General features: G+C 38.0%; 6 protein-coding genes and 1 long non-coding RNA gene across 18 annotated transcripts in view; 4 read left to right on the top strand and 3 right to left on the bottom strand.

Annotated features, from left to right (window-relative positions):
- Positions 1-28038: 28038 nt before the first annotated feature.
- On the top strand, positions 28039-33969 carry LOC136679503 (PR domain zinc finger protein 12-like). Its single transcript, XM_066658071.1, has 5 exons — positions 28039-28261; positions 30462-30652; positions 30756-30911; positions 31323-31437; positions 32232-33969. Exons 1-5 carry the CDS (start codon positions 28039-28041, stop codon positions 32654-32656), a joined length of 1110 nt encoding a protein of 369 aa, XP_066514168.1. The 3' UTR covers positions 32657-33969.
- A 1435-nt stretch (positions 33970-35404) lies between these two features.
- Positions 35405-66783, top strand: LOC136678674 (complement C5-like). Of its 2 annotated transcripts, none has more exons than XM_066656765.1 (42): positions 35405-35506; positions 37034-37229; positions 37863-38010; positions 38802-38872; positions 40941-41035; positions 41433-41515; positions 41747-41837; positions 41997-42102; positions 42320-42452; positions 42957-43072; positions 43449-43649; positions 44247-44450; positions 44663-44869; positions 45427-45585; positions 46693-46819; positions 47026-47097; positions 47460-47540; positions 47708-47902; positions 47998-48088; positions 48833-48915; positions 49282-49421; positions 49860-50081; positions 51236-51296; positions 51394-51483; positions 51629-51835; positions 52600-52678; positions 52829-52988; positions 53140-53238; positions 53336-53507; positions 54833-55038; positions 58492-58644; positions 58741-58803; positions 58890-58983; positions 59069-59108; positions 59202-59304; positions 59411-59485; positions 59632-59737; positions 62134-62217; positions 64118-64207; positions 64306-64389; positions 64623-64761; positions 64902-66783. In XM_066656765.1, exons 1-42 carry the CDS (start codon positions 35439-35441, stop codon positions 65044-65046), a joined length of 5139 nt encoding a protein of 1712 aa, XP_066512862.1. In that variant the 5' UTR covers positions 35405-35438; the 3' UTR covers positions 65047-66783. The 2 variants fall into 2 exon arrangements, with proteins under 2 accessions (XP_066512862.1, XP_066512861.1); XM_066656764.1 differs by having other exon boundaries at positions 47457-47540.
- LOC136678675 (uncharacterized) lies at positions 50647-68980 on the bottom strand. 2 transcript variants are annotated; one of them, XR_010796485.1, is made up of 5 exons: positions 68887-68980; positions 52607-52687; positions 52170-52243; positions 51603-51825; positions 50647-50915 (listed from the first exon to the last, which is right to left on the bottom strand). It is a non-coding gene; the product is annotated as an uncharacterized lncRNA (long non-coding RNA). The 2 variants fall into 2 exon arrangements; XR_010796486.1 differs by lacking the exon at positions 52170-52243.
- Positions 68981-71534: 2554 nt separating this feature from the next.
- On the top strand, positions 71535-95543 carry LOC136679226 (centriolin-like). Of its 7 annotated transcripts, none has more exons than XM_066657632.1 (43): positions 71535-71672; positions 71765-71884; positions 72252-72455; positions 72732-72859; positions 72999-73129; positions 73218-73359; positions 73519-73705; positions 73797-73990; positions 75249-75368; positions 75482-75656; positions 76397-76509; positions 76648-76842; positions 80071-80224; positions 80569-80792; positions 81109-81282; positions 81420-81554; positions 81679-81824; positions 82858-83065; positions 83618-83773; positions 83904-84083; positions 84184-84291; positions 84413-84554; positions 84660-84802; positions 84886-85066; positions 85616-85905; positions 86105-86259; positions 86945-87107; positions 87281-87411; positions 87511-87651; positions 87745-87871; positions 88234-88398; positions 90546-90708; positions 90816-90931; positions 91386-91498; positions 91639-91796; positions 91882-91955; positions 92046-92234; positions 92411-92636; positions 93077-93264; positions 93429-93611; positions 93690-93752; positions 93882-94061; positions 94696-95543. In XM_066657632.1, the coding sequence occupies exons 3-43, from the start codon at positions 72296-72298 to the stop codon at positions 94810-94812; spliced, it is 6438 nt and encodes a 2145-aa protein (XP_066513729.1). In that variant the 5' UTR covers positions 71535-71672; positions 71765-71884; positions 72252-72295; the 3' UTR covers positions 94813-95543. The 7 variants fall into 7 exon arrangements, with proteins under 7 accessions (XP_066513729.1, XP_066513731.1, XP_066513730.1 ...); XM_066657634.1 differs by having other exon boundaries at positions 81106-81282; positions 93077-93135; XM_066657633.1 differs by having other exon boundaries at positions 81106-81282; positions 93077-93216.
- A 525-nt stretch (positions 95544-96068) lies between these two features.
- On the bottom strand, positions 96069-101210 carry LOC136678094 (ras-related protein Rab-14-like). Of its 2 annotated transcripts, none has more exons than XM_066655934.1 (8): positions 101053-101210; positions 99430-99488; positions 99262-99315; positions 98787-98964; positions 98635-98701; positions 98417-98504; positions 98000-98030; positions 96069-97912 (listed from the first exon to the last, which is right to left on the bottom strand). In XM_066655934.1, exons 2-8 carry the CDS (start codon positions 99479-99481, stop codon positions 97735-97737), a joined length of 648 nt encoding a protein of 215 aa, XP_066512031.1. In that variant the 5' UTR covers positions 99482-99488; positions 101053-101210; the 3' UTR covers positions 96069-97734. The 2 variants fall into 2 exon arrangements, with proteins under 2 accessions (XP_066512031.1, XP_066512032.1); XM_066655935.1 differs by lacking the exon at positions 101053-101210 and adding an exon at positions 100007-100217.
- Positions 101211-105179: 3969 nt separating this feature from the next.
- Positions 105180-117397, bottom strand: LOC136679180 (transcription termination factor 1-like). Its single transcript, XM_066657554.1, has 10 exons — positions 117247-117397; positions 113270-116348; positions 112185-112370; positions 111393-111468; positions 111164-111300; positions 110883-111087; positions 110705-110788; positions 108505-108570; positions 107421-107506; positions 105180-107214 (listed from the first exon to the last, which is right to left on the bottom strand). Exons 2-10 carry the CDS (start codon positions 116292-116294, stop codon positions 107036-107038), a joined length of 4044 nt encoding a protein of 1347 aa, XP_066513651.1. The 5' UTR covers positions 116295-116348; positions 117247-117397; the 3' UTR covers positions 105180-107035.
- A 4859-nt stretch (positions 117398-122256) lies between these two features.
- LOC136678727 (cilia- and flagella-associated protein 77-like) overlaps positions 122257-131840 on the top strand; it is a 21500-nt gene continuing 11916 nt past the window's right edge. The window contains exons 1-3 of one of the 3 annotated variants that reach the window (XM_066656841.1): positions 122257-122429; positions 122557-122643; positions 131532-131631. In XM_066656841.1, the coding sequence (XP_066512938.1) occupies positions 122581-122643; positions 131532-131631 (163 nt within the window). In that variant the 5' untranslated portion in view covers positions 122257-122429; positions 122557-122580. Of the gene's footprint in view, positions 122430-122556; positions 122644-127539; positions 127668-130734; positions 130857-131531; positions 131632-131840 lie in introns of those variants that run through there. The other 2 variants (XM_066656842.1, XM_066656843.1) reach the window with 2 other exon arrangements.

Below are 131840 nucleotides of genomic sequence, written 5' to 3'. Positions count from 1 at the left end.
ATGGCCCAGCCAATCACATGACCTGAATACAATTGAAAATCTAAGGAAGGAACTAAAGCTCAGAGTTCCTAAAGTAGCCCAAGGAACCTTAAAGATTTCATAAGTGTTTGTATGGAAGAATGGGCCAAAACCTGAGCAATGCATGCGACTAGTTTCTCCCTACAGGATGCATCTTGAAGCTGCATCAACAGCAAAGGCTTTTGTAGAAAGTATTAAATAAATTGTGTTCAATACTTTTTTTCATTTCTGTGTCATTTCTCATTATTACACATAACTTAATTTATAGACATCTATGGTTTGATTTCTTTGCATGTGTGGATTGGATGGGTTGTTAGCAACATCTGGTGAGAATTTCATGTCGATAGCACCTTTAAATATATATTTATTTTTGACAATTCTTGACATGATCAGTACTTATGTCACCTGCTGTACATACCTCTCAGTTGTGTCAGATATCTCTTACAGATCTTTACATATTGTCTCTTTTAGCTGTTTACTGTATTAAATGAGCCATGCTTACACAAGTTGGTATTTTTGTCAGGTAAATGACTCATTTGTCATATGTCAGATATTTAAATATCTGTTTATCTAACCATAAATATAAACATATTCATATCTTAAATATATGTTTTAGATTGTCCAATTTTGACTTAAAGAAGTGTAACCAATGACCTACTTCCTTTTCTTGGTAGGGTTGTTTTTCTGTCCTGGTGCTGCCTGATTTTAATGCAGCATTTGACACCATAAATTATGGAATACTGTTTGATAACCTGGAAAATTTGGTGGGAATTAAAGGGTCTGCCCTCTTTTATTTTAAAACCTATATGATTGGTCTTTAGCATTTTATAAATTACAAAACATCCCTTTATACTTTAGTAAAAATGGCATTCTGCAAGAGTCACTTGGTCCCTTACACACTTTATATATATATTGTATATTATATATATATATATATATATATATATATATATATATATATATATATATATATAATGTGTGTGTGTGTGTGTATGTGTGTCTAAATAAATATGTTCTTACGATTAATAAAGCACAATTTTGAAAACATGGCTCATTATGTCAAAACACTACACAATTCACACAGCCACACACAAAATTAGCAGAACAGCTCAGATATTTTGCTAAAATAATCACTTCTTACAACACTTCACAGTAATTTATAAAACAGACAGGATTCATATGATATCATTCTGTTAAATTCCACATTTACTATAAGATACTCCTCTTGACATTTACATTTCTTAATGGTTTGGCCATGCAGTATCTCAGAACTTCTTAACACTACAACCTGTCATGAACACTTCTCAGAATGGCCTCTCACACTGGAATACCCTTCCTGGAATCTATTCTGTGGTAAAGAATCTGGGTCTCTGTTAAGAAGTGTGGCCAGTATTTCTGCAGTGCTCCTGTGGTGAAATCCCCACTGCTATGTTTCAGATCATACATTCAGTGAGAGTAAAATGGGGGTCAGACATTATCAAGGTCAGAGATCTATTACTCCAGGCCATGTGGGGCCATAGACAGAGTCCCAGTGTTCATTGGTGTTCTGTAGGGCACAGGTAGATCTTATCAGGCAATGGGGATCTTCTAATCTTCATCCATCAGATTACTCACCTGCTCACACACCAGGCTATTAGGGAAGTCTCTGATTTCCTGGGGATTTCAGAGTAGTCCTGATGTGCTGATCTCAATTCAGTTTTATTGTGTAGTTTTTACAAATGCTCCTCCCTTAAAAGTCTGGATGTTTTTTTTAATGCAATAAAAGTCTGTAATTTGTTTATTGTCTTGAACCTTTATTTAACTGACAGAAATACCAAGAAAGATTGGGTCAATTCAAAATTGAATATCTGCAACACACTCTAACTTGGGGCAGAGGCACATTTTTCAGTGTTACACCTTTCCTTTCAAGTACATTGTTTAATTATTTAGTAAACTGAGGATACAAGGTTTGAAATTGAAACTTTGCTCGTTCTGGCTTGAAACAAGACTTCAGCTACCCAACAGTGTGTTGCTGAAGTTGTCAGATTCTCGTCTCCATGATGCCCCCTGACCATTAAACATCTCAAAATTATGACTAATATGTCACAATATAGTTTAGCTGTATTACCAAATGCTATGACTAATATCTCATAACACTTTAATCTCTCTTAATCTCATACTACTACTGTGTAATATTTCTATATAGAAAATTGTTATATCACAATAAGATAATATGTCAAAATTATATTCTTGTTTAATCATGGGAAAATGCGAATAATAACGGGGACCTACTCCTTACTCAAACACAACACAAATAAAAACTGTGATAATTAAATTGTTTTATTGTTTCTGTCACCATTTTCAGTCCTCATTTAGACCTTAAAATGAAAGAAATATAAGAATGGATACCAGACCCATTTATCTGCATCATGTTTTTAAGCAAAGCTCTGTTCATCTATGTCAGTCAGTTGTGTCCCAAAGTACTACCATACTACCTACATAATGCAAATCACAGATACAAAACTAATAATACAGACTTACTACTAATACAGACTACAGTAATTAGATGCTAATTCAACACAGAAACTTTAACCTTATAGCTGATTAAAAATAATGTTTGATGTAAAATGCACTACATGATTTCGCAAACTGTTATTTTATGGAAAACACTCCGCTCTACGAAGGGTGTAGAAAAACATTTGGGATTGGGACTCGGCTTCACTGCGGCATGGTAACATCTCTCACTGATCACTCACTTTTATGCTACGAGAACTACTTTATTAAATTTTAAGCAAAACCAGAGGAATAATTTAGGCAGACAGTTATCCTCCAAAAAATCATTTACACTGTAAAAGCACAGGGACTGCAGGATCTGAAAGAATGAGACAATAAAATATGCAGCTTGTGTCTGTAGTCTCTTAAACACTAAAACACTAATTGAAAGCGTATGACAGGCATATAACTATATCTGCATACTTCAACTTAATCTTTAGCATGCAATAAAACTGTTCCCAAAATAAACAAATGACAGATCACAGAGAAAACTTAATAGTGGAAAGCACATGCTCTGTATTGCGTGCAGCATGGATAAATGTCTCCCCTGAAACGTACACCCCAAAACTGGTTCTACTTACTATATCTACTTCAATAACTAATACAAGAGAACTGATTTATCAATGTCATTAATAAAGACAATTACTGAAGCTTGTATATGATCTGTGTATGAATACCTCACTCAGATTCAGACAGTAGAGCAGAGAAATGCATTAGAATCTGACATGCTAACAGTTTTCCATTTGATCCTCTGATGAATATGCTAATGTGGCTAACAGATATAACTGTGTTTTTCTCCTTATTATGCAACACTATGGGATCATTTATGCTCTTGACACAAAGAGGCAGTGAGCGTCTGTGCTTCTGAGTGTTGTAGGTCTCTCCAGTGCAGGGAGGGGGCTGTGTATGAGATACATATATCCATCTTTCCCATTCATTTACATTAGTAATGTGCTCTGAAGCCAGACAATCAGTCCAGAGTATGGTGCCCCCACCATAAAAACCTTCCGACTGCAACCCATGGATAGCCTGAGGTGGTACTTTATTAATCTGACTTTCTAAACAGCTTTTTGACCAAAATATTTCAAGGCATTTCAACAGGCTTCTGTAGCTTAAAGATGCTTTTGTTAAGCTGCCTGTTACATGGCACATTCCCCACTTCTTAAGCTACTTTCCAAGACAGGTTTTATGCAAAGAAAAGCAGTTTGCTAAAGTAAGATATAACTTCACCTCTGTCTGGCACTTCTTACAGCAATTTGTGTAAAAACAGCAGAAGATTTAAATGGGGTTATGTTTGCTTCCTAGTTTTACTTTAAGAAGCGCATTACAGTACATTATTGGTCACTATGATGTATAAGGCCATAAAGCATTTTGGCACCTGCTACAATTTCGTTAGATACTGAAATATTAATATTCAGCAGCCAGTAAAGTGCTGCATTTTGACTTCTCTGCTGTTGCTCTTCACTCATTCCACCTTTACATTTATGCTGACCTAAATATTTTCTTCATGCACACAGCAAAAGTTTGGGTACCCCGTTAAAATTAAATAGTTGAATTTTAAATAGGTGTGTTATCTTATTAAAATGATCAAAATATGATATTTAAAAAGGAGCATTCAGACTTGCATAAAAATCATTGCAGAAGTGCAACATTGAATTACAGTTTAGTCTTTAATCACCATAGAACCCTTTAATTTTAAGAATATCGCTGTTTTCCAAATGATTAACATCATCTGTCTTTCTTTTCATCTTAGCTCTCTGTGTCTCCTCAGTAATAATGTTCTTATCAATCAGGCATGAGATGTCATGCTCTTGTGTTTTCTTGCTGCCTCCTGCTGAGCACACGCTCAGATTCCCAGCCTAAATCCAGTCTAAATGCTCATCTAAACTGCTCTGATGTGGACTGGAGTGTGAATCTAATGTCAACTATTGACCGGGCTCTGAATGGCGGAGAGTGTGTGTTGGGGGAAGAAGAAGTGTGGGGCTAAAGAGGTCCCTAACCTTTTGCCAGCTGCTTTGCTTTTTCAATGGCTTTGGCCTCTGCCACACCCTGGGGTGGCAATAATGCAACACCAGCTTATCCCAATCAATATGTTCTTTTCTCTGTGGGGACTTTACTGAGTCTCCAGTGCCCTGTAGTTTGTTTGGCAGCATACTTGATCATGATGTTTGATTTGTTTTTTCCTGGTATGTGAGCATGAGGAGGCTGAGTGTTATATATTTGTCTACTTAAATTTTAAATATGAACAAATTGATCCCGCTTCTTTTTTTCATCTGAAGGTCAAAACTAAGACATTATTAGATTAAGGTCAGATTAAAAACGTTACTGACATTACTGAAATTAATGAAAATTTTCAATAATGTTTATCAGTGTATATAGTTATTATATTTGTGTATATATATATATGTCTGATTATGTATTATGTATCTGTTTTTTGTCTTGTAAATGTGACAGGTCTGGACTGAACTGATCAAGTTTTGCATGGGTGTTTGTAGTTATGCATACATGTTTTTTTTTTCTTATTTTTCTGTTTCCATTTTTTTTTTATTTTCATAAATATTTATTTAGATGAAAACTCAAAATGATTGCTTAATATCTAATACAACTGAAAATTAAATATATAAAGGGTGGTCACTGACATTCTTGAAATGTATTATATGCACATATAAATGGTATCCCTATGTGCCATTTACTCTACACAAAGTATGTAGATATGGAACACTTCAAGATAAATAAACTTGAATGTATGTGTGTGTGTGTGAGTGTGTGTGTGTGTGTGTGTGTGTGTGTGTGTGTATGAGAGTGTGTGTGTGTTGGTCTGTGAGAGAGTGTGTGTGTATGTGTGTGTGTGTGTGTGTGTGTGTGTTTGTGTGTGTGTGAGTAAAAGAAAGAGAGAGAGAGAGAGAGAGATCGAAAGGAGCTGACTTTTTTTCTGAAAGCAACAATTTGTGCGTATATGTGTGTGTGTGTGTGTGTGCTGCTAGTGATTTGTGTGCATGTGAGTGAATAAATGTTGATGCGTGGCGTGTTTGCTCGTATGTGTGTGTGTGTGTGTGCATCATGAGGGCTTTAATGAGACGAGTATAAAGAAGCCTCACCAAGTGGAAAATGATGGTCAATAAAGTGCTCTTCAGACAAAAGCAGGCCAAATGCAAGCAAGAGAGCACTGTAGCAAGCTGTGTGGGTCCCATCTGACATCAACGCATTCACAATATCTTGCCAGCCCCTCAGCTCCTTTCCCCCTATAATAAAACAATCAAAACAAGTGGAAAATGCATGTGTGCCATCAATGGCTACAAGCTCTTGAGTATTCAGGCATTTCCAGATGGGACTCTGAGGATATCAGGGAGACAGACTGTTATAATCATGTGTCTTTAAATAATGAAACAAAGTAAGAGGAGAGAGAGAGAGAGAGAGAGAGAGAGAGAGAAAGAGAGAGAGAGAATACCTGAGGTAACAATTGTAAGCCAATTACTGCTAACAAATGAGATGTAACATAGAAAAGCATAATGACTCCAACTAAAAAGCTCTTTCTCTAGGAAATGAACTGACTTCTTTTGAAAACTGCTTCAAGGACAGACAAGCTTCCATTAGTGCAGGAGGATGGATAAACTAAACATGTTAATAGTCTGAAAATGAATTGTTGCATATGCAAGATGATATACAGAGATAAAGATATGAGTCATTGAGGAAGGTTATAATTTTTTTACAAGCATTTAGAAACTAATAGCTGACAATCAGCACTAATAAATCACATTATAGCAAGTAAAACATACCTTAGTAGGCAATTGAAAAGACTAATAGACAGTTGAATGGACTAATAGAATGTTTTCCCAAGGATTATCTCATTTATCTCTTCATTTAGTTAGGAAACATTTATTCATTCCCAACTTTAATCAGTTTGGATTTATTCAGAAAAATGTTAAATGCTCTGTATATTTTATATTCAAATGCACTCTTGAAAATTATGTTTATTTGTTTTTGGCTTATACAAATAGTTTAAAGAAGCAATCTGGAACATAATTACTGTACTTAGTCTTAAAATATCTAGGGTGTGTGATCATAGATTAAGGAAACAGGCTAGGTTGAAGCACTGGCATTTCTGATAGTATAGCTGAAGAGTACTATTTACTCTTTGAGAAGTGCCCAGTCCGGAGCAGAGCTCTATTGGAATTTCAGCCTAAGGTATTGCCATCTGTCCAGTCACATTACAGCCCCACCCACCAGGTTGCCAGGTCCACAAACATAGTATCTTGCAGCTATGAAGTGAACAAGTGAACAGAGATAATTTTAGATTTTACTAGACCCAAAATGACAGTGCCAGTAAAACGATAGGAAATACTGGCCATGTGTTTGAAAGATAGATGCAGCTTAGAAGCAGCAAAACTACCAAAACTGATCCAGATTTTGCTAATTTTCTCCTGAACGGGTAAAAAGTAATCTCTGAAAACAATATAAAAGTACAGATGCCTATGTATCAAAGGAGTTAATGCTATTGTAAGTGTGTTTTATTTTAATGAAGGCTTAGCAAGGATTGGAAGGTGTAAGGATAGTGTCTTGTTTGTTTTATATGAAGTTGAATAATAACATCATTGACAGGTTGTAAATACCATAGTTTGATTGTTTTAAAGACCTGAAGCAGATTGTGTGTTTCACCATGGTGTGTGTATTTTAATCAAGTTAAGGAGTTGGAGTTATGTTTGAAAAGTCTTGCATATTTACATATTTAAGGTGGAATAGAGGATTCAGACTCACTAATACACTCCAAATATAAGCATTTCATTAGTAGATTGATGATTTAGTTATATGATGTACACTTTGATGTGTGTTTTAAATGGATAAAATGGGAAATAAGTAGTGTTTACATTTAAAGGATTCTTCATGCATCTCACTTACCTAAAGCTATTGGGAGCTGTTGCAAAGGTCCCTTTTGTCGCCTTCATTTTTAAGAGTGCAGAATGATGTAAAATTGAGATATATTGTTTCTATTTTAGTTCCATTCTTAAACATGTTCCAGAAATGATTACTAGCTTTAGAAAATATGCCTTTAATGAGCCCATACCCTTATTATATATTTTTTTTTCTTCTTGGTATTTTTTCCTGGACACTTTTGTAAAATACACTTTTCTTGGATGTAAAAAGGTCTAAGACCAACTTCTACAACTTTCAAAAAGCATTTTACAACAATAAACAAAGCACTGTTTTTTTAAATTATCGTCCACTGAAATGTCTTTTACGGAAGTGTTGGTTCTATAATGTCTTTCTAAAGAACTATTTTATATACTACTCCAAGCATATACTCCTACTCTTAATCATGAACCTGATATTTTATTTGAAATGAATAACAGGTTGAGGATTTTTCTGCTGGTGTTATTTTGTTTCTGCTGAAATGACTCAAATAGCACAAAACATAGTCTTAAGATGTTTGTTTTACTGAGAAATTATACTGTGCTCACTGCAGTAATTGTATCTTTATTAAAAGAAAAGGGCTCACTAACCACCCAGTCTCATATTTTTACTGTGAAGACTCACTCCATAATCAGCATGCACTTTGCAACAGATGGAGCAAGAAAATGCGAGTTAGAGAGAAAGAGAAAGCGCAGAGAGCGAGAGAGAGGGTGGGGGTGGACCAGGGGCAACCTGAGGTCTCCTGTGTCCCAGGCCCAAAAAAAGGAAATATGGGGGAAACATGTGTAATTTTCACCACAGGGTTCTGGGTAATTGAGTCATTTTAAATACAGATACGTAGACGAATAAAAGCGAGGAGGGTAGGTAATAAGACAGGGAGAATGTGCTCAAGAGATTAAATTGAGGATTTCTTACAAGAACAGCAACTGTTTTCTTTCTTTTCATGGCAGAGAGCTTTTATGTGTTATCATTTCAGCCAGATACCTTTCCTAAGTAATTTTGTTTTCATTTAGCTGTCTTTGTAATGCTCTCCTTTTTGTCCAAATGAAGGTGATTTGTCTCCTGTGGCCTCCCCCCCTCCTGCTTTTTGAGCCAGAATTCAGCAACCGAGTGCTTTTGTGATTGGTCTGCCAATAGGCTTTGTTCCGCCTGGAAACAGATAAGCTATACAAATAAATAAAAAGATGTATTCTCAGGGGAAAATTGTTCCCTTTGCAACAAAGTCAAGGGTGTGGGATTGTCAGCACCATTATCTGAGAACTGAGACAAGCTCACTAATATCAGTTGAACCCTTCTTTTTATTTGCTTGATTTGTAGTGTTCATTTTATAATACATCCATTTGCTGGAACATGTTTGGCAATTCACCTGCTTGAACAGCATCTAATAATCTGGTGGCCTTTTATTTCTTTGAGGATGCCTCCAATCAGCTTAAATTATGCTTTCCCTTTTTCGGTAAGTCATCATCATGTCATAGTGGAGAAATTTGACAACTTGACCAGTACGTTCTCACATTCTTACCCAAACCCACTCAAATTTTCTCACACTCAATCACAATGCTACAGTAAGAATGCTCTGTTATCTGCCCTATCTCTTCCATTAGTGCCATCTGGACCTGGAGGCCAGGTGTCTGACCAGGGCAGGTGTAAGGTCATCTCTGTCAGAGACATCACACCAAAGGGTCAGTGAAGGAGCTGCAGTGAGTGAGTTGGCTCTCACTCTGGGGTTAGGTTTCTGACTGACAGGGCAGTGGTCAGGTCTCCCCTACCAGTATCACCTAGCAAGAAGACTCAATGGGACATTGTGTGGTTATACACTCTTAAAAATCAAGGTGCCAAAACAAGCAATGCTCATAGAAATTCATATTTTGTTCCCTTAATAACTTTTAACAAACATCTATAAAATCTGGAAGTAATGTAATAAGTATTGCTTTTTTGTTGGTGATACAGGTAGAGTTGCTACCACACAGCTCCAGGGTCCTGAGGTTGTGGGCTCAGTACCTTTGAGTCAGTGTAAAGAGTTTGGTGAGTTTGCCCCCAATTAGTCCATATAGGCTCTGGACCCACAATGTTCAAAACAGACTTTTATGCTTTTATGCTTGAGTTCACATAAATACTCTCACACTCTTTTTGTCACAGCTGCCTGTTTCATATCACCATACATCTTGTTTGTTACCTGAATTATGTTATTTGCTTCTGGGTGCAGCCATAGCTTAATGGTTATTTAAGCAGGCATGGGACTGGAAGATCATAGGTTCAGTTTCCTCAGCTGTCAGGAAATTGGGGGTGGGGTAGGGTGGATCCAGAGGTGGGGATAAATGTAGAAACACAATTTAATTGTACATTGATTGATTAATTCGTTATCTGTAACCACCTGTCCAGTTCAGGGTTGTGGTGAGTCCAGAGCCTACACGGAATCACTGGAAACAAGGCAGGAACACACCATTGCAGGGCACCACGCACTCACACAATAACTTAATCACTCACATCTATGGACCATTTATGGTAGCCAATCCATAGGTTTTCTATGGAATTCAGGTCAGGCCACTCCAATACATTTGCCTTCTTGTCCATTGTCACAACGACATTAGGAGGAATGCTTAGGATCATTGTCCTGCTGAAAGCTGGACCCATTTTTGATCAGGTTACAGCTTTCTAGCTGTTGCCTTGAGGTGTGTTTAGTATTTCTAAATAATCCTTCTTCTTTCTGCCATCTGCTTTCTGAAGTACACTGATTTCTTCCCAGCAAAACTGGCCTCCAACATGATGCTGTCACTCCCTTGCTCTACAGTTGGGATGCTGTCACTTGGATTCAAACCTCACCCTTTTCCCTTCATACATTGCACTGACCATTATGACCAAACAGTTCATCCTTCCAATTAACACACCTCCAGAAGGCTAGATCATTTTCCTGGTGATAATGAGCAAATTTTATCTGGCTTTTTAGGCAGGCCTTGGAGTAGGGGATTTTTTTCTTACATGGAGGGATTTCAGACTATGTTGATATAGCACTATGTTAATAATGAATAGGCACTTTGGTGCCTCCATGTCTTTCAACAGATCCTTTGGTGTTGCCTTTTTGTTTCATGTGAAATATTTCAACCAACAGTAATTGAGCCTTGGGATATATTTTGCACCACCTTCCTGAACACTCTAATATTTGTGCATCCCAAATATTTTCTGTTTGTATACAATGTTTTGGAACGTTGCTTGTGGTACATTTTAGTTGTTTGCAATTTGCTCTGAAGGAGGAACAAGACTTGTGGAGGCCTGCAGTTTTTTTCTGAGATCTTGCTGAGTTGCTTTGATTTTTCCATTATATCAAGAACAAATAAGGCATTGGCTGTATAGATAAGCCACTGAATACAGACACAGGTTCAATAATTAACTCCTGATTAGGCTGTTTGACAGTCAGAAGTTTTAAAAATCATTATGTCAATTTTTAATCAACCTCACAGTTTTTAAATAGACTGCATTTTTTAACCATAGTAACTCTGAAACTCTGAAGTTAATTAAATTTGACATAAATCAGTCTCTAATCAGACATTTTAAAACAACATCTAATGTCAAAGTAGAGGCTCTAATTGATTTGCTAAAATAAATGTTGGGTGACTCGATAAATGTGAAGTTTTAAAAGGCTTTAGCTTAGATATATGTAAACTTCTGGCCACAAATATAGGTGCAGTTTCAAATAAATCATCCATACTGGGCTAAATTGTTTGTACATTACTTGTGGAGACGGAACTGTTGCATATTTAAAGCAAATGGCTGATGTGTTAGTGAGAGTAAGTGTATGTCATGCAGTTTTTGAATGTCAGCAGTCCGTAACCACTTAGAAGCGATAGTCTGTTTGAATGTAAACAGTATTTACAGTTGCTTTGAGAGGTGGGTGTGTTATAATGTGCTGAGGCTGGAATATGACTCATTAAATGTAATGTTATGCAGTTGCCTGGGAGTAATATCTTAGATAGTACATGTTTGTCTGTGAACATGTTTGGATAGACATTGCTGAATTAATTGAAACTGCCTATTTAAAAAAAAAATTGCTCACATTTCTGCACACAAATTCAGTTTGAGAGCTGGTACATTTTTCTGTGCTTCAAGCATGAAGTTTATTGTATTAGAAATATCCCATTGGCATCATTGCCAGCTTTTTCATAACTAGCCACATTTCAGATATTTTTTTTCCTGCAGACCTGCTAAACAGGCCATCTGGCACTCACAGGACAAAGTAATAAAAAAGAAAAGAAGCAATAGTTGGTGTACAGAGAGTTTTTATTCATTACACTATCCTTCATATTTCGACTATGCTGGAGTCCTTTCAGAGCAAATAGTAAAAAGACCTTGAAATGGCAAACATTTGGAGAGAGAAAATCAGGGCCCAGCCAGGAGAGGGTCTGGAGGTCAGGGGTAGAGGCAGGGGAGGTGGGGGCGACAGGGGTGAAGGTGGTCTTTATGGATGCTGAGAGCTGTAAAGCTCTTAGTTCAGCAGCTTCTTTGCTCTCAGTGCTGAAGAACATGTCCTGCAGAGAGACAGAAACAACAACTGAGTCTTATCATAACAGTGTTACTGTTTCCTGAGAGAGAGAGAGAGAGAGAGAGAGAGAGAGAGAGAGAGAGAAAGACAGGTGTAGAGAAACAGAAATGGAAAAAGAAAAAGAATGAAAATAGAAAATAATAATACAAAAGATGACAAAACAAAAGTTAAGAAAGAAAGAAAGAAAGACAAGGAATGTGTGACAAAGAAATCAGTCAGCCGTCATGAGGTGCAATTGAAGACAATTGAAGAGATTGTGATGAAGAAGCTCCAATGGAAATAGTTAAATATGAACAGACAGAAAATAGCGTAGAAGAAGTGAAAAAAGTGGAAGTGAGAGAGACTCCGGGTCACCAGTGAGTGACAAATACCATTGTATGCTATGATGGCCTGGTCCTGCTGCTATGCTAAGCCATACCTTTTCATGTATTAGGATTGCTAACTAGCTTATCATGGGAAAAATCATACTGTGGGCGACAAAACGGAGAAGGGACAAATATAATGTGGATAAAAGCAGAGCCAAGAACCCAGTGGATTAACTTCAGTGTGAGGAGACATAGTGTAGAATTTTGGATGAGGGCTGCTTCAAAGAAGAGATTATAGAGGGAGCTTAAATCTTGCTTTTCACAGATTGTCCCACCGCTACATAACTGTAGAAATTCCTGAACCGCCAGAGTCTTGTCCCCTACTAAGGGCTGTAACAGGATAAGCTCCATCAAAATTCTAGTTGCTGATTAACTGTGTGTAAATGTTGTGAATGGGAAGGGGTAAAATTCAGAGATTAATTATCTTGGTATCTGCATTAAGTGTTTACTCCCAGTTAGCAGAATTATTCAGAGCATTTTGGATAAGTTTTAAGAACTGTAGGGGATGTTAAATGAATGACATGGTTGTGTTGTCTGAGGAATTTTTTCCCATTGATCTTTTCAAAACATTACATGGAAGTTCATGAAAATGTTCCTGGGTAGGCCTCTCCTCCATAACAGGACACAAGAGGTTAGCTAATGCCAGCTAGGAAGGCTTAGCATAGCCTAGAACATGCAGCATAGATTGTACATGCTTGAAAATTAAGTGGCTAGTGATGGGAACAAGAAAAATACTCTCAAATCTTGCCTTTAGTAAAAATCCAAAGCCTCAGCTAATGTTTAAAAACGAACAGCTTGGACTCTCCAAAGTCCACAAGTTAGCTGCTAAATCACTTTAAATGTAGAAAAAACCTGAACCACAAATGATTTTTTCCCAGAAAATGTATGGTGTACTTATAATGTTGTATAATGCCTTGTTCAGAGAGAGATAGTATGCTAAATACTTAATCTGACTGTGTAACCTTCAAAAATAATAATCTGTTATAGCTAACCTTATTGAGTAAGTAATCATAAATCTAATCAGAACACTAACCTTAACCCTTTACTCTGATGTGACTTAGCTTACCAAACTAAAGCTGAAGCTATTTCCACTCAAACTGATATTTTACTCAACCTGGTCCTCTCATTAATTTGCTCGCCAGCTGAAAACTTTGGTAAGAGAACATTAGCCTAATGGTCAGTCATATCTTAGTTGACATGAAAATATTGATATATTTATTTTTATAATATGACATTGCTCTTTACTCTAATATATTAATATTATGACTTTCAGAAATGCTGAGTTTTAAAATGTAACTACTTTTATTTCAATTTTTATTAATCTTTTCCCTCATCAAACTGAATGAATTATATATTTTGGTTCTCATTCTTTAAGCAAGCGTTCACTGAAGGTCCCCAAATGTTTGGTTTGATTGTGCCATATTTTTACTTACTCTTTAATTTTGTGCTCTCTCAGTGGTCTCAGACCAAAGCCATTGATCTCTACACGCAAACTCTTCACGCCATCTTAACTGTGGTCTCAGTGGTCAAACTGATTTACACTTCATATTTTACACTGAGAGTCTCTGAGACACTGCTGGTATATATATATATTGTGTGTGTGTGTGTGTGATGTTGTACTCATGAAAAACAAAACTGATGCTGCCATGCTGTTTCCAGAGGTTTCCAGTATTCACCATCCCACCCAACGCAATCAGCCCAGCTTGATGTCCCAACACTATCGTCAACGAGGTGCTGCAGAGCCCACCGTTAACCCTAGATCCATCATGTGCTCTGGTGAGTCGAGGACTGAACTAGGCTCCCTGACCGTGAGTCTGTTATAGAAGATATTGACAAAGCCATCTTATTCCATTTTCATCGAATCAGGCCTGGGTCATTACACTTTCAATTTAGTGCTTTGGCACCACAGTCACTAAATTTGTTTTTGTATTAAGTTTTTTAAGAGAGATGAAAAGTTTGATTAACTTATGATATGATCTAATCTTTCTCTCTGCCTCTGTTTCGACTCCTGCCTCTACCTTCACAGTAGGTAACCAGCTTGAAGCAACGGTATATCGAAGGTAAGCGAAGCCTATTCAATTTACCCAGTGTACTGACACATTGTAAATAGATATTGATTAAGTCATCTCATGAATTCCTATTCCAAAACACAACACACACACACACACACCAGCCATATTGTCTCTTCATCTAAACAAGTGTGGCCAACTCTCAACGGGACATTGCCAGACTATTTAGACAATGAAATAATGTCTTCTTGGCTGCATTTCCGAGGCATTCAATAGTGCTTGTTATGCACTTGCTTGTGCTTTCAACATCTAAATATTTCAAGAGCTGCTGATGTGAATAATAGTAAATATCTGGCTAAATTCACCTTAAATTCAGCTACAAACTTAAGCCTCTTTTGCATGATGTTGCCTCTGGATAACAAACCCTTTTCTGCGCTTTACAAATACACGCTGCATTTTTAATGTCAATCCAATGATTAAAATTAAAGAAATAAAAAGCAAATAAAATGCTTGTGCTGGGTCAAACAATACTGCTGGGCATTTAAATCCTTTTCTGTCAAGGTACATCTTTTGTGACATATTTATTCAATGATTACCATTCATCCTCTGTTCAAGTGTGAAATGTATTTTTGTAACATTTAGCATATTTTAAAGGATTTCATGATAAACTGCTGTAAAATGTTATTTGTCAAAAGCAACATGTGACAACAAAAACGCATAGAATGGATTTACTACTAGCAACCGATATTTTTTACTTCCTTTCACCCTACATTTGTTATTTTTAATTTTAATTTAATGGTTATTTTTATATTATTTATTATTATTTTAATAATTGGCTCAGTTCTATGGAGGGAAATGCAAATTTATTTTTGCTCTCATAATCTATGCATTAGATGACTAATTTGTTGTTTGTTTTTTATTAAAATGATTGATTACATATAGAATTGTGACAACTCCAAGACTCATTTGAGCACATCTTTGAATTGATCTCGTCCTCTTTATGATTTGTGTGGTATCTCTATTGAACTTTTCTGGTACTTTTTCCTGTGAAAATGTTTGATAAGAATGTAATAACAGGAAAATATCTTTTTGGAGCAGTAGATATTTTAGTGAGAAAAGCATGTGAAGTACTGCAGAATTTTAGCATTTCATGCCAATGATAATTTTGTCGGGCAACTTCATTCTGGAAAGAAATCTCTGTCAAACATTTGAAAGGTGCAAACAATGACTATCAAGACCTGTCAAGAAAAGAAACAATTGAAATGGTAGCCTTCTATCGCCAACAGTGTCCTACAGATCTGATTTCCTCTCATCTTTATTATGGGTGACAAGTGCAGGTTTGTACTTTCTAACTACACGTTGACTTTTCTCAAGTCAGCCTTGAGGAGCATGAAAGGTCTTTATTATGTTAATGCTTTTCGATATGCAGATTTTTTTTTTTTAGCCCATTTCACCTCTTGTAAAGGAAGTCATTTTAGTGTATAATGAGACTGAAGCACCTGGGTGGCCATCTCTCTCTCTCTCTCTCTCTCTCTCTCTCTCTCTGTCTCTGTCTGTCTCAGTCTCTCTTTTTCTCTGTCTTTCTGGCTCCACTCATGTATATATAGCTTTTAAAAGTGCCATTGGGTCCCTATGTAAAGTGCCTAATGAAGGGGATAATGCATTTAAAGTAATGTGACATTAATTGTTTGAGGTTCATAATAACAGCCCTCAATCATCTGGAAGATTGCTTCAGGCTTTTAATGAGAGCCGTTTTCTAGGCGATGGACTCGAATGAGGGAATGACAGAGTCAAATTAGCTGGTTTGCCATTCACACTCACTCTATTGCCTGCTATTTAAAAGTCATTGACCATTTAGGGATGGGCCATTGGTCGCAGTGAGCGAGCACGATGCTCTGGTGCTTGTGTTTGTGTTTTGCAGGGGTGGAGGATGGATGACTGGGCGGCAGCTCCACCTATAATAATGCTTAAAAAAAGCAGTAGAAATGTCAGGTCCCTTCTGTGTGGAGGAGAATGGGGCAAACAGAGGCGATTTTCAGTGGGCCCCCGTCCCTGCATTAACATAAGAAAACAGGCCAATATGGATGGAAGTCAGCCGGTCTGGGTGCTGTCAGTGGTGGCTTTTGGCCACGAGTGATTAATGTCTTTACGATACCACACGCAGCCAGTGCCACCACCATCCCATCTTCATCAGCTTGAGCCCTTTCTCTCTCTCTCTCTCTCTCTCTCTCTCTCTCTCTCTCTCTCTCTCTCTCTCTCTCTCGTTCTAACTCTCTCTCTCTGTCTTTCTCAGCTGTTCTGTGTCTCTGCAGTGCTTATATTCAAGCCCAACTTCCACAACACAGCAGGTTTATAGTATTTACAATTGCACACAATATGATCTATCCATATGCAGATTCAAATAGTAACATGCCCAAAAAGGAGCTTTGTATGGATTCCATAGAAAAGCTGTTTGATTTAAGGATTTTATAGTCAGCGTATATTTACTTAAAAAAAGGTGTGATCCCATAGTAGAACAAATTTTGAAGCAAAATTTTCATAAATGATAGATGCCAAAATGGTCATTTTTGTGAGTGAAGTAAGTGAAGATTTTTTTTTAAGTTTGATAACAATCCACCAAATATACAGGATTTATACCATTTAAAGGGACACTAGGTAAGGTTTGGTACTTTTGCTCCCGGGTCCCCCTACAGTTATAGAGTGTAAGTCACTTTTACAGCACTGTCCTGAAATCAAGATGGGAGGGAGGGGAGGTTGTTCCCTAACCTCCTCCAAAAGTTACATAATGCAGTTTCTGCCGTGCTGAGCCTGGAATATCAAAAACAGAGACTCTGTTCTCAGCATTACAGGTCAATGAAGCATCACAAAGATTTTGAAGCTGTAATTTTAAGGTAAAAATACTATGTAGTGTACATTTTATGGATATATTTCTAGAACTGAGACACATTTAAGGAACCATTACTTGCTCATGTCATTTGCTCATATGTTTGTTTGCTTTGGTCACTGGACTTTGCTACCAAGTTATTGCCTGAGTACCGTGAGATTCTTGTTCTAACAAACGTTAGCAAATGTTTTGTTTCTATGGCATTTTTTAGTCAACTTTGCAACTTCTTTATTTTTGCAGCTTTGAGAATTCCTTTACATTCAGCAGTGGTCATCTTCCCCCTCTTACTGGCTGCTTTAAAAACCTGTTGTATTGAGAATCTCTTATTATGTCCTCTTGCCAAGGCCCACTCCATGAATTGAATAGTCAGTGTCTTTATTTCTCTCCTTCTCTGACTGCAGACCTCATAATAGGTTCATTAATGCAGAAGTTGCATTTGCTTGACAATGGGCTAGTGGCCTGAGGGTAGTCTATTGGCACCAGGAAAGGGCCAAAAGTAGGAGGAGACTTTTTTTGCGGCCCTTTCAACGAAGGTTCAACAGGGGTCAACCGAGTGTCACCCGAAAGTGAACAAACATGTAATTGATGTTCGGACATCTCTGGCTGCCTCTTTTGAGGCAAGGCTGAAAAAAGGGGGCTGCTGTCTGGGCTTTGAGCATCCTTGGCGGAAAAGAAGGGAAACTGATTTGTGAAAGCGTGGGATGAAAAGAGGTGCAATCTGCCAAGCCTGGAAAAAAGGAGGGGATACGCTTGAATTTTTCTTCTCTGTCTCTCACAGAAATGGTTGTGTTTTGCCTGGTGGTTAATTGCTACCCCCCACACATAGGTCGTGAAGAGGGGAGGCATGCACGGCTGGTGTTCCTTTCTCTTCTGTACTGGGACCAGTGTCTGGTTTTGTCTGGTGATTTTCATGGTATGTTAGGAGAAAATGCGGAGAGGAGTTGTGGTCCTTTTATCATGCCATGTCTACGCAGCGCCTTTTCTATATTCACCTCTGCATAACAACAGACAGCAATTTGTACACAAGGGGAAACATCTCGTATCAGTGTGAGCCTCTAAGAAAAAAAGGTGACATTTGGAAACAAAAAGTGTTCTTTGGAGAAATGCCATAGAACAAGCTAATGTGATGTGTGAGTATCTAGATTCTTACGTTTAAGGTACAGACAGGCCTCTCTGACTTGTAAATATAATGTAACCTTGTTTTGGTGCTATATAGAAATATATATTTCTAATTGATGAATTCAAAATGCGGTTCCATGTATTCACATGGTTCTGCCAAGACCCATAAACACTCAAAGAACCATTTGAATTGGTACTTGTTTGAAGTGTTTCTGGTTTATTTTCAATCACTACAGAGTCAACTTTGAAGCCAGCGTTGTAGAGGAGTGGAAATGCTCTGCTAATTGGTTTGAAGAACAATGCCATAAAAAATTTGTTTGCTTTTAAAAGCTGAATGCCGTTTGCAATTTTCACAGAGGAACAGCTCCATTTAATTGTCACAGAATTGACCCCGGACTTCGTGAATGTGTTTTTAGCCTCTGATTTTCTTTAATGATGCTCAGGGATCATCCACCACAACCTTTTGAAACATTTTGGAAATATCTTAAAACAGGGCTGAGGAAATTACTGAGTGAAAGGTTATTGTACAAAATAAGAGGTCAGGAACATGAAGGCGGACAATTTTTTATTTTTTATTTTTATCCCTTATTTTTTGTAACAGAAAGCAAATGCATTTCCCTACAAAGCCATCCTCCTTTTCCGCAAGAACCCCACAGAACGTGTCCCATGTGCCACCCTACTTTACCCTGCGGTCAGAGCAGGGATGATGTCAGCCGGCAAGCCCTTACCAGTAATTACACATCAGATGACAACAACTTAAAATTGATGTTCAGAGCTGGAGAGCTAAGTGGGCATTTTAAAAGTTAGAGACAGGAAGCCAGAGAGAGGAGAGAGAGGGGCCATGTTATGAAAAAGGCAGCATGGGAATTGCTGGGGCAGCTGCACCGTATGCACACCACGCTAATAGACACGAAGAAGCCATTGCTAAAAGCGCATTTGGCATCAATAGCAAATGAGTATTTATTCGGTAATGACCCAGAAGGTGTCCCTTAATTGAATAGTGAGAGTGGTGCCAAGCCATAATAAAAGCAGATAGATTAGGGCAGGAAATATCTTCTTAAGTGGATCTGTAAATACATATGAACATGCATTTATTTCTCTGACCTTGAGCAGGATAACCACAGATTAAAAATTTAGCCACTGATGGGCTAAATAGGGATTTTGCTTTTAGTTCTTGAAAGTCCTGCACACAGTAGACCTCTTTTGGCTGGCTTTAATATTGAATTGTGCCTTTTAAGTGCATTAGACATTAAATTGGCCTGTGCTGAAAAACTTGGAATAAAGCCCTTCAAGTGTTTTTGTGGAGCGAGAGCTCTTTTGTTTTGAGATCACATTTGCTGCACTTTCTGTCTTCTAAATGTCACAATCACACGGATGATAAAAATTACCAGAGGCTTCCCATCTCAGATAAATGATATATAAATTGTGTAAATGGTGGTGGGTCAACCAGTGCCACACCTTTACCTTTTCCATGTAGTGCTCTTGTTATTAAAAGGTTCCTGGGCTAGTTCTGAAAAGCTTTAAAGTGCAGTTTTCTGTGTAATTTAACATGAAGGGTGTTGTTTTATTGCAGCTAACATTACAATAGATGCTACAGTTATTTTCCTCTATTATCTTCAAACTTCTTCACCTTGAATCCCCTTACACCAACATGTCATAGTTAAAGCTGTCAAACATAAAAAAAAATAATAATAATATTTGATAATAGTTTGGCTCCTTCTGCTGCTCAGTCTAGTCTAAAAGCATTCATCTTTACAAAGCTAGTTTTTGCCTACACAAAGCAAGACACTTAATGAAACCTGTTTTCAAAGACCATTAGAAATGTGGGCTGGCTGTTAATAAGATGTCCTTCATTAAAGAATTACTGATCGCTGATGTTTTTCATTTTGTTGATCATTCAGATTTGTGCAGTCAGTAGTAAGCTTTAATTAATTTCTGCTGTTTTGTGCTGCTTTATTCAAACTGTTAATTCTTCATAATTAAGTCATTGTAAATCAGATTGTAAATCAGATGTGAAATTTGAAGTCAGAGCCCATCCCAGAGTTGGTGGTAGGAGCCAGATAACTTCAAAGCAAAATTCTGTGTAAATCTTGGGCAATTACTAAAGGTGTTTAAGCGTGTCGCCTGGTGCCTGAGACATTGTTATAAAATAGGTTTAATTAACAGTTTTGCTTTTGTTGGAGCAAAATGTCTTACCTCCAAGATGCTTTTTTTTTTATCGAAAAAGTCAGTGATAACTGTCCCTGCAAATCTGATTTCAATCTAATTCTGCGTATTTTTATCTGTACCCTGCAGCTCAGTATTAAAGTCGAATCTGGTGGAAAATCTACAGTTAAGGCTGAGCTGAGTAGATGCAGGTGTAAATACAGAGACGCAGAGAAACCAGTGGCACATTGTAACTCTAGTGAAACAACAGGAGGGTGGAAAATCACTTGATAAAGTACTGAAGTATTGTTCGTAGCGCACATACCACAGAGGAATATTCTGCCAAGGAAGGTTCTTTCAATTAATTGGATTCATAATTATAACATCCAAGTTTCTGTAGAACCATTCATTGAGGTTTCTTAAGGAATCCATGTGATTCTTGTCATTGCGCCGAACACGTGTGATTTTTGCTTTATTTATGTTCTATTCTGAATTACTTTAAAAATACATACTACTTTCACACAAGAATGGACACATTCAACATTTTCCAGACATCAAAAAAAAAACAAACAAAAAAGTGTGTAATAAAATGTTGTGCTTCCTTTTCAACTACACACTTAAAAATGATGATTCTACAAGAGTTCTTTAGTGAATGACATGGTTCTATACAGAATCCTGCACAGCGAAAGAACCATTTGCATGATTATTATGTTGTTTTCATCATGAGAGTGTTCTTCAGATGGATGGGAAACGTGCTTTAGATGATTCTATAGAGCACGGTTCCACCATGGTTATGATGTCAAGCTTGAAACAATAGAGGAACCATTTTTGGTGCCATATAGGACCCTTTTCTAAAAGGTACTATCTATAGCACACTCTCCATCAGTCTGAAGAATGCTTTCATGATGCAAGGAACTCTTTAATCATGCTAAAGGTTCTGTAAGTGTTCAGGGTTCTATATAGAACCATTTCCTTTAATAAATAACCCTTTATTGTAGAACCTTTTAGAAGTTTTCAAGTGTGTACTTTTATATAGGGCTGTAAGTTAAAGGCACAAACTAACATCTACAAACTAATACAAACTAATAGAAACTCACCACTTTGAATTTATGTAGGTGTCTTATATTGTTTTTGTTGTTATTGATGTTGTTTTACATTATAATAAAACCTCACATTTAAGCTTCTTATTAGCAAAAAATGGTTCTTTAAAAAGCAGAGTTGTATAGTTTTTTGAGCGTGTAAAAATCTGGCATTTCTTTAAGGAACTGGCGCCTTTGGCAGCTTGTTTTAAAAGTATACCCATTCACTTCTCTTTTTTTTAATAAAAGGTGTCATACTGATTTTCCAAATCCGTCCACAGTGAGCTTTGTGGTGTCCACCTACTGAGCTGCTCTGTCTCCATCTCCCACTGACTCTGTCAGCAGCTGTTTCCAAATCCAGCTCCTCTACAGATACAGCCTCACCACAACTCCCACGATAAAATACAAAAACTAAACCTAACTCAGCTGCATCAGAGATTTTTCTGCATCAGAGATTCACCTCTAGTCTGTGGTCATTGAGTTCAGTTGAGAAAGAATTAAATGATCAGAGCCTAAAAGGACACACCTCAGTGTGCTTCGGTGCCATGCTGAGCGCTGGAGGTTTATGATGGGAGCTGATTGCTTAGCCTACAGGGTCATGCATTATTGCTCAATAATACTGCGTGTCAGAAATAACATGGAGCACTGGCACCAAATGCATCTAATTAGCTCCCACTTTACTAACCATATCAATTAGTCAGAGCCGATTAAACCGCCCTGGTGGGTCTTGATTAAGGCTGCTGGCTGGTGGGCTGAGGAGGAGGGGGACCAGCCGTATTCTTTTAGCCTCTGTCTCCATCAGTCAGGTATTTTTAAACATGACTTTGATGATGCACTTCAGGTTTAAGAGAGAGGGAGTGGACCTACAGCTGTGCAGGTGCAGAACAACCTTAAAAATAAACGTGCCATATAGAGGTTATTTGGAGTGAAGAACCAAACCTGTTAATAGGTGGATCTTAAAATATAAAGAACCTCTAAAGAAACAATAAGTGGTTTTATTCTCGTGTATGATAATTAAGTGGCTGCAGTTTCAAAATCAGAAACTCTAATGAGAACATGTCTTCAGTTTTTTTTATCTGATAACATTCTTATTTTTGTTCATTGAATCAATATATGGCCATTTTGTTTCGAGTTCATTGTAAACGTGCTCTGTGATGTCAGTGTGATTTTGTGAACTTTATAGCACTTCACTGCATGTAAATGTTTGTATTGGAAGAGCAAATGTTAGTAGACGTTTATGTAATATTTATGTATTTATATAATATATAATGTCATACAAACTCTCACAACTTTTCATTAAACACTGTATGGTAACTCTCACCTGCAGCTGGTAACAACATCACACAGAATACTGTGACAGAACAGGGCAGCATAGTAATAATCTGTTATTCAGATTTAATAAATGAAGGTCATGAGATAAGAACCCTTCTCTACTCCACCTCTGCCCCAATACCGTTCCTCGCTGTATTTATTTATCTGCATCACAATGCTTTTTCCTTCACCCGTTGACACCAAAATACTGTAAACCTCAACTTGCACCACTGTTGCGTTACAATATATTGATTCTCTATGGGTTCATGAACATGTATAATATTTAAAAAGGATTAAAGTGTAGACCAGTGTAATGAGTATATCACAGTGTATATCACAGTTCTATATGTAACCTTTACCTTCACTTAAACCCTTTAAACATCTTTAAAGTTGTATTAGGGTCAGGTGTTGAATTAAAAGAAGATTAATATAAACCTCATTCATATTTACACTGACAGAAATAAATATTTTTGTACAGGTACATTGTTGTTCATTAAAGTTACAGAGAGTGTAAATGAACAGTTAAAGACATACATTCTTTTGTCCTGATGAACAGGTACATGTTTATATGTTTTATAATAGAACTATTTTAAAAGCTAAACAATAAGTGGTGTGTAATAATGTAACGCAAAACCTTCTTTATGAAAGGTACTGAACGTGAACACAGGGACAGTTTGTAGCTGAATGTGAGTTAAATGCAAAGTTAAGTATCTCCAGTTTGTTACTGAAATAAGGTGATATCCATTTAATTGTTATACAATATTTACATCATGTGTTTCTTTACACCTTTACACTGCAAATATTCCCATTGTTATTTTTAAATGAAGAATAATATTCATTCTTTAAGGGTGGAGCCAAAAGTACTTCTTATGTAACACATTTCAAAAGATCCCTCTTTTTTGGCACCAACTGCACAGTAAATCTGCCATATGAGCATTATTAATAAAGCTAAACTCATTGTGGAACTTTCTTTTATATTTTTTCATAGAGCTGTATTGATAGATCATTGCAGTTTGCGTTTAAAGGCTCTGACGCTTTGCGCAAAACCTCCTTCATCCACAGCTTCTGATGTGTTCCCAATGAACCTCAATAAAAACATCTCTTCATTAACTGATTACACGCCATTGTTTTGTTTTGAATTATTTTTATTTGTTTGTTTATTTTCTCACAAACCTTTACAGCAGTAATTAAATCAATGGAGTCACACTTGACCACCGGCCTCTCCACACACACACACACACACACACACACGCGCGCACTCGCAAAACACACACACACAGGTGCCACTTCTCAACACACACTTCTCAGCACACACACTTCATTGCTATTAAGAGAATAAACCAACACACACCCTGTTCACACTTTTATCCGCGCGCGCTTAACGGCAACGATTAAGGGCCAATTAAGGCGCGCGTTCTAGCCGGAGACCAGATGCGCTCATTGAAAGCGCACACGTGTTGCAGCGCATAAAGCTGCTCTCGGAAGCGATGCTGTCGCCTTTATTATAGTTTAAAAAAAAACCAACAAAACAAACAAAAAAAAAACTCACATGATGAATATGCATATGACTCGCGCGATGCTGCTTGATGTCCTTTTTGGCGATGAGCTCCGCACCGCCATGTGCGCGCGCTCCCAAGAGCGCACCGGACTCTCTTTCTGTTTGCTGCTCAATCCTCCACTCCTCCTCTTCTCTTTCTTTCTTCTCCATTCACTCTCTCGCTGAGTGGGCCAAACCTGAAGAAACCTCTATTTATTTTTGCCTCTTTTTTCTTTTCTCTCTTTTTCCTTTTTGTTGTTTTGGGGAGGTTTGGTTTTTGTATGCCCCCCTTTCTCTCTCTCTCTCTCTCTCTCTGTCTCTCTCTCTCTCTCTTTCAAATAATCAGCTGTGTGCCAAAAGTGTCCCCCTTGTTTTTACGCGTGCCAGTCACCTGCCGTCTGCCTCGCTCCTTCCCCCTTTTCTCTATAAAAAAAAGAAAGAAAAAGAAGAGAACACACACACACACACAAAAAGCAGAAGCTCCCCTTTCTCTTCGTGCTCCTTTTGACTTTGCGCGCTTTGGATCCCCAGTGAGATTCAGACTGGGTACATATTGAGCCCCCCATTGTCTTTCAAGGGCTGTACTGCGCTAATTAAATTTCATCCACCCATTAAAAAAAAGAACAAACACCACCTCTTCTCCGCGCTCCCGATTCAGCTTTTCCTTTCTCTCCCCCAGACCAGCTCTGTCCTCTCCGCTTGGTTTAGGGCTGATTATTAAAGAAATGAAAAACGAAAAAAAGAGAAAAGGAGAAAAGAAAAGGGCCGTCCAGTGTGCGATGAATCAGAGGAGCTGAAAAACATTTGCACGTCTTCATGATGGTGGGATTTCCGACCTTGTTTTGCACTCAAAGCCCCCAGCAGCGCCGTGAATACGGAGCGTTACGCACAGGGGGCTGCCCGTGCTCCCATGCTCTCTTCCCTCTGTTCCCTCTCTGTCCCTCTTCTCCTCTCCTCCTCTTACACTTTTATTCCCTAACCTTCATCCTCAGCTGAGTTTTAAGTGAAATGTGAATTGGAGTCTTATTACAATGACGCCACGCGCACTTAACGGACGTCTCTTCTCTGTCTTTGCCGCGCAACTTCTGATGCAACTTTTATCAACTAAGCACCGTTTAACAAACGCTCACTGTGGAATACACGTAACTTTAAATGTGCTTTGTTCGATGAGTTCTGGGTTCTTTGCTCTTGACATTTCTCGCGTGACTTGAAGGGGTTTAAAGCAGGTGGATTAGATCAGATTTCCCATAATAAGCTGTGATCGATGTGGTTGGAGATTTGTGAATCAATAAGAGGAAAAAGGGGCGCACGGCGTGGTCAGGGCCGTGAGTCTCGTGCTTTTTTTTTTTTTTTTACTTCAGCTCGAGACTCCAGCGTGGAACCGCGCGTTTTACGCGTCAGGAGAAGCGGTCGGATTTTTTGCTTTGGACTGAATTAATATCAGCTTCAGAATCATGAAGGAAATTATTAAATCCATTTACAAATTTGACCTGGAGCCCACTTTCATTCTGAGAACTTTCTGTAGCATTAAAAACGAGGGCCACGCTGTAGGAATTAGCTACAACCAGTGAATCTAATAATCAATAAATACATTTTTTTTAATTATGTATGTACGTGCTTGCCTTGCAGATGGTCTCTTTTCAACATTTTAATCAAATTAAATTAAGAAAAATCTTTTGGACTTTTTCTATGCCGTTTTTTTTTCGTTTTCTTCAATGAAACCAAGGACACCGCAATAAATGTTTAAACTCCAATAAATATAAATCCACCTCAATGTGTGCAAATCCTCTCCACTAGGGAGGGGCCAATATTAATGGGACAAGAATAGAGGGAGCTAGAGAAACCTGAAGGGGGAACACACCCTCTCCAAAAAAGCAGCTGTTGAGTCGTATAATCTTTTTTCGTGCCCTGCCACTCACCTACACTCTCTCTCTCTCTCGCTCTCTCTCTCTCTTACTCCACATTTTTGTTTGCCCCCCCCCCCCCCCCCCCCACCCCTTGTAGACGGAGTAAAGAAAAGACGAGTGCATGGATGTCAAATTGGCCTCAAAAACGCCGTGAAAGATTGATTTGCAGCACTCTTCATTCAGGCGACATTAGTTAGGAGAGAGTTGAGTAGGAATAAAGATGTCCTCCCTGTTGGAAAAGAGAAGGATGGAGGAGGGGTGCGCTGCCCATTTAGGCTCAGTCCATCAACCCTAGAAAGAAAGAGAAAAGAAAGAAAGAAAGAAAAAAGAAAGAAGAGGGGAAAGACGTGGGACTATTGAAAGAAAAGCCCATATTGCCCCTCTCTCACAATGCTAAAGGACTTTAAATTAATATCCATGAATATTAAATCACGTTGGCCTGAATAGGACTGAAAGAAAGATACACTTGACCCAGACGGCTTTGCATATTACCGAGCTCGAGCACATCATTAAAACCCGGTGTGGAGTCATCAGGAAAATCTAAAGATCATTAAAGTCTGCTCAGACTGGACTTGAGCTTCTCACTGCATTAAGATGAGCCAGCACACACATCGGCTCCGAGACTTTAATGCAGCGGTCATGTACTTTCAAACCAGCTCCTGTTTTTGATTGTTTTTGAAAATGGGTTTTAATTATTTATTCGCTTCAAAACAGGAAGGGGAAAATCGGAAAAAACCGCACCATAGGGAAATAGACTCATATTTCCGTTTATTGTAAGCTCTGTGTAAAATGAGAGAAACTGCAAAAATGTAAAAATGATTTCCCTCTTATTAACCTTTCATTTCTACGATCGGGTTTCATTTGCCACTTTTAATTATCGTTTTGTTTTGTTTTGTATCGTTTTTTCGTTTATTCATTTGACGCTTTCAGCAGTAAATCGTCATCTCTACACCGACTTTTATAAACAGAAAGGGTGATTTTCATATATTCTTGGTTAATTTCAACATTATATAAATCATATTCATTCTATTTCCCTTATTCATTTATTAGTTTTATGTGTTTTAATTTTGTTATTGCCTTTCTCAGAAAGTTCTCAGAAAAGCGCATATATCGTTCTCTTAAGATACATTTACCTTGGCATCATCAACATTTTTATTCCGTTTCTACAGCTTGTTTAGGCTGGGACCTTTCTTACTGTCATCGTATAAAATAATATTTAAGCCAAAAGCGTTCTAGATGTTGAGCCCCCCCCCCACCCCCCAAGAGCCCCAAGGGCCCAAGAGCCCCCCCCCCTCCCTAATATGAATGGCCATTCAATAAAGAGCGTCTCTCTCTCTCTCTCTCTCTCTCCGTGCTAGAACAAGTGTATGGCACACAGGGGGTGTCTCATTAATAACTAATGACCGCAGGTTGGACCTCACGCATATAAAGCCCACCGGGACCCTGCGAGAGGGAAACGTTTCCAACTCCCTCCTTCGCGCGCAACGACAGCAAGATTGTCACATCTCAGGTCTTCTTCAGTCCCTCCTCAGTCTCTCCAGAGTTTCCCTGCTGCTCTAAACCGAGCTCTCCGTCTCCAGGGCCGTGCGCATCCATCTGCTCCGCTGTGTGTGCAGATTCTGAGAGGGTCTCCGGAAGGGTGCGTCTGTACCTGAGAGTGTGTCTGTACCTGAGAACACAACGTGTCGTGATGGGCTCAGTGCTGCCCGCCGAGGCGCTGGTCCTGAAGGCGGGACTGAAGCCGCAGAGTCTCGCCCTCTCCGACATCATCACCTCCGACATTCTGCACAGCTTCCTGTACGGCCGCTGGAGGAGCGCGCTGCAGGCGGAGCAGCTGTTCGAGGAGAAGAGCTCCAGCATCAGCCCCAAGACAGCCTTCACCGCGGAGGTCCTGGCGCAAAGCTTCTCCGGAGGTCAGCCGCCTGAACTCTCCCTGTTTTCACTTTGGTTTAATTGTTTAATTCACTTTGGTCCAGTTTAGATTATTGTGGTTTTTATAGTTGAGTTTGGGGTTGATTTAGTTTTGGTTTAATTAACTTTACAGACCACTGCTTTTAAAAGGACAGCTTTAGGACATCTTTACACTATAAGTTTTAATAAGTTTGTGCGCTCTTGGACCATTGCTTGCCTTCAGTGTAATTTGCTCTGGTTGTTCTTAAAGGTGCTGTTTTAAAACCCTGGTCTAATTTAGGTTGTCACAAATTTGAACGTGTTTTTAACACCTTTATTTTACTTGTGTTTTGACTATATATATATATATTTGGTTATTTATAAGCCTGTTGTTTTGAATGTTTTGTTACACCTCTTTAAAAACTTTAGTTTCTTTAGTTTGAGGTCTTTCATAGTTAAAAGCATGGGTTAATTTAAGTTTATTCGTTCTAATTTTTATAAGCAGGTTTTGAGCTCATTTAGAGGAAGCTCGCTCTGAAAAAAAATATTTTGAAAATCCAAGTTTGGGTAAAAATGTAGTTTCTTGAAAACACTTTTTCTCTTTGATTCTGAATTTTGAGAAGCTTTCTATTTAAATTTTTTTTAGATCAAACATGTTTTTCAGGCGCTTTTTTAATCTAATTCTTCTCAAGACATAAAGTTTTAATTAGAATACAATTCTGAAAAAAGAGTAACTCACACTATTAAATTAAAAGGATTTTGTTTTTGTAGTTAGCTATGTACGGAGAGGCCAGGCTTTAGTAATAATATATAAATAGTGTCATGGATATTTCCTGTATCAAAGTTTGTCTGTTTCCGGTAGCAAACTCTATGTTGATTTTTTTTTCTAAAACAATTTTGTTCACATGAAATGAAACTAGGCTCGACTAAATAACAATTCGCTCCGAGCTGCAGCAGTTCAGCAGCGGGAACCTGTTTTCAACAAGTTTCTCTGTGCCCGGTTTGTTGAATGTGTATCACTATGCGCCTAAAAGATCTGGCGAATCTGTCAAAGAGGATTTCAAGGTTTAGTCCTGATCCCGAGTCTAACCGGAGCTGACAGAAATAAGGGCTATTAAATTCATACGTTTGCAATGAGAGCAGGACTATAGACAGAGAAAAGCTCTATTATTCATTCTAGCCCCTCGGTGACGGAGCCGTACAGAGTCTTTTCTTTCTTTTCAGCGGCTTTTAAAGTTCGCTGCCCCGCCGTTACTGTACCGTGAAGACTAATTCTGTTTCTATTCACACCGTGTCGGCCTCTAATCTGCTCTCAAATTCCTCAGGCATCTCTCACTCTCCCTCGCTCACTCTTTTTAAGCCCTCATTTTTTTCCAGTGCAAATTCATGGCTCCTAACTTGTGAAAAGGCTAAATGAGTGTGGAATGAGCCACTGCTCTGAGAGCATGTCTGACCCGTCCTTTTCAGGCCAGAACTAATCGGCCCTTTCACTGCTTTTAAGACCTGTTTACCATTCATTTGGCTCGTCGCGAGGCGCTGGGCTCACGACGCTGATACACTCTTACTCCCTCACACTGCGCTTACTAACCCCAGCTATCCTACCTATGGTTATAGATACACTTGTTTCATTTTCTTTTAATTCATTATTTTATTCTTGTTTTATTTTTTAAAGTACTTTTTTTCCTTAGATACATATTCTCTAAAATGTTCCACTCTTAACGAACGCACACAACAGAGCGCTAGCATTGCTACATCAACTGTAGCTTCCGGCTGGATCTCCAAAAACTTTTATGCAAATAGTGTAAAAGTACAAAACAATTTTTTGTTTGAAAGACCACATTGTAAAATAAAAGTCCCCCAAATTTTCTCTACGCAATTTTTAATTCCCTGACAAAAAACTTTCAACGAGCGGAACCTTTTTCGTATTATGGGACCGTGAAGAAACTCATAAAAGTTTGAAGAACATAAACATAAAGGTTTTAGGAAGATGCCTTACATTTATAAAGGACCTTCACTTGTTGTAAACCTGTAACAGCAAAGTAGCTCCCAATCACCCAAAGATAGAATAAACCTCACAAAGTCATTTTAAAGTACTTTTTCTTTTAACAATAAATCTCTATATAATGAGAAATTGTCTTTGTTTCTCGAAAAGCCATGTTTGGAATAAATTATATATTTCAACCACCCACTAAGCCCAATTATTGTTTTGTTTGTTATTTACAGAAGTGCAGAAGCTGTCGAGTCTTGTTTTACCCAGTGAGGTGATCATTGCTCAGAGCTCTATTCCTGGAGAAGGTCTTGGCATCTTCTCTAAGACGTGGATCAAAGCAGGTACTGAGATGGGTCCCTTCACTGGCCGTGTCATTAGTCCAGAGCATGTAGACCTCTTCAAGAACAACAACCTGATGTGGGAGGTGAGAGCAGGGCAGCAGGTGTCTCGATCAGTTCCTCACAGCTTTGTGTGCCGTCTTCATATGTGAAGGTCACAGGTTTAACCAAGGCTGTGGTTTCTTTTAGGTCTTTAATGAGGATGGGACAGTGCGCTACTTCATTGATGCCAGTCAAGAGGACCACCGCAGCTGGATGACTTACATCAAATGTGCCCGCAATGAGCAGGAGCAGAACCTCGAGGTTGTGCAGATTGGAAGCAGCATATTTTACAAAGCTGTAGAGGTCAGTCTGATAACAACATCAAGAAGAACAACTAAGTATTGATCAGGAAATAAATACTAGCTTTTAATCAGGAAATTGTACTATATTCCAGTGTTAATTTTTTTTATATATTTATAAAATGCAGATTTTTTTTAAGGCAGTGGATAAACTGGAGATTCATGACAACTTGACTTAACTATTTGAAAGCTTGATAGGTTTTTGTATTGTTTTGTGGCGATTTAAAGAGCTTTTGAATGTAACATATATATATAGATCCACAGTTGTTAAAAAACTTTCTTAAATCTTAAATATACAAATAAAGTACATTTTTCTTTGACAGTGTAATAATACGTAAAATAATATAATAATGATCACAGCACTTTTTCTACGAATGTTGAAAATGACAATTCTGAAACTATTTCTCCTCTTCAGACAATACCCCCAGATCAGGAGTTGCTGGTGTGGTATGGGAATTCTCACAACACTTTTCTGGGTATTCCTGGGGTTCCTGGCATTGAGGATGAACATCAGAAGAAGCATAAGAATGGTAAGTTGCCTCAGGCCTACTGGATTAAGAAACAGATGTGTGTTACAGAGCTAAAGCTGAGCCTCAGGTGACAGTAAACAACACCTTCTGGCTTTTCAGATCTTTTCACTCTTATCAGTTAAGGTGCTACAATTGGTTCATTGAACTATGCCAAAGAACTTTTAGTTCCATAAAGAACCATTATTTGCTAATAGATGTTAAATTGAAAAAGATCTTGTATCAGATGAAGGTTCCTTAAACCTTTAAAATGTTCTTCCCACTCACGTCTCTTTAACAAACCTTGTTCTTTACCATAAAAGCACCTTTATTTTTAAGACTTTTAAGTTGGTCACTGTGTCTGGGCCACCATTTATGAAAAGAATGTTCTGAAGTAATGGTGTGTAATGTCGGGTAGTCACCGCGCTGTTGCTTTGACGATCACGTGACGACTTTATAGCCTGGATTATGAATGTGTCACTTGTTCTATGAGTCGTATGCGAAAGTTTGGACACCCCGCCGTCAAATGTTTAGTTGAAATTCTAAGTGAAAATAAATTACATGGATTGTAAAAGTGTGTGTATATATTGCTAAAATAAAACGCAACCTGTGCAAACACAAAGGCGAAACAGACTTTATATTTTAGCTAAATTTTACATTTTTGTCATAAATTGTGCAGGATATTTACGTCTGTTGTTTGTAGAAGACCAATTACCACATGCATTTTGATCAGTTGTCCCCAAACTTTTGCCAATGTCCACCACGTATTAAAGGACGGGAGGACTGACCTCTTTCCTTCTCTCCTTGCTTTTTCCCAGATGACTTCCATGCGTGCGATACGTCCACCACGAACGTGTCGCTGGCCACGGCGGGACGCATGCGTTGTGTCATCTGCCACCGAGGCTTCAATTCCCGCAGCAACCTGCGCTCACACATGCGCATCCACACGCTGGACAAGCCCTTCGTGTGTCGCTTCTGTAATCGCCGCTTCAGCCAGTCGTCCACGCTGCGCAACCATGTGCGCCTGCACACGGGCGAACGTCCCTACAAATGTCACGTGTGCCAGAGCGCTTATTCGCAGCTGGCAGGCCTGCGCGCCCATCAGAAGAGCGCACGCCACCGGCCGCCCAGCACAGGGACCGTGGTGGGGCTCCAGGGGCCTTCCTCACCTCCTCCTCCTCAAATCACAACGGTGCCTCATCCGGCCTCCTTAGTGCACCACATCCCCACCATGGTGCTTTGAAATGACCCCCACAGTAGTGACCACCAGGTTTAGGACTTTTAGACCACACCAGAAAGCACATCGGCACGAGCCTGAGCACGTTGGCAGTGTCTGTGGATGCTGTGTGATGGCTCGAGCCTGGCAGTGTTCCTCTATGGCTAACTGACTTCATGCCCCTGAGAACCCAGATTGTGCCCGTTTTTGGGCCAAATTCTAAACCTCACATATGTGCAACATGGGAAATGGTGACTGGCCAAAATATAGTGACTCCAGAGCAGGCAGGGGCAGTTGGTGTGTTTATGCTGAATCTTCTCAAGGGACAGAAACAGCTGATTAAACGAAACTCCCTACGCCAAGCCTAATGCATTGAGAGATTCTTCAGTCAACCAAGTAGAAAAACACAGTACAGTACATTTTATGCATGCAAAAGTGATGCAGTCATGAGGTAAATTCCCTCCCTGCACTGAAAGCATGATGCATTAATGCTACTCCAGTCAATTGTGCACATAATCTCCAAGTACATGAAGCACACTAATTTACTTGGGGTTGCACAAAGACATCAGGGACGCTATCAGCATTTCCGAATATCAGCTACAAAATATATCACCACCAGAATCATATCTCAAACCAGTTGTATTTGCTGTACTCCAGAGGAACAGAACATTAATTTTACATTGGGCTATGGTACTAAAATATCTGCATTTTATTAACTTTTCTGCATTTGTATTCCTTCAAAAATAATGGCTATGTAGCCATAAATGTACATTTTAAAAATCTTTATATATCTGTATAGATTTTTCATGTACAACAAACACATTGCACAGACAATTGCCCAAAGTACGTACACAGAGAGACAACATTGGGCTGGTGTAGTTTATTCAAGTGAAAACTGTGCTTTTGAATCAAGTAAATTCAATGCCTTTTCACACGCACAAGAGAGCTGCTCAAAGTGTACAACTGATTTATCTTTGCATGCACAGTTTTTCTTACACTGGAGCAGAAACCCGCAAAAACAGTCCCCAAACTTTGTCCCCTAAACTCAGATCACAAAACCAGGATGCATATGAAATTTATCTTAATGCCCTCTGAATACAAACATATTCATTATAATCTAACCCCGCTAACCTGACCGCTCTTGGTGGTCCATGTCTGAACAGGCCACTAGCCTAAAAGGTACCAGTTTCAGTGGCTTTCCTAAGCGCCACCTAGTGACCCCAAGAGCGTAAAGCCTCAGAGCACACTATTGTAAATGATCAGTGTAAAGTAATGTGAATATAATTTTAAATTTTACTTCCACGATTTACTGAAAAGTCACTTTATTTGTGTATGTATGTAAAACCTAAAGTTAAATAAGAATATTTGGCTCTATTATATTATGTTTGCAGAGATCAACTTCTTTGAATATTCTTCTCTTATGCTAATAAATGATTACTTCAATACGTTCCTCCTGTAATTTTCTTTGTTTTTCCTGAATTTCTTTCTTTGAGAGTGTCCTTGTTAAGATTATACGTGCAAAGTGCAGATTTATGCAGATCATTGATTACACCATTATACAGAATCAAATAAAAGTCAGGGAAAACATTATGAACTTTTTTAAAACGCTTTTATTTCAGCAAAAAAACAATGATATCTTAAGGTTAGTAAAGAGCATATAAAATAGAATCTGTTTGTTTTTATTTAGCACATCCCCTGAAGCAAAATCGATGCTATGCTTGGCCTGATTTACCAAAAGTTGCTAACCAAAAGGGCAGCTCAAGGTAGTGTGTTGAGCAATGAAATAATGCAAGTTTGTTCACACAAAACCAACTTCAACTTCTGCATTCAAAGCTGCAGTGCAGGCACATTTAGACTGAAATATCTAGTCAGACATACAGTGACAAGTTCATCTTCACAGAGTGCACTTACATAAATATGTACAGTTCTGTACAAACAAAAGAAATCTGCAGAGAGCCCAGTTGTAACCTCTGAGATTTTGAGTAAAGTGAATACATTTAAAATTATTTGTAAATGAGCACCACAATTAAAACAACATCTATTTGTACTGCTATAGCTATTGCTGTATAAAGATATTACTACATTAGTTTGTCAAATCCAGAGACCTTCAATGACTGAATTTCCAATCAACAGCGGTATTTGCATATTTTTCAGAAGATAACCATTTCAAGTTCCATTTTTGCTTCAGATCTGCATAAATATACAAGCATTTATGTACATTCCTCAGTGAGGTGGTAACTAAGAAAATGATATAAACAGAAAATTAGAGCAAAAATTAAAATCATACACAAAAGCTGCTCTTCTCAGAACAATGCACTGATCGCCTCCAGAACCCAGACCTCAGTATCATTAAATGTGATTGAACTGGATTGCAACTTTTACGACAGAACTTCGGAGGCATGGAGAAAATGTCCTGCAGAAATAGTGCAGGCTACAATAAAGGCAAAATATAGACATGTTAAGTTAACCAATCAAAATGATCAGTATTTCAAATGAATGAGGCGAAATTATGAACAAGAGCTCTGCTTAAAAGGAATTTGGTGCATTAGGCCTAGGTCCTACATTACTGTATATCTGTGTTTGTGCTATAGATCTGTGAGCTCTGACAGTATTTGACTGATTTCAGAGGTCAGTGCTGGGGTTGATAGAGCAGACCAAGGTCCACCCTTCTCTCCACAGCTGTGTTTTTGGGAAACTCTTGCACCATGAGACATTTGAGCTGATGATTAACTGAAGACAAGCAGAGCAAATCCATCAAGAACTCTGAAGTCAGAGCTGTAACCCCAGGCCTCAGAGGAGCAGACAGTAAATGATGGGACTTTTATTTCTGCTGTGTGTTTTGCATGTGCTGTGCTGGACAGAAGCTCAGGAGAAAATGTAAGAGTTTACGAGTAAAGTCTATTAGCACATAGAAGCTCTAACATTGCTCTAACAACTTTTGTGTACAAACAATTTTGTTAAATACAAATTCTGTAATTATATAAAAATGCACACTTTAAAAAGGTCTGTTTTTATCTATTGTTACAGTTTTACATAAACATCACATTGAACATTTTCACTTTAATTAGATGCACCAAATAAGCAAATTTGTGATTGAAATAGTGAAGCTGTGCTTTAACAGAAACGACATTTTGATTTCCATTTAATTTGATGCAAACTAAATAAGTAAATATAACTTTTCATATACCTCATATTTACTGTGTTGTGTAAGTGCTTTCAGTTCATTTATATACAGCCACTTACTGCTGGAAGGTCTAGCTTCAGACATTTTGCTTGTTTTACAGGATCTTGTTTAAAGTCTTCATTTGCTGCAGTTCACATAAACATATTCACTGTCATTTTTGCTGTTATTTATTTAAATATATCCTAATGTCATGAATGAGCCATCTGTTGCTGGACACTGAACCTGTTAAAGATTTGTCATGTTAATGTCAATAGTGTGTCGTCTCTAAAATCATTTACATTGTTGAATTTAAACAACATCACTGTTACCCGCTGTCCGAGTGGTTAATAATGTAAAATTATGACCTAAGAACAAGATGGAATGAATCATTTGCTGTAGATTTTCTTAAGTGTTTATAGTTGGGTGACCAGACGTCCTCTTTTACCTGGACATGTCCTCTTGTTTTAGACTTAAAAAAATGTCCGGGCGGAATTTCACAAACGTCCGGGATTTTGTTTTTCTAGAGCTTACATAGAACTTCGAGAAGCGTTTCGTTCACAAACTAGTCCCGCCCTCCCCTACTCCGATTGGTTCGCTTGAGTGAGAAGGGGGCGTGGTGAAGTAGTCTAAAATCTTCTGATTGGACGGTCTGAGTGTAGAGCTACCGTTATTGGTCGATAACCTTCTCTGTAAACATTTAATTGGTCAGTCTGCACGTCAGTAGTCCTTGTTTACGTCAGGCAAAGCTCATGTACCCACCCTCATCTGGAGCAGCTATGCCGAAACGTAAATTAAGTTCTCGGATGAATTAAAAAAGAAATTCCCATGTTTTGTGTAGCAAAGAAAGGTGTAAAGGACCTAAAAGCACGCATAGGTTCATCTGGTCACCCTAGTTTATAGGCCACCAGAAGTGCTGCAGTCTGCAGGCCTTTGGACACTGGCCGCACTTAGAAAACTTAGCCTGGTTTTTAGTAAACTGAACCTGTGCACAAAATGTGGAGGTGCACAGTACTACACAGTAAATTCACCAGTGTTAAACCAACACTATTAGTGTTAACACTGAGAATGTTAAATTATTACACTAACAGTGTTAATTTAACACTAATAGTGTTGATTTAACACTGGTGAATTTACTGTGTACGTTTTCTCATAGCAAAACCAGGAGTGCCATAACTTTAGCATAAATCTGTATATGACAAATGAAATATACTGATGGACTGAACGATCTGTCTGTTTTACAGGTATCTCATCACAGCACCAAAACTGTGGCGAGTGGATGCTATGGAGACAGTTGTGGTGCAGCTTTTTGGCTATGATCAAGAAACATTAGTGACCCTTAACCTTAAGGAGTCACTTGCCAAGGACGCCAAAGTATATTCAACAGAGACTCTAAAACTCAATGCGCGGAACCAGTACCATGTTTCAGCTACTCTACGGGTACCAAAAAACTACTTCTGAAGCCAGTACAGTTCTAAATACATACTACAGTGCTACCAAATACTAAAGACCAGAGAATCTAATTCTTCCTTATATATTGTGCAACACTAGCTTAAGGATTTTTATAATGAATGCTAAAATTAAAAGGTGCCAGGTGGAGACCCATTGTTACAAACAAATTACTAAATGTAACAATGTAGTTATGCCCTTAAATATAAAAGGAAAAAAACGTGAGTGAGATGTGATATAATTTCCCTAACATTAAGAGGATTTGCAACATTCCCATTCTATACGTTGTTGAATTAACCATTGCAGTGTTAATATGAGATCTATATATTTATACAGTGTGGATGTTAATTCATCACTGAGGTTTTTGCTGTGTAGATATTTGGTTAGAAAACACTGGAATGTTCCTTGAAAAATTTGTCTTTTGATATTGACATTGCTCCAAAGTAAGTCATTTAATGGCATCACTCCAAACAGCTCTTTATGCACCTTCATAGTTCTTCATATACTGTGCTGTGTAAAATGTTTTACAGAAGGTGATTTTACCTTTGTTTATTATTTATTTATGTTTATATTTGTTTAGTATTATTCAGAGTCTCAGGCTATATATTAACTATATTTTCTCAGATATTCCAGCATCTCCACAAACAGGACCATGTCTACCTAGAAGCAGTGTCCAGTTCCTTCTCTCAAAGTGAAAAGATACCAGTCACTCCTCATAATGGCTTTCTCTTTATCCAGACTGACAAGCCTCTGTACACACCAGAACAGAGCGGTGAGTATGATGGGAATTGTGTCAGATTAAAGCAATAATACACGTGAGGGAATGCTACAATATGAGATATTTGCACTGTGGTGCCTGTATCTCTATAGCATAAACTTTGAGGGTATTATTGTTGTTAGACCACAGTTCAGTTGTTGTCATTTATTGTTATTGACATTGTATGAATTGTTTGTTTATCAACATCAAAAGTAAGATAGCTTTATTCTTTCACACATTCATTTTAACCCCTAACTGTTTAAAATTAACTGCATAAATGGGAGCCAAACTAGTTCCACATTGGTGCAAAAGACCTTGCGTAAGTTATGTGTGTTTTGTGGGGTAATACCTAAAGATCTTCACTGAAGGTGAGACAGAAGAAATGTAATTGGTTGCCAGCCCACAAGCACGGATCAATGTGACTGGCTAGCACACACTGGGCAGAGATTTTCAATTATGGCACCAATCTGCTGCACCAAAAAGTGTAACCAGTTACATTCCTCCTCCCTACAGACCCACTTTGAGTAGTGATTTTGGCACAGGTGCAAGAACGTCTGTCTGAATTCCATTATTGTGCAATATTGGCAATTCTGGAATGTTTTCCACACTGCAGGTCGAAACAAACTCTGGTTTAATTGTAAATGAATAACTGTTAAAATCTCTTATCGGCCAACGCAAAATCATTCTAATTCTATATAAATGCAATGTAAATGTTATATGTAATGCTGTGTAATGTAAATGATTTTATTCAGTTTTTATTAGCATACTTGTCATTTCATGTCTTTTGTTGCACTTTGTTTCTGTAGTTGAGGTGCGTGTGTACTCTTACAACGAAGAGTTGAGGAAGACTAATAGACCTGTCTCCCTCACATTCATGGTAAGACTCTCCTCTCACTTAAATTATTAAGTAGGACTGGATGTTATTGGAAAAACCCAGAGAGCAGTATTTGTTTTTCTGTGATACTTTCATACTGCAAGATTAAAAAGGTCAATCATGACATGTTGTCACTCACATCATATAGGAACAAACCCTGTGTATCCAAGACTGGGGCAGATATATCCTGCCTTTTGTAAATTTGTCATGAATATTATTCATAATATTATACTATTGCTCAGTAAGAAAAATAATGATGGAGATATGCAGATAAATGCAATGCCATTCTCCTCCAAATTGTCATCTTATGCATACACATACACACACACACAATTTATTATAAAATCTCCATTTCCACTTGGTCTGTTGACACTGAACAAAAACTATCATGGTGTCTAACACCTGCACTTTCCACAGAAGCTGACTTAAATGCTCTTATCTTATCTGCATACGCAGACTGTAATTAAGATGCTAAAACAATATACTGTGCAGCCCTAATATCATGTTTTTGGGGGGTTTGTACAGTTTGCACTCTAAAAAAATCACGCAATATGACTGACAGAAAAGCACTGATTAGCAGCTCAGTTGAAAGCATGCTGTGAAACATGAGTGAGTGTGTTACAAGCTAGTTCCATGATGTGCTTCACAACTACAAACTATTAAGAGGTATAGATACTTTACTTTAAATGTATATTCTTTACTTTAAAGAACCCATATTTTACTTTCTTACATGCATTTTTTAATTTTTCCATAATTTGTTTGTGTGGGTTTATGTATCAAAAATAATTTAAACTTTTCTATCACATAGAGTTAGTTAAACAGCATGTAAATGTGCCTTTAGAGGTGGTATTTAAACAAAAAAATTAGAGAATGTTTCTTCACCATTCGCTAGCTTTGTGGTCTGTTTGCGTGATGAAATATTCTCCTGTGTTTGCATGCAGCCCTATCTCTAAACGGGGAAAAAATACTAAGGGTCTCCATCTGAAATGGCTCAGGTTTTTCCTCTATGAGTCACTGGCTAAGACCTTCAAACTTTAAAAACAGGAAAAGAGATGAGGATGTTGCTCTATTTCTGAAGTATGTTTGCTGTTGCAGATTAATAAAAGGTGGAACTGACTCCAATTCAGGAGACAGCTAACTGTATGAAAGTAAACACATACTGAATGTGCCTAAAAAAAAAGCTTGAATTACAAATGAGTTTCTGTGGTAATTTGAACAGTGAATTAAAACTTACAGAGAAGTTAAACTTAGCAGTGTACAAGCTAAAGTTGGTTTATTACTCAAACATACAATTTCACCTTAAATATGCCAAGCTTTGAATGAATGAAAATGTTAAAGCTAAATTGCATAGGCTGAATAGATGTACAACAAATACATTTAGTGTCAATGCTTGTGGAGCAATTCCTAAACATTAATGAGCATGTATGTATGTTAGTATGTAATTGAGTTACAAGCCTGTTCTCTGGGAGTAGGAGTGGATCAGACACAGCAGTGCTGCTGTGCCAACCAACAGGTGTCCTGTGGGCAACATTCAGTGACCACTGACGGCACAAAGTGTATAGCAACAGATGCGCTTTCTCTGACTTTACATAGTACTGCTGTGTCTGATCCACTTGTACCAATGCAACACACATTAACACACCACCACCATGTCAGTGTCACTGCAGCACTAATAATAATCCATCACCCAAATAATACCTGCTCTGTGGTGGTCCTGTCTGGGTCCTGACGAATATAGAACAGAGTGAAAAGAGGCAAATGGAGTATGCAGAGCAACAGATGAACAAAAGTTTGTCATTGCAGAACTACAAAGTGCTCCAAAGCAGTCATTGGAGTATGGACAGTGACAATAGAAACAAGGAGGTGGTAATAATGTGATGCCTCCTTATTGTATAAGTTTTAAATTTTGCAGTTTCATTTGGCAGAAATGGGGCATTTATATGAAGTGCTTTATTATTATGTTATTTACAAAACCAGCCCTAAAATGTTCATGTTACCAAAACAGCTCTTCTATGGCATTTCTCCAATGAAAAATCATAGTGAAATATAACATATTTGTTTTTGTATATAGGACCCTGATGGTATCAAGGTGGAAGTTATTGAGTTGACAGATATAAATGGAGTGAAACCACTACTTCCAGCATTTAAAATACCCCTGAAACCCAAGTAAGATGAATTTTGTATTTGTGTGTGTGTGTGGGTGTACATCAGAAATATTTTGTTTTATTATATGCTGTTTGAGGTGTTTTAAATTCTGTAAAACTCAACCAATAAGTTAGTTATAGAGGTTATGATTAATTTAAAATACATTTACTGATTTTATGGTAGTGATAGGAACCATGGGTCATAATGTCTACATAAGCAAATAGAGCCATTTTATTTCTGGTCAAAACCTTTTTTTAGGGGTGCTATTTTGCTTCAAAGGGCATTTACCATTGTATTAAAGGAATTAATCACAAAATCCATCTCAAAACTATTATGAATTAATATCTAAAATGTCAGGCAGAGTGTTCATAACTGTTTTATTTACTAAAGTGTGTAAAGTCTGAAACTCCATCTTTAGGTTTGGAGTCTGGAAAATTGAAGCTTCATACTCTACTTTCTTCAGTACCACTGCTACCGCTGTATTTGAGGTCAAGGAGTATGGTAAGAGCCACACTCATAAAATACTTACAGAAACTGTTAAATGGACTACCATAACTGGTCAGTTTTAGCATTCTCCTTCAAGCATGTATATCATTTTTATTGGCTTAACTATGTTTAGAACATTAAGTTAGAAAATAAACATTTTATTACCTTGATTTTTCTGAAAACATATTCTTTTTATGCATGAAATGATCTGTTACATTGTTTTTTCCTCTATTTTTTGCTTTTTAGTACTGCCCAGCATCTCGGTGCAGATCCACCCAGAAGATAACTACATCAGCAGTGTGAACATTGCAGCCTTCAAATTGAAGATATTTGCCAAGTGAGTTTCCATGACTTACTCACTTCTGATTAGACCCCACATCTACCTATTGGAAAAAGGATTGTTTTTCAGAAATCTAAAGTAGCTAAGTTTAATGCTGTACTTAAGGGTTTTATATGTTCATATGTGTGTGTGGGTTTTTTTCTGTGTTTTTCTCAGATATGTCAGTGGGGCACCAGTTGATTCAGCAGAAGTCTTCTTGAGATATGGATACATCAGTAACAATGATGTAGTCATGTTACCTGCAACATTAAGACAGTACAGAGTAAGTGATATGTTTTTTATATATATATGGGTATAATAAATTACTTAAGGACTAGCGCCCCCTCCAGAATGTGTTCCCACCTTGTGCCCAGTGATTCTGGGTAGGCCCCGGACCCCCCGCGACCCTGAACTGGGTAAGCGGTTTCAGACAATGAATGAATGAATGAATGAATGAATTACTTCTCACCCAACTTTAACTAGGTTATTGCCTCTTTCAGATGAACAATGGAGAACTGGACATTGAATTAGACATTGAACGTGCTCTGTCCATGATGAGTTCTGGGCCTAAAGACCTGCAGGATATGCACAACCATTTCCTCCGTGTAGTTGTTTTGCTGCAAGAGACAACTGGTCAGTCTGCAGAATCTGCTGTTTAATATATAAAAAAAACAAAGATTAAGTAGTTGATGAAAGTGATTCCACTTGTTTTCAAAGGAATGGCATAGACAAAATGTAATTTTTGCAGAGGGGCAAACGCTATAATTATGTTAAAAACATTATTGTAACCAAAGAAACTTGAAAACACACATTGCAATTATTTTACCCTTTTCTCCTGACTACATTTCTGATGAATGCTAGTTAATACTTTCTTTTATCACAAACATATACTTTATTGTTTACTAAAATCACTGCAGCATTGTAAATTGTAGCCTATGCACACTGAACTGAGCTAATCTAAGTGGACCAATATAGTGCTATTTGTTTTGAGAGCATTGCTGATGCCAAAATTGAATGGACAGTTTTATTTATTCAAGGTGAAATAAAAGTATGAGAATGCAGGACAGATTACATTTTGTAACATTTTTATATTGAAAATATATTGACAAGTACAATCTCATACTTCTTTACTGTCAGGTGGTATCTCCCAGGAAGCAGTTCTTTCCCATGTGAAGTTTGTTAATGCTCCATTTTCCTTGAGTCTAATAGCTACTCCTGCTTTCATCAAGCCAACTTTACCATACAACATCAGAGTAAGTTCTGTTTGCAGATTACTAATAAAAAGCACAAAGGCAATATATTTGAGTACCAATTCAATTCATTTCATTCAGTAACTAAACTTTAACATTCTATCACTTTTTTGTCCGTGTTCTTCCTCTAAAAATGTCCATTTCTTCATTTTCAAAAAGCCTGTGTATTGTTGCTGTAAAACAATTTTTTAAATTTTGAGTTAATAAAATTTAGTAAAAAGAAGGACTAATAATATTTGTTTTGTAAAAAATCAAAAATATGGTGATATTTGTTCTGACACCAATCCATTTCTAGTAATTTCAGTAGTTTATTAAATGGAAATTTGCCCTAAATTTAGTCAGTTTTATACTATTTATTTATTTATTGTTTTGACTGCAGGTCTTAGTGAGGGATCCACTAGGTGAACCAATGAAAGGAGTTCAAGTGATGGCAAGAGGAACATTAACTAACTCTAATCAACAACAAGAGCCCCTCAAATTCCTTGGATACCAAGATCAAATCACTCAGATGTCCCAGGGAGATGGTGTTGCATATTTCATTTGCAATATTCCAAGTAATGCTGAAAAGGCTGTTTTTACAGTGAGTAAAGATGTGTATTTAATATATTAAAAGTCCATACAGAATATGTTTGTGATCCTCTAACATGTGTTTTTTAATTGCAATTATGTAATAACATAATTTTGGAATAGGACCAAGAACAAAGTCGTCCCCTCAGTCCTATATACACTATATACTATATATACACTCTGTGCACTCACGTGATTTCTGTGTCAGACAAAGTCACTCCACCTCCACACTGTCTCTACCCCTTTTGTCTTGTATTTATCCATCCAGTTGGGGTAGGGGGTTGGCTTTATACATATTCCGAAGCCATCCTGCCCAAAAATACATCTCTGAGTTCACCTTCCCTAATCAGCCTTTATGGGCGTGGTCCGAACTTGCATAGTACCAGTTAAAGTGCCATTAGCAAGTTAACTTATTTTGTATTTTTATTACTAAGTAACCTGTAGATTGTCATTTGCAGATTTTTGTTATTCTTGTAAAATACGTTTAAACAGAATATAGATCCCTGGATATTGTTTTTAAAAAATGTAATATCTTGCTCCTTTTTAAAACTGGGATGCCATTATCTTCCACTTGACTGAATAAGGAATGCTGAATGATTTTGTGTTTCAGTTTGAGACTGCTGACCAGCGATATCCTGCAAATAGCCAGGCTCAACTTCAGCTCAGAACTGAAGTTTACCAGTCAGTCAATCAGCGCTACCTATACATTGATTTGCCCTCTCACTCGTCTTCTTTTGATGTAGATGATTATGCAAGTATCAAGATCCACTTTTCTTATCGTGATTATCTCCCGCTCAAAACCTTCAGCTACCAGGTAACAAACACACAAGTGGACTGATCAACTCAAACATTTACAGGAAGTAGTTAAATTTACTCCATTGTCATGGATTTGTGTATTCTGAGTATTTTCACATTGCTATATTTTCATTGCAAAATATTGGACCTATTTGACCTATATGAAACTAGACATGACTCAGTAGGAAGCAGTGTATTCATTGTTTCATTTTTACCTTTATGTTGTTTTAGGTGATTTCAAAGGGGAAAGTTGTAAAATTTGATACACTCAGCCGCATAAGTGAGAAGTCTCAAAGCATCAGTTTTAAGGTGACTGCTGACATGGTGCCATCTGCCCGGCTGCTGGTCTATTACATCCTGTATGGAGAGCAAACAGCTGAACTGGTGGCAGATTCCGTCTGGCTTGACATCAGGGCCAAATGTGTCAACGGTTTAGATGTAATATCACACTCTACTTCATTTATTGTCATGTTTTATTTGTACTGTATAATCAAATAACAAAGATATCACTGAGGTTATGGCAGAATATAAACAGAGACTAATACAGATGAGTAATTATAGAGTTTTAATGAGTGGCCTGTTATGCCATGTTTTGAGTTTGTTAGCAGCTTTGTTAATAAAGAACTGTCTCAGGGAGGTAAGAGTAAAGACTTTCAGTTAGAGCCCAGTCTCAACAGTCAGATTGTGACATAAAGGCTCAGATCAGATTAAATGGGTAGTTTTTCCATTTGGCACAGAAACATACAAATAGTTAGTTCTGATATTTGACTCTAAATATTTAAGAATATTTAGAGTTTGGTTTGTAGCAGTGTAACTGAAAGTGTAGTGCTAGAGAGGCAGCACAGATAAGAGGTCTCCCAGAGGTATCAACCACCCTACCATTAAGTATAGTTGCTAGGTAAGGTAATAAAGTTTTATTCTAACAGTATAAATATAATCACATTTAAAACCAATGTTTGACTTAATTATATACATCATTTTCCCTTGTCTCTTAGGTCAGCCTGAGAACCTCAGAAAAATATTACCAGCCTAAAGACAAGCTCCAGCTGTCAGTGATGACTAAGAGTGATGATCAGAGGCCTCTGTTGGCTATTTCTGCTGTGGACAAGGCTCTGTACACTCTGAGATCTGATGATAAAAGCCCAATCAATAAGGTCTACAAACTCCTATTTTTCAAAAGCAGCTTTGTTTCCTGATAATGATTATAACAGTAGAAATATTTTCATCACATTTCGGCTCAAATTGCTTAAAAGATTATGTTTTTCTTCTATGTAAGCTTTGTTATAAGTTCTACTTCTATGTAAGTTTGTTTCCATCACACTGTCTTTTAGTAGTAGACACAAAGATTTAATTTCCTATTCAACATGTTTATTGCATAAGTTTTCATGATATCCCATTCTAAACCCATTGATATTAATATGGAGATGGTTCCCCTTTTGATAATAGCTTGCACTCTTCTGGCAAGATATATAAGATTTTGGAGTGTTTCTGTAGGAATTTTTTGTCATTTGTTCAGAAGTGCATTTGTGAGGTTAGATGACGATAGGCTCTAGCTCACAATCTCCATTTTAGTACAACCAAAAGATTAACAGTGTCGAGGTCAGAGCTTTATGCAGGCCAGTCCAGTTCTTCCACATTAAACTAACCCAACCATGCCTTTATGAAGCTTATTTTGTGCACTGGGAAAAAGGGTAACCCTTGTAGTATTATTCCTCCTCTACCAAAATTCACAGTTTACAGATGCTATCAGGCGGGAAATGTTCTCCACAGTCTAGTGGAAGCTTATATTACACCCTTCCACTTTTAAATAATACCACTCACAATTGATTGGAGCATCTAAGAAATGTCACATGGTTTGTTGCAATGGTGGCATCTTAGTTAGATTACCTCATTGAATGATTGTAGACACCTGTGACAATGAAACTTAATGAAACACCTGTTTACACAATGATTAGGATGTTTGTCCCAATATATTTGTCCACATAGTACACGTCACCAGCTCAGTATCCCTATTTTATATTATATTTATTTTGATTATTATAAGTACAGCTATCTGTGCACAACTTAAAACTGTAACGGTTATATCAGAGCAATTTTGGGCTATTTGTTTTGGTCCATTCACTAAGAGTGAAACTGATATTGTCAAACTATGTCCAAATATTAAAAAAAAACAAAAAACACATGAATATTTAAGGTTATTTGTGTATGTGTGTGTGTGTATGGGTGGCTGGGTGTGTTTGTATGTGTGTTTGTTCTGACAGGTGCTACAGCATTTGGAGCACAGTGACCTGGGCTGTGGAGGAGGAGGAGGCCGAAATAACATTGACGTCTTTCGCCGAACTGGTATAACTTTTTTCACCAATGCAAATGTCAAGGCCGCCTCTGCAGGTAAATAATGTCAGGAAACATAGTCTATAGTTTTGTGTTTTTGGGGAGCATTTTTGTCTGATTAATAAGGGAGCTAATCCACAATGTCTACTACAAATGAATGTCACATATTCTGCTATAACCTTGTCTTGTCCTCCATTTGAACAAATAGAAATTTTATAATGTGGAGAACTGCAGTTCAACAGATTTTGCTTTTTTTTTTCCAGATGATGTGTGCACAGCTGTGGTCAGACCAAAGCGCTCCACTTTTTCATCCAAGGTGTTTTTGGAACAAAAAGGTAAGGCTAGACACACACTCATATTTGATCAAAAATGTTAGACTTCAGCTCAGTAATGCTGCTATAGCATGATTAAAATTACATTGCTGGAAAATCTTGTTAGATCAATGGAAATTTAAGTATTGTGTCTGAAAAAAAGAGAGTACTCCACTGTTTATTTCATGTTTATTTGTTACATTTACTTTAATTTTAGCTTAACATGTACATAACCCTTTAGATATCACCTACATCTGTGGAGCTAAGATGGATCTGGAAAGTGTTTAAACCAGTCAGAGCATGATTTTGACATTTTTGATCCAGTTGGAAAATCACATAAGGAGCAGGTATAAATTGTAATGTTTTGTTGTTGTTCCTCCAAGTAGAAATTCCAGATGACACTCATAAAAATACAGCCAGGAAAAAACGGTCTATTATCCCCCTAAATGATAAGTTTGAGGTAAAAGGTGAGTGTTTCTGAAATTTTGGGAAAGGGCATTGTATATTTTCTATATCAGTAAAGCACAAAATATTTAGTATATTTATTAGGGATAACACTTGTCTATATGCTTGATGTTTACAGAAATAAAGGGAGAGTCTCTGTGATGTAATTAAAATTTTCTCTGTCCTGCAGCCAAACAATATGGGGCTTATAAATACTGCTGTCTGAATGGAACGGACAGTACCCCGACTCTGGAAACCTGTTTGGATAGAACCAGGCGGTTACCTATAGAGGACAAAAGATGTAAGAAAGCATTTTTTGATTGCTGTGTCTATGCCCAAACTCTACGGGCAGAAACTGGAGACCGCATTGTCCTGAGTCGTTCAGGTATGGAGTTTTTTTTGGTTGCAGTTATAGAAAAGTGTACATTTTAAATTGTAAAAAAAGAAAAACTGAAAGATGTAAATGTCTCTGGACTGCAGAAGTGAAAGTCTTACTGGATGGGAACGCAGCACAGGTTCGCAGCTATTTTCCAGAGAGCTGGCTATGGGAGGAACATGAAGTGAGTGGCAGGTGAGAGCATCGCAAAACTTCATACTTCTCTAATAATTGTAAATCTAATATAATGCCTGTCAAAATATTTTAATAAAAATTAGCAATATTTATTCAAAGACATGTGGGAAATTTTACTACAGATGTAAAAATTGAGATCCAACTTTCTATAATGAAATTTTAGATGTTTTTTTTTTTAATCAGCATATTAAACTTTCTGTTATTTTCTATATGCGTGTTATACAGTAATATGGAAAATACAGTATAATTTATATATCATTCATTCATTCATTATCTGTAACCGCTTATCCAGTTCAATGTCGCAGTGGGTCCAGAGCCTACCTGGAATCACTGGGCGCAGGCAGGATCACACACTGGACGGGCCACCAGTCCTTCACAGGGCGACACATTCACTCACACATATGCACACATTTCAGTTGTCAATAAACCTACCAACGTGTGTTTTTTGACCGTGGGAGGAAACCGGAGCACCCGGAGGAAACCGAAGCACACCGGGAGACCACACCAACCCTTCACAGACTGTCAGCTGTACTTTAACCCCACCCCCACCTTGGCAACGACTTCTGTTTTTGTAATTTTATCTAATTATAATAATGAAGTAATTATTTTTGTAAATCAGGGGTCCTGCATCCTCTGGGCTTAAGAGGATATGGACCATCCTTATAAGCTCACAGTTTACAAAGAAAGTATATGCTTTTGGTATAGTATTGCATTTTCATTTTCATCTTGTTCAACTCCTTGAAGGTCTGGATCTCTAAGCATAACTAAGGATCTCCCAGATTCTCTGACCACATGGCAATTGAAAGCTGTTGGGGTCTTTAATAACGGTGAGATAACTGCTCTGTCTTAGCACCACCACGTGGTGAGTAAAAAAGCTACAGCCACACAGCAATTCAGGACAGATTTTTTACATGAGCTACAAATCAATTCCAAAAACGTTTTAAACAGTGATTCCTAAAGTTAATAATTTAATACGTTAAGCGTTCGAGGCCTTTCCTGAATTCTCCCTTGAAACCAAATAATCATTTCATCACCTGTTTAATGTTTTTGAGCATTTTACAATATCTAGTCTCACACACTGTACTACATTTTTGGAACAGAATTTTGTATTTATTATTAACGATGACATCTAATAGATATTTTGTTGTTTTATGTTGTTTCTGACTTCATTGTTAAGATGTTTTTGTGTGCAGGGATATGTGTGGCAGACCCTCTGGATGTGCGTGTATCTCAAGCTCTAAGTATAGATGTTCCTCTTCCTTACTCCATGGTGCGCGGGGAGCAGATTGAGCTCAAAGGCTCAGTCTACAATAGGAATGAAGTAGACACAACGGTATGATGATTTTTAAATTCAGTTACCAATTGAAGTAAAAAAAAAATGACCTGACTGGTTACTAAATCTGATTCTGGAGTGTCCACATTAAAGATGACTGAGATAAAGTGTCAGAATAGAAAAATTCTATTGGGCCCATGATTTCATGAGAAATGAAAACAATTGTACTGACTACTTAAATTAAAGTTGTTCACACTCAGTACATACAGTTCACATTTGGAATACAGATTTTTGTAAAGCAAAAATAATCAGAATATATACAAGTACCACACTGTTCACTCAGTTTAGCTATAAGCTTTCACTGTGAAATAATAATGTGAATTTCACAATGGCTTTAACTCACATCTCTGTCTTTCACTTTTATTTCTCTCTCTCTCTCTCTCTCTCTCTCTCTCTCTCTCTCTCTCCCTCTCTCTCTCTCTCTTTTTCAATGGACAGTATAGTGTAACTCTTAAGGCATCGGCTGGTGTGTGTGTTTTTCGGGGAACTCTGTGGACAGGTGATGGTGACCCACATGAAAACAAGGGGAAAATCAGGGCTCAGTCAGTGGCCCTGGTCAGATTCTACATCATGGCATTAGAGTTGGGCACTCATGAGCTCACATTCACCCTCTCAACAAGATCAGCCACTGACACAGTGGTCAAGAAACTCAGAGTAGTGGTAAGAGAGAATGAAATGTTCATCATTGTTTAAAACAATTCAAATATCAGGTCTGCACTCATATTACAACTATTAAAAGTCATATGGCACCTTGTCTCACACAGTTACAACTACTGCCTTACAGCCATTTAAGTACAAACCCATTCCCAAAAAAGTTGAGACAATGAACACAATGTAAATGATAATGCATTGATGTGCAAATCATTTAAATCCTATATTTGAATGGGAAAAAATGTACAGAAGCAACCTCAAATTATTTTTTTATTTTATGCCAGCAACAATTTACAAATAGTTTAAGACCAAAAGCCTAGTAAAATTATGGATGTCTACAAAATATTTTATGTGTTCAAATATGTTTTAAATCTCTCAATTGTCATATTCAGACAAATTAATTTTTTAGGTAGTTTTGTTGAATAAAATGATAATTGTCACACAATAGTTACCATGAAAAAAGAGCAGAAGAATTATGTTTCTTACACACACACATAGAAAAACAACAACAAAAGAAAATTAAAACTTATTTGTAAACCCAATAAATTAGGTTAATTATTAACAGGTCAATGACACGATTTGAATAATGTTACAGAACTGAAAATCTGCATACATTTCAACATTTGAAATAGTGTCTTTGTAATGTACCCTTCTGTGAAGGACTGGGCAAACAGAGAAACAATTCAAGAGTCGCATCTTTCAATGTAAAATAAAAAAGAGCCTAGGGATTCATAGTCTACAGTACACAATGTCATTGAAGGTTTCATATAATCTGGAGAAACATCTATAGGAAAGGCACAAACCAATAATAGCTGGCTGTAATCTTCAGGCCCTCAGGTGACACTGCATTAGAAAATGATAAAATTTAAACTTAAAATTATTTAATGACTACCCAAAATGTTGAACAGCTGAAATCCTATGTAAACATTTCACTTTCAAATCTACAGCAATTGGTTTCCTCCATTGCCCAATATGTTTATGTTGCTAAAGAATGTGTTGTTAAAGAAACAGTGAGGTAAATATGCCCCATCCCAACTTTTTTGTAATGTGTTGCTGGCATCACATCCAAAATAAAAATTTACTTTTATACATGTGGTAATATATCTACGAGCAAATTAAACAGAACCTAAATGGCTGACTTAATTCTCCTGGCATTTTTGCAGCCTGAGGGTGTTAGAAAGGAAATTAGGATTGGAGGAAGACTTGATCCCCAGGGTGTCTATGGTAAGAAATTTACACTGTGAGTTTACTGTTTATGGACAACAGTTACCAAATATATATATATCTGTTGGCTTTTATAAAAACACTTATTTTCCACCAGGTAAATCTACAAATCGTGTTGAGCTCAGAAACTCCCTTCCACTAAACCTTGTGCCCAAGTCAACTGTGGATCGCTTGCTTACAGTAAATGGTATGTTTAAGACGTAATATTGTACTATGTAGCGATGAATTCTACAAATGGACAGAGTTTAGAATATTTGGCCGTTTGATTGCAGTCGGTGGTTAGAGTGATATAAGTGTGAGGTTTACCACTGGCATTGTGCCCTTCTGTTCAGGTGAAATTCTGGGAGAGTTGCTGTCCATCGTCACTGATCCAAAGGGTATAATGCAGCTGATTAACTTGCCCAGAGGTTCTGCAGAGGTGGAACTGCTTGGACTTCTCCCAGTCTTCTATGTGTATGATTACATGGAGACATCTGAACAGTGGGGGCAGCTAGAAACAGCTGTCAGCAGCATTGGTCTGAAAAGAAAGCTGAGAGAAGGTATTCCATTACATTAGGCTTGAGTAGAAAAGACTAGATTGGGCATTGTTAGAGCAGACTAGAATAGAATTCAAAGAGGTCATATATTGAATATGGTGCAAATATACATTTTATAAGCGATAGTATATAGAAAGCATTATACTTTATCTGTTACATTATAAATTGTCTGTTTTCCTAATGGATGAAGCAACACTATTATGATTGCAACATTTATGTATAGAGAAGGACTGTTCAACCCTAGTCCTGAAAGCCTACAAAACCAGACCTTATTGTTGAGCCTTGCAGAGGTGTTCTGGGTGTAATTAAGTGAAAACGGACAAAGGGAGGTGCGTACCTTATGATTCCTGAGAAGGGACATCAACACTGTGGTTGCTGGTAGGAAGAGAGTGGGCTGAGCCCTATGTGAGGCTGTAATGTATTGGCATAAGAGACTGTACATTTAGCCAGAGTATAATTACAGTCAGATTCAGTCATAGCAGTTACATTACATTGCTTGTAATGTTGTTAACTACTTTGATGAGGTGGATCCATGTTTATATTAGATTTGGAATTAATCTCTGAAGTTTTTGTAGATACCAGGAACTTTGCTGAAAATTCTTTTTAAGGAAAAAAATTCTAAGTGGTGTTTTCAAAATTAAATTTTTGCCAAAGTTATTGTACTGTATTTATGTTGTAAGTGCAATTCAAACAAGTCTGGTTTATTGTGGAACATGTTTCATTATTAAGAATGAATTGAAATGCATTTGCATAGTTGCTTCTCCTAGGTCTTACCAGCATCATGTCATTTAAATCCGAACGGGAGCACAGTTTCAGTTTATGGAAGGACAAGGAACCCAGCACCTGGTGAGTTAACTGAAATGAACAAGATTCAAACGGTCAAAGCATTGTTTTAGAAATGTAGGTAATATAATTATATTCACACAGATGGCTATCCTATGATTCTCTTTATAAAAAAAAAACAATAAAAATGTTTTTAACTGAATTCCTGTCTAGGCTGACTGCCCTTGTGGTGAAGACTCTGGGTCAAATTGACAGATATATCACTGTGGATCACGATGTACTGTCCAGCACAGTGCGCTGGCTAATAACCAAGTGTCAGAATGCAGACGGTTCCTTCAGTGAGATATCTAACTACAAGCCAAGAAAACTCATGGTATACTCACTCAATATCAGCATCCTAGTCATGACTCTTATTTAATGTATTTGAGAAAGATTTGTAGTTCCACTTTATCTACTTTATCTATAGACTATGAATAAGACATAATGCAGTTTTGTGTGATAGTTTGGTTTTCCTAATTCTCAAGGGTGCGGGGGCAGATGTCACTGAGCAAGCAGTCTACATTACATCATTTGTGGTAATTGGAATCAAAAGTGCCTTAACAGTCCCCAAGTCTAATTTACAGGTAAGAATAGCAGGTCCATACTCTTAAATGCATTTTTAGTCATGTTAAATTTAGTAGTTCAATTCACAATGAGGTAATTGTTGATGCTTCTTTCCAGATATATCAAGATGCAGTGGTGAAGGCTGTGCAGTACTTGTCTTTACACGTGCTAAAGCTGAAAAGTTTATATGTGAGAGCCATAGCATCATATGCCATGACCCTCGTTGATGAAAACAATTGGCATGCAATAAAGTTGTATGAAAACCTTAAAAAAGAGGCCAAAGTTAAAGGTGAAATTTTGCTTCTTATTACGTCATCCAAAGCGCACCACACCACAAAGGACTACACTTAAATCTATAATTTAAACTTTACTACAAACTAATTTACAGAGAAGTTGGAACCAAAGATCTGTGATATGTTAATCTTGAATTGTATTTAAATTACATATATACAAAGAACATTTTCCAATGTTCTGGCTTACCACACTTCACTGCATGTTTTAAATTAAAATATAATACAATGGAAGGGCAGCAACGGTGGTGCAACAGGTAGTGTCACTGTCACACAGCTTCAGGGGTTGGGGTTCGAGTCCCACTCTGGGTGTCTTTCTGTGAGGAGTGTGGTGTGTACTCCATGTGTTCGCGTGGGTTTCCTTTGGGTCCTCCGGTTTCCTCCCACAGTCCAAAAACACACATGGACAGGTGGATTGGCGACTCAAAAGTGTCCGTAGGTGTGAGTGGGTGATGCCCTGTGAAGGACTGGCACCCCCTCCAGGGTGTGTTGCACCCAGTGATTCCAGGTAGGCTCTGGACCCACCACAAGAACACACAAATAAAAGTCAGAGTTCCTAGAATATTCAAATTCCTATACTAAAATATTCCACAATAAAATTTAATGTCAAAAAGGAGCTCACTACTGGGCCCAAGCCCATTTCAGATGTTCCAAATGACAGTGGAAATGTGTGCTATGAGTTTGTTTCAGCTTGTTTTTGGGGAAAAATGTTTTTTGTGCCAAAACAAAAGGAGCCATCCAGACTTTTATCAGTGAAAGTTGCAAAAGCCAGCATTTGTCATAATATGAGGGGAGCATCATTTCCCATTGCATGAGTGACTTGCATATGTAAAAATTATCATTGATTTAAAGGCATATATTTTGACTGTAGAGATACAAATGCTGCTAGGTGATATTTTTTGCTGTGAAGTCCATGGTTATTTCAGCAAGACAAGGCCAGGCCTTTTTGTGCATGTTCTACAGATCAGCCTTTATAATATTTCATGAAGAGAAAAATAAGACATTATGGCATTTCATAAAAAGAACCATCAAACAACAGTTTAGCTCAGTTTAGTTTTTTAGCTTTCATTGCATTTTACAAACAAACATACGTACAAATAAATAATCCCAGCTTTTCTGGAAACGTCTGTATATAAACAAGTACTGATTCGCAGCCCAGTATGGATAAGTTCCTAATTGTGAGTCAGTATGTTATATTTAGTGCTCTTTGTGAGCACTGTCTAACCATGAATGAGTGAGTGATTATGTATTTTTGGGAGAAATTCTATATTATGATTTTTCTTGATTTGTAATTTTTTGTTTTTATGTTTAATGTTCTGCTTAGGAAACCCAGCTGTTGTTCGATTCTGGCAAGAGAAGGATGCCCCTCAGGATCCACTGAAGCCAAACAAGGCCACAGCAATGTCAGTGGAGACCACCGTCTACATTCTGCTCACCACTATTCTCAGAGGGGAAGCAGGATATGCCATGCCTATTGTCAATTGGCTGACTCAGGATCAGAGATATGGAGGAGGATTCTTCTCTACTCAGGTATGCAGGCACACACATCCAATGTTGTTTTTTTCTGTTATCTCTTTTTTTTATTCTGTGGGGTCCACTTTGTTTGTTTGTGCTTTTATATATTAAACAAGACTAGTGCTCTGAGCACTAGTCAAGCCTAGTTTTGCCGGACCACCATTAGCCATTGTCACAGAGGTGCTTCTGGTATTTCAAAAACAAGAACGCCCAAAATACATACCCTTGTCATTGGAAGGTCTGGAGAAGTTTTGGTGCTTCATATCAGTTTATCATATCAGTTTTTTTATTTGTTTACAATAAAATTAACTAATAACAAACTATAGAAATAGTTTATCTTGTCAGTTGCTGACAGTGTATATATGATAAAGGAATGCCTGTCGGTTTCTGACCGCAGTGTTGTAAACTTGTCCTCTGTTGGTTTTAAAGTGAAGAGAGGAGACCAGTCCGGATTTAATACTGTTTACTGAGTGCTCTGGTTCCAGGATGAAGTCTGATGGTCTCAGACTGTCTCTCAGACTGATCTAACGGTCTGTGAGAGGCATATATCTTTATACCACATTTTGCAATGTTACACATGGATTGATCATTATCTAAGCAGAATCTAAAAACAGGATGAACTGTCATAACACATCACTGTCGTAAAACAAGCCATAGGCCATAAACATCATCTGAGTTCCAGGGGCACTGTCGTAAAATTAACCATGTTTGTCGAACAGGCTGAGTTTATCAGATGAGGTAAGATCAGGGAACGTGTGATCTCCAAACCAGTCCAAATGTCAAGAGAAATGGTAGTAAAGTTGGCTTGCGGTTAGCGATTCAGTTGTAAAGTCACGTACATCTACAAACACTGGTGCGTTTTGCTGTTCCTGATTTGTGAATTCTCATGACGTGGCATTCCACGCCGTAATCCGCCTAAGTTACACACCAGCATTTAATTTTCTAAAGCTTCTTATTTTGTCAGTCAGTGGCTTGTATACCACAAGAAAGAAAAATGTAAAATAAACACGATTTTTCATTTTGGCATATGATGTTCAGTACAAATGACATCCAAATTCCATGAAACTTTCTTTGAGTTTGTACTCAATCTGTGAAAACTTTCACAAACACAATTCGGTGTATTTTAATGTGCTTTACACTTCTATTCATGCTTTCATGTGTCACAATACAGTACTTCAACATTTTGGGCAAATATTTAGCATTAATTCATATAATGTTCATAACTGGCCATGTACTGATATTAAAGCTGATTTGTGAAATCTGATTTGTGAAATAATACACAAAGGTCTGTCAGCACTTTATTAATATTTGTGGCACTAAAAGTATAGTTTGAAATGTTTGACTATGACATATTTACACTAACAATAGAGATGAAAATTAACATGTTTTTGGCATTTTTGGTTGGTGTGTTTGGATGATTTATATGGTTGTATACACATTTCTATGTGTAGTAACAGATTTTGGGCAAATGCAGAGCATTAGTTCATATTGCTTTCTTAATTGGTCATGTATTGAGCTAAAATCTGAGAGAAATTCATTTATCTGATTTGTGAAATATTTCACAAATATGCTTTGGTCTATCAGCCCTTCATTTATGTTTGTGGCATTAAAAAAAGATGATTATATGGAGGTTTTAAATGTGAAATGTTATTTTCACTAAAAATGGAATGAGCAGGTAGTGTCGCAGTCACACAGCTCCAGGGGCCTGGAGGTTGTGGGTTCGATTCCTGCTCCAGGTGACTGTCTGTGAGGAGTTGGTGTGTTCTCCCAGTGTCTGCATGGGTTTCCTCCGGGTGCTCTGGTTTCCTCCCCCAGTCCAAAAACACATGTTGGTAGATGGATTGGCGACTCAAAAGTGTCCGTAGGTGTGAGTGAATGTGTCTGTGTTGCCCTGTGAAGGACTGGCGCCCCCTCCAGGGTGTTTACCTGCCTTGCGCCCAATGATTCCAGGTAGGCTTTGGACCCACCGCGACCCTGAACTGGAGACCCTGAACTGGTTACAGACAATGAATGAATGAATTAAAGTTTTTAGGCATTATTTGATTTGAGAAAACTTTCACAAACAAAGGTTGGTGAATCGCTAACTGCAAGCCAACTTTGCTGTGTTTATTTACCGTTAATACCAACTGAAGCACTGTGTTGAGATTACATTAAAGCAACTCGTTTACCAGAAAGCAGCAAAATTTAAGTTTTTAATGATGGAACTAGAACTAGACTTTATTACTGACTTACATTTCTATAAGGGTCTGACAGATAAAACAGTGCTGTATAAACTCACAGCCCCATTTATTTTGAGTAACACCTCGTTCTGGTGTTCTGGTTTAATATTCTGGAGATTTTGCCTGTTTTTGTGTAAAGTTGAATAAAAAGCTGTGCAGATGTAAATAACTTGTCAGAAAGTCAGTAACTGTGAGATGTATCCATGTATCTGTCTTATAGGGACAGACAAGATGACTTTCTGTTTGCTAAATATATAGTAGAAAACAAAAGGTTGGGTCACAGAAACATTCTCAAAACGTAAAGTAGAGAATATGATAAATATTACCTCAGAAACTTAACACATTTCTGTTTGAGGCTCCAGTAAAACACTTGGCTGCACAGCGATGGATGGTGGACCTACAGCGCTAAAGCGGCGCGAGCTTGTCCCAGTTCAGCTCTCAACCCCTTGAATACTTCAACCCTCAAAAACACCCTTCAAAAAAGTGAAAATTTTAATGAAGGATTTAGGACTTATAGCAAGAAATGGGATGGGAAAAAGCCTGCAGGTAGCAAAATGCGATTTTTATATCGCATTTTTAGCGATTTAAAAATCGCTAGATGCATTTTTTAGGTCCCAAAAATAGTACTTGTCCAGGAAAGAGGACGTTTGGTCACCCCTGAACAGTTCCAAATTTAGTTCATGAACTGGAATATGAAATATGGCTGAATGGTGCCACCTTAAATATTCTCTGTGAAATACAGCTGATTTATTCAACAGTTCCTACTCCTATGCAGTCAGTCAGTCCGCGTAAATGCCTCTTCTATCCCGGCAGGTGGTCTGGCAAAAACAGTCATGAAAGTGTAATTAACCTCTCATTATTCAGAATCAATAATTAATTTAAAATCATTCATATAGTTTCAACTTGAATAGTTACCACATAGACTGATGAGTGAATAGGATATTTTATAACTATAATAATGTTTACATAATACTTAATTTATTTATTTATATTTTTTGAAAAGTTGACAATTTAATTTTTTCATTCATGAGCTCTTTCAAAAAGTGTTCCATGAAAATAGTTCTACAAAAGTATAAAAGGGGAAAAAAGAATCTGCTAGTCTGCATTTAAACCACCTGATGCTTGCTCTTTGCTACAGATATATAAACAAGATCCTGCATGCAGACATTTTTAAATGAAGTTATTGCATGTGTGTGAAAACTAGCTTCATTATCTTTAACAATTCTGAAATCTTTTATCATGTTCTCAGGATGCTGTTTTAACACTAGAGGCAATGATCAAGTACAGAATCATGGGTAAGAAAGCCTCACTAGAAATGGAAGTTGATGTGTCCTACAGAAGGGAAGGCACAATTGGCCGTGTTAGTTTGTCCCAAAATAAGCCTATTGGGAAACCTATAGAAGTAAGATGTTCTTTCTGCTAAATCAGCAACAAGTAAACATTCAAATGTATTTGCTTGAAAAAAAAAACACAACTATACTTTTTTTACACTGAAAAGGTACTTTATGCTGATGATGTCATACTGAAAACAGCATTCTCTACTGGAGTGTCATTTGCTAATGTAAGTGGGTTTTATGTAATAATTATCTAATTGCCTTTCATACAAAACCATTGTTTGAAAACGTTTCTATGCTTTTCATTTCACAGTTAAAAACGGTTTACTATGAAATGATACAGAGCGACGATGACTGCCACTTTGATTTATCCATAGACGTTCACCCCCGTAACCCAGCATCCAAAGGTAAATGGATATATTGAATACGTTTAGCAATTTTTCTTTCATAACAGATGCAGTTTAATGAAAAGGCTGTCTTTGGTTTTCCCAGAACCAATGCAGCTTTCACCAAGGATTGTTGCTTGTGCCAAGTAAGTACAAAGCTGTATATTCCACACAACACTATATTCTATAGTTTTTAATACACAGTAATGATGCTAACACCAGCAGTATTTGTCTCACAGATATAAACCACAGGAAAATGAGGTAGAGACAGAGGCAGGACACACAGTTATGGAAATTAAATTACCCACTGGTGTGAATCCAGTTATAGATGACCTGAAAAGGGTAAGACACTCTCTTAGTGTGTGTCCATGGTGGTGCTAGTGGTGCTAGTCTAGAAAAATATAGAATGTGGAAAAAAAAATCTAACTAATCTCTATACACTTTGCAGTTTAGGGATGGACTTGAGAGCCGTATCTCTGACTTTGAAATAAATGGTGACCTCCTTATTCTCCAACTAGACTCAGTATGTATAATGCCGTTAAATTTATTTTCATCATCATTATTATTGAGTACCAGTAGTATTAGTGATATATATTTCTTTCAATAACTTTTCAAATTGACCAAAATACTGATGTGTAACTTATGAAATGCCTCGTTTTTGTCTTGTAGGTTCCTTCAGAGGAGTTCTACTGCGTGGGTTTCCGAATTCAAGAGGTGTTTCAAACTGGCATGAACAGTGCTTCAGTGTTCAAAGTATATGAATTTCATGATCCAGGTACAGTATTTCCACAAAGCCTGCACTGGTTATTGCTGTGCATACCTATACTACAAGATATATATATATACTACACTATACTAATATATGCTATTAATTCATGCATTAATATTTGACATTGCAGACATTCTTCAAAACTGGGATCTTTTAAAACAGTACTGATCTATAAACATTTGCAAACAATAAACTAACGTAATTTCATTCCTTATGTAACATATCTTCAAATGTTCCCCGAAATTATACATTATACGTATAGACTATGGGTCGCGAATAGGTAGACCATGGCCCGGGTCCGGACACAAACACTGTACAATTTTAATTTTTTTTTTTTAACAGAGTGTTTGTTTAAGTGGTGTTACTCTTCTAGTCATTGCGGTTTAGGTTTAGCCTCCAGGAAAATTCTTATGCTGTGTTCAAGTGATGTTGGAAACTGGGAAATGCCAGTTTTCTGACTTGTAAATTGCACCCAAATGCCGGACAAAGTTGTTTTTACCACTGGTAAACTCAGGATTCTAGACGATACACAAGTTTGAGATATGACATATAGCGTGACCCAGGGGCACTGCTAGGAATCTTGGGCCCCATGAAAGATTACAATTTTGCCTCCAGGATAATGTGTGGTAGTGGCAGTGAATTTTTCAATCATAATCTAACTTAATTCAAGTCTGCTTTTGGCTGACTCCAACCATTTCTATTGTCCTTTATATCTTGATCCCACCTACTTACATGCAGCATACCTTACTTTACTGTAAATGTCAGTATGAATGTATAACTGATTCTGTATTATACACATTATGGATACTTCATACTCCAGGATACTCCAGGGCCCTCCGGCAAACATCATCAGTAATCAAGATTTCAAAAACCAGTTATTAGAACCAGCACCATGTAGGCTAATATTTTATCTTACGTATTAGCCTAATATCACATAAGTTCAGCTAGCTCTGCGCAGACCTTCCACTTAACATTCCTCTGATCTCCCATGGCAATAAAGGTGGTGTATTTAAATAAAATGACACTGCATTGCTTATTCATTCATTTATTCATTATCTGTAACCGCTTATACAGTTCAGGGTCGCGGTAGTTCTGGAGTCTATCTGGAATACTATACAGCTTATTGTAAATTGTTATCTTAATTATCCAACCAGGTTAATTCGAAATATATGTATCAAATTTTGATAACCTGACTTCATAGTTCACCTCACCACCACCATCAGTCCTGCTTAGCTACAGCTCAAGTGTGTACCGGTCTAGTGGTAGCACCCATGTTAGAACAACTGACAGCTGAGCATTCCCGGGGCATACACATTTCACGTGTCCTGCTCTGCCAGAATCAGACTGTACCATTCAGTAAAAAGAGAGGGGTGAAATGACAATATGATAAATAATTCGAGAAAATGTTATAGCAAATCACAACCATGTCTAATTTACTTATTTTAAAAGATGAAATTATGTTTTATTTTAAAGGCCTACACAAGGCAATACTATTAAAATAATATTATTAGCCCTCGAAGGCCCCCTGTCAGTGCCAGACCCTTAGAATCATCCTAACTTTTCCCTCCATGGTGGTGCCCCTGGCATGACATTTTCTCTCTTCCCATTGAGAAAATAGTAAATGCTATTGTGAGTACCCAAATACAGCATAATCACATGCGTTTCTGCATATCACATGTGAGGCTACTCAGCCAATAAGGTCTGTGCATTATGATGTGTACTAATGACACACACAGGGCAGGGCTCCAGACACTACTGTCCTGGGGCCAGTAAAAATATCCAGAGGGATGTAATCTTTGTGTGACTGTTGTGTGAGGTAAAACCAGAAAATGTAATAAGAAAGGAATGATTACGGTTGAAATTCTCATAATGCTGAACATGGATTCTGTTTATGGATAAAGTCCCATCCTTCAGCATAAAGAGCCAATCAGCTTGCTGTTAACGTATAAAATTCAAAAGCATTGTTTTATTTGCAAATTTATTTGAAATGAGAAATTGACATTTTATTTAAAAGATATGTTATTTATAATTATTCATAAATCTTGCTGAAATATATTGAAATGTAATTGAAGGTGTAATTTGATTTGACATTCACTTGTTAACTACAATAAAATAATGCTATAGTTATAAGCCCATTTAATCTACAGGATATGACACTGATCATAATGCAAGTTATACATTATGTTCCGAAACTTGACTTGAGAAAAATTTCTCTAACTAGACCTTAATGAATTTTAATTAATCACCCCTGCTAGATAATAGACTATGCACTTTCAGTGCCACAATAAAACCTTTTTTAAAAGAATACCAGAATACTGCTCTTGGTGTTAATGCCTTAGTCCAATACAGGAAATTTATTTAAGATTTATGCTGTATTTATGTATTTTTCTTGGTTTCTATAGACAATCAATGTACCAAGTTTTACTACACACAGAGCCGTAGACTTCTCAGACTCTGTAATGATGACCAATGTCAGTGCATGGCAGGTAAGCCTCATTAGGATTGTTTCAAACTTTGAACAAACCATTGATTAAGATTTTGGAGCTTATCAGTTTAAGACAAAACTCAGTCTCAGATTTGCAGCCATGTATACTATCAAAAAATTACAACTCCATAATACCTAATGTAATTTATTTTGATGCATAGTTATCTTATACAAACCGGATTCCAAAAAAGTTGGGACACTAAACAAATTGTGAATAAAAACTGAATGCTATTATGTGGAGATGGCAAATGTCAATATCTTATTTGTAATAGAACATAGATGACAGATCAAAAGTTTAATCTGAGTAATTGTAACATTTTAAATGAAAAATATGTTGATTCAAAATTTCACAGTGTCAACAAATCCCAAAAAAGTTGGGACAAGTAGCAATAAGTGGCTGGAAAAAGGAAATTGAGCATATAACGAACAGCTGGAAGACCAATTAACACTAATTAGGTCAATTGACAACATGACTGGGTATAAAAAGAGCTTCTCAGAGTGTCAGTGTCTCTCTGAAGCCAAGATGGTAAGAGGATCACCAATTCCACCATTGTTGCGCAGAAAGACAGTGCAGCAATACCAGAATGGTGTTACCCAGCATAAAATAGCAAAGACTTTTAAGTTATCATCATCAACCGTGCATAACATCATCAAAAGATTCAGAGAATCTGGAACAATTCCTGTGTGTAAGGGTCAAGACTGTAAAACTCCACTGGATGCTCGTGATCTCCGGGCCCTTAAACGTCACTGCACCTCAAACAGGAATGCCACTGTTAAGGAAATAACAGAATGGGCCATCCACCGTGCCATCCGCCGTTGCCAGCTGAAACTCTACAGTGCAAAGAGGAAGCCATTTCTAAGCAAGCTCCACAAGCTCAGACATTTGCACTGGGCCAGGGGTCTTTTCAAATGGAGTGTGGCAAAATGGAAGACTTTTCTGTGGTCAGATGAGTCACGATTTGAAGTTCTTTATGGAACATTGGGATACCATGTCATCCGGATCAGAGAGGACAAGGATAACCCAAGTTGTTATCAACGCTCTGTTCAGAAGCCTGCATCACTGATGGTATGGGGTTGCATGAGTGCCTGTGGCATGGGCAGCTTGCATGTCTGGAAAGGCACCATTAATGCAGAGAACTATGTTCAGGTTCTAGAACAACATATGCTCCCATCTAGACGTCATCTCTTTCAGGGAAAACCCTGTATTTTTCAACAAGATAATGCCAGACCACATTCTGCAGCAATCACAACATTATGGCTACGTAGGAGAAGGATCCGGGTACTGAAATGGCCAGCCTGCAGTCCAGATCTTTCACTTATAGAGAACATTTGCCACATCATAAAGAGGAAGGTGCGACAAAGAAGGCCCAAGACGATTGAACAGTTAAAGGCCTGTATTGGACATGAATGGGAGAGCATTCCTATTTGTAAACTTGAGAAACTGGTCTCCTCTGTCCCCAGACGTCTGTTGAGTGTTGTAAGAAGAAGGGGGGATACCACACAGTGGTAAAAAATGGCCTCGTCCCAACTTTTTTGGGATTTGTTGACGCCATGAAATTTTGAATCAACATATTTTTCCCTTAAAATGTTACATTTATTCAGATTAAACTTTTGATCTATCATCTATGTTCTATTACGAATAAAATATTGACATTTGGATCTCCATATCATTACATTCAGTTTTTATTCACATATGAAATTTCATTTGGGTGTGGGAATACATGAGTCAATTGATAAAAAATATATACATTTAATGTATAACCAAAAAAGAAATACCAAGGTTACATGTTGTCATGTCCAGCAATAAACCCTTTTGATAAAAAGATAATTACAATGTATAGGTACATGTTTTTTTTTTTTCATTTTTGCTATCATTAATTGTTCATTTTTGGATTCTGCAGCGGAATGTTGCAGTTTAAAGACCAGCACTGATGATACAATCACTATTAAACAAAGAAAACAGGATATTTGCAGAGACAGCATTAAATATGGTAAGAAATTGAGTCTATGAAATTATATATATAATAAATATTTTATATTTTAGATTCATTTGAAGAACTTCTAATTAAAACTGATATATTTCCCTCAGGTTTTAAGGTGAAAATTACATCAACGACAGCAGAAGGGGATTTCCTCACATACACAGCAATTGTTGAGCAAACACTTAAAAAAGGTTGTTACATTGTTTTACTACATTATGAGATATCACTGTGTGATAGAAAAACACCAGTGTGCAATTAGAACATATAGTGTCATTGATATGAAGCACTGAATTTGCAGCTGTTCCTAAACTTTAGTATGTGAGTGATTGAGTTACAAGCCAGTTCCATAAGTTGCTTTGGATCAAATAAAAGACTAACTGAAACTGACTCATACCCAAATTCCAACTCAACTTTTTGTCCACAGGATCAGAAGACATTAAAACAGGCTCAGAGATTGGTTTTGTGAAAAAGGCAACTTGTAGCTCTGTAAATCTGGAGATTGGAAAGCAGTATCTGATTATGGGTGCAGAGATGATGCAGCTTCGTGTTGACCGCAGTTACAAGTGAGTTCATGAAATGTACATATTATTATGAAGAGGAAAAAACATTTAAATTGGAACATATATTTTTTTTCAGAGATGTATATAGAAACATATAATAGCATTATTTATTGTTGTAATCATTTTTCATCCTGTTTTATAAGGTATAAATTTCCTCTGGATTCCCAAGCCACTGTGGAGTGGTGGCCATCTGAATCAGATTGCTTTGGAAGCCCCTGCAGAAAATATGTTGATGTTTTAAATGACTTTGTGTTAGATTTCATTTTAGATGGATGTGATGGTGCATAAATAGTATCACTTTACAGAAAAGCTTTCTGCATTATTTGCTGCATTAATACTGGATTTTTACAGAGTTTAATTTGGTGTATATTTGCCATTCCTGAGGGGTATTCAACAAAGCAGAATTTATCATTCAGCCAGTCAACAGAAGCCTCTGGAATATGGGGAATATTCCTGTTGGGCAGTCCTCAACCTATGGTTTAAGTTATCTAGCTAACTCATCCCCATATCACTGATTAGGCATGCCTGGTGTTTTTGAACAACATTATAAATTAAATGAAATCCTGACTCAGTTGCAATATGTATTTACAAAGGAAATTAAAAATTTAATAGATTTATGTGTTTTTTGGTTATACTTGTGACAATAAAATTCATAGAAAAAGAAGACATATCCTGTGACAAAAGATTTACCTACTAAAACATCTGTGCCTGTTGAAACAAATTTAAACAGTGACAATTGCAACCTTCAAGAAAAAATATGAAAGACATATTCACAGTTACTGCTCATGTCCTATTATATGTGTCATGTATTATAACACATCACATTTTTGAAGATTTCAGTGTTATTTATAAGGTTTGTAAATTTGCACAGACCCATATGTGAACCCACTGTTCAGTTTGGTTTCTTTTATTTTGATGTGTAAGGTATTTAGAAGATGGTCTTATACAGAGCAATTTACAAAAAGGGCTTTGTTATTTAAAGAGAGAATATTTGAAAACCACTGAAATGCATACAGCTGGATAAAGGAAACTGCTATATAAAAATATAGAAATGCCAAGTGAGATCCCAAGCAACATTTGGTGCTGATGTGAGAGAAACACAATAGTGCAATACAAAACATTTCAGTAACTGCAGAAGTGATGAGTCTTCAGTCTACTTTTGACAACACTGAAGGACTCTGGCTGTTCATACAGCCAATGAAAGTTTGTTTCACCATCTGAGAGGCAGGACAAAGTCTTGATGCCTGTCTTCATAGAATATGAATGGTTCCAACAGAATCTGATAACATTTTAAATTACAGCCCACTAATTTCTGGGTACGTACAGAGTAAGTACATGTAAAGCTGTAAGATAAAATAAGTACTGAGTAAGTAAAAGGTTGATACTAGAAATATGTTGTTATTACTCGGTATCTTACAAACATTTTTCAAATAAGGCAAGCTGTAAGTACAGTGTAAGTACCTGTTAAGTAAGGTGTAAGATAAAGTACAGAGCAAGTAAAAGATAAAATACTAGAAATATGTGTTTATTACTGGGTATTGTGCAAACATTTAAAAAAATAAGGCACATAACTACGTTCTGGATCCATTGTAATTCTAAGCATAATTATAGATTATAAAATTTAATTAAAAATGATTATTACTGTGCCCTGTGAAGGACTGGCGTCCCCTCCAGGGTGTATTCCCGCCTTGCGCCCAATGATTCCAGGTAGGCTCTGGACCCCCCGCGACCCTAAATTGGATAAGCGGTTACAGATAATGGATGGATGGATGGATGGATTATTACTGTAATTTTTAAAAATAAGGAATGCAGCTACAATTTTGAATTCACTGTATTTCTGAATGTAATTATAGATCCTCTAAAATTATTTACAGTGCACCAGAGAAGGACATGGTCTTTTACAGAGAAGGACATGGTCAACTACTTTCATTACAGGCACTAGCAGATTTTCATTGTGCTTTGTACTCATTGGGTTCAGGACATGATTTACCACAGTAATCATCATCACATTCTAAGGAGAGATTTTACACTGTTTTGCCTATATGTATTGAGGCATTAAATGTACATAGCTGACTAATGATAAATGGGTGTTTCTCTTCTGCTCACATGGGTATGGCAGGGAATATGCATCTGTGTTGTTTTCCACTTTAAATTACAGCCTGCAAATTACAAGTATGGAGTAAGTAAATGTTAAGTAGGGCATAACAAAAAATAAGTACAGAGTAAGTAAACTATATGTATGCAATTACTACTGGGTATTTTACAGAAATGTTTGCAAATAATTTAAACAGTAAGTACCTGTTAAGTAAGACATAAGATAAAGTAAGTAAATAGTATTAAAGGGTTTAATAATAGAGTAGTTCTTAAAAACATTTTACATAGACAAATAGTAAGTACCTCTTAGGTGTATAAAATAAGTACAGTTAAGGGTATGACAGTAGATGTATACCAGAGGCGATTGCTCTAAGACTGCAAGGGAAGCTCATCTTCCCTTAAAATGTCAATAGTGAAGTGCAGCGAAACAAGACGAGTCATTGGATAAATGCTGGGCTTTGTCCCGCCCATCGGACGCTCAGCGTCTCTGGGGGTCTATGGGGTAGTGGGCTGGCCTCGGCTGGCTCGGACGCTCAGCTTCTGCACGATGATTGGATGATCTGTCTGAGGCTGAATACCTTTTTGATTGACAGCGAAATGAGCAAATCAGCGATCATTTGGTGTAAAGATCCGTGGGAGCATTACATTTTCATTCTGTTCTGAGTTGAACCGGAGACTTTCTTAATCCTCTTAGCGGCATTTTCTTTGTTAAAAACGACTAGTGACAAATCGAGCTTCTATTTCTGGTGGTTTTTTGTAGCTGCTTGTGTTTGGAGACTGACTTCTATCACTCTTTCTGACTTCTATCGCAGTTTATAGCGGGTGGTGCTGAGCCCCTCCACCGTCACAAAGCACTCACAGGCGGACACACTTCACATGGGCCAAGGCCGTTTAAGCAGCCTAGCTCTGCTGGCCATTGAGAGGACACTAGTCAAGTCCCTGGAAAAGACGCCTTGTTGGTACGACAGGGTCACAGATCATTTTCTTGAAAAGGACCGGAGGGTAGAATTTATGTATAAATAAACCGACACGTTTTATGATGTAGGCCGAAATTGAGCTTCCCCTCCTTGAAAGACCAGCATCCGCCACTGATTTATACATTTATTACCAGGTATATTACAAATATTTTACCAATAAGGCATGTAACTACAATTCCGAATCTACTGAAATTCACACTTGAAAAGGTAATCGTTAAGAAACCTTAAAACAACGTCTGCTATTCAGTAAGTTAATGTTCTTGGCACTCTGTATAGATCAGCTGTGTAAGAGTGAAGGAGCGACTCAGAACTGAAGAGCTGTATATGATTCCTGAATGAATCAATTGTTCCTACACAGAGGATCTGCAGTGGTCATGTGACCAAAGCCTCTTTTAGGAGTGAATCTGATCCGGGATCTGCCATGATTCAGACGAACAAAGTGAGCATGTGAAGCGTTAGGATAATTGAACGAGTTTTCTCAGTCTGGGTGTTTTCTGACACTGGTGGGATATAATTCATTAAAATATATAGCTTTAACACACTGCAAGTCCTTATTATTATAGTTTGTTATTATCTTTAAGCAATATGCAACCTTATCTACGTCCAGTGAATAATGCTAGACTAAAGAGATGTTTTTTAATGATTAAACATGCTAGTTAACATGCTACAACTGTGATATATTTGACAATTTTTTGCTGTACAAAGTTTATAGCAGAGTAAATTAAAAGTAGATGGGTGTACGATTGAAATGCTCAAAGTAAACAAAATGAGTTAGGCACTACAGGCAACCATTTAGGAAAGGTTGCAGGCAATGGTAGGCCTGTTTTGCTAGGCCTGAATTGAGCTGTGATGTAGTGATGTGTCGGTCGCGAACGAACCGGTTCAAAGAGCCGGCTCTTGTAAGTGAACGATGAGAGCCGGTTCCCGTCTAAGACCGAGCCATTTTTTCTAAGGTTTGTCATATTATGGAATCAGATTTGTGCCAAAAAGAATCGCACAAAAAAATTCATCTCAAACTTAAAACTTATAATTTTCAAACAAAATATTCAGCTCTGACCTTTGTGCTCCATGGTTTTAGTGCGTGCTCTCTGAGTTCTGCGCGTGCTCTCTGAGTTTTGTGCGCCAGCTGCACGAGTTTTGTGCGCGAGCTCTCTGAGTTTTGTGCGCCAGATCCCTGAGTTTTGCGAGCAGTTTTGGCACAAAGCTCTCGCGTGGGCGGGACTTCTCATTGGTGCCTTCCCATTGGCTAATGAGTTTTTGAGTGACAACTTAGTGCCCTGAACGTCGTTCACGACTCTGAGTGCAGGAAGCGTGTGTATTCGGCTTTGGGATTCCGCTTTTGCAGAATATAACGCATTACACACACACTCTTGTATGTGATGTCTCTTTTTTCTCTGAGACCTCCTGTAACAAAATGCACATAAGGCATTTGTTAAAAACAGATTAACTGTGATGTTAGTACAGGATAGGTTTCTGAACAGAAAATCAAGCACTCATAAGTAATATTTTACAAATAAATGCTCATTTATTCTGTTTCACGCTGAGCTGCAACGAATGACGTGGGCACTGAGTTGTCACTCAAAAACTCATTAGCCAATGGGAAGGTACCAATAAGAAGTCCCGCCCACGCGAGAGCTTTGTGCCAAAACTGCTCGCAAAACTCAGGGATCAGGCGCACAAAACTCAGAGAGCTCGCGCAAAAAACTCGTGCAGCTGGCGCACAAAACTCAGAGAGCACGCGCAGAACTCAGAGCTCACGCACTATCTCAAGATGTTTTTTTTTGTGCGATTCTTTCTGGCACAAATCTGATTCCATAGTCATTCAACCAATCAGAGAACAACAAGCAAAGGTATCAATCAGCGAAGGGTTATACCACCAATCAGGGAGGGGAGGGGTGGGTGGCAAACAGGAGGAAAGTGAAGAGGGAGAGCCGAAGGGAGAAAAATGACCGAAAGGAATAGAAGCAGTATTTTCAAAAACTGGGCAGATAAGGACAGAGAGAAGAAACCGGATCAACCCCTCCAAGCTGAGACACTTGGTTTTCCTGAATGCCAATCTGCCTTTTAAAAAATAGTTGAAGAAAATGTTAAATCAGTTAAATGTTTGTTGACAGTTGTGGTTTTTTTAATCACTAAAGTTGAATGCTGCTGTTTTGCACTTTGCAGAGTATTTGTTTATTTTATTATCCAGAAATGGATGATCATTTTAATTTAATAAGCTATTTTGTAATACCTACCTTTTGGGTTCCACTGGCTATACTTCAGAGTTTACAAGTGATTTTTATTAAGGTGTTTAAATAAAAATCCTGTTATTTATACAATTGAATGTGTGAGTGCAATCAGTGAGTTATTACAAGACAGCATTAAAAACAAATGGCCATTGCAATACTATTTATTATTTTTAATATTGAAAAATAATGTTTTGTCCATACAGTCATGTAAAATGTAGGTAATATTGTTCTGTACCAGTGGAAAATTGTGGTAAAACAAAGAGCCATTTAGGAGCCGAAAGAGCCGGCTCCCCAAAAAGAGCCGAAATTCCCATCACTACTGTGATGAGTTCTTTCACAAACGTCCGGGATTTTGTTTTTCTAGAACTTACATAGAATTTCGAGAAGCGTTTCGTTCACAAACTAGTCCCGCCCTCCCCTACTCCGATTGGTTCACTTGAGTGAGAAGGGGGAGTGGTGAAGTAGTCTTAAATCTTCTGATTGCACGGTCTGAGTGTAGAGCTACCGTTATTGGTCGATAACCTTCTCTGTAAACATTTAATTGGTCAGTCTGCACGTCAGCAGTCCTTGTTTACGTCAGGCAAAGCTCATGTACCCACCCTCAGCTCGAGCAGCTATGCCGAAACGTAAATGTAAGTTCTCGGATGAATTAAAAAAGAAATTCCCATGTGTAGCAAACAAAGGTTCAGCTAAGCGTACAACGGCAGCGAGCAGTTGCTTTCCCATATTTCTTTTTTTTGTCCCTTTCCTGCTTCTCTTTATTTTTCTGAAAACCAGATTTAGCTTTCTTGGGCATCATCTCCCATAGCACGGATAAAACACGCACTGCTGCTTCAGAACAATGAACGCTAAGTTAATTGCGCCTGTCCTCAGGCACTATATGCGGGGCAGTGGGCAGCCCTAATCACGGCACGGTCGGGGGTTAGGTGCCTTGCTCCTGAAACCAGGTTCAAACTAATCAGGCTGATTTTTGAAAATTTTCATTCTTATAAATGCTCTACTTTTGAAGTTATAAGCTTTAGAAAATGAAACGCTGGTGTGTAATATAGGCGGATGACAGAATCTGAATTCACAAATCAGGAACGGCATAACGCACCAGTGTTGGCCGATGTCCGTGACTGCATTACGGAGTTAGAAAACCGAATCGCTCACGGTAAGCCAAGTTTACTGTGGTAAGGGCGAGTCACTTCTGGGATTGAAGAGGGGACTATAAATCAGAGCAGCTACTTTAACACAAAGAGTGTGATTAGGCACGAGTATATATTTTACATTAAGATATTCTGAATGATATTATTTATACCATTCTTGATTAATGAAACACTGCTGGAATCCTCCTTTAAGCCGTTTTAGAGAAAAAACGACAAAGCTTATTATTTATCGGCACTGTGCACAAATATACATTTTATCATAATACATTTTTAAACTTAGCTTTGCATTAAAGAAAACCTATTGCACAGGAGAATTGACCTTTCGGCTCGCCATAGACAGGGTCACGTGACAAGCATGTCCATGGACTGTTGTGGTTTTAGTTGTCGATTAAACTGTTGATAAAGAACACGCCGAGGAGGCTCACTGACCAAATGAACCCTATTTGAACACCACTGCGTGTATGGTGTGTTTCCATTACTCTATGAGAATGAGGGCGGTGATATTTCTTAATTCAGAAAGCCGAGGTTTAAAACGGTCGTGTGTTCTGTGTCTCAGTTACCATGGAAACGGCATCGGGAGCTAACCTAACCAGCAGAGCTTCGCCAGAGAGATACTCCTTACTCCTATGAATAAAGTTAGACTGATCAGTTATCTCGGGACACGGAGGGGAAATGTGTAAGTACATAGAACTGCGCTTTCAATCAGGCTATAAACCTTGGAGCCCCTGGTATTCTCCTCTCGGGAGGAACGACATAACAGCTGCCCTGTTGGCATTAGCTAAGTCTTCTAGCTCATACAGCTGACTTGCAGATAATTTATTCCACTAACCTTAGCTTCAACCTAAAGCGTATGATTAGAGTGCCGTTATTATGATATTATCATTTACTTTTTCCTAATATGTTTAATTGCAGACTTTTTTGTAGGATATATAGTGATACCATAGCTGCTTATTATCACTTAGACTGTTGACTTAAAACCAACAGAATACTGTTTTTGACTAAGGGGGTTATATCCGTGTTGTTACACCACTTCTCTTTTTCAGCTGTTTATTTTGAAATTATTGAGCAAGTCCTATAGAAATGTACTATGGACAGACAGAGTGCCCACAAAAGATTGTTAAAAACAGGCTCACCTTCATTTGGTGACCACAGAAGTTGTTTGACGTCCTCGTGTGTTAAGTCGGCCAGTCATCTGGATTTGACTAGAGGAAATGATGGTGCAGTTAAGGAAGTCCTCAGTGATGATGGTAAGTCACTGCATTACATCTTTATTTTCACTGCATCTTTATTTTCACTGCATCTCATATTTATTTCCAGTTTCTTTTTACTCTTCGGAACATTAACAGACCTTTCATGTCTCACAACATGGAAGACCCTAAACTCTTAAAAGTGAAGAATTCTTATGCATCACACAGTGACCCTTTTGAGCTTAAAATGATATTTAGTACCTAAGCAGAACTGTATATTTAATGGAAATATACTGGTCCTCATTCATAACAGAATGTTCATCTTTTGATTTGTAGATGAAAGGAAAGGCATGGGTACACGATACATTACAGAAGATCTGATTAAGAAGTTAACTAAACAGGATAATTTAGCCCTTGTGCGATCCCTGAACCTGTCCAGCAAACATGGAGATAAACACTTCAGGGTAATTAACTACATACATATCAATATTTCAGAGTAAAACACACACATATATGTATGTCTATAAGTGTTTATCAGACAGTTTATCAAAGTACTTGTTCAGTAATGTATTTTGTCATATGTATCCTTTTTATTTGTTCTAGTACATTGAGAATTTGGACAGATGTGACTATCTTCAGGTTCTCAACCTCAGTTATAACAGCATTGAAAGAATAGAGAAAATGGAGACGCTTCATAAATTGCAAGAGTTGCATCTTTCCTATAATAGGATACAGTAAGTGGTTATAATTACTTTGTATTGTAAGTATAAAACCATGTCAGGAAAATTTTATGAACTTGTGTTCGTATTTTCTATCCTGTAGAAAAATTGAAGGCCTTGAGCACATGGCAAGCCTGCAGATTCTGAATCTGGCCCACAACAGCATCGAACATGTCCCTCTGTGGTTATCTAAAAAGCTCAGATCCCTTCATACACTGAACCTACAGAACAACAAGATATTTTCGGTTGGTCTGGTCATTTGCAAAAATGTATCTTTAATTTGAGGTGGACGTTCTTTGACTTTTTTTTTTGTTTATTTGTTTAATGCCTGTAGTGTGTTGTTAAGACTTTAATTCTTGTTGTATGGTTACATATAAATCACATTTTCCGTGTTTATAATCCAGCTTCATGAACTGTCTAAACTGAAGCCTCTGAGAAACTTAACTGAACTGATGGTGGCAGACAACCCGGTATATGACCTACCCCACTACCGCCTCTTCTTAATCTTCCATCTAAGATCACTAGAGGAACTTGATGGAGTGCAAATCAGTGAACATGAGAGAGAAAAAGCCAATCAGCGCTTTCACACTGGTACAGGATCGCTGCTCTTATTACCTTTCATGTAAGCCTCAAAAGTGTATATTTGTTTAGGTGACCTAATCCTTTGCTTTCTGGTTTGCAGAAGAGATAGATCGTCTGGAACAAGAGCTGGAAAAGAGAGATGCAGAGATAGAGCAACTTCAGAGGGAGAAAGCTGAAGCCCTGAAGGAGCTAGAGAAGCAGGAGGAGCTGCAGCAAAACCTGTGGCAGCAGAGTGAGGAGCAAATGCAACATCAGGATGAGCTTGAAAGGGAGCTAAACACCAAGTCTGAACTGGTGGGAAGTAAATTTTGTTTATCTTCTCTGGGGCTGATGGCAATGTTAGTAGCTGCTCTGTAAATCAAAAATGCTTGTTTCTTGCTTAAAAATAGTTGAGACTGTATACACACTGCATAGTAAACAAAATATTGTTTAAACAAAAAAGGAGTACAAAGACATGACCGTTATTTTGCTTTTTCCACTGTATTGTGTGTTGTAAGTAAAGACACATTTACATGTGTAGTTTGTAGGTTACTGTGGACCCCGTGGATATGCTTCAGACTTCTGTTACTTCTGAAGAGAGAGCAGTCTCAGTGCTTCAAGGAATACTCATATTTTTCAACTTTATTTCTAGATGCCAAAGCAGGTTTATATCCATAGTTACTAAAGGCAATAACTGAAACATAATAGAAACACAAACAAAAAAGGTATATTGGCTTCTAATATAAGCTTTTTTTAAGTGATATCTGTACAATTCAAATGTGACAATTACAGATGATTTTGAAAAATATGATAGTATTTCTTTAACTAACCAGAGCTTGCTTGATTCTTTCTCTTTTGCTTTCTTTCCTTTGGACTTTTAGCCACTGTCCCCTTCTATTCTTCCTCCTCACCCTTCTGTGCTCTCAGCTATTTTAAAGGTAGTATCAGTTAACCTATAGAAAATGTGTATTTTTTAAAGTATTTTTGTCCATCATCTTACCATAATTATTGCCTCATATATTAATTCCATTAGCTGTCTATGGAAAATGTGATGTTGAGGGATTAGAAGTTAATTTACCTCTGTCTATATATCAGATTTTGCTTTTTTTGTCAACTTTACTTATAGTTTGTGCATTCTTAGATAGCGCTTTGTAATATTTCTGCATGTGCCTGCATGACTTCTTATCTGACTCTGCCCTTCCATGCTGCATTATTCTCAGCCTCCATTACCTGTACCACTGCTGGATTCTTTTTCCAAGGTATTTTCAGTGTCCAGTTACTGTTAGATCATACCCAGTGTTATTGTAAATTCAAACATGCCTGATTTTCTCCTGTGCTTCCAGGTGCTTACTTAAAGGGGGATGTTAATGGTATGGCACTGCCATAATCATAAGCATGCTCCAAAAGATTCTGCATGTGAAAATAATAATGTATACATTGTGTACATCAACATTTGTCTTCATGCTTACATCTCGCACTGAATTACAATTTGAAAAACTTGTTTGCAGTGGAATTGTATTGAAGCTTTTAAGCTGAAATATTGACTCTAATAAGTATTTAATGTGTTCTCCAGCTAAAGCAAAAAACCACTGAGCTGACGCGGGCCTGCCAGAAGCAGTATGAACTGGAGCAGGAGTTGGCCTTTCATAAGATTGATGCTAAGTTTGAGCCACTTTCATTTCATCCAAGTCATGTAAGCATCATCCAGAATTTCTAAAGATTAACAAAGAGTTCCAACATTTACACATCTGGCCTTTACATCTGTATGAATTCAAGTAGTGTCTCTTTGCTGTTTGTGGTGTTTAGGAATTGGAGGAGGACACTTTGCCAGGTGAGAGTCCCTACATTGGAAAGGCTCGTCACAGAAGGAGAATACTTGCACTGGACAGCATAGAAATGGGAGACAAACGTTTGACTACAGAGGGTTTGTCACAGACAGACAGCACAATGGAGAATGCGTCCAGGCATGCCCTGGAGAGAGGTACTCTCACTTGGTAACTTGACCTTAGTATGACCTCAGTTTTAACTTCCTAAGGAAGTAAAACTAATTAATTCTAGGTAATATCGTATGTACTGTATAAAAATAGTTGTTAAACAGTGACAGTGATATTTATTTTAGTAGTATTGATAAACATTATGCGGCACGGTGGCGCAGCAGGTAGTGTCGCAGGTGGGAGGTTGAGTCCCGCTCCGGGTGACTGTCTTTGAGGAGTTTGGTGTTTTCCCCCGTTTCTTCCGGGTGCTCCAGTTTCTTCCCACGGTCCAAAAACACACGTTGGTAGGTGGATTGGTGACTCAAAATGTGTCCGTAGATGTGAATGTGTGAGTGTATGTGTTGCCCTGTGAAGTACTGGCACGCCCTCCAGGGTATATTCCTGCCTTGTGCCCAATGATTGCAGGAGGCTCTGGACCCACCGCAACCCTGAACTGGATAAGCAGTTACAGAAAATGAATAAGTGATAAACATTATCCAACAGCCCCCTCCAGGGTGTATTCCTGCCTTGCGCCCAATGATTCCAGATAGGCTCCAGATCCACCTTGACCCTGAACTGTATAAGCGGTTACAGACAATCAATGAATTAATATATCAAATGTATACTAACAATACCTCATGTAAAATCTATTTGTTGTGCTTAGTAAGAGAATCAAACAGAGTAAACAATTCTAATCAAAACAAGCTAAGTGGTCATGGTTATTTATCAGTAATTATTGGTATGTTAGCAGCTGAAGAGCGGTTGCAGCAGCTGCAAAAAGATATAGAGAGCACAGAGGAAAAGCTTCTGAGAGCCAGTGAGGAGCTACGCCAGTTAGAAGAGGCAACCTCACAGAAAAGAGTGAGATAATCTTTTATTGTTTATAATTCTTCCTTTATTAATTCGATTACAAAATACTCCTGAATATTTCTTGTATTTTCTGACTATAGGGACAGACATTGTAAGTACAAGACCTACTGCTTGTGAAATTTTTTACAGATGTTAGAGGCAGAGAAGGAGCACCTGAGTCATCAGCTGTGGGGAAAAGTACAAAGGCTGGGGGAGCTGCGAAAGGAGGCTGAAGCCCTTGAGAAACAGCAGGACAAGCACAGCACTGAGCAGGATCAGACTCAGGGGGAGCTAGAGAGACTCCAGAGCCTGCTGCACACCCTGGAACCTGAAGACCCGAGACATGTTAGTAACAGTGCTCTCCCCATGTTACATGATATTAATACTGTTACTCATTAACATTTATGTTATTAGCAAAAACACTGATCATAACATCTTCTTGTTTCTACACTCACTGTGCATGCTCTCAGATTCGCTGGCCATACAGGAGCACTTTGTAGTTCTACAATTACAGAACATAGTGCACTCTGCCTACTTTGTTTGCTTTTTTCATTCTCTTCTTTAATGGTATGGACTCACGCAGGACCACCATAGAGCTGGTATGATTTTGTGTTGGATCATACTCAGCACTCATGGTGGTGTGTGCTGGTATGAGTGGATCACACACAGCAATGCTTCTGGAGTATTTAAACACTGCTTCATGAAACCTTCAGAAAAACATGAGAAAAATGTACTTTCCTGAAAAGTTTTATTGCTCTAAAATGTTGCATAAATACAAAAGAATGGACCTCTATAGTCAACAGTGAGATACCACTGGCAGCTAATAAATCTCTATCATCTCTAAAGTTCTGTTTGCACAGCTCTGTCTGCTGAATCCAGCAGCAGTGCAAGATCAGCCATGTACAGGTGGCTATTAAAGACCCCAAACTCTTTTAGTGAAATTAATTTAGTAACTGATTGACCAGACAATTATCAACACAATTATTTAGCACACATTGTCCTCTACAGGCTGCTGAAATGTGCTCTGAATAACAGTTTATATTTGGAGAATTTTATTTTTAATGTACTTATTATATTGTTATTACTGTTTAATTAATGTATTCATTTTAAAATGAATACTAATTTGAATTAAAACGCAGTCATGTCAAATAACACCTTCAGGGTCTTTTGAACATGCTGGAATTGGTGTAATATTTGTTTGTAATTATGAACATATTGAGACTACGGCCACATTAATGAATATTGACATTTACAAAAAAAAAGTGTTTTATGAACAATTTACATGCAAATTTATTCTGCTTGTGTTTCATGATTAATGCCCGCTGTATCCACTCACTGTCCTTTCTATTAGATACACCTATATTGTTTGTTCATCTGTTGTTGCACAATTTGTGTTGGTTCTCCTCTAGTCCTTCTTCAGTGGACATAGGGCGCAGTTAGTTGGATGTTTTTGGTGGATTATTCTTAGTCCCGCAGTGACACTGAGGGGTTTAAAAACCCAGCAGCACTGCTCTGTCAGGTCTTTTTCTGCTCAATGGAGGTCCTGACCTTTTGAAGGACAGGGTGAAATGTCTAAAGTGATGGACTAAAGTCTGTAATGGTAGAACTACAGAGGGCCCCTGTATGGTCAGTGGAGCCATAACGTTATGGTTGATCAGGTTGTGTAACAGCTCACATATCCAAACTGAATATGTTTGTCTTCTATACGGTTTGAATACAAAAGCTGCTCTTTACATGTGAAAAATAATATTACAAACATTTTCCTCATTCTCTGAATTACCTTTTTTGAAGATAACGTACCGTAGTTTGTTCTTCACCTCACTGTTTTATTTATTTGTTTGTTTGTTTGTTTGTCTTTCTGAGACTTACACCAAACAGCCTAAACAAATATTGAAACCTGCTTAAAGTGAAAATTTGTATTTGTTAATTGCACAACATTTTAGGGCATAAAGTGATTTCCTGCTGTAGGTGTTTACATACCGAAAACTGAAACAAAGGGTTATTTGGGTCCTGTTGAGTTCAAATAGATGTGGATGCGAGCTTGACAAAAGCAGATACATAGTGTTGCCCTGGTTCCAAACTGACAACAAAGCTAATGCATGGAAAACAACATGGTTAGAATCCATCCCCATGGAATACATGGTTAGAGGTGTCTAATAAGTGTTTTATCAGTGAAGTGAACTTGTCTCTTTGCATGTCTCTTTAAGAAAATGGGCTGGCACTTTCTCAGAGGAATTTGGGTGGAGTGTAATGAAGTTGCTCACTCCCTCTTAGCAGGAATATTGTTATAGTCTCAGGCAGTGATTGGTGGGAAAGGGAGTTTCCTGTGTTGATTCAAAGCGAGCGCTAGAAGGAGAGGGGGAAGAGCTCAGAGGATAGCTCTGTGTGTGTAGCGGAGGGGTTAAGTTCAAAGGAGGGGGCATGTGTGCACTGTGACCAGAGCCTGCTGGCAAAAGCTTCATGGCTGAAAGTTTACGTGGAGAAGAAGAGGAACTAACAGAGGCAGAAAATGTTAGAGTTCAGGGCGGATCTCCCTTTTAGCTTTCCCTGAGTCAGTTAATGTGCAGAATGGGATTTATGGTGATGGGAACCAAACCATGGTGTTTTTGTAAGTATTCCACTAGAGCAAGGGAGGGGCGCATAGTTTGTTTCGTACATTATTTTCCCATGATTTTCACATCTGCATTTAATACACATCTGTTCCTGTGCTATTTGTTTGCTATGTTGTGTTATGTCATAATATAGTTAACATTTAGATGTATGGATTGTAAATTTTTAGCAGGCCTTCTGTTTGATATGTACTCATTATTCCTTGGATGTGAAAGAGATGATGTGAAAATTTTAGTTTGGCGATAAATTGTATTTACAAATGAAATCTTTTAGGCATTGTAATCTATATGATTGTCAGTAAGTGTGTTTGTCTTTTAAAAATAGAAAATTGGGCCGCATTATAGGTGTAACATCATGGGGTAAGCATGAAAAAATAAGACAAAACCTCCCTTTATTTGTCCAATACGCAGCATAGTAATGTGTTTGTTCCTGTAGTGGGAGTCTGACAGGATGGAAGTAGCAGAAGTGGAATGGTGCAAACTCAGAATAAACCGTACAGTTTAGAACTTTGCATTTCCGGTCTGTCTGGAAATTAAAGGAAATTTTGCTTATTGTGATTTTAAGCAGTATATTGTCAATGTCAAAAACATAATTTTGATTTTACAGCATTTGAAAAGGTTTGCTATCCTTTTCAGCATTTTACAATTTTCTGATTGATAGAAATGGTCCTTTTCCTTCTTGTGATGTTAGAATTATGGAGATACATTGTTGCACTGATAAGTAAATTGTAAAGAGTATGTAGTGACCCTTCTTATGCACATTACATTTTCATGTACTTAGCAGTTAACTATGTGCTTTTGTTTGATATTTCTACATAATGTTCTCCATAATTATGTTTAACCACCTGTTGCCTTAGAGAATCAGAGTGTGAGTTGACAGTGAGTGTGACTGAAATAGCTTTACAAAAGCATTTCTAGTGTACCTAAATAAATTGTATTTGTTTGTTTGTTTTTTTTCCCACAGACTCATGTGAAAGGTCAGGTGGCCAGTAAGAGTCAGCTGCTGGCCATCATGAACAGGAAACACCGTGAGCTGGAGGGCCGTCTTGATGACATACTTACGCGCATTACAAAGGAGGCACAGGAAATAAAAGATTTGGAGCAGCAGCTCACAGAGGGTAAGAGGCTGGCAAAACATCTAAAATTTTGTTGAATGTCAACAGTTAGATTAATTCATTGCAAAAACCTTGTGAAGTCAAAGTAATATTTTTGCATTAAAAATAAAACAAAGGCATATTACTCAAGGGCAGCTATAAACACTTGCATAGGATAGTGTATGTTGTCCTAAAAGGTGTATTGGGGTAATGTAACCTTACAGAATCATCCTGTAAGTAAAGTAAAACCAGAAATGCTGAAAGAAAATAATAAATTCCAGAGAGTTTATGTAAATGCATTGACAACATATAGGTAGGTAAACACGAGGTAAACTCGTTGTGTTTAATTACATTTTGACTGTTTTCAGGTCAGATAGCAGCTAACGAGGACTTGAAGCAAGAGCTAGAGGGCATAATCGGTGGACTTCAGGAATACTTGCATGGTGTGAAGAACGAGGCTCGACGAGCCCAGTCTGACTGCCTGCGTCTGCAAAGGGAGAACGACAAACTGCACCATCGTCTGCAAGACAAAGAAAAACTGCTTAGCCAACTGCAGCAGGAAGCAGTGCAGATCAGTAAAACAACCAAAGAGGTGACAGAACAACATTTTCATTTGTGTTTTTAGTGCCAAACAACTTTTATTTCTGGCCCAGTAACTCCTAGAGGGGATGAAAAAATATAACATGTTCCTACTTTTCCAAAATGCACAGTATTATATTTGAGACTGGATAAGTTGGTATCAACAAAAAATGAGCAGTGTCAGCATAACATCCAAACTGGGTTAATTCTACTCTATTTTGCATACAGTTGGTCAGTGTTTTTATGTGAATATTTGTAAAGGAATAATTTTCACTGTAATGTTTGATATAGCTCAACTAAGGTTTATTTGTTATTTGTTTGTAAAGGAGCTGTTGCAGCACCAAAAAGAGATGGAGGCTCTAAGGCATGAGAATGTGGAGCTGAGACAAACCCAGAGCCAGGTCAGTACTTACAAAGACAAACTGGAAGCTCAGCTGCAGGAGAGTCATATTGAGGCTGGTCAGCTGAAGGAGGAGTTGGGACGTCTGCGGCGGCTTATCCAGGTAATATAATCGTATCTTGAAAACAATGTTCGATTTTATATATCTTTATACATTGTTGATTATCTTAACATGAAAGCCTGTTTTGCTATAAAGTCTAGTGTGGCATGCCTCTTCCTAAGCTTTGTTATTACTTGTAGCTGGAGCACTCTGCACTGCAAGCAGAGCTACAGAAGGAGAGGCAAGCTAAAGAGAATGCTCTGGCCCAGCTGCAACTAGCTGCAGAGAGAGAGTTGGAAAACAACGAGCTACTGCAGCAGTTCACTGCACTGCAGGTGTGACCTACACAGATGTATCAGTCCAAAGAATGCACATTTATATTTTATGATTGCATGTAATATCACATATGTTTACACTGTAGGCTCTTTACTTTGTTAATGTGTCAATATATTACTGCAGGAGGAAAAAGGCAAACTACTGGAGAAAGTTAATAGCCTGCAGAACGACCTTCAGCAAGTCAGGAGTGAGTTGTTATGTCCTAAACAAGTGGTCAAACGTTTGGAGGAGCTAAAAAGAAGCATAGCCAAAGGGTCAGGAAAATTGAGGTATGATTGCATTACAACAATCATTACAGTAGATTAAACTAGAGGAGTATACACTGATCAACCATAACATTATGTCCAGCTCCTTGTTTCGACACTCTGTGTACATTCTTTGAGTTCCCCTGATCATGCAGGAGCATTTTGTAGTTTCATAATTACAGACTTAAGTCAATGTGTTGCTCTGTATACTTTATTTTCCCCCTTTCACCCTGTTCTTCAATGATCAGGACCACCACAGAGCAGGTATGAGTGGATCAGATACAGTTCTTTATATCTCTGATTTCACAGACATTAAGGTTGACTAAATTAGTATAACATTTATTTATAGTGTACTAAATGAACTAGTGGGCAGCACGGTGGCGCAGAAGGTAGTGTCGCAGTCACACAGCTCTAGGGACCTGGAGGTTGTGGGTTCAAGTCCCGCTCCGGGTGACTGTCTGTGAGGAGTTTGGTGTGCTCTCCCCGTGTCCGTGTGGGTTTCCTCCGGGTGCTCCGGTTTCCTCCCACAGTCCAAAAACACACATTGGTAGGTGGATTGGCAACTCAAGTGTTTGTAGGTGTAAATTTGTGAGTGTCGCACTGTGAAGAACTGGCGCCCCCTCCAGGGTGTGTTCCTGCCTTGCACCCAGTGATTACAGATTACAGTTTTTTGTTAAAAAAAAAAAGGGCAGAATTTCAGTTAAAATTTATTGTAACATTTTTAGCTTGTATGTGTTTTAATTACTATGCTGAGATTTGTTGCGTTTATTACATTAAAATTTGTTTTTTTAATCATAGAAAACTTGAAAAATGAAATAAATGGCTAAAGGTATAACGTAAGTGTCACTGTCTGCATCTTCAAGCAGAAAAGTATTTTCTAAGATTGGAAAACCCTGGCATTATATATTTATATATATGATGGATGATGGTGTGTGTGTATATATATATATCTGTACATATATCTGTATATATATGACGGTATGAAGGAATATGATAGTGACACGAATAGCTGATTTTTTTATTTTTTTTTCCTTGTGATTGTTGTTTCTCCTAACAGGTTAAGTGAAGATGGGGACCTGCTGGGTGAAAGCTTCGCTGAATTGCAGGAGGAGCTGCATTGCACAGTTTCTGCTGCTCTCAGAGACAGAGATGAGGCCCAACGCAGTCAGGACCGACTAGCACATGAAGTGGCCTCCCTCAGAGACAAGCTCAGGAAATATCAGCAGAAATACCAGAGTGCATGTGAAGAGGCTGAACAGGCCAGGGTGAGTGGTTTGTTTGTTTATTTGTATTTTTTGTACCAGTTGTCATTTTATGTACTGTTGGCCATTGAGAGTGTTACATATTCAGGGGCTGCACGACTAAGTAATTTTTTTACTAGTCAACTAGTTATTCTGAAAATTAGCTCCTTAGTAGATAGCACTATATGTTTATTTTTGAGATGGCTGTGCTTTGCGAAAATGTTGTTATTGTACTTTACACTTTAACTTTACACATTGTGGAGCTGACTGTAGAATTGGATCCCTTTGCATTCTTGCTACAGTTTTTAATTTTCTCCTTCCATCTATTCGACAGCACCCCACTCTGACAACTAATTGGATGTCCTAGTCAAATAATTGATTAGTCTGCAACCCTAACACTAGTTTTATACAATTTTGTCCTCCCCTTCTAATAAACCTGGTTCAGTTTTTCAGCCATTCTTTTTAAAAATTTGGTCAGACATGATTGATGATCAAATAAGATACATGTTTCAAATATATAGCCTACAAGCTAGTTTGTAAGTGTGATACAACAAGCAGTTTCTATTCCTGTAACAGGCAGCAGAGAGGTGTGGGGAGGAGGCTGAGCTGCTCCAGGTTAGGAAAGAACTTCAGGAGGTGCAGGAACAGCAGTACCTGATGCTGCAGCGTCTGCAGGAGACTGAGAGTGAGAGAGACCATCTTCTCATGGAGCTCGAAGAGCAAGACAAACAGGTAGGAGCAAACTAAAAAGTACAGTTTTTGTTTTCTGTGGATACTTTCATATGTGATGGATATACATTCTCAAAAATGCCCTCAATCATATGTGTTATCTCCAAGATATTATATGTATTTGTGTGAGTAGATGAAAGCTGAGGAGGCTCACACTCAAGAACATCTGCAGTCTCTGGATCTGGAGTTACAGGCGCTCAGAAGATCCTTCAGTGCTGCAGATCGAATGGCAGCCCAGCAACTAAATGCTGCCAAGGATCAGCTCCGCTCACTTCACAGCACTGTGCAACAAATCAGCCAGGAAAGAGCAGAGGTACAGGCAACAAACAAAAACAATTCAAATAATTTTGCAGTCCTGTTGGCATCTGACAAGCTCAGATGTTCAGAGATAATACTGTTTGTTTTGTTTGGAGGACGCGGAGGAACTTAAAGAATCAAAGATACAAGCTGCTCAAGCCATGCAAGATCTAACTAGGGCAGAGAATGAAATCCAGGTTCTGCAGAAGCTACTTAAAGACAGGGTAAACTATTCACTGAGAACCCCCCCCCCAATACTATTTGAATAACTTCATTCTGAATTTCTTCAGTCCCCATGGACATTACCAAATTAATCTGCATCCATATCTATGTGTTGTGTTGTAGGCTCATATAATGGATACGGATGGCGCTAGTGTCACTCATTCCAGCATTTCCCAACAAGAGTTAGCCAGACTAAACCAAGCTTTGAAAAGACAAAAGGTCCAGACCAAAAGGCTCAAAGATCAGTTAGCCCAAAGCAAAGAAGGTAACTATTTCGGTTAATAGAATATCAAATATTCTATTTTATCCCATAGTTCATTCCACATGAAACAGTTATCTGTTTTGTTAATTCTGTCACTTGTCTGTGTAGACAACAGTGGACATTTACAGGATATTCTTGAGGAGATAGAAGCACTCAGAGATACGCTGCTCCAGCAGAACAATTATTTGTCTGGTTTTGTGAATGCTCCACGCAATGAAGGCCAATGGTACTACGTGCCACCAAATCAAAATGTAAGCACTTACAGAATTTGGGTGTTTTGGGAGTTTACTATCAGTGATTTTAAACTGATAAATCTTTTAATTTGTTCCTCTAGCCACCCAGCTTGGGCTCTCAGGGCACTTATGATTCTGGGTTGGGTTCCCAGCACCTCCCATCACCTGACAAGGGCAGGCATTCTAGAGGCAGGTGGCGTAAGGAGACAAAACCTCCTTCAAATGCTGGATACTGGGTCTACTCTCCTTGTCCCCATGACACACACACTCAGGAAGGAAGAGGTAACATGTAACACTGTAAACGCGAGTCTTAGGCTAAATATTAGGAACGTCCCAGCATCCTTTGATGTAACTCATGAGTTTTAGTCAGTATTATCTGTTTTCTTTTTCCCCCATCACTATGTTACCGTCACTAAGAGCCCTGTGTAGGGCAATGTTCATAATCACACTTAAGCTACAACACACTTATCTAACCTTATTTTGGCAATGTGTTGTCTTATCAAAATATTATAAAACTTAGATCAGGTTACATCAATTTGTTTTTGTTAAGTTGTGTAAAAATCTTTCTGGGATGCTTTCTAATATAATATCATCATACTTAGACTGACTTAAGCACCAACATAAGCCAATGCAAGTTTGACAGATGATAACGATTGGATTTTGTAGTGACATGTAGCCTTTTCAACATTCTGTACTAAAAGTTAACCATGTGTAATAACTCATTGCTGAAATGCATTTATAGCTTTTGTAAATGTTCCACATTAAGATGAACAAATTGAGTTGCACTATAAATGTAATTTTGTTCTAACCCCCTGTTTCCCATTCCTGTAGATCCTTCAGTCAGTGATGGTGAAAGTGAAGATGATATTAGAAGAACTCGTTTTACTCCACCACCAGGCTCAGTCATTTATACTGTGCCTCCTAATGGCACCCATCTCCCTCAAGGCACAGTCATATACGCTCCCCCTCTACCGGGCCTGACGGTCATTCCTGGTGCAGTTTTCTATGGCCCTCCTCCTGATGGAGCGAAGCTCGTTTATGGCCCTCCTCCCAGAGGATTACAAATCCCTCTTTTCCCTAATGGGACACTACACTGCAACATACCTGGCCATCAGGATTTGGTGAGTCACATGTTGATAATTTAGATATGGGATACTGATAAAGATCTACTGTGTTATCATGTGCTGTTTCACATTCTATACATTTTCCCATGCTGTGTTAAACTACAACTTGCTCTATTCTAATATCACAGTTCATGTAGTTAAATTGTATCATACATATATTTTGCATTTTATTTACATATAATGCCATCTTTTTCAGGAGCGCTCTCTCAGAGAAATGGAGCATTCTTTTAAAAAGCAGAGATCTGACAGAGCTGGTGAGCAGGAGCTGCGTAGGCTGGAGGAACAGAGATCAGATGTAGAACTGGAGCTTAAAGAGCTGCGGCGTACCATGAATCGACTGCAGCGTCACAAGTTAGTAAACTCACCTTCTCGCATGTTATTCAACACTCTGAACACTCTGCTCTCAGCCTCCCCTCTATATCTGCTTACATCTGCCCAAATCACAGGTTAGAGATGCTCACTTGTGGTTTTTGACACTTCAGTGAGTGGTTTATTTTTAAACTGTACTTACATCTTGGCTAGGGCTGCAAAACCTAGTCAAAACAAATTAATCAAAATACTTTATTATTATTATTATTATTATTATTATTTATTTATTGTGGATTATTTAAAGTTTTACTTCAACTCATCTCAAGGGAGATGTACTAACATGTGTGCACTCATTTACCCTCCCTAAATGAGCTGCTGCTTTAAAATGTGAGGATGGAATAACACTAGACCCTAAAAATGACAGTTTAACGAAAAGGATACAATCTTTTGAGTGCTAGGCTTGTTTTAATCACTACACACAAACTTGTTATAATCTTGACACCAAGATATTTCCAATTTCTGACACATATTTGAGAATTAAGTATGTAAGGCTGAACAGTTTGAAGAATGTATCCAATGTCATTTTTTAAATTTGTGATTTAAATCAGACTTATTTCCAGAAGTAAGCTGCAGGCTTTTTTGCAAATAAAAACAGCACATCTATTGGTTGAGCCCATCTAAGGTATACATGTTAGTTTTGATTACGATTGACTGCTTGATTCCATAGGAAGCTTTTGGAGAGTTCAGTAAGTCGTGCAGAGGAGGAACAGTATGTCGTCGGGGAAGTGGACTGTTTGGAGAAGACTCTAGCTAAACGCAAGACTGAGCTACGTGAAACTGAGCGCTTGCTGCTGGAGGCAGAGTCTGACCTGAAGGATATAAAAGCTAAGGTTCCACATAATATACATTTACTTTCTATACAAATGTGTATATTTTGTATATTTAGTACTGCATTTATTTATTGCAAAAAACATGGGTGGTGTTTGGCACAGTTCTTCACATTAATAAAGTATGTACATTTATAATGTGTATGTTTCCTCTGGATTTGCACATTTTGCTATAGACCAAAGACACACTGCAAAGTTGTAGTGATGCTAAAAGGCGATTACAGGCAACAGAGCATGAGTTGGAGGAGATTGAAGTACAGACTCAGAACAACGCCAGACAACTTGTGCACACAAAACAGCAGCTCAGGTACCACTGCTCAGTCTTAGTGACATGATTGCACAAAATGTGGTCTTAACTTAGTACAGTACATTTTAGCTCTAGATATTCATTCCAACTCTGGCACAGGGACCTCCAGGAAGAAGTTAAGGACCTCCAAAAACAAAAGCAAGATCAGGAGAAGACATTGCAAGATGTAGAAAGAGTGATTGCATCTCGAGATGCAGAGTTCCAAGACATCAGAAGAAATCTGGAGAGAGCAAGGATTAAGTAAGTGTCTCTTCTTTTATGATATGACCACTTCTGTGAGTAAGTGTCCCTTCTTGACTTGCATAACATGGTTATTGTCTGCTTGGTGTCCAGATTAGATGCACAGCAAGATGAATTGAGAGAGAGACAGAGCCTGGAAGCCCAACTCCTGAAGAGCTGCAGAGATGCAGAGGTCCTTTTAAATCTGCGGAAAAAAGAACTGGAACAAGTCAAAACTGAGGTAACATTGCAGTGAAAAAAAATCTGACAAGCTGTGTCTAATTAAAAAAAAAAGTAAATCCAACTAGTTTACAACAACTATAACTTTTCCATAATGCTTGTTCATTTGATCCTATAGGGGGCTGAAGTAGTTTTCTGAAATTCTAACATTGCTTAACAGTAGTCATCCGTTTTCAAATTAATTCTTTTACAATGGCTAAAATTGTCAAAGACCTGTAGACACCAAACAGCATTCCATAGAAGTCTTTAAGCTGACATTATGCACACTAACCCATTGAACTAAAACTTATAGTAGGTTATAACAAAAAGTAAATTACTTAAGCAGTAAGTATTTCCAATTCCATGACTCCTGCGTTTTTGCAGGTACACCTGCAACAGGAAGAGCTGTCTCTGCTTGGCATGAAGCTGGAGCAATGGCACAAGGAGGAGTCTCTTATGCGAGAAAGTGTTGAGAAGCACCGGAAGAGCCTGGTAGGGGTGCTCAGAGAGGGAGAACAGGATGCAAACAGCCTGCAGGAACAAGTTAAGGTTTGCATTCAAAGATTTGTTTCATTTTAAAAGTATATTTATAAGTATATACATGAAAATATATGGTGAATGAAAATCAAAAGGTATTAGGTAGCACTGGGCAAAATAATGTTTCTGTCAAACCCTCTTAACACAAAGTGGATTTTACGAAGGACTGAACTACATTATCTCATTAAAATGAGAATAGAATAGAATTCAACTTTATTTTCATTGCACATGTCACAAGTACAAAGCAACGAAATGCAGTTTGCATCCATCCAGAAGTGCTTAGTAGTAAAAAATAAAAATATAAATATGTAAATTACAAATGTACAGTAAATTGTTTGGGTATGGTTTGAATAAATATAAGTATGTACATGTTATGAATATGCAGACTATGAAGAGGTTATAAATATGAATGTGAAGGTGTATAAACAAAGTATAATATATAATATATATAAGTGTGTACTTATGAACAATGTATGTTATTTATACTGTATGTACAATAGTGGGCAATATATACAACAGGTGAGAGAGCCGGTAAGTGGTGTTTAAGTCCATGTGTAATTAGTGTGTGGTAGGATACAGTTCGTCATTATTGTTCGGGTATCGGGATACAGAGTTCAGGAGTGTGACAGCTGTGGGAAAGAAGTTGTTCCGGTACCTGTTGGTCTTGGTCCGAAGGCTCCTGTAGTGCCTCCCAGAGGGCAAGAGGGTGAAGTGTCTGTATGCTGGGTGACTGGAATCTTTGATGATTTTCCCAGTCCTTTTCAGACACTGCTTCTTATATGTATAGATTCTTATATAGATGTCCTCTATGGCAGGAAGTGGTGCTCCAATGATGCGTTGGGTGGCTTTCACCGCCCTCTGCAGTGCCTTCTGGTCTGAGGCAGAGCAGCACCCGTACCACACTGTGATGCAGTTGGTTAAGATGCTCTCAATAGTGCAGCAATAAAAGTTCACCAACATGTCTGAGGACAGGTGGTTCTTCCTCAGTGTCCTCAGAAAAAAGAGGCCCTGGTGAGCTTTCTTGATCAGCTTGGAGCAGCCGGTCGTCCAGGTGAGATCCTCTGAGATGTAGGCATCTAGGAATTTGTAGCTGTTCACATGCTCCGCTGCCGTCCCCTTGATGTGAATAGGTGGATGTGGATCAGCATTTCTTCTGATGTCCATGATATGCTCCTTAGTCTTATCAGTGACTAGTTGCACATGAGGGAACTTATGCCTACGTCTGTGAGTTTTGTGATAAGTTTTGAGGGCATGACAGTGTTGAACGCTGAACAGAAGTCTGCTAGCTCTCCAGGACACGCTCTGAGAAGACGTCCAGGTATGCCATCAGGACCCGCAGCCTTATGGATTTTGATACTGCTCAGCGCTGCTCACATCGGTGGGAAAAATAGTCAGTGGTTGGTGGTCTGGAGACACATCTGCGTTGGTTGCAGTTGTTGGGTTCCCTCTCTCAAAACGAGCATAGAAATTGTTAAGCTCATTGAGGAAGGAGACATCAGAGGAAGTGGGGGAAGGGTTGGTAGACCTGTAATCTGTGATGACTTGGAGAAGTGTTCTTCTATCTTCCCCTTGTAGTGGTGTTTGGCCTTTTTGATGCCCCTCTTCAGCTCAGATCTGGCTATATTGTAGGCCTTGTACATATTGTAGTACAGATGAGGTGTGCTGAGCCAAGTCTGTGTCAATTTTGGTGGCATTTTATTGTTTGGTTTAACACTGAAAAGGCTATATTGCACCAAACCCTACCCATCTTTGATTGGTGAAGAATATAAGGAGGCTACAAGCAATGTGTTTTATCCTACCCATTATTTTTCATGAAAACAGAGTACAATAACATTTATCTGTATTGCAGTTGCAGCAATAGCAACCTTTCTCTCTTTTTTTTTTTTTTTTTTTTTTTTTTTTTTTAAAGTTAATTGGTTTATTTATGGATAATTTAGTCTGCCTGGCTGTTGATTCCTGGCCCCACCTACCAAAAATATTTTCAGTGGTCCATTTGCCAAAATGCCATTATTAGCAGCAGCTGAGCTACAAGAATCAGCTGTTAAAACAGGCAGCATGTAAAATGGCCCGTGTGTGTGTATATATGTGTGTCATTTTTTCCCCCAATGTCTGCTCTGATGTGCTTTGAAAAAGGATAAAACTTGTGTGTGTATATGCAGACCCTGCGTGGAGATGTGCAGGCTCTGGCTGTGCAGAAAGGTGAGCTTGAATTTCAGTTGTCAGAAAGGAAGAGTAGGTTGGCTCAATTAAAAACGGAGGAGGAGCAGCAAGAGCAAGAGAGTGCGCAGAACCTGCGCTCAATCATCAACAAGCACAAATCAGGTGGAGTCACAGCACTGCTGCTACATATTTTAAAGTAATCATGTACACATTATTGTAAAACCTTATGATGTCCTCATAATGAACTAGCATCTCTGTTTTATGTGTAGAGCTGAAGGATGTGTTAGAAATGATTCACATGAAGAGTGTTGAGTTAGAAGATTTGAAGGTCCAGCACAAGCAGAAAGTGGATCAGCTGGAGAAGAGCCAGGAAACTCTGCTACAGGTGAGAAATACAAGGGATTACAGGGCAGCAACAGAGAATTTCTTCCAGGCAGGGCCGTGTACATTTGGGAATTTTGATCCTTAGTTTGCTTTCCTTGAAATAATTAAGCTTACTCAAAAATATACAAATGACCAATCTTACAGAAGAGCTATTGAATCACAAATTGCTGAAAATGTTCATGATGACTGTGATAGAAATTTGACAGAACACACAGTACATTGCCTTTTTTATTGTAGTAGCATTGAATAACCGTTCACTTGCTGCCTAATGTATCCTAAACTAATAAATATATATATTTATTGTAAGCAGGTATTAAATGTCTGTAAATAATAAAAGCCTAGGCCCGCTAGAATCGCAGAGAGAACATCCTGCTTGATTCTTTTAAAAAATATTATAAAGAGACTGGATATCATGTTATATTGAGACCAAATTCTAAACAAACATCCTACATTAGGCAAAAATGGAGATGAAGACAGTGGAACAGAAGGTGCATGAGCAGCAAGAGAGGCAGAGGAGGCTGCAGGAGCAGTGCAGTAACCTTGAGGCACGCCGAACACATGCTCAAAGGTACAAACTTTCCATTTTGAACCTATCCTGACTAATCCTGTGTTAAATATTGTTACATTTTCCTAGTAATAATAACAATAGCTTAATGCTATGAGGGTTACCTAAAATGATTTTAAAACCTTTCAAATATAAACTGACAGATGTTTAGAGGCTGCAGAGGAAGGGGCACAGGCAGCAGAGACAGAAGTCCTGGAACTGAGGACACAGTTGGCCAAGCTGAAGCAGGAATACAGACATGCTCAAAGCCTCCACGAGGAGATCAGCAGAGCTACTGTCACAACAGAGAGGGAGCTAGAGGGTAGAAACTAGCAAAGTATTACATATTGATTTATATTCTGTGTGTTGAGTTTGTGTGTGTGATTTATTCATTTTGTTCCCTCCAGAGAGGTCTGAGGGTTTGAATAAGCTAAAGGACCAGGTTGCACACTCAGAGCTAAAGCTAAAGGAGATCAGAAAGGTGCACTATGTGTTTGATCAGAACTTAAATTATTTGGTTGAACATGTGTTATTTTATTTTATTGATTTGGCTTTGACGTCCTCTTCACAGGAAGTAGAAGATGTTCAGCAAGAGCGGGATGACCTGGCAAAGCAGAATCAAGAGCTGAAAGCTGAGCTGAAAAGCAGAACGGAGAAAATTCAAAGGAGACAGCAGAGAGCGGACAAACTTGAGCTACACCTCAAGGAACTTGAAGTGGCTGTGTCCCAAAAGGAAGCCCAGTTCAAACAACAGGAAGAGGTGAGGTGGTTTTTTTGTGCTATGTCATTGTAAATGAATGCACACTCATGTCTGCAGTTAGTTTTTTAATATTTACTTATATATTTAGTGTTTAAAAAGCTATTGTTACGCTAATGAAAGAGCACCATCAGTACTCTTAATTTGCTTTCATTTTGTTCTTCTCACTTTATTTCTAGCACACGAAGGCCCAGCAGCAGCAGAGTTCTGAGTTACAGAAGCTGCAGAAACAGCAGCAGCAGAAGGTGCAGTCTCAGTTGCAGGCAATAGAGGAAGCACTGGCCCAGCGTGTGGAGAAGATGGAGGAGATCACAGTTGCTGTGGAAGATCTGGAGGAGAAGAGACACTTTTTACAGGCAGACCAGCAACACAGTGCTCTGCTGCAGGAGCGAGTAGAACAACTGGGTCAGTTTAGAGGGCAGTTTTTTTATTATGGTCCAATTGTAATGAAGTACATTATATCAGTGCCAGTTACAATCCCTTTGCTCTAAAAGCTGATGGTTCACTTTGTCACTCTAATAACCAATGGCCCAGCTTATTAGTTGTATGGATGTTATGTATGGTAATGGTTAGGAATTTCAAGAGTAAAACCCACTATTTTTAAAAAGAATCTCATAATTATTGTTAACTCATGACTCCTATGTTAGCTTGTAGTCACCCGGAGCGGGAATCGAACTCACAACCTCCAGGTCCCTGGAGCTGTGTGACTGCGACACTACCTGCTGCGCCACCGTGCTGCCATTGTATCCTAAATTGAATTATAATTTTTCTGATTGAACACACCCCTTGTAGTTACTGAATAATAATCTAAATGTGTGTGTATATGACATTGTGTGTGTGTGCAGAGGAGGAGCTGGCTAAGAGGGAGGTCAGACTAAGGGCCAGAACTGAGGAGGTGAGGAAGGTGAGAGAAGAGTTGGAGGCATGCCACTCAGAGCTCCGGCATCTCAAAGACACTCTGGCCGTAGAAAGGAGGAACACTGAGGCATGGCTTGTTTCTGTGAAGAATCTCAGTCTCGCTGATAATGAAAAAGTGCAAATGTTTTTTTTATATCTTGGCCATTAAACAGACCATGAAATTTGTTCCCTAGCCCTACTGATGATGTGCAAGTTGTTATTGTGAATTGAAAACCTCTAATAGCATTTATGTGTGATTCATACTGAAAACATTTTGTATTTTTGGTTATGCGTCCTCAGAGCCAGGGAGAGGGAGACTCGCTCTTGCAAGAAATTAAAGACACTGTGCAAGTCAGAGTAGATTTGGACAGCAGCATGAATGAGTTGGCATTACAACCCATGGCATCGTCAGGCACAGATAGCTATAAAGAGAGCCATCTCTCAGATCTGCTGACTGTGAAGAACACCACATACACCACCAAAGTATGGGTTGGATTTTATATTGATTTAATATTTGCTGTTACTAATTCACTTAGTAAACACACATCTTTCTGTCTACAGGACGAGCTGTGGAGAGGAGAAGCGCTAAGAGAGAGACTGAGACAACATGAAGATCATTTGAAGGTATCTGAAGACCATTTGAAAGTGTAATTTAGTCACTTGCTTCGGTTTATATAATCATTGCTTTTACTTTGTTATAACATGTTGCAAAGGCAGTCAAGTGTTTGTTTCTTGGGCTCTTCCTGGCTCCAGGCCCAGCTTCGCCGGACTATGTTCTCACAGAATGAGGTGCTGAGTTTGCGCAGACAGCAGACAGAGGGCAGCATTCAGGGCCTGCGCAGACGAGTAGAAAAGCTGGACCAGTTACTGGGCATATCCAACCATGATTCCCCCTACCTGAGTGACTCTCAAATCCACACTAAATACAGCTCTGTAAGTAAGCACTGTTGAATCCTTCTTACTTAGATATGTTTTGTGTGGGGATTACCTGCATACACCAGATGTAGGGAACAGAATATGACATACACTAGCTAATATACCTTCTCTAGCTCCCCAAATATATCTAGCAATTAACCAGTGAGTTCAATCTCAATTAGGTTTGTTATGAGCAAGAAAATGGGCAGCCATGGCCTAATGGTCAGAGAAGAGGGCTTAGGACTGGAAGGTTGTTGGTTTGATTCCCTCAGTCTTTGGAAAGGCACTGAACGCACAACTGCTCCCCGGGCGCCGGGGATGTGTGTTTACAGCCTCTAGTGCATTAGTGTGTGTGTGTGTGTTCGCTGATGGGTTTAATGCGGAAAACACATTTCATTTTCATTTCATTTCAAATCATGAAACAAAATGTACAATCCCTCCAGAAGCAGAGTTCCCCACCAATGACTTAAAGCTTCAGTGGTGGTGTTTCAGTTCTCCAAATAATAGCAAAAAAAGACAACAGAAAAAAGGAAATAATCTATTATGCTTTCTTACACAGAGCTAATTATGTGTGTTCAGCACATGTGGACTGGATGACAATGTGGAGTAAAAATGTATAAAAGCTTCACTGATTACTTTTGCTTTTTTTCAGTCTGGTATTGAGAGCTGGAAGCACCAGAGGAAAAGGGAGCATTCTTTTAGTCCTATTAGACTGGACCCCTCTGTCCCGGAGAAAGACCCAGCATGTCTCCAGAACCACGTGCACTAAAGCCATATGTGAAGTCTTTGAAGTACTGTCTTTCGGCTTGAGCGAAAACAAGTTGAGCCTATGTACTTAAATGAAGAATAGAATTGGTATAATGTAAAAAATATTTTTTAACATTTGTTTTCTGCTACCTCGAGTCCACAAACAGAGGCATAGTTTTTTTTACTGTAAATGTTGTTTGTGAGAAATTAGATTTTTCTAACATTACAAAACACATTTTTAGCAACAATAACAAATATTTGTGCCTGAAATTTTTTATTTCCTTTTCATTTTCCATAATCTGTGCATTCAGAATATTATCATGGCAGGTGTTCCAGATCTACTTGATGATTGTTTATTTTATTTTTTTTTTTAAGTTGAGAAATTTTGCAAAGTATGTAACTCCCTCACTCACGCACCTTTAGCGGACCAATGATTGAACAAAATGAGCACCAGCATAATTTTTGTGCTTCAAAAGAAACTGTGCTTTTCATCGTAACACTGTTAATTTTGTACATACATGTAAAAACATTTATGGCTAATGCGATTTAGTATTTATTATAGCACTTAAATTTTCATATGAAACTTTGAATTGCAAGAATGTGTGCAATAAAATGTGTGCCATTTTCTATATTTTATTTTTCAAGTTTTTCTTTTCCCTATACAAACTGTAAAAACACCAGGTAATGTTGTTGTCACAGCTCCAGGGTTCAAACTTTGTCTTGGATCACTGTCTGTATTCTTCCCTTGTCTGTGTGGGCATCCTCCTACGTTCCAAAGACACATGTCAATAGGTGGGTTGGATATTCAGTTGTCCATATGAGTAAGTGATGGACTGGTGTCCTGTCTAGGTTGCGTCGCTGCCTTGCGCCTAATGAGTCCCCTACACATGCATATAGTGTATCTATGAATCTGTACATCAGCATACAAAGATTGAAGTTAATTTATGTATAAATTAAATATTATCAAACCTAAAACTGGACCCAGCCCAACACCCATAGTACAAGTTTTGCATGAGAATAAATTGGAATTTATCCACATACTGAGAATGATTTTATAAAATATGTTGTATCCAGTCATTTGTATTTCAGGAAAGTTCATATTGAATGTATTTCCAAAGACACTGGGTAATTAGCTGTCAAAGACTTTTTGGCAGTCAAGGGAGTCATCTTTGCCTTCATCCAGATTAGCTTTCACAACTGCCTTTTCAGCCTTTTTATAAATCCTCACCTCTTTTAGTGCAATAATGTACAGTACAATGATTTATGATCACAGACCAGCTACAGCATTGTCTTTATTAACATAATTACAAACAAATGTCACTTACAGAAGACATACCTCAGTGTTTCAGAGCAGGTTATATAGGCCATTTTAAAGTTGTCAATAAGACATGAGAAAAATGTAAGATTGGGCTTAAATTAAAAAATTTTTAGTTTACAAAATGCCACACATGTCCTAACAAATTACATTTTAGGTTTTTGGAGTTCTTTTTTATAACTTTTTCTTAACTTCCCCTCCAAATGTCTAACTGTACAACATACTTGTGCCTGTCTAATCAACTTGGGTGCCTTAAAAACAGGCAGTTTTTATTTTGAAAAGAACTCAACGCACAATCCAGTTTTTTCTTTACCCCAGTGAATTCACTGTGGAAAACCTCTAAATGTAAAATAAAGAGGAATGCTTCTGAAGAAGTTCAAAGGCCTAAACAGTTATTACTTTGTGTTTACGTGCAACATTTTATGATTATGTATGATGTTACAGACTGAACAGAATTTACAGAAAGAGGACATGAGCGCAAACACAATAAGGCAACAGAAGTAATATTTAAGAGAATAATACTCTGATATGCTAAGAGTTTATAACGATTTTGAAGGGCACTGAACTTTTGACTGAAAAATTGAGGTTTACTCCTCACCAAGTTCATCTGGCGGTGGTCTGTTCCTTACACTGCTAACGCTGAAGTGGGAAGCTGAACATTTCAGTCAGAACGTTCCAGAGTAGACATACTTAAGACTAATAAGATAATAATAAAAAGAGCTCCAGGCCATTGAAAACCAACTACAAAGTGCAAAAAAAATGATTTCATGGACTCAAAATGTGTCCTTTCAATATATTACTATCACTGTTCTATATCTTAAAACATTTTGCATCTGAAGCAACCAAAAGAACAGCTGATATATATATTTTTTTAAACAATGGAACTTCCATTTGGTTTTTAACAATGGTCGTCTTGTATAGTATTGTATATTATGTCTTGAGTAGGTACAAACAGGGATAAATATGTGATTTGTTACTTGTGACACTGCATAAATCCTAATTAAAACAGAATACGATATCAATTAAGGATTTTCTTTTTAACAAAATGTACAATAACAGGTAATCATGCATCTCCCCTCAAGCACATTCTAAAATCAGATTCTGCCTAAATGTTATTTCATTTCCACTTGAACAAGAATCATGTATATCAAAAATTTACCTGTTTAAATTACCCCAGTATTTCAACAGCTGCTGTACACAGGATGATTCATTTACAGTTATGCACATCACTCTGCTTATTGATAAACTCAATACTTTTTGCTTCAGTTTATCAGCCGTCTAGATTAGTGTTCCATGGAGGAGACTTCTTCCAGCGAGTGCTTGCAGGGTGCACTGGGACGTGTGCGTTATGAACAGGCAAAATGAATGAGGGAGAGAAGAGAAAGGGAGAGGAAGGGAGAAGAGATAAATGTGGTGGAAGCTGAATGCGCTACTCCTCCGTTGTTCAGAGCTACCACCCCCCACCCGCCCCAAAAAAAATAAAAAATAAAAAAACCCTCTACCCTCCAACCACATGGCCATTCAGAATGAACGAGAAAGAGAGAGCAAGAGAGACTGAGGTGTGGACTTAGAGGGTAGATATGGAAAGAGAGAGAGAGAGAGACAGAGAGAAGGAAGTCTTCATGGTCATTAACAGCTGCAGCCCTCTTTTTGGGGCTGTGCATCGCTGGAGATCCGACCGCCCTGCGGGGCAGTGGGCTTGTGCTGGACCCCTGACTCCGCTGCGTTCAGATCCAGACTGCCGTCCTGAATGTTCTGGTAGATTTTCTTGGCTGCCTCCAGGAATGCATCTTCCACATTCTCTCCTCTGTTGAAATGACAACAATAAGCTGTTAAATGTGATGGTAGTATAATGTTGTAACCACTTAATTATGATCAATACAAAGTTACCTACGTTTTTGCACTTGCCTCAAGGAACAACAGGCCTATTACAAACAAGGAATTACAAAATAAATTATTAGAAAATTCAGGCATGTACACTCAGAAAATAATTAATTAGAAGGCAGAAAACTATTAATATAATTTACTATGTGCACAAATAAAATGAAAGCTCTACTTTTCAGGGAAGGTTTTTTGCAAATGACTAATAAAGTATTCAACACCCACCCCACACATATATTTATTTTGTCCTATGGACTAATTTAACAGCTCATTTTTAAGCCAACAGCTGCCAGATTAAGTCAGTTTCCTTTTATTAAAATATTTTGGAACTTTTATAAGTGAAGCCAAATAATGTGCTTTAAATATCCTGCCCTGACAATACTGTGCAATATTACAGGTCCAATCTACTTCATAAGATATTTCTTGATACCATTCTCTTCAGCAAACTGCTTGGCCTCCTCATATGTGACATCACGCTGAGCTTCAAGGTCTGCTTTATTTCCAATGAGAATGATCACCTGTACAGTAATGATCATATTTAGTGGCAAATCATTAAATAAACCTGAATGCACGTAACACCACAAAAGGCATACAGTTTCACAAATTAACGCAAATATCATATTTAATACATAAGGAATACAGACGTACTGTATTGGGATTGGTTAGATTCCTTGCATCAGTCAGCCAGCTGCTGAGATGATTGTATGTGCTTCGCCTACAAACAATCACCCGGTATGAAGAGTAAGTATTAATTCTGAAGAATTAAATAAAGGGCTTAATGTTGTAAAGAAATTTTTTACCTGGTAATGTCATACACCATGAGAGCTCCAGCAGCTCCTCTGTAATAACTGCGAGTGACCGCACGGAATCGCTCCTGACCTGCTGTGTCCCAAATCTGCAACTTCACCTTCTGCCCGCTCACCTCAATGATCCTTGTGCCAAACTCAACCCCAATCGTGTGAGGGCAGTCAGCCATAACTGATTCAGACAAGAACAGGGAATGTTAATACAGTCCGTTTTATGACATGATGGCATTGCTATGTCCATCCATACTTTCACAATTCAAGTTCAGTAAGACTTCAGTTTTCTATAGAGCCATTATGGCAATAATATTTGACCACACAAACGCTAAAGGTATATGGCCAATTGAAAACAGACTATATGGGCCCTAAAGGTCCCTAACAATCAGTAAGGTTAGCAGATGAGTAAAATCTATGATCTAGTAATGCTTAATGCTCCAGTGTCCTTTGATATTTTGTAATGTCGTATCCTTACATTTCTTTTCTGTGAACTGGTGAAGCAAACATGACTTTCCAACTCCCATATCACCTGAAATGGTAAGTTAAAAAAGCCTCAGTACGTTTTCATAAACAGTGAACCTGGAAAATATGAAAACAACATTTGACTTCACAACTGTTACAGGATGGGCATATGGCTGCTTACCAATAATGATATATTTGAAAATATAGGAATAGTTATAGGGTGCAGTCGTCATTTTGTTTCTGGAATAAGAAAGAAAATAAATAAGTTAATTCTAAATTTTAAATAATTATGTTACTTATAAAAAATTTTGTAATTGTTATTTTAAAAGAAACACATCAAATCATTATTAATTTCTATTAAATAAGAATTTAATGTAGTATGTAAATACTGTTAAAGCGGTACAACGGAATCTCCATACAGTCCATACATGGAAACAGCCTGTTCTGGAATCTGAATTTTCTGAGGTCATGAGAAAACACACTAATATCTACACATTCATATTAAAACTACAAGGTGTGTTTCAACCTGCACTGATTTGGTATGAGTTCCACACACAGCAGTTGATCAGAACATACTTTAATGAACATATATCAATATGTTAGCTACATAAACCCACACAAATATCTTAAGTGGACTTCAGAGGGAAAATAAAGAATATGAGCCAATAACGTTACCAATAGCAGTGAGAGCTAATGTTAGCCAGTTGGCCACATATGTTTATCGTATGAACCTAGCTAACGTCAGCTAGATAACTCACTTTCCTTCTCAAAGGTTAGAAACCAAGCTGAGTTTAGAGAGGCAGAACCGTTCAGGAGGGTAGCTAATGCTCGTCCGATCGGGTTATTTGTTCGACACAGTTGTCATGACGACAACACGATGAACCGCTGTATAACATTCACACAAAACGACTCAGCTTTCCCCGGAGCAAGGTCTTATTCTCCAGGACTGTAAACAGCTAATGTTAGCTGCTAACTGCAAAGTGAAGCGAAGAGAACTTGAAATTCAATTTAGCTACAGAGCTAGCGTAGTTAGCCAAGGTGTAGCTATGTGGTCAAGTCTCAAATGCCACCCTGCTCCCTAATAAGTGCACTGTGTGAGATTCAGAAAATTTGCTTACACATCCAAACAGTGCATTATTTGTGTACTACATAACCATGTGTTTAGAGTCATAAGATGAATGACTCCTTGTCTTGCATGTAGTGAACTACTTGGCTTGGTAAGCCCTGGTTTCAGGACAAAACCAGCGCCCTATGAAGGGAATGTGTGTGCATTTTGTGATTTACCCTATGCTTAATACTCTCACTGCGGGGACAAGGGCCAGAAGTGCTGGAGCACACAGCGGATATGGATATAAATAAAGGCACAGAAGACCCCCGCTTTAGTGAAACATCGTAAACCTCTGTAAACAATCAGTAACAGTGGCACTTCCCTGATTCTACTGTAAGGAAAACAGCTCAGCTATAGCCACAATAAGCGCATGAGAAACCAGCCCAGCAGAGCCGACACAGATTAACAATGACAAATGGAACCAACGAGACTGGAGGTTCTAGTTCCTCAGTTTCATACTCGGTTTTTCTGCTCCTTGATGGGCCTACAGAACCATTTAAGGTGGAAATGAACATCAGAATAAGAAGCTAACGTTAGCGAACAAGAAAACAACTTCAGCCCTATACCAAACCAACGACGCAGAAAGATGCCAGATTACAGCGCCCTTAGCCACTCAAATCATAGACGCACACATATTTTGAAAGCTCCAACCTTAAAATTAACAGTGTTTATATCCTGTAATCGGAAGTCTTTTACCTAAAGGTGAATATCGCCGGTTGGGAGATGTGGGCTGGCTGAGGATCGTATGGCGGACTCTCTCTCTTCCGACTCCGCTTCAATCACAACAGACACGCGCCTTCTAGCGGACGCTCACCGCCTCGCAGCGGAACAACGCCACACAGCAGCAGTGCTTACAGAAGTGAAATGAATGAGGGGAAAACAAAACAATAAGCCTCATTTCCCTATTTATATATTGTAATAAATTAAATAATCTACCAAATCCATAAAAGTTTCATTTTACACGTGGGAATTGAACTTCAACTTATTTAAAAGTAAAAAAACTATAATACTAAAATACGTGAAAGCTATATTAAGACAAATAATTTCAACGTTAATATGTACTGATGATTAAAGGAAAAGTTAACATGGAAAATACTTTCGAATTCATTTAAGTTGTTTAAAAACTACTATATCAGCTTACATTTGTGGCAAATACACGTGTTCTTCCTTAAAAAACTAATTAATATAATTTAGTAATTTATGTAAAATAAATTATTACTGTCTGCACTGTATATATAGGCTACAGATCTCTATATTATCTAGGACAATTTACACGATAGGTGTCTGCTTTTAAACTCATGGGCGGGGCTTAGCAATAAAGGCCACATGCACATGCACAGCAGGTAGTGTCGTAGTCACACAGCCCCAGGGACCTGGAAGTTGTGGGTTCGAGTCCTGCTCCGGGTGACTGTGAGGAATTTGGCGTGTTCTCCTTGTGTCTGCGTGGGTGCTCCTGTTTCCTCCCATGGTCCAAAAACACTAGTTGGCAGGTGGTTTTGGCAACTCAAAAGTGTGAATGTGTGAGTGCGTGTGGTGCTCTGTGAAGGACTGGCGGCCCCTCCAGGGTGTGTTCCTGCCTTGCATCCAGTGATTCTGTGTAGGCTCTGGGCCCACCGTGACCCTGAAGTGGTTTCAGACAAATCAAATCAAATCAAATTTATTTATATAGAGCTTTTCACAACTGATGTTGTCACAAAGCAGCTTCACAGAATTCCAGTAAGACAAAGATTTGACATGAAATGTAAAAACAAATGTAAAACCCTCAAGTGAGCAAGCCAGGGGCGACAGTGGCAAGGAAAAACTCCCCCAGCTGAGGAAGAAACCTTTGGAGGAACCAAGGCTCACAAGGGGTGACCCATCCTCCTCTGGTCAATCTACTGGTGATAATAGTTAGTAGTCCATGAGAACTTCAGTGTAGGGACAGCTTCAAGGCACTTGGTGGTTGCTGGAGCGTGGGCAGCTGGTCTGAAGCGTGGAGGAGGATCTCGACAGTCATCCATCAGTGTCCAAACAGACAGGTGGGCAGTTGTTTACTCGGAAAGATGTAAAGGGATGGAATTAGTTTTGAACTGTTTTGTGTTTGTAAAGTAGAAAATATGAAAATTTCCAGAGTGTGGCTAATGACTCCGGCAGATCTGACTATGACAGCTTTAACTAAAAGGAGAGAACCAGGAGGACACACAGACACGGGAGCATCCTGAAACACTGGCATCCCTCCGCTCCACCGCCAACAAACCTGAGTGATCGCGAGAAGCGGCTGGACGACAGCACCAGCGCCTCAATTTACTATAATTCCCTGTGTCCATGGACCCCCCGAATCTGCCGCCTTTATCTATGAGGGAGCATTAGCTACCAAATGATAAACTAAACAAATGAGTTTTTAGCCTAGATTTGAAGATTGCGACTGTGTCTGAGTCCCGAACATTTTCTGGAAGATCATTCCAGAGTTTGGGGGCTTTATAAGAAAAGGCTCTTCCCCCAGCTGAGGCCTTCTGAATTCTGGGAACAATTAAAAATCCAGTATTCTGTGATCTGAGTGAACGTGGAGGCTCATAATAGGAAATTGTATCTTGAAGATATTCAGGAGCAAGCCCATGTAGAGCTTTATATGTTAATAACAAAATTTTGTAGTCAATGCGGAATTTAACAGGCAGCCAATGAAGTGATGATAAAACTGGGCTGATATGTTCAAATTTTCTAGTTTTAGTGAGAACCCTAGCTGCAGCATTTTGAACTAGTTGAAGTTTTCTTAAATTGCTGCTGGTGCATCCTGACAGTAGTGCGTTACAGTAGTCAAGCTGATCAAGAGGCAAGAAGAAGATCATTTGTTATCTTGACTAGAGCTGTCTCTGTACTATGATGTTGCCTGAATCCAGATTGGAATTTTTCATATATATGATTCTTATGTAGATATGAACTAAGTAGTTGGGCCACAGCTCTTTCTAAGATCTTGGACAGAAATGGCAAATTAGAAATAGGCCTGTAATTAGACAGTGTACTAGCATCAAGATTTGGTTTCATTCAATGAATGAATGAATAACAGGTAATGAATAATGCCATGTATTTATCTAAATACAGGGCATTTGAGTGTGTGTAGAGAGAAATTTCTTGTTTGGTTTTCTGATCTTTTTTGATCTAGTGTAGTGGAAATAATTATGCCCCACGTTGCGGCAGCATAAATACTACATAGCTGAGTCAGTGATCATTCATTATTATTTGATTAATAATTATTTAATTCATTTTGTTAAGCTCCATGTTTGGGAACCATTAAGTAATATGTAGTGTCTTTAGCTGTCCAATTTCAGCATGGACATGTAGGTCATCATGTTGGATGACTTTACATATTTTATAACAGAATTAGCTAGAATGAATTATTATTAATGACTTATGCTCATTGACCTGCTGTAGGTTCTTGGCTCTGAAATTGAATCTGAACTAAAAGTAATAATTCTGTTCAAGAGATGTGTACACACAGACAAATAACCAAGGATTGGTTTTATCACACAACTGGTTTATTAATTGTGAGATGCATTGCCCGTTCTCAGCAACTGTCTGCTAGACTTCCTCACTGAAAAAACACATTCAGTGAGGGTTGGACAGAACATCTCCAGTGTCATCACCCTCAGCACAGGCTCCCCTCAAGGCTGTGTACTGAGCCCTTTGCTCAGTACAGAGCCCTTTGCTGTTCACTTTGATGACACCCGACTGTGTCCCTGGGGTTGCTACAAATCACATTGAGAAATTGGCAGACGATAAAACAGTGGTGGGCCTCATCAGCAGTGACAATGACCGGGTCTACAGAGAGGAAATTGAGCTGCTTGTGGGTTGGTGCAGAGCGAACAACTTGATTTTAAATGTGGATCAAACAAAAGAGATCATCATCGAGTTCAGGAAGATGATGCACATCACAGACTACCTCACCTGGTCTGAAAACACAGTGTCACTTGTCAGAAGGGCACAGCAGCGTCTGCACATCCTGCGCAAGATGCAGAGAGTCCACCTGCTCCTGCCCATCCTCACTGCATTTTACAAAAGCACCATAGAGTGCACTCTGACAAGCTGCATCTCTGTGTGATGTGGAGGCTACAGAGCCTCTGATTGGGAGAAAGTGAGGAGAGTGGTGAGGATATCAGAGAAAATCATTGGGTCTTCTCTTTCCTCCATTCAGGACCTGGCATCAATGCGCTGCATATACAGAGCCAATAATATTATCAGTGACCCCTCACATCCTTACTGTGGACTCTGGATTCTGGAGCATTTGGTGCAGGACCACCAGGTTCTGTAACAGCTTTATCCCCCATGTCATCACACTGCTGAACTCATAACACTTAGACAATTTAAGGTTTAATACTGGACTCCATGTACGTCTGTGAAATCATTTCTTACCTCAAACATTTATGAACAATCTTTAACTCCACTTGTCACTTTACTTTACTATTGCACTTTAAACATTTGTTTTGCTGCTGCTGGATGTTCTCATATATACTGCATATATCCTCATATTTATCCAATGCTGCTATTTTATTTTTATATGAATATATATATATACCCAACATTGTAATTCCTGTTGCTATATATATTTGAAACCTTTTATTATCTTAATTCTGTGCTGTCACTTATACACTATAGTTTAAAATATGTGCTGCTGTATGATTCATTTGCAAGCCTATTGCAACAAAATTTATGAATACACTTGTGTACAAAGAATGACAGTTTGTCTGTTGTCTCACAAGTTTTTATTTATAAATTTTATGTACATACCTAAAGCATTTGAACTTACATTGTATCTGTATTCCGTGCCTGTTTAATAAACTCCACATACTATATACACTGATCAGCCAAAATATTAATATCTGTTTCTACATTTTCCATTATTTTAATGTTACAAATAGGAAATAAACCAAAAGTTTAAAGTAGTAATAAGACATTACATGAGGACTTAAATATATGGGATGTGACCAGATAGCTTGCAAGGGAAGGTACCAGGATCTATCATAAACATCTGTGCTGAAGACCCAGTCCTTTTTTAATCTTATCAAAACAATAGCTTAAAATTGTACAGCAACAGATGGGGTATTGTTCAGTACCCAAATATAAAGATACTTACGTAAGGCAATAATCTGTTTATATCTCTATGCACAGATTTAGTGAATTAAGGGATCAGACGATATGGAAATGGACCCCTGTACCTATAACTATATTTTCAATAAAATTGTCTATATCACAATGTATAGCTACCAGCATGGGAGATTATATAACATGGATAGATTATCTACATATGGTGAGAAATCAAAGCATAACCAGTGCCCCATCAATTTGGACTGCAGGAGGGCCATTGGCCTTTTCCCCTGACTCCATGAATCTTTTCATATTATGAACTGTTGCTAGTGAAAAGCATACATTATTTGCAATCTTGTTCTAGCTATTAGTATACAGATTACTGGTTAGGGTAGCAGTCCTACATACACGGATACTTGTAGTGAGACAATTTATGATTAACCATATAAAAATTTACCACAGACAACACTTAACATACTAAAATGTACATGCTTTTATGTTGTAGAAAAATGCATGTGTCTGTTCTTACTGACTCTATATTGAAATTTGATTATTGTTGAGCTAAAAATGAATTACTAATATATGCTGTATTTCTGAAGACTACCTCCAGGTGCTTCCCATAGGTTAAGAGAGATTTGCACATCTCAAAGACTGAAGAGCAAAATAGGCTTAAATCCTTCTTGTCTGTTTACATGCTCTAAAAAAAAACAGGGTTGTTTTGTGGGAGTTGACAGTACCAGGTTTACTAAACTTTATGCTATTTGTAGATACTTATTAAAACTAAAAGTGTAGTACCTGCAGTCACTCCATTAATACCACATAAAAATACCCCTCCAAATATGATTCTTCAAAGCAGGTAGAGGGGATGCCAGGGGATATGATTCAAGAGGATCTGGTTCTGGATGATATCATGATATTGGATTATCACCATGTTGATTTAACACCGGTAAATTTGATGCACAATGAGTAATATGATCATGTGTAACGTGATTACTAGAATTGTGGAACACTGGAATAAAATGAACCTACAACCATTTGAAGTGGCAACACCAGCCAAAAACACATGGCTTGTTAAAAGTAGTTGGAACAGTACCTGCAAAAATTCTAGGCACAGTTTGCTGTAATATTAAGTAATCATTACCACAACCACTGGCAATAAATACTATTCTCCTTTTGATAATTTTTGGTATGTTCACATTAGTTTAATGAAAACAACACAAACCATTTTATAAGAATCTGCAGATTATTCATTCATTCATTCATTCTCTGCAACTGCTTATCCAGTTCAGGGTCGCGGTGGGTCCAGAGCATACTTGGAATCACTGGGCGCAAGGCGGGAATATACCCTGGAGGGGGCGTCCTTCACAGGGCAAACTCTACAGATTATTTATAGACATTTAAGCAAAATAGAAACCTAATGTTTCTATCTTACTATAGAACTATCTTACAATTCTGGTCTTCATGTACAGTGACATGTCTAATGTAATTAAAAAAATTAAAAAAATGCATTTAGCATAATAACTTAACACATTCACACTGGGGATATTTACAAAATTGAAAAGAAAATCTTCAATATAAGGCACCAAAGACTGCTCTCTTTACATCCTTATGGTCACAATTTTTAATCAGAATCACTACTGATAATGAAATCTTCACTACCACCATCTTCTTTATCAGCGCCCGCAAAGACGTGTGAAAGAAGAAAGGTATCCTGTTGTATGGGCTGTGTCCCTTCGTCTTTTATCTTCAACTTCTTTTCATAGCGTGGCAGGACATTCTCATAGAGAAAGTCAACAATTTCTGGTCAAAGATAAAAGGCATATGTGAAATACCTTTTCAGGTCTGAAATCCTACAACTTCAGCAAACAATATATTCTAAAAATCCTAAAGTATCCAAATCTTCTAGTTGTTAATTGTAAATATATACACTTCTTCTAATGGTTCACTGGAACTGAGTAAATGCATATTTAAGGATATTTCAAAAGCGAAATGAAAAGTAGACTTGCCTCCAAAGGTCTTCTTTTGCCAATTTGGGGCATGACGTACTTTCAGTTTGTGCCATACTCTCTGCACATATGTCGGAGGAACGTCCCTAAAGAAAAAAATACAGAAATATCACAGGAATATCATGTTTTACAGGGTTATTGAATTGGCTACTGAACTGTAACAATCCCAAAGAATAATAGCTTTACAGTAGCTTTACAATCAGTGTTCACTCATTAATTCAACATTTGGAAGTCTTTGCATAAGATATCAATTCAATTAATAGAATCTTCAATTTAGAATTGTACATATGAATGAATGCACACGTAAAGGCAATATATCATATAAATAAAAAAAATTTAAAATAAAATGATTGTGAAGAGAATTTAATGTTGCCAAAAGTTACAATAAATTCAGCTCTGTCATTAAAAAAAAAAAAAAAGCAATGGATACTTACCCATTCCAAGTACATTAATAGCATTAAGATTAAATTTAATTTCAGATAATCCTACAACAAATGTTGCTTAATTGCTTAAGATTTCCAAAGAAATAGAGAACTTAATTATTTTATTGTGCAGCATGCTATATTGTATGAAAAATTTCTTTTTCCAGATGATTTTGTGACTGACATGAAAACGGATTAAGAAATTTCACACATTTTTCTTTTACTCAATTTATATATACAAAATGATTCGATCTATCCATTTCCATGCCCTAAATTGCTCACATTAAAATGAATAATGGACAGAGGTACACGATTCATTCCTCGCTGTTGTTATCCATCTTTCCTTACATGCAGCATGAAATGATCAAAAACGTTTAGATCAGGGGTGCACAACACAATCCAGCAAAGTTTGATGATTGCTCTGCCAAAACACAACCCCTAAACCTGGCAATTTACAGATGAGTTGATTCACATGTGTGTAAGCATAGGTATCACCAAACTTTGCTAACTTTGCCCTCCAGGACTGGAGTTGTGCACCCCTAGTTTAGATGGATTTATGTAAAAGTCGCCAAAATTCTGATTAGGTTCTTCAGACAGAGTCCTATTACTGAGTAACAGCTATGGTTCAGACTTCAGTAACACAAAGGAGAGATGATGCTTACCCTACCAATGCAGTCAGATCATCCCAACTGACCAATGCAACATCATCTACTTTCATTTCGTAGATCCTGCAAATAAAAGAAAGATGTTAGGAAAACCTAGAATTTTACATCACATGCACCACATTTAGTTAAGGAAAATTTACATCTCATGAGGTTTTTAAATCAAGTCAAACTGCACAGCATTTTCCATGTTCAAACCAAGTGTACCAAACATTAGAGGTATTTAAACAAATCTTATGCTCCTCATTCTCTAACCACAATTCTTGACTTTTATAGGGAGAGGAATCAATCACCTCCCCGAAAACTAACAAAAATGTGATAAGGAAAAAAGAAATACATACACCTGTGCTGAATTCTTAGGCACCCAAGATTGCTTACGATTATTTATCATCAAGAATATCAATAATCAGTGCTTGTATTACAGTTGTGTAAAAAGTGTTTACCCCTTCGGGAGTTCTTATATTTTTGGCATGGTTGTCACTCTTAAATGTTTCAGATCATCAAACCAATGTATATATTAGTCAAAGACAAGACAAGTAAACACAAAATGCAGTTTTTGTATGAAAGTTTTTATTATTAAGGTAGAAAAAAAATCCAAACTTATATGGCCCTGTGTGAAAAAGTTTTTGCCGCCCAGTTAAAACCTAACGCAACTGTGGTTTATCACACCTGAGTTCAATTTCTATAGCCACACTCAGGCTTTATTGCTGCCACACCTGTTCTCAAGCAAGAAATCACTTAAATAGGACCTGCCTGAGAAAGTGAAGTAGAACAAAAAAAGATCCTTAAAAGCTAGACATCATGCCAAGATCCAATGTAATCCAGGAACAAATGAGAGAGAAAGTAATTGAGATCTATGAGTTTGGAAAATGTTATAAAGCCATTTCTAAAGTTTTGTTTCTAAACATTCACAGAACTGCAGGCCTCACTTGCCTCTGTTAAGTTCAGTGTTCATGACCTAACCATAAGAAAGAGACCGGGCAAAAATGGCCTGCATGGCAGAGTGCCAAGACGAAAACCACTGCTGAGCAAAAAGAACAAAGGCCCGTCTCAATTTTGCCAGAAAATATCTTGATGAACCCCAAGACTTTTGGGAAAATACTCTGTGGACTGATGAGACAAAAGTTTAACTTTTTGGAAGGTGTGTGTCCCATTACATCTGGTGTAAATGTAACACCGCATTTCAGAAAAAGAACACTATACCTACAGTAAAATATGGTGGTGGTAGTGGGATGGTCTGGGGCTGTTTCACGACCTGGAAGACTTGCTGTGATAAATGGAACCATAAAATCAGCTGTTTATTAAAAAATCCTGAAGGAGAATATCCAGCCAACTGTTTTGTGACCTCGAGCTGAAATGAACTTGGGTTCTGCAGCAGGACAATGATCCAAAACACACCAGCAAGTCCACCTCTGAATGGCTGAAGAAAAATAAGGTGAAGACTTTGGAGTGGCCTAGTCAAAGTCCTGACCTGAATCCTATTGAGATGCTGTGGCATGACCTTAAAAAGGCGGGTCATGCTCGAAAACCTTCCAACATGCCTAAATTACAACAATTTTGCAAAGATGAGTTGGCCAAATTTCCTCCACAGCGCTGTGAAATATTCATTGCAAGTTACTGTAAACGCTTGATTGCAGTTGTTGCTGCTAAGGGTGGCCCAAACAGTTATTAGGGTTTAGAGGGCAAACACTTTTTCACACAGGGGCATGTAAAGTTTGGATTTTTGTCCCTTCATAATAAAAACCTTTATTTAAAAACTGTATTTTGTTTACCTGTGTTGTCTTTGACTAATATTTAAATTTGTTTGACGATCTGAAATAGGCAAAAGGTTATTTAATAATAATAAAAAAAAATCATGAACACTTTCACACCACTGTAAATTACATTACACTAAATACAAGAACAGATTTTTTGCTGATATTCTCCTTGATCATATTACTTTGTTATATGTTAAATCAACAGCACATTTAATTTAACATAATGAACAATTTATTAACAAGTAGAACAAGGTATTAGATGATTATACGATATGATAATAATACAGGGTAACCACGACGAAAGATTTGGAAACCATTCAAATACAGAATGTCACTCCTTACTGTAATAATGTTGTTTATTATTTGTTTTTTAGTTTGTATGTTCTCTGAGCAAAACCTTTCCTCAGTAGTGTATATATGAAGATTTCCAGCCCGTCACTTACCCTTTTATAATCTTTATTTTGACTTTAGTAGATATTTTTCTTGCTTGTATATCTCCAGTCATTTTCAAAGCCAGAACAGACATCCTTCAAAAAAATAAGTATATAAATAAGTAATTAAAAATCAACACCTGAAAAACATTAACATAAATGCAAGAGTTTTAACACAATTATTATTCACCATTTCTCTCGGCACTTAGACCAGGTGCGGGTTTTCACTTCGGCTGCAATCTTCTGCCAGGGCAGTCCCTTGTACAGTGTTTCCCTGTTTACTCTGACTGTGTTGGGATCTGCTAGCTTTGATTTGAGATTGCTGACAATATGATTTCTCACAACTCGCAAAAGTGATTGTACCTCTTGGTTGGACCATGGTCCTTCCTTTATAGCTGGGAGACAAAGTACATATTAGGAAGACAATGTGAACAATCATGGAAGGGAAAATGGATGAGAATATTCACTTACCAGAATCATCACCAATATTGGCAAAACGTTTCTGAAGAGAGCTGGCAGTTCGTCCAGTCAACTGTGAAATCTTCTTCCAATCATTACCATATAAATTGTGTAATTTGCACAAATTGTTTAACTCCTCCTTTGAAAAGCTTGTAAAATAAAAACATTGAATTTATAAACACTTCAGTGTTAGATTTATAAACACTTCAGTTCTCCTGTACTCAAATAAAATTTCTCTTACTGGCCCTTGTGGCAGTTATCAAATATTCTTCTCCCACGAGCATAAACATCATGACAGGACCGTGGAATTCCAGCCGCTGTTATGACAGACATTGGAGAAGAAGAAAAAAAAAAAAAAAAAAAGAATGAAATGGTAGAAATCAGGTTTACATTTATATAACTGGCAAATACAGCTCATAAATTGGTTTACTAAAAAGACTGCCATTTGGTGTATAACCTGAGCACATTACAGTTCCACAATCATTTGATTGTCATTTTTAATATGGAATGCATTCATTTTCCACAGTGCAAATGTACTATTAAACTAGTACATTTAACTACAGTTTAATATTTTAACAGCCATACACATGTTTGGATTCCATCAATATCATTTGCAAGAACAGTTAAAATATGGGGACAATCTTAATCATACACAGAAATCATATTACCAAAGGTGGAGCGTGCCATGTATAGATTGTTTAAACTGATGTCATGGAAAAAAATGACCCCTATAAAATACAATACACATGGCTTAAATCAACATTTTTTTTGCAGAAACTGACCTCAAGCAGCCAGTGTTTGTGAGAATATTTCTCAATTAAAATATTTCAGTTCTGTCCATATGACAAACTTTACCTAAGAGGGCAGTCATTGGCTCATATGTTAAATGCTTTTCATCTCAACATCTGTATTAAAATAATTTCCTACAGGTTGTTTAAATACGTGGTCTTTGGTATGCAAATGTAAATGATAAGTGATCACTTTGTACCACATTCCAAGATATTATATTAAAAAATAAAACACGGGCACTCACCAATCTTTTTATAGAACAAATGTGTCCTTTTAAGGTTCCTTATTGTTAGTTCTTCTTCCTTGTAGCGTGTAGAGAAAAAGAGCTTGTTGGCACTGTCAATGCCAGTGAGGACCATGAAATCGTCAACATTCTTCCTTAGAATCTCATCTTCTTTCTCTGAGAACCTTCCACTGTTCGGGGAAATGCCTGAAAACACAGATTTACCAAGTAAAGGCTTTAAAACAGTTGTTATAAAAGCTCAAAAAATATGTCTTTAAGGGTATGCAGCCAAACAAACTAAATACACATCCTTATTTCTACATTCACTATTCATTGTATAATTTCACATGCAGAAGCACTTTATAGTACTACAATTACATACTGTAGTCTGTTACTCTGCATACTTTGTTTGCACCCTTGTTTCACCCTGTTCCTCAAAGCTCAGGACCACCACTGAGCAGGGATGTTTTGAGTGGTAGATCATTCTAAGTGCTGCAGTGATGTAGTGGTGTTGTGTTGCACTGGTAGGAGTGGATCAGCCACAGCATTGTTGCTGGAGTTTTTAAACCCCTCAGTGTCACTGCTGAACTGTCCAACAAACAAAAATACCCAGCCAACAGCATCCTGTATCCTGTGACTAGAGGGCGACCAACACAAATTGTGCAGCAACAAATGAACTTCTGTTTCTGGCCTTACATCTACAAGGGGAATCATGAGGTAGGTGTGTCTAACAGAGATGACAGTGAGTAGATACAGCACCTGAAAAAACAGCAGCACTGCTGTGTCTGATCCACTCCTACCAGCACAACACACCACCACATCATCAGTGTCGCTGCTGCATTGAGAATGATCTACCACTCGAATCATACCTGCTCTGGTGGTCCTTTGGAGTTTCAAACCCTTGAAAAACAGGGTGAAAAGTTGCAAACACATTATGCAGAGCAACAGATGGACTACACTCCTTTGTAAGTGGAGCTAAAAAATTGACAGTATGTGTGATAACAAGGACATAGTAATAATGTTATGGCTGACTTAAAAATGGTATTTAAAAAAAATAATAATAAATAAATAAATAATAATAATTGGCACAAAAAAAGTCAGCTTACCCATTTTCTTGAATTCTTTAAACCTTGGCAGGTCATAATTTATCATTTTTATTATTTCATCTGGACGTTGTGAAGATATATTAGGGAAAAATTCTTTGAGCTCCTCAAAAAGTTGTGGATCAAATTGTCTGGAGCCACCTGATATTTTCCCCCTTGTCGATTTGGTGCCAATCTTAGGTCTTATCGGGTCGTCTTCATATTCTTTTACATTTGCTTCAGACCTTTTATTTAACTGATTTTTAATACTCTGTATTGTTTGTGTTGCTGATGAAGTGGAATTCAATGTGCTTCTCCTTAAAACCGCGGAGTAATCACGTGTCACTTTATCTATATTTCCTTCTTTCTTCTGCGCTTGCTCTTCACTTCTCAGGGAGCAATCTTTTTTAGATTTTTCACCTGTAAAATACTCATCTATCCTTCTTTGCTTCTCTTGCCTGAGATGTGCATCACTGTTTTTTGAGGCAATATTTTCAGATTCTTCACAAGGAAGATGTTCTTCTGTCTGTCTCCGTTTCTCTGCCTCTTTCATAACATGGGCTTCACTGTTCTGTGAGGCAATATTTTCAGATTCTTTACAAGGAAGATGTTCTTCTACCTGTGCCCGTTTCTCTGCCTCCTTCCTAACATGGGCTTCACTGTTCTGTGAGGCAATATTTTCAGATTCTTTACAAGGAAGATGTTCTTCTGTCTGTCTCCGTTTCTCCGCCTCTTTCCTAACATGGGCTTCACTTTCCTGTGAGTCATCATCATCAGATATTTCATATATGAAATTCTCTTCGATCAGTCTTTGCTTCTCTTGGACTTCACTGTAATGTGATGCATTATTTTCAGATACTTCACATGGAAAATGTTTGTCTAACTGCCCTTGCTTCCGTTTCTTTACTTGCCCTTCAGTGTTCTGTGAGGCACGGTTTTCAGATATTTCACATGGTAAATCCTCTTTTAGCCGTCCTTGCTTCTCTTTCCTCACTTGCTGTGTATTATTCAATGAGGCATCACATTCAGATATTTCACATGGAAAGTCTTCCAACTGTCCCTGCTTCTCTTTCCTAATTTGCTTTTCAATGCTTTGTGAGGCATCATTTTCAGATATTTCACAGAGAATCTGATCTATTGTTTTTTTCTTTTTGTCAACTTGCTCTTTACTGTTCTGTGAACTATTTTTAGATGTTTCACAGGGAAAATGGTCTTCTGTGTGTTTCTGATTGTCTTTCTTTTTCTTCTTCTTCTTAACTTGCTCTTCGGGGCTTTGTAAGGCATTTTCAGATGTTCCACATGGAAGATATTCTTCTGTCCGTTTCCGTTTTTCCTTATTCTTAATTTGCTCTTCACTGTCCTGTGAGGCACCAGTTTCAGATATTTCACATTGAATGTGTTCCTCTGTCTTCCTGTGTTTGTCTTTCTTTTTCTTCTTCCTAATTTGCTGTTCACTGTCCTGTGAGGCACAGGTTTCAGATATTTCACATTGAATGCGTTCCTCTGTCTTCCTGTCTTTCTTTGTCTTCTTCCTAATTTGCTCTTCAGAGCTCTGTAATTCATTTTTAGACATTTCAAAAGGAAGATGTTCTTCTGTCTGTTTCTCCTTGTCCTTTTTATTATTCTTACTTTGCTCTTCACTCGTCTGACCGGCATAACTGTCAGACATTTCCCATGGAATGTGCTCCTCTCTCTGCCTGTGTTTGTCTTTCTTTTTCTTCTTCCTAACCTCTTCACTGCTCTGTAAGACATTCGCAGGTATTTCACATGAAATGTGTTGCTCTGCCTGTTTATGTTTCTCTTTGTGCTTTTTCTTGGTCTTAATTTGTTCCTCATTGACCTGTGAAGCATTTTCAGATATCTCACATGGTAGATGTTCTACAATCTGTCCCTGTTTTTCTTTGTCTTTCTTCTTCTTCTTCTTCTTTTTCTTAACTTGTTCTTCACTATTCTGTGGGGCATAATATTCAGACATTTCATATGGAAGATGTTCTTCTGTCTGTCTCTGTTTGTCCTTTTTCTTTTCTTGCTCTTCACTGTTCTGTGAGGCATAATTTTCAGATATTTCACATGCAAGATGTTCTTCCGTCTGCCTGTGTTTGTGTTTCTTTTTCTTTACTTGCTCTTCACTACCCTGTAGGGCATGTGCAAGCATTTCACTTGAACATTGTTCTTCTGTTTGTCTTTGTTTCTCTTTTTTCTTCTTTTTCTTAACTTGCGCTTCATTTACCTGTAAAGCATCATTAGATATTTCACAAGGAAGATGTTCTTCAATCTGTCTGTTTTTATCTTTGTCTTTCTTCTTTTTCTTAACTTGCTCTTTACTCTTCTGCAAGGCGCCATTTTCAGATATTTCACATGGATGATGTTGTTCTGTGTGTCTGTGTTTCACTTTGTCTTTCTTTTTCTTAATTTGGCCTTCAGTGCCCTGTAAGACATCTTCAGATATTTCACTGGGAACATGTTCTTCTGTCTGTCTCTGATTCTCTTTGGCCTTTTTCTTTTTCCTCACTTGTACTACAGAACCCGGCGATATACTTTCTGATATTACACATGGAAGTTCTTCAATCAATTTCTGTTTTTTTTTCTTTTTCTTAACATGTTCAAAATTCTGTGACACCTCCTTTTCAGGTGTTTCCTGTAGGTGTTCTTCAAGCTCTCTGTGTGTATTCTGCTTTTTCTTCTTTTTGTTTTTCCTAACTTCTGCTTCATTGTTTTGAGAGACATTTTCAATTTCACATGAAAATGTTTTTTCTATCTCTCGATGTTTGTCCTTTTTCTTTTTTCTAACTTGCTCTGCATTGTTCTGTGATTCATAATTTTCAGATGTTTCAAATGAACCAAAAGGTATCTGTCCCTGCTTATCTTTGTCTTTCTTTTTCTTTTTTCTTGGAGGTGCTTCAAGGTATGAAGATTCATCACCTTGTAAATTGCCATCCAGGAAACCTACAGGTGTGGAGGAATTTAACGTAAGGGAGCAGGTGGGATTAATCTCAAGTAAAATATCTCCATGCCTCTTCCGACTCTTCTTGTCCTTGTTGTTTCCCATAGATTTGTTTTGACACTCTGTCCTTGAACTTCAGTAAGGCTGCTTGTAGCTCTCCTGTAACCATAAAAATGTCATGCAAGAGACAACATCTTAAAGAGATATATTTTAAAAATGGGGAGTCAAAAAACATATAAAAAAGACAAGGCAGCCAGAATGAACAAATTGTGCAATTTCTTATATTAAGATTTGACCCAGAGGGAAATTCAAGGCTCCAGTAGTGGTAGTACTTTCTAGAATAGAAGTCTCTGGATTAAAAATTAGTTTGAGGAGATTAAAAACGAGTGAGATCTTGTACACAGTGCAGTAACCTAAGTTTGCAGACCTTCTTAAGCCAGTGAACCGATATGCTTGTTGTATTTACTGTCGGAGAGAAAAGTTCAAAAATATAGCTAATGGTCGAATGTTGGCGTTGTGGAGAAAGTTTGGGAACCATTGCTTTAAACCTTCTGAAAACACTTTCACCATACAAAGGTTTATAGAAATAATTCGTGGTTCTCAATAGAGGTACTGACTCACGTTATACTATCTAAATAACAACTGAAGAATACAGTGTTCCTCTGTCTGCCCGTGTTTTTATTTGTATTCTTGCTCCTTACTCGGCTCTTCACTGCCCTGTTGGGCATGTGCAGGCATGTCACTTGATCATTGTTCTTCTGTTTGTTTTTGTCCTAATATTCTTGCCACTACAGGCGGTAAGGCATTAAAATACCGGTGTCTACGTTCAGCGTTAAGTAAAAATGTTAGCGATAAATAAAGGAATTTATATTCGGCCGAAAGTAGCACGAATTCCTGTCAACATTGTGCGTACTTCATACACCTCAGACAGTTACATCTAAAACTCTGTCGAAACAAAACCCAGCAGTCCCTACACACAACAGTGGTTTGTCGACATGTATGACCATAGCTAAGGCTCATGGCAGTGCGGTGAGACGTAACTTTAGTGAGTTCTTACCTTACTTAAGTCGCACGTTTCTCATGCATAGATCTCAGGACCAAGTGATGCTTCTTGCCTTAAAATAAAACACGAGGAGCTGTGGAAACTTGAGGCCGAATCTTCTTCACTGCCCTCTAGTGTACAGGAAGAGAAATGAATCCCAACTGGTGTTGCACACCACACTCAAGTACATATCTCTGCAGGCCGGCAAGTGGGCGGAAACCAGCAAGTGGGCGGAAACCAGCAAGTGGGAGGGGCGTACGCAGCAAGTGGGCGGAAACCAGCAAGTGGGCGGAAACCAGCAAGTGGGAGGGGCGTACGAAGCAAGTGGGTAGAAACCAGAAAGTGGGGGATCTAGATGTTTTGTGGGAAGGCGAATGTAGGAAATGCAGCCTTTGTGATTTGAAAAAAGGGCATAGTTTCTCTCCAACAGAACTAGATACCCTCTACTAGTTATATAGTTTCAAATATTACGTTTCAGTGAAAACGAAATACATAGCACTCCTGATATTTTAATTATATACTTTTGGTAATTTGATTATGGAGTGAACTGCAAACTTATGAAATCCATTAGGTCTCTCATGTCTACAATCATTATTTTAATTTGTTTACAGAATTATAAGACTGTATTATTTGTTTTGTACTCAGCACAGTATTGGATTATAATCAGTTTAAATGTGTAAACCCTATAGTAACGCCCTCGAAAATGGCCCACTATTGAAATAAATATTTATAGCAACTCCTTTCCATTAATGGACATGGGAGAAATGGTGCTAATAATTTGCAAATAATCAGTCACAGTGGGTTTATATGACAATAGAGTCAGTGTATGTTGCTACAAGTTAGGTGAACTTAATAAGATGGAAATTCACTGTAATGTAGTTATAGTTTAATGAATTCCAAGATAGTGGTGCAACCTTTCAGGAAATTTGGCTCAATTAAGAATATAAACAGACATTCAGAGAAGTTCACTGTACTTCATCTAGTTCCTTTGCATGGTTTTAAATGATTCTTTATAGAAGTATGTCCTTGTTGTAGAGTATTGTGTATTACTCTTTGTGTTCAGATGATCACATAAGCTTTGATTTGACATCAGAACCAGGTCCTGGAACAAAATTAGTTCAGTCAAGTTTGTTTGAACAGGTAGAATAGGATCAGAATTGGATAACACTGGCTTAGACTGTCAGAAAGCCTCCCTTTATTATTACCTGGATTGTGCATGTGAATTTGTAGAAGGACTATCATTCATTCATTCATTCATTGTCTGAAACTGCTTATCCAATTCAACTCCTCACAGACCTTCACATGGAGTGTGGCTCAAACCCACAACCTGGAGCTCTGTGACTGCAACACTACCTGCTGCACCACCGTGCTGCCCGAAGGGCTATCAATTTATTTTAATTTAGTTCATTTATTCAGTTTAATTTATTTCAGAAATACACCATATGTACAAATATTTGAGGACAAATTTGTATTGAATATATTCTACATTAAGTTGCAACCGTTACTAACACAGATGTGCACACACTGCCTCTCTAATCCCTGTAGAGAAATACTGACAATAGAACTGGATTCTCTGGAGTAGAGAAACATGAACCTAATGCCAGGCGAGGAATATATAGCACCACAGTACTGAGCTGTGCTGATGAACCCATATTTACTGTCCTGTCTCTTGTTAGGAAGTGAGTAGTAGCCTCTATGTAAGCAAACATTATCATTCTCAGTACATGTGGTCTCAGTTAAATGGTTATTCTCTCTATTTATTGCAAGAATTTCACATATTAAGCGAACCGCAGACAAGTCTATAAATCAAATAATGCTGAAATTGTACTCAATATAATGTACTCAGTGTTTACAAGGTACAATATTAATACTGAAAACAAAACAGTTATTATATGGTCACCAGGCACACAGCTGTACTACAAAATACACAATAATCTAACACAATATCCCAAAGAACATACTGACATTCTCTTAAACTTCCAAACAAACAGAGCAATTTGAGCTGCATTACTTAGAGAAATTTGTTTGAAGAAAGAAAATAACTAGGATCCTTATTTTGTGCAGGGCATTTTATGCAAAGCAGGACATCACTGTGAACCAGACAGCCTAGGTTTCTAAAAGTATCAAACTATACACACTGTCTGAACTGTGGTGTATAAGGTGCCCTGCAGTCTAGTATATGTGCTTTAAGAATTGAGGTGAGGGCCCTACAGTCCAGTTTACATGCCTTAAAAATTCTGGGGTGAGGGGCATGGCGTAACTACAAACATTGCATTGACCCTGAGACCCTGCTCATCAACACAAGCTTTTAGAAACAACTCCATATCAGCCCTGTTTTTAAAAACAAATAAAAAAGGTTTAGCCTCTGGGTCATCTCCAGAGCCTTTACAACAACTACATATCTCAAAGCCAGTGACGTGCTTGAGTCGTGCTTAAAATGTTCTTCCACGCTCACTTGGAGCTGTACCACCCAATTGGAGCTGTACCACCCACATGGAGCTGCCTCCGGCCTGCAGTGATACCCTTCTCGGAGTTTGAGGTTGTTGAGGCTGAACGACTCTCGACTCTCAACATTCGCATAAAATACTGGCCACAAGATTATACAATGCATAACACATCCAGCAATGAGCCACTTGGAGTTCAACCACTTGTACATCTACACAGTTCCCTTCGGAATATATCTTGAACAATTTAGATGATTTAATTAATCACCTGGATAGTTTGTTTATTTTGAATACGTACACATAAAAAATACTTTAAAAACAAGGAAAAAGATAACAAATGTTAAACTAATAGACATTACAGTCAAAACAAAAATACTGAACAAAAATATGTAGGCCACATTTGCTTATTGTGCCAACTATTTGTACTTAGCTAATTGGCTAACAATACTGTACTTCTGTTTCTAGACAGTGCAAAAACAACAAAAGGAAAATCTTTCACACACACACACTATATATAGTTATATATAGTTCCACAAATTAAACCCCTTGGTAGGGATTTTATTTTAAAATATTTGTCCTTGCTCTTGTTTTTACATACCTCTTCCACTAAGTTTATATTTCAGACAACTTCTGAACCCAGTTGGGAAGTAAATTGTATTGTGCTTTGTACATTATTTGTGCAGTATTATAGTAATTAGATCACTGAATTTTAAACCATGTAAATTAATTAATAATTTGTTTGTAGGTTGATAATAATCTGTTTGATTTACAATACTTATAGTTTTATTTTGTAGTATGAAAATTGGTTTTATTTGTTTCCCCGTACCTCCACATAATTTCAGATTCAGGATATCCATCCATCCATTATCTGTAACCGCTTATCCAATTCAGGGTCGCGGTGGGTCCAGAGCCTACCTGGAATCATCGGGCGCAAGGCGGGAATACACCCTGGAGGGGACGCCAGTCCTTCACAGGGCAACACAGACACACACACATTCACTCACACCTACGGACACTTTTCGAGTCACCAATCCACCTGCAACGTGTGTTTTTGGACTGTGGGAGGAAACCGGAGCACCCGGAGGAAACCCACGCGGACACGGGGAGAACACACCAACTCCTCACAGACAGTCACCCGGAACTGGAATCGAACCCACAACCTCCAGGCCCCTGGAGCTGTGTGACTGCAACACTACCTGCTGCACCACCGTGCCGCCCAGATTCAGGATATATTTAATTTTATATAACATTGCAATAAAATGTGTGAATGTGTGTTGCCCTGGACTAGTGCCCCCTCCAGGGTGTGTTCCTGCCGTGTGCCCAGTGATTCCAGGTAGGCTATGGACCCACCATGACCCTGAACTGGATAAGCGGTTACAGACAATGAAAAATGAAAAAAATTATTGCAGTTATTTTATAGAGTTTTGTTTTTACATTAGTTTGTGATTCCAAACATACTTTATTTTTATCATAAATTGCTTGATACACTCTTTCTATTTCAGCATTACTCATCATAATTTTAAATTAATGATTTATTTGTAGGATTTTAATATTATAAACTTTTTTATTTAAAATCAGTGATAACTTGTTAATGTTAAAGACCCGAGGTTCAGTTGGTCTCTCAACTGAGGCAACACTGAGCTCTATTTCTCCAATTGTTTCCTCACTCATTCCCTGACCTCCTCAGATACTGTGAACAAAAGAAAGTCACATCTACTAACCAAATGACACACATATAGAAAATCACTGTACAGCCTTATCATTTGAGTTGTTGCTAGACCCAGCAAAACTGAGCTGAACTGCAATTAACCGAACCACAAAAATAGTTCCAGTGCTTTCATTTTTTAGGTTTTTATCTGGTTTGACAAACCACCTTAAAGTTAATTTACAATCCTTCTAGTTCTAACTGTAATCTTAATGTGACTTGTAATGTCAATACAAATTTTTAACAATCTCACAAAAATTAGGGCTGAATTTGGAGAGATGAATGGTGCAGCATTGCTTCCTTACCCTGGACCTCTCAAATAGCTGTGGAAGAACAATGTGAACTTTTGAAGCTGTGGCCTGTCTCCTCTGAACTCTCTGTCTCTTTGAAAAGAACAACACCGTACACAAGCTCTTGAACCAGACTCCACTCATATTCTCCTCCTTCCTGTTCCTTCACTGCTTCACCCACCCCAAAGAATGGGCCAAAAGGACCATCACAAACTGCCAGTCTGTACATTTTCCAGACTGTTAATGACTACAGTGGCATAGTTTCTGATGTGTAGTGTGATTCCTTTATTGATGTTTAAAGTGATTGTCTGGAAGCACTTAGCAGGACTATCTGCCACAGGTAGTCCTCCATACCTGGAAATGTAAATAAATGCTTATGTAGATATGACAGTTGTAGTACACTTGTTTCTTAGTAATCCACCTAAATGAGTTAACACTCCAAGCTTGTAATGGATGCACATCACAGTGTTGAAGAGCAGTCAGACATTGTGGAGCTTATGTATAGAGCTGAGAAAGAGAACGATCCTCGTTAGTTCCAGCGGGAAAACAGTTAACGAAGGAGAACGTCACGTCTCCATAACAACTGACAACAAGCACTGGTCACCAGCCGCGCTGCACTCTGCAGGCCTTTACATCGCTGTGTTTATAATACGTTTAATTAAATTGGTTTCTGCGTATAATAAATACAGTTGTGGTTAGCTGCAGCGATCAGCCCTGTGGGTTATTTATGTGCAAGACCTTGAAGGAAAAGTCGTCCAGGTAGGCTATGGGTTTGGTCTGTTCAGTTCGACGCAGGAAATGCGTGAACGGTCACTAACATCCCCAGAGACTTGGACAACGAGTTTTTTTTATTTGTATTGCACTAACATTTCGTTATTATTTTCAGGTCTTTTTTTATTAAAACGTGAAGATGGAAGGTGTCCGTGTCGGAGTCGTCAGAGATTCAATGCTGAACAACCCTCTTTTAATAAGGGTAAGAATTTGGGGGTACAACTTTTTTCGTTTTCAAAGAAAACAGCTAGTTTTTACGCATTAAAGGGCATGACAAAAACGTGGCAACTGTCACTGGTAACTTTATTTCAAAGGGGGATAAGTTAGTTGAAAATATCTGCACCGTTTAATGCTTGAGGTGTAAAAATTAATTGTGGTTTGGGGTGAAATTCTAGAGAGTCTTAGCTACTATTGTACTTTTTTTCAGTGTGAGCCAGAGTGGTATTCCACAAAGTTGACCCTTGTTTTAAAAAAAAAGGTATACTTACGTTATGTTGTTTTTTAACCTTTAATTTGTACGGAATCACTACCAAAATGTAATTAAATTTATATTAAATTACACTTGATATAGTATACTATCCATATGTTATTTTGGTCACTCTTCTAATTCAACTGAAATATATGGCTCTGAGCTGCCTGCCTGAACACATTCAAATGAGTTTAAATTATTAATTAAAATACAAAATAAAAGTCACTAAAATAAACAATCTATCAGACCTTTTCAAAGTAATCACTAATACAAATTATGCAGTAACACAAAATATACCAATATGTAGTTCCAAAATAGTACACTTTAAGTATACTCTCTTTACCCACAAGGAGACTTTAACAGTTAGCACTATAGTGTCCAGTATGAAAAGTGCGATTGAACAATCTTCAACAAGAGTTAGCTGGCAAACTGTAATACTTCCATACCCTCAGGGGGTTATGATGTTTATAATGCAACTATAACTGTATTGTTGTTGGTGGTGGTTTGGGGATTTTTTTTATATCCAAAACAACCAGTTTTGCTAAATGTAGATGAACTGTTAAAATGTATTGCTGAGTATTAAAACTTATAATATACATAGGACTGCATATATCTCAATGATGTCTTTTAGGTCAGAATTTACCACAAATTATCGTGATCCAGGTACAACTTGGATCACAAAAAAATTAAAATAATAATAATAATAATAAAATAAAATAAAATAATAATTATTATTTAATAACTTAACACGACCGCCAGATGGCAGTATCTCCTTTATTACTAGGTGAGACAAAGCTTATGACAATGATCTTTTCCAGATATTCATGTGCCCAAGCTTGTTATTGTGTTTGTGCACTGCCTACCATGATTGAACAGATTTGAGGTGTGTCTCAACAAAACAATGTACCCCAAAATATTCTGAATGACTCTCTTTGATATAATCCCTCTCCTCTCTGTACCCCCTTCTTTATCCAATTTGTTAGGCCAATTCTGTATTCTGCAGCCACCTTGGTCAGAATTTTCTTCATCTAATTCTGCCTAATTTCAACTTCATCAACTCTTCCAGTGGAGCAGAAGGGGGATAAAATGAGCCAACTCAATCCTCTACTTCTCCTTTTGTTATCTGCATTACTTAAACATTATGTCCTTGCACAGCAGAGCCCTCACACCCCCTTTTTCTCTTTTCACACTCATCCAATCATTCTGTCCATCCCTGGTGGGATAAGAAGCCAACGTTAGACCTTTGCTTGCTTGCACCCCTCCCTCGTTTTCTTGCAGTTCTCCAGGGTTATTTGATATGCCCCTTCTGACTGATGCAGAAAATAGGATTACTGTATTTAAATGACTATGATAATGAACTGTGCGTATCTTGCTATGGTCCCACAAGATCAAGGCTCTCTCGTTCGTTGCCTTTGTGAGCCATTTTAGCTACAGCTTTTGGCCATGCTCCGGAACAATGGTAGAGTCATCTGTGAGGATTTGGGCTTTTGTTGCTTTGGCGTTGCCTGATATTAGTCTGTTTCTCCTTGCTTGTGACTTGCTTTTTAGCTGTAATTTCATTTAGAACATTCACCCAAGCCTGTCAGAACTCAACAAAGACTGTGTTTCCTTGTAAAATGATAGTGCTCTCATTACAGAGGTATTGGTCTACTGCTCCTAAAAAAATGTGGAGCTTGAGAAGTAGGTGGATCTTGTACTTTGCATAGCTGTTGTATGTTTACTGGTATAGTGTGGCGGAGCAGTTCATCATCAGTGGAGTTTTGTCTGCTTCAGGCAGGTTTGATGTATGGCTGTCCCACTGGGAAAGGACAAATGTATCATAGTAATATACACCAGTGCTAATGGTCCTCAGAGTGTAAAAGAGATGGATTGGACTAAGCTTTATGTAGCAGAGTAAATATAGGGCCCAGAGGCTTGCACACTTAAAAATAAAGGTGCAGTAGAGTTATTTGGAAGTATACAAGAGAATAACTATTTTTGGTTTCCCAAAAGAGAGAACTTGATTGTTTTTTTTTCCTTCTTTCTCACGGATCTCTCATCCATGGTTTTAATTTGCTCCTCTCCTCTCCTCTCCTCTCCTCTCCTCTTCTCTTCTCTTCTCTTCTCTTCTCTCCTCTCCTCTCCTCTCCTCTCCTCTCCTCTCCTCTCCTCTCCTCTCCTCTCTTCTCTTCTCGTCTCTTCTCCTCTCCTCTCCTCTCCTCCGCAGTTAATTCCCTTTTGTATACAAGAGAATAACTATTTTTGGTTTCCCAAAAGAGAGAACTTGATTGTTTTTTTTCCTTCTTTCTCACTGATCTCTCATCCATGGTTTTAATTTGCTCCTCTCCTCTCTTCTCTTCTCTTCTCTTCTCTTCTCTTCTCTTCTCTTCTCTTCTCTCCTCTCCTCTCCTCTCTTCTCTTCTCTTCTCCTCTCCTCTCCTCCGCAGTTAATTCCCTTTTGATGAGGCATGGCCAATAAATCCTATTTTCATGCCTGTGTTCCCTGATGGCCAGTAAATGAGAGATCAGGGGGGAGATTTGGGGCTTCTGTTGTTCTCAGCACACTCAGTGGGCCCTGCTGGGCAGCAGGCTGGCTAGGTCCCATTCATAGCTTCCTATTCATACTCTTTAGCATTACCTTAAGCACAATACATAGCGCCTGTATAAGACTGAGTGAAATCTCATATTTTACAGTTTTGCTTTTACATTTTTAAAACTGTTGATTTAAAGCAGGCAGTTTTGTTGTGAACAGTGTCACTTTACACTGCCGTGATCAGGGCCCTTATCTGTACAGACTGATAAGTGAAAACCTAACGTGACATAATGTAACACCATAACACCATAATCATAACACAGGGATGCTCTACCTGGACGTAATCAGGCAAAGCACCACCCAAATCACTTTTAAAGACAGGTAAAACATAACTTAGATGAAAACACACAATATAATAAAGCAGTATCATCCGTGGCATCACCAGCTTTATGCTTTCCACCAGAGTAACAAGCCATTTTGTCTTCCACACAGACACTGTAGCAAAGCAGAGTCTCATTATTAATGGGATCCAGCTGGGCCCACTGTAAGTACAAGCCCAGTGACACAGATACATAAGCGCAAAGCCCAATACATAACCATAAACTGTTCTCTTAATAAATAACTTCATGTAAATGAGCTGTGTAAAGTGACCATTGCACATGTGTAGTCAATCATAGCCAAGGCAGCGCAGAAGCCATGTGTCACATTACTTGTGAGACATAATGAGTGTGTACCTGATGAATCAATGTAATGAGGATGTAATGAATGGTAAGCACATCTATCATTGTGATTTACCAAGTTCCTCTGGTGGATGATATTCATGTAATTATACATTTGGATTCTGCATGGACTGGACTCTTGGTTTAGAGAGAGTAAGAATGCCTGTAGTTGCAGGTATTCTTAGTTATATAAATGCATTAAATATACTCAGTAGGTAATATTTTACAATAAAGATATTTCCAGAGAGAATATATTTTTAAAAGGCTCATTTAATTAAAATGTACTTTTGTACATTAAAAATGTATGTAGTTTATAAATAACATTTGAAATATACTCTGAAATATATTCTGTCCATATAAGTGAAAAGGATATGATATTACTATTATTATTATTATTATTATTATTATTATTATTATTATTATAGATATCCCCAAGAAACATCTCAATGATCAATTATCCTCAGAATTTCTAGAGTAGCACAAGTAATTTGATGCATAACCAAGCTGTGCATGGAGGGGTGTGTGTGTGTGTGATTGTGTGTGTGTGGGTGTATTTACATAAATTGGGGGTTGGAGTGGTGGGGTAGATTTGGTTGTTGGTGTGTGTGGGTGCATTTGACAGAGTCTGGGGTTGCTGGGGTTGAACAGATAGATCTGAAGAATTCAGTGATATTAATTAAAGTTGAAAGTCTTTGCCCTAATGGTGATGTTACATTTGAATCAACCATATGAATAAATGAATACTTTATCCTGTAAGGACAACAAAATATACAAATTGCCTTATAACAAAGTAATGAAATCATGTAAAATGGAATAGTGAATATGTAATTTGGGCAGGCACATGATTTTAAGACAAAAGTCTATAATTCTAGACAAAAGAGTCTATAATTGTTACATACATTCGTCACATTTCTTCTTACGTACAGTCTTCTTTTGTACCAAATTTCAAACAAACAAACAAACAAAAAAGTTTGTTTATTGTGAATCTTATACCTTCACAATTTATTAGAGGGCCTATATCTTCAAGTTCCTAAGCCATTCAGTCCATGAAAACTAAATTAAAAACCAGTGTTTCAGCCAGGATTTATTCATTTACTTTTATCCACTTAAACATATCAGCAAATCATCAAAAACAATATTTAATATTGATGGATTAATAGGGGTTAAAAAAAATTAGAACACAAATATAATGATTCCAATTAAACTGTAACCATTCATTATCTGTAACCGCTGATGCAGTTCAGGGTCCAGAGCCTACCCAAAATCATAGGGCGCAAGACAGGAACAAACCCTGTAGGGGGCGCCATTCCTTCACACACACACACTTTGAGTCGCCAGTCCACCTACCAACGTGTGTTTTTGGACTGTGGGAGGAAACCCACGCGGACACGGGGAGAACACACCTAACAGTCACCCGGAGCGGGGCTCGAAGCCACAACCCCAGGAACCTGGAGCTGTGTGACGAGACACTATGCAAGCATAATAAAAGGAAGAAATTATAATGGGCCCTTAATATAAAAACTATGGTGAGATTTGCTGCTTGACAACAACAGCAGACAGCACACACACACACACACACACACACACACACACACACAGTGTACATAAAGATACGCGCTGAGTTCCAGTTTTAAGTAGTGAAAGCAGGAGATTAGTTTTAAGCCTGTAGGCCTGTTGTGCTCTGGCCAGGCACCAGATGGCGCTGAGCTGAGTTCTATCAGCCAGTGAAGGAAATGATCATAGACAGATCGGCACGCATTACTGCCATTATCTTCTAATCACCTCTATGGTCTCCTCTTCTCTGCGTGGCTCTCAGGGAAGACAGGCCTGGAAATGGTCAGCCAAGGAAATGACAGACTGGATGAACAGATTTAAGTCGATGAATGAATGGATTATTCAAAGTTTCAGAACCTGCCGACAACAGGCACATTTTTGTACGGCTGTTGGCCAGTTGAAGCCATATAGCACTGTTTTGAAAAACACATGATCTAGTTGTTTGATTCAGGAACTTGGTGTGGTTTGAGAATATCTCACCTTGTATTCTCTCTCTTTAAAAAACCTGTATGAAGTCTGTTTATCCAGTCTGCAGTGGAATATATACCAGTGATTTTTATTGCTTCTTTGTAAGTACGGTTTAAAATGGGATAATAGTTAATTAAAAATAGAATTCTGAAATCCAATCCGTTATTACTTCACACAATGGTTTGCTTTGGCTACCACAGACCCAGCCTCCCAAAATCAGAAGAACAACTAAATCTGAACCTGGACCTTAAGTGAGGGAGCGCATGCAAACTGCAAAAAGTGATTACTGTATCCTTTGACACAACCATTGTCTTGCCAGTGAGGTGGTATATGAACAGAGTTTGCTAAGTTGGTAGGGCGTTGATTTCCAATGGGGAGCAAATGTAGTCTGTATACTTTCTCTGGTGAATCTTTATGTCCCCTGCTTCCTATTACCAAATCTGTAAAGAAATCTGTATCTCTTGAACACACCATTTTAAATCAATCTGAATGATCATGTTGACATCTCAATGACTGAATTGTCCTAAAGTAATAGTTCTGGCAAAATTAGTTTTGAAGAATTTGTGGCATGTAAATTTATATTTTTAAAGCGTGACTGATACATTATTTATCATAAAGCAGAGAACAACTAAAAGACAACTAAAAGTGCATCGATTGGGAAAGAGAGTTGCAGTGGCTGGTGGCAAAATGTGCATTGCAGGTTGGAGCCTAAATCTCACTATTTATGTAAATAGTAAATAAAAAAGAACCAGAAGCCTAATCTAGAGAGTCACAGATGTTTTCTGAAAGAGGCTGCCCCCTTAATGATAGGCCAATATGTGAAAGTGTGTGAGAGAGCGAGACTGGGGGAGCAACGATGCTTTAGGCTACAGAAATGGACTCTTAGGGTCAGTGCTAAGCTAAGCTGAGCTCAGTCAAATCCTAAAAGCATACATGAGCAAGAGCGGGACAATAGCATAGTGAAATTAAACCAGGGAGAGTGAATAGACAGAGGACAGACAGGAGGGGCGTCTTCACTAAGGGATGATTATGTCCCTCTATTCTCTTTTCCTTTAAGACTGTGTGAATAATATGCTCCCACCGACCCTTCCATGAACACTGGTGGAGCAGCCCCATTCTCTCTTGGACTCCCCTCTTTTTCAGCTGGTCCATGCCTGGTTAATCAAAACACAATAAAGGGACAGATCACCAGTAAATGACAATATAAAAGGAGCTTTTGCTTAACATAATCCCCCTCCTGATTTGCTTTTTTGTTGTTCCCTTCTCTTTCAGGCATTTATTGGGCCTGAAAGGCACAATAATGTTTGGAAGGGTCCGATTAGCCGTTTTGCGCCAGCAGTCAACACGTTCCTTCAGGCATCTCTAAGTGATCCCTTCAAAACAATCTGCAGATTGGAATTGCTGAGGGGATTAAACGGATGGTCTAGGAGCATAGTGGCACAGACCCAGAAGACTGGTCTTTTAAGAGAAGGATTTGATGGGTTTCTGTAGAGATGTTAACCACAGGGTTTAGATGGGTCAGCCTGGGGGTGAAATCAGAAAAGATCTATGGGCATCTATCTCCAGTCTTTTGGTCACTACTGGAGGTCTGCCTTTATGCAGTTTATATAGGATTATTTATATAGTTCACAGGTTGTGATTGATAACTTTTGGGGGGTCCAGTGACAAGACAATATCTAATCCAGGGGTGTCCAATGTTTTGTCTTGGCAAGCCGAAGTGTAATGTTCGTGGTGGGCAAAAAAAAACAGACAAGCTAACAACTTTATTTTAGGTTTAAATTTCATGCCCTGCCAGTGTGTGTGAAGAAAAAAATACTATTTAAAGGTTCCAATGGTGTCTTCATATGTAAGATACACTGTCATGCCTTTATATTCCATTACAAGAATTTCTTCACACTGATGGTTTCAAAATCTTTTTCTGTCTCTTACTGCCTGTTACTGTCACTTCCTGCTCTTTTAGCTTGGTATTGTTAGTTGCATGTGTGACTAAATGACTAGCCATTTGTATTGTGTTATTAAAGCTACTGAAATAAGGTTTTAATAGAAAAATGGGAAACCTATTAAGAAGTTGCATAGAAATTAGTTTTTCCTCATTGGCTGAGGGAGTGGGGGAGTTAATGGCAACTTTCTGGTGGGCCCTACTTTGGGCAATCTTGATCTAATCCATGTTTTCCACCTCAATAGTTTCACTGAAAACTGTCTGTGGGGAATCCACTGCTATTCAGCATAATGAAAGTGCCTTAAGCCAGTGTTGAGATGAGAGCAAGGATACACATCTCCATGTCTGATTGAAGGGCTCTTTTCTGCCTGACAGACAAGCTAATCACAAAATCTTGTCTTCCCCAAAATCACAAACGACAGCATTGACGGATCCAGTGTGCTGTCTGACTGACATGCTAGCGCTTTACCTTTATGCTAGCATGCCGCCTTCATGTTCCATCTCACGGTGACGAGACATCGGGATCAAAGACTCTTTGGTACCGCTGCACGCAGGTAGCTTATCCAGTTGTCACCCATGCTGCGGTTTGATTCTCCACTTTCTCGCCCTCTCTGTAGTCACATGCTCTTTAAAACGAGGCCTCAAGACGTTCCACTTTGAAAGCTTGATACAACAACAGCTCCATGTTACCGCGGGCTGTTAGCAGGCCCTTGGCCCCAAGAGATGCTCGCCGAGCTATCAGTGACAGGCTAGAGTAAGCCCTGCAACCTGCTGTTGCTTTCTCTAACTCTTTACCTGTCAATCATCACATAGACATGGCTCTTGAGAGGCAAACTGTGCATTAGATGAGACAAAGTGGACCACAGTTTGACAGCAATGTAGACTGCGGCCCGCACGTTCCTGACTAAGGAACAGATCCATTAACATCATGTAGCTTATTTAAGAGCTCAGATGAAATGATTTTTACCATGTGGTGACTACTTAAAACAGTCTGTTGGGCATATCTTATGGTAATTAGTTTCTTGGACGTTGCATAATGAAGATTCTATTAAATACATTGAGGGTGATGCTTTTATGTGTTTCAGAATCTTGTGTTGGTGCTAGAAAGACTCTTCAAAGATGAAAATCAGTCTAGCTCCAAAGAATTAAAAATATGATGTATTGACAGACTGATTCTCTAGTGTCTCAAATGCTTTCTTTGAAATCCAATTTAAAATTACTGAATCGAGTGGATCCATTTAATAAAGTCTATGTTTCTACTATATGATTGGCAGCTTTCAGGTATTCAAGGACACTAGAGCTTCTTGGCCTTGATAGAAAGTAAATCCACATAATGTCTCTGGGGAATATAGGACAAAAATACATTGTTCCATCTCCATACAAGGAGGGTTGTTTTGGTCTAATTTATTTTCATTTTCATTCTCTACAGCCTACACTTGGCAAAACCAAATCCAGAGGGTTGTCTTGTCCAGGACCCGATTTTGTTTACGGGGCAATGACCACGGTTTATGATGGAGGAGTGCCGGAAGGTAGGTGGCAAGTGTAGTTTGAGTCTCCATGTCCACCACTTTTTCAGACTCTGAGTGGCAAAAGACAAACAAACACATAATAAAAGTTTTCAGACTCCATCCATAACTAGTTCTGTCATTTCACAGGGTGATGTCGCATTATATTACTTGGGTGCCTGGCCGTGTGTCTGTGTGCTCCTGTTAGTACACACGCTAAACTGTATTTGGCT

The sequence above is a fragment of the Hoplias malabaricus genome, chromosome Y (genome assembly GCF_029633855.1).
Source record: "Hoplias malabaricus isolate fHopMal1 chromosome Y, fHopMal1.hap1, whole genome shotgun sequence".
Lineage (NCBI taxonomy): Eukaryota > Metazoa > Chordata > Actinopteri > Characiformes > Erythrinidae > Hoplias > Hoplias malabaricus.
Note: the sequence above shows the minus strand (reverse complement) of the source record. Positions and strands in the feature narration are given on the sequence as shown.

Bases quoted from the DNA above. Each gene is read 5' to 3' on its own strand.
- LOC136679226 (XM_066657629.1), top strand. From the start codon at position 72,296: ATGGACAGACAGAGTGCCCACAAAAGATTGTTAAAAACAGGCTCACCT. The intron at 85,906-86,104 runs GTGAGTCACATG...CATCTTTTTCAG, and splicing joins TACCTGGCCATCAGGATTTG to GAGCGCTCTCTCAGAGAAAT. The intron at 91,499-91,638 runs GTACAAACTTTC...ATAAACTGACAG, and splicing joins CGCCGAACACATGCTCAAAG to ATGTTTAGAGGCTGCAGAGG.
- LOC136679503 (XM_066658071.1), top strand. From the start codon at position 28,039: ATGGGCTCAGTGCTGCCCGCCGAGGCGCTGGTCCTGAAGGCGGGACTG. The intron at 28,262-30,461 runs GTCAGCCGCCTG...TGTTATTTACAG, and splicing joins GGCGCAAAGCTTCTCCGGAG to AAGTGCAGAAGCTGTCGAGT. The intron at 31,438-32,231 runs GTAAGTTGCCTC...GCTTTTTCCCAG, and splicing joins TCAGAAGAAGCATAAGAATG to ATGACTTCCATGCGTGCGAT.
- LOC136679180 (XM_066657554.1), bottom strand. From the start codon at position 116,294: ATGGGAAACAACAAGGACAAGAAGAGTCGGAAGAGGCATGGAGATATT. The intron at 111,088-111,163 runs GTAAGTGAATAT...TTTGTCTCCCAG, and splicing joins CAATATTGGTGATGATTCTG to CTATAAAGGAAGGACCATGG. The intron at 110,789-110,882 runs GTGAATAATAAT...ATTTTTTTGAAG, and splicing joins TCTAAGTGCCGAGAGAAATG to GATGTCTGTTCTGGCTTTGA.
- LOC136678094 (XM_066655934.1), bottom strand. From the start codon at position 99,481: ATGACGACTGCACCCTATAACTATTCCTATATTTTCAAATATATCATT. The intron at 99,316-99,429 runs GTAAGCAGCCAT...TTACCATTTCAG, and splicing joins TTTCAAATATATCATTATTG to GTGATATGGGAGTTGGAAAG. The intron at 98,505-98,634 runs GTACGTCTGTAT...ATTACTGTACAG, and splicing joins ATCTAACCAATCCCAATACA to GTGATCATTCTCATTGGAAA.
- LOC136678674 (XM_066656764.1), top strand. From the start codon at position 35,439: ATGATGGGACTTTTATTTCTGCTGTGTGTTTTGCATGTGCTGTGCTGG. The intron at 37,230-37,862 runs GTACCAAAAAAC...ATATTTTCTCAG, and splicing joins ATGTTTCAGCTACTCTACGG to ATATTCCAGCATCTCCACAA. The intron at 42,453-42,956 runs GTCAGTCTGCAG...CTTTACTGTCAG, and splicing joins TTTGCTGCAAGAGACAACTG to GTGGTATCTCCCAGGAAGCA.